At 49.9% G+C, this 115,782-nt stretch overlaps 1 protein-coding gene and 2 long non-coding RNA genes across 6 annotated transcripts; 2 read left to right on the top strand and 1 right to left on the bottom strand.

Moving 5' to 3' along the window:
• Positions 1 to 3,448: 3,448 nt before the first annotated feature.
• DGKD (diacylglycerol kinase delta) lies at positions 3,449 to 113,853 on the bottom strand. 4 transcript variants are annotated; one of them, XM_043578205.1, is made up of 30 exons: positions 113,669 to 113,853; positions 88,278 to 88,388; positions 86,576 to 86,656; positions 42,279 to 42,383; positions 41,902 to 42,034; positions 41,000 to 41,106; positions 40,562 to 40,687; positions 40,312 to 40,414; positions 39,529 to 39,691; positions 36,785 to 36,893; positions 33,120 to 33,259; positions 31,697 to 31,781; positions 30,463 to 30,557; positions 30,258 to 30,357; positions 29,908 to 30,181; positions 28,557 to 28,703; positions 27,569 to 27,697; positions 26,042 to 26,138; positions 23,019 to 23,129; positions 21,012 to 21,108; positions 20,664 to 20,771; positions 19,460 to 19,573; positions 18,300 to 18,434; positions 17,825 to 17,976; positions 16,262 to 16,373; positions 16,085 to 16,177; positions 14,995 to 15,114; positions 8,451 to 8,562; positions 6,932 to 7,062; positions 3,449 to 5,664 (listed from the first exon to the last, which is right to left on the bottom strand). In XM_043578205.1, exons 1-30 carry the CDS (start codon positions 113,822 to 113,824, stop codon positions 5,575 to 5,577), a joined length of 3,636 nt encoding a protein of 1,211 aa, XP_043434140.1. In that variant the 5' UTR covers positions 113,825 to 113,853; the 3' UTR covers positions 3,449 to 5,574. The 4 variants fall into 4 exon arrangements, with proteins under 4 accessions (XP_043434140.1, XP_043434141.1, XP_043434142.1 ...); XM_043578206.1 differs by lacking the exon at positions 113,669 to 113,853 and adding an exon at positions 89,776 to 89,901; XM_043578207.1 differs by lacking the exons at positions 86,576 to 86,656; positions 88,278 to 88,388; positions 113,669 to 113,853 and adding exons at positions 44,801 to 44,803; positions 45,172 to 45,176.
• Positions 66,830 to 70,067, top strand: LOC122481932. The gene is made up of 2 exons (XR_006296959.1): positions 66,830 to 67,422; positions 69,114 to 70,067. It is a non-coding gene; the product is annotated as an uncharacterized LOC122481932 (long non-coding RNA).
• LOC122481931 lies at positions 70,287 to 82,752 on the top strand. The gene is made up of 2 exons (XR_006296958.1): positions 70,287 to 71,102; positions 81,192 to 82,752. It is a non-coding gene; the product is annotated as an uncharacterized LOC122481931 (long non-coding RNA).
• Positions 113,854 to 115,782: the final 1,929 nt, after the last annotated feature.

The raw sequence follows: 115,782 nt of genomic DNA, 5'->3' as shown, positions 1-115,782 counted from the left end.
AAGAGCTATTTCTGACTCCATTTCCTCCTGTGCCCCCCACTCACCATGGTGAGAGCAGCCACTCACCACGGCGGCCCGTGTCACTGGCTGCGCAGCGTAGTGGCCGGGACCCTTCACTTCCGGGTGACTGAACCCAGGCCAGGCTGGTTTGGGCAACGCCAGGACCCCTCAAACGGAGCCGAGATCAGGCCCACAGAGGGGAACCGCTGGATGGTTCGGGGCTGACGGCGCCCCACCTAATACCCGTGATTCCTCCACCTACGCCCAAACCACACTCGCGTCCCCCGACCCCATCCCGAAGGGAGGCGGCTCGGTTACACACGGTCCCTGCTCCCGTCCCACGTCCGAGGCCTCCAGACTTCTCACGGTTCGGCAGCTGGTGCCTAAAAGAGCCCTGGAAATTGGGGCGGAAAGTAGTCTACACGGGGGGGGGGGGTGGTGAGGAGGACCACAACTGAGGCTCTCTTCGGAGGCCACGAATGCATCGGGCAGGACCCGCGCAGCTAGACAGCGACCCGTGAGCTCCCCGTCCTGCCGAGGAGGCAAAGCCTCGCTCGCCCTGCCGCGCTCCGACCTCGGGGTCAGCTGTCCCCATGGGCACACCTGACCTGGACGTTGGAAGGGCTCTCCTTTGGGGTGACGCCACTTGGGCACTCCTTCCTGAGTGTGCACGTCCTGGAGGCCTGGCACTGATGACCTTGGGGCCGAGCGACCGCAGGCTTTTGCCGGCCAGCGAGGGACTTGGCGACACGATTTCTGAGAGTGCTCGGAAGGCTCGTGGTCGATGCGCTTCCGTCAACAGCGTGAGCGACAGAGCCTCTGACTCCCAGCCAGCTGCTTTTCCTCTACGAGTTTTGCAAACCCGGTTCGCTTTTGGGATGAAAACCGTGAATGGGCTGTGCCTCAGTTCCTGCCTGATACGGACACACCGTCCGACACCGCGGCCCGGGCTGGTGGGGTCAGAGCGGCCTCCCCTGGCGTGAGCAGGCCCCCGTCCAGGCCACGCTCTCGGACCCCGGCTGCAGAGAGGCCTCCACGCCCCACAAACACCCGCCCTGCGTGCGCACCAGTCTGCCCCAAAGCTTTCTTCGTACCGCTTCACCCATCCCCGGGGGTCCCCCTTCTCTGGCCTCACACCTGTATAATAGGTGTAACTCGTGTCTATACGCTTTCGCTTTGGCCTTCCAAATACAAAATCTTTATGGGAGGAACGCTACAGGGATTAGGTTCAACACAGAGACAAGACACATGCAGTTCTCACTCACATACAAGAAGTGTGGCAGGTACAGGGAGGGGGTTGTCCAGGAGCTTCGTGGAGACCACGGAGATGCGAGGAGTAGGCTTCCAACCTCGTGGCCCAGGCTGGCTGCTAGAGCTCCACCCATCAGGTCCACCCTCCAGGCCAGCAGCAGGAGAAAAAAGACAGGCATCCGTGTTTTAAAGGAAACTTTCTGGAAACTTCAGTTAATATTTGTATGTCTTTCGCCCAAGCTTGGTCACATCACTAAGGTCAACTGCAGAGGAGGCTGGAGAATGTGGTCACACTTGGCAGGGGCGCATTTGGGCACAACGCGTCACCCAGATGGCGCGGGGATTCTGTTAGTAGGGCAGGAGACAGGAAACTGATGTTTATAAGCATCAAGCAGTGGCTTCTACAAATGCCAAGAGAGTCTGAGGTCTAACGTTCAAGATTAGATTACACGACAGAAGGGTTGGGACTTGGGCCAGTGGAAGCCTCGGGCACAAAACTTGAAGGTGCCCAAAAAACTCAGTAATCAAGACAGAGCGGTACTTAATAACATTTTTAGAAATCAAAATTAATGCAGAAAAATCCATAATGAACAAAGTATTAAAATTTTAAACCAGGATCAATACAAGTTAAAAGTCCTGCCAGCCTAGGTATTATCTTTAGAACAAACTCCGAGTTTGCACATGCCCAACCCGCCGTGCCGGCTGCGTCCCCAGCGCCTCCCCTTAGCGGGGAGGACGAACTCAGTCGGGGTCAGAAGAAACCACGAGACTCCAAGTTCTCCATTCCATAAAGGATTGTCGGACACACAAGGTGGGGGGGGGGGACACAGAAGGGGGGGTGCAAGGTGCTTAGATGTGCCTCAATTTCCTCTCTAGCCCCCCTGCCCAAAGCTTAATTTCCCCCACGTCACCCTCTGCCATCACGGGGCGTAGACGTGGAGCTGGGAGCCAGCAGCGTGGCCCCGGTGCCTGTGCCAGAGGCCGGAGTTCAGGGGATCGAGGCCACCCAACACAGAGCCACCGGAAACCAACCACCAGAGACAGTGCCTGGGGCCAAGGACAGCCCCTGGGTCACAGATGTCAACCTCCGGTACAAGGTCAGCATCCCGGGCAGCGGGTAAAGGCCACACCGGCCGACCGAACGGAACGCTGCCGACCGGGTGTTGCCAAGGGTCAGCCTGCGGCTGGAGGGCGCCCTTCCTCTCCCCTCAGGGACACGGGCCTCCCTCCTTCCGAACACCTGGAAACCACCTGAGGGAGGAAAGCAGGGCGAGGTACGTGCGTTAACGGAGGGGCCTTCAAGCAGAGCGGACCCAGAGCTGAGTCAACTGGTGACAGCGGCCCGCGGCCCCTCCCCCCGCACACCTGGCGTGGCTGGGCTCCCGCTTCCAGGTGGGCTCAGGAAACCTCACGCGCACTCGTCCGCGCTCCCCCCACCCTGGCAGGAAGGTGACCGGAGCCACCGTGGCCACGTGGGCCAGACCCCCAAGTGACACGTGGAGGGGGCCGCGGCCGGGGTACCCGAGTACCCCGAGGTACCGAGGTTGTGCCTGAAGCACAACCCCCCGTGACTGTCCTGGGAACCAGAAATACACTTGGTTTGAGCCACTGCACTCCAAGGCTTACTTGTTTAGGCAGCTCGCCAGCTCACCAGGAGAGATGGCATCAGCCAGACCGCGGAGAGCACGGGGGTCTTGGCGACGAATTCCGAGCCGGGAGCCGCTCGGGTTTAGAACGACTGCTCCGCCCTCTGCACACACCGCGTCGGCAAGTCTTGCGATCGGATTATACTCGAGCCCTCCCCCTCGTTGCCCTCCCGGGAACTGGGAGAGGACAGAGTGACCTTGACCTTGGAGAGGCCACTCCCTTGGCATAAAGGTGCTGGGAGTAAACAGAAGAGCTTGTGGTCTAGTTTTATATGAAAGATTTAGGAGGATGAGACTGTTTGCTTCAATGACCCTCCCTCAGTAGGCTGGGCCAGGCTGCCTGTGATGAAGTCTGAACCTCTGCCCTACCCGCGCCCCGCCTCCTGGCTGGGTTCTTCATTCCACAGATCCGAGCGGCCACACCCTAAGAGACACAGTGGCTTTCCATTTTGCTTTTCAGCCACGCCAACTTACTTCCAGAGTAGCTAAGATACAAAATCCTGAATCCAGTTTGGAAGGATCTGGGCGACGAGGAATGACGACAAGAAATCTGACAACGGCAGGTTTTATTTATACACAGAACAACCTATTTACAACCCCAGATTGGGTCTGTACACAGCAATACAGGAGGCATTTGCTTCCACGGCGGGCACCGTATAAATTAAGATCATAAATATGAGGGGTAAGCCCCGCCCGAGGGCACAAAACCTTTTGTCCAAGACTCCCCAGGACCCTTCCTCCCTCCCTCCACGCTGACGGGACCGGGGTCCCCGCGGGACAGCGCCCAGCCTCGGCAGGGACGTCGGGGGGCAGGCAGAGGAGCGGCCTCACGGGAACCAACATGGCCACCGCAGCAGATGCGGCACCGGCCGGACGCCAACACGCTTCCGTGCAACACTCACGTTTACTCCATTCGCCTCTAACTTACTAGAATCGGAAAAACGGTTTTTACGTAAACAGTGTTGTTTTTATCACTGACGACATACTAATTCTAAACACCATGCTTCACCCAGCCCTCGGGCTTTCCCAAGGGAGGGCGCGGAGGGTACGGGACGGCCCCACAGCGTCAGCACCGGCCGCTGCTCCCCTCCTCACCGAGCACGTGCCTGTCCCCGGTTCGCCCCGAGGACCTCAGAGCCCAGGGCCCGGCCAGAGGTGACAGAGCAGACGCCGTTCTGGTACCGCGGGCTCAGGACCCCACGGTCTCCTTTGTCAGCCTGTTCTACCTTGAAAGCTGGTGACTTCCAGTGGCCAGATGATCCCTCTCTGCCTTCCCGGGTCCAAAGCAGCCGTCTGATGGCACAGGGGGCGTCGGGGTGGGGAAGGCCACGCACAACAGCTGAGCACGCTGCGGAGCACAGGCGCCCCCCCCCCCCCCGCCCTGTCGCCGCCACCACACCCTCAGGGACAGGAGCAGGCCAGGTGCCCGCCAGGGCCCCAGCAGGAGTGCCCCCAAACCGGCAGCAGAGGCCCGGCCAGGCTCACAGGGGGCGGGGGTGGAGGGGCCACCGTGCACCCCAGTGAGGGGGAGGGGCTTGCAGAGGGAGCAGCAGGCAGATGCTGTTCAGCGCCCCAAAGGTTCCCCCCCTTTGAGGTTCCCCCAAGGGTGACCGGATGACACCTGCAGCCCCCCCCCCACCCGTCCCCTCACGAGGATGAGGGGTGAAGCGAGCTACAGGGTAGGGGCGCGGGGCCCCGGCTCGCAGCTGGGCCGGGTTACAGAGCCCTGCAGGGTGGGCTGTGGCGGCGACGGGGGAGACGGGGAGGGCTGGGGACGTGGGCGAGAGCGGCCCGAGGCAGACGGCCGCCCACAGGGCCAGAGACGGTCGGTGGGGACGGTCCCCCAGGACGGGGCGAGGCATCGCCCCAGCGCCCGGGACGCGCTCGCGCTCGCCAACACCGAGCTCACGCAAACACACCCTCTGTCTGAGGGGAGACGGGAGGCTACGGCATCTCGGGGACAGAGGGACCACGTGCCCACGCCAGCAGCTCAAGAGGAGGGCGCCACGCGGACGAGGCCAAAGGCAACCGGAGAGGGGATCTGTCAGCCCGAGATCGTCACCGTCCGTCCGCTCGACTCGAGGAGGGCGAGCCCGCTTCGTCCTTCGTCTCCACGCACTGCGAACACGGGCGGGACGGCAGCGCGTCCAGGCCGCTTTCAAAGCAGGAGAGGCGGCGTCTCGGCCAAAGACTCCGCAATACCCGGGGGACATCAGGCGGGGGCCTTGCAAGGCTGCCGCGGAGAACCAGGGTGGCCCGCGGACACGGAACTTGCTGGCGCGGGAGGCTGCCGGCCAGGCCGGGGTCCGCACGCCCGGGGGAGGCCACGCGGCGCGCAGTCACGGGGCTCGAGGCGGGGACCCGCGGGACGAGCTCGCGTGGCCCAGGCGGGCCGCCTCCACGGGACAACCCGGCGCCCGGAGGCCGGGCCCGGTCCGGGTCCCGGGCCGGCAGGAGCGGAGAGGTGGCGGCGGTCCGCCCCACGCGGTGTCGGGGCCGGGCGAGGCGTCGTTTCGAAGGTAGCTGTGTTGGTGTGCGCGAGACCCCGGGACGGTCACGGAACGGGCGTCCGCGAGGCTTCCCGTCCGGAGCAGGGGGAGTAGCACCATGAGAAGGGGCAGCGGTCCCCGGCCTCAGTCGCGGGGCGAGCGGGGGACGCAGGCCGACAGGGCCACGGCTAGGCCTCGGTGGCAGGAGCGCTCCGGCTCAGCTCCTTGATGCCACACAGGATCCGCTTCACGTGGCCCACCTTGGTCACGCCGAGGTCCTGCAACGAGAGGACAGCACCCTGACGCCGGGCAGGGAGCCGGGCCCCCGCGGGCCTTCCCGCCCGACCTTCCGAACACAAACGCGGTGAGACGGACGAAGATGGTGACGCGAGGTGAAACGACACACGCACAGCCGTGCAGACGCCCGCCACACCCCTCCCGCGAGCCACAGAGTCGCCGGCGCCTTCGTGCCAGACAGACACAGACCCCGCCCGGCAGCAGGTGGAGGCAGGTGACTCGAGAGCGCGGCCGTGAGGACGTCCCGGGGGGGCCTTTCGCCCTCTCAGGGCGCGGCAGGCTCAGGCAGGCCCCAGGGGACTCCGCCCGCAGTCCTGGCGCCTGGTCCCCCCGGGGCTCAGCGGCCACAGGCGTGCCTCGTCTCACTGCCCCCGCCGCGCCGTGCCCCGCACCTCAGGGTTCCTGGCGGCCTGCGTCCAGCAGGTACCCCCGGGGCCGTTTTCCCAACGGCGCGAGTCTCTGTGTCACGGGTTGGTACTTCTCCCAATACTTCAGACATTTTGGCCGTTAAATTTGTTACGGTCACCCGTGACCAGTGATGATGGCTCACCGAAAGCTCAGATGACAGCATTTTGCAGCGAGCAAGTATTTTTAGGCTAACGTGCGCACGCTTTTCAGACCTAATGCCGCTGCACACGTAGGAGCCTACAGCGTGTTAGAAACCTGACCCTCACGCGCACCGGGAAACCAAGGAGTTCACGGGACTCGCTTCCTCGCAGTGCTCTGCGGCAGCTCGGAGGTATGCCCGTGTGTGGGCTCCAAAGGGAGAGGGACCCACGCACTGGGGGCCGTCATCACACACAGCCCTTCGCTGGCCAATTAGCACAGGGCTGTGTCCCACAACAGGCTGTTTTCTTTACTTTTAAGTAGCCCCCGCCCCCGATGTGGGGCTCGAACCCACGACCTTGAGATCAAGAGTCACATGCTCCACCTACTGAGCCAGCCAGCACCGAACCCCCCCCACACCGGCAACAGGGTTTTTAATGTTAAAATAGTTCATTGGTCCAAGCAGGTAAAGAAAAGCAAGGTCCCCTCCATTACTTCTGCCCTGGCTTTGTTTGGCTGTGGCGGGTTGGAGACATCACTGCTGGGGGGCAGAGGTGGCCTCTCGGCCACTTCCACGTGTCACCCCGAGCCATGCATGAGGAGAGTCCGACGACACCGGAGCATGGCCAGGTCAGAGGGAGGGACAGAGAAGGGAGTGCAGGGAAGCCCGGGATGGGTTCCCAGGAGCCGCTGTGGAAGTACCTTGAGGTCCCTCCGCTCCAGGTGCAGGAGCTCGGAGCCCCGGATGTCGTGCCGCGTGAAGATGTCCTTATACTCACAGAGACTGAGGTGCTCCAGCCAGGCAGCAACCTCCTCTGTCCCCCAGAGGTGAACTGTCGGAGATGGAAAAGCACGAATGCAGTGAGTGCCCAGAGCCCAGTGCGAGGCAGGTGGCAGCCGGCACCCGAGCCACCCCAGTAGCAGGCACCCAGATGCCCCGGCAGCCAGCGCCCAAAATGCCAGCAGCCGGCTCCCCGGATGCCCCAAGAGCCGACTCCCCAGACGCCCAGCACCCGGTACCTGAGACGCCCATCACCCGGCACCCCAGACACCCCGGCAGCAGGCACCCACACGCCCCCAAAGCCGGCACCCAAGATGCACAGCAGCCGGCTCCCCAGACACCCCGGCACCCGGCTCCCCAGATGCCCTGGCACCTGGCTCCTGAGACGTCCCAGCACCCAGCACGTGAGACACCCCAGCAGCCGGCTTCCAAGATGCCCCAGCACCTGGCTCCCCAGACGCCCCAGCAGCCGGCACCCACCCCTCAGCCACACGCACCACCCAGAGCTCTGCAGGAAGAAGCAGGGGAGCCACCCGCATTCAGGGGACATGAGCCACAGCAGGAGCTGCTGTCTGTTCCTGCCAGGTTGGCCATCAGCCTTCTGGACATTTGCCATGTGTCCCAGCGGAGACTGGATGCCACCAAATAAGAGGAAAACGCCAATCTGACTGTGCAGCTGCAGTCAGCTTGCCCTCCTTTCTAGAGGGTTCACTTCGCTTCTGGTCCACAGCAGGAAGGGAAACAGGCAGAGATTTCACGTGGTCAGAGCGACCACTGTTACAGAGCCACTATCGTTAAAAGAAACCCAACTGCTGGGCAGACATTCGAAGAAGAAAAATCAAAGGGAGTGACCACCACCTACAAATCCAAACCTGGGCTGCCGGGCACCGGAGGGCACTGAAAACAGCCATGCTCAGAGCCGACCTTCCAGACAGAGATTTTAAGGCCCAATCTACTGACTCTCCCTCAAAACTGTCCTCGAGTGCCATGTTCTATTGATTTGGCCAACCACAGTCGCTGCTGGCCTGGGCTCCAGGCCTGGGCTCCAGCCCGGGGCCCGGATCAATGACTCGTTAGCCGGGGAACGGCAGCGCCTCCCGAGAGGCAGGCCCGGTGGGTCCAGCACAAGACCCGAGTGTGAGCTCTGTGTCTCCGGGTGTCCTGTCACCTCTGCTGCCCTCCTCCCACTCTGCAGCCCCGATCCAGGGCGGGCGGGCAGCGTGGTGCCAGCCGCCAGAGGAATCTGCACGGGGAGCGACTCCAGGCAGGAGCGACCGCCTGGCATGGGACTCAAGAAGGCGCAGTTCTCTAGCTACAGACGGGACGCCGCGGCGCAGGCGGGGACCCTGGGGAAGAGCCACAAGGCCACGGACAGAGCGGAGACCGGGAGGGCGCACGCGGCAGGCGCACACGGCCAGAGGAGAGCGGGAGGGCAGGTACCCGGGGCTCCCAGGCTACTGCGGGCTTCTCTGTTCTTGCTGTTTTTCTTAAACTTCGTCACCAGGCGGAATTTGCCACTGCGGCTGCGTTTGGAAAGCTCCAGCATCACATTCTGTGGGGAGAGCGGGAGACACGGAGAGTCAGACCCCGACCTAGTCAGGCCCACTTCTCAGACAGGCGGGGAGCTTGGCAAAGGGGCTGCGGTCCCTGCTACATTTACTCGGTTTCCCTCAGTTTCTAGTCTTGGCATTTATTGATCTGTGACGCCTTTTAAAAGCGGTTGTGCAGTGACTGCACAGTGTCTATTTTCACATTCGGCTTTCATTTTATAACGTGTTTCTCATACGATTAAAAAGCTTCATAAATATCACCTAAACGTCAGCACGTTGTACAAAGATCATCCAGCAGGCTCCCAGCCGACCTAGCGCTACACTGGCGGGCGGGGACCATCGGTACTGGAGTATCTTTCTAAACAAAGCTTTTCGGGCCCTTGGCGCTCTTTCCTTGGGACCGACTCCCCGAAGCAGCGAGGGGGGAGGGGGCCAGAGGGACAGGGGCACCGGGTCCCCACTTGGCAGCCGCCTCCCCACAGAGCCGCCCAGGACACGGGTGGAGCTGACACTGCCCCTTCCCAGCTGGTCTGTGGACCTTCTCGGAGGATGTTCTCACGCCAGGTAGGAAGGGGGTCTCTGCAGTGAAGGATGTTTGCGCACACAGTGCACTTAACTGTATTTATAACCTGTGTGCTCGTATCAAAAGCATAATTTCCTTATTTTTCAGGTGTGCCTGTTTCTTCCTGCCCCAGAGCCCCGTCTACCGACGTCCCCACATCAACCCACACAGTCAGCCTTTCGGCTTTATGGCACTTCCAGATCCGAAAGGGATTTTCATTAGACTGAGCAAACCTAGATGGGGTAATAATCCACAGCCTCACGTCGGGAAATGTGCTCTGTCGTACCTCCAATTTTCCTTGTGCCCCTGATGGCCCCTTCATGGATCTCTTAATCAGAAGCATTTCATGTTTCAGGTTCTTAACTAACAAAAGAAACCTCTTACAATTTTCTAACCAATGACTGCAGCACTCAGGAACCATTTTCACAAACATCTTACATTTGGCAAAACTCTCAACTGTCAATTTTAACAGCTCCATTAAAGACCTTCAGCTCCCACGTGACCAGGCTGTTCTGTCCTGAGACTGGCTGGCACCCACCTTGCTCCCCAACACTTTCCGTGGGGCCCGGCGACCGCAGGGACAGGCAGCTGTCCCGCAGCACGGCCCAAACAAAATCCTACTCCTAACTTCAAAATCTCTTCTTTTTTTTAACGCATACAGGAGTATTACATTTACTTCTAACTTTTAGTAGGAATATTTTCATCCATGCATCAAATGGGGAGACCAGCAGAACAAGCCTCATTATCAACATGTGATCTTACTTCGGCTCCCTTTTAAGACCTCAATCTGCTCCCCTCACAAATACTTCAACAGCCACCCATACAGATGGGAATACTCTCTTCTTAAAGCCTCTAACCACGACACCATCGCCACTCGTGACACCAGCAAGAATTCACTTATAGTTAATAACATCAACTCTCCCCGACCACTGCAAAGGTTTATCCTCATGGCTGGTTTGTCTGAATCAGGACCGTCATGAGAGCCACAAGTGACACTCAGCTGTTGTGGCCCTCCAAACCAGCTGTCTGTCCTGTAAGACAGCTCCTACTGTGACCTCTGACCACCTGCCGGCTCTGGGGAGCGGCCGCGCTGCCCCCTGTCCCTCCCGCCCACACATGGAGCTGCCGATTCCATCCGGCTTCCCACTCTCAGGCACGGGGAGGTCACCGGTGCTGTTGCCACTGCCCTCCTCCCCACAGGGGAGACATGCTGTCCTCTCTCGGCGGGGGGACACCACAGGTAGAGCTACCCACCGAGGATCCCCTGGAAATCAAGCACTTCCCACTTCAGGAGTGGGGGGGATGGCCTTTCAATCCCTGTGCACGTCCCAGCCGGAAAGCTTTTATAAAGAACTGCTTTCAATTATTTGACTTAAAGAAATTATTCTTACGAATCTCCTGATAATTTTATAAAGAACTGCTTTCAATTATTTGACTTAAAGAAATTATTCTTACCAATCTCCTGATAATAATCTCCTGAATTTTGAAATCAGATGTGCTAAGCTTTTAAAAAAATGAACTGTTTGAAAGTTTCAAAGATTTGCTTCACAACATTGTGAACATACTTAATGCTACTTAAACCATACACCTAAAAACAACAAATATGGAAAATCTTTTTTTTTAATTTTTTTTAATGTTTATTTATTCTTGAGGGGGAGAGAGAGAGAGAGAGAGACAGAGTGTGAGTGGAGGAGGGGCTGAGATAGAGGGAGACACAGAATCCGAAGCAGGCTCCAGGCTCTGAGCTGTCAGCACAGAGCCCGATGTGGGGCTCGAACTCATGAGCCGTGAGATCATGACCTGAGCTGAAGTCAGACGCTTAACCAACTCAGCCACCCAGGCACCCCAAATCTGGTAAATCTTACGCGTTTAAGAATTTAAAAAAAGAACTGGAACAATGTCCATCGTTTCCTAGCTTTGACACTCTTCCTTATATATAGAAATCACACATTCCTTGACATTTTTCTTTTGCAGATGATACTTATTTCTTCAAGTTGTCCTGTGGCTATTCTTTTTAAAATGTCTTCAGATTTCAATCTGTATAGTTTAAATTTTTCCTGAAGACTCAACAGTTTCATCAAGATTTTTAAATTAGCATTTCTTTGAAGATAGTATAACTTGATTTATTTTATCTATTCTTACATGACCTTTATCACTTCATTTTTTCAAACTTTCCTTGATTATATTTGCCACAGGCTAATTAATTTCTTGCACTTTACGGGGAACCTCTGAACAACGTAGAAGTTACGGGAGCCAACCCCCACCCACGAAACTGAAACTCCAGTGTAACTTCTGACTCCCCAAAGAGTCTGAATGATCTGATTAACACATATTTTGCATGTATTATATACTGTTTTCTTACTAAAAAGCTACAGAAAAGAGAACGTTAGGAAAATCATAAGAGAAAATACATTTACAGTACTGCACTATCCCACGCAGTTCAAACCGTATTATTCAGGGGTCAGTACTTTCAAAGAACTAGCTCACAGAGTTGTCAACTTTTTTTTGCTCTCAAATAAATAATTTTCCTATTTTTATGCCAGTAGAAATGTGGCACCGTGCCCTGCCCCTGCTTCTCTCTGCCCACTGAACGCCACCCCAGAGCCGGAGTCCCACAGGGCGGGAACGCGGAGCCAAACGGCAGCCGGCAAAGAAGGCCGGAGAAGGCAGGAGCCCTGGGAGGCCCAGAAGGCCCCAGGAGCAAGCGTGGTTTTCCTTTCTTTCCCAGGACACCTGGCTGCAGGTTCGACCTTGGGCCACACAAGATGAATGCCTGCAGGAACACTACCCCAGCCCTCCCTGCTCTGCCCTGGCCAGCTCCAGAGGGTTTCTGGTTTTACAGCTAAACCTGCCCCTGGAGTCATCTATACAACTTCCCGCCTGTTACTCTGCACCGTCTCATGAGCTCACAACCAGGAACCCTAGAAACCAGGGCCCCTACAGACATGGCTTGAAGGACTCATTAGGTCAGACCTCTGGGTGGGGGCGGGGGGGGGGGGGACTCACGCTGCTTTGTTTCTGCAGTGGCTGTACATTTGGTGATAATTTGTTTTGAAACATTTTTATGTTTGAAGCTTTGGAACCGCAGTTCGTGAAATAAGAGCTTTTAGTATTGAGACCCGAAAGTCCCCAAACAAACCAAGCTGACTGGTCACCCTGCAACCAGGCACTAGGCCACGAGCCTCCTGCAGCCACAGTGCCCACGAACCAAGGAAAATCCTAGCCCTCTGCTGTCTTCAGAGGGAATCTGCACGGAGAGGGGGAGCTGCCCACCACGGGCAGGGCGTGGGAACACAGGGCCCACAGCTGACGGCTATGGTACCTGGTGGCCCAGCACTGGGCTGCTGAAACCACTCTTGGAAAGGAACCAACTTTAACAATTTCCAGGCCACAGTGGACTGGTACTCCCATGAAATGCAATAAAATAAACTACTAAAAAAATGAAACCGAAAAAGGACATATAAAACATAAACCTCAATTTTTTATTATTTTCAACAGAAATATAATTCTGTTAATTGCCTAAAAGTTTCTAAACGCTCCCTCTCAATTTCTAGAATAACAAAGAGATTCCTACTGTCAGTACTTTTTAATGTCCTATGGGCAACACGAAAAAATATATGCCCTCTTTACAGAGTATAAAGTTCTCTCTCTGTAGACACATGATATATATGTTCTATACATACATATTTTTCCAAGTTTTTTTTGTTGTTGTTCATATGCTATAATTTATTTCATTAATCATGGACTGGTAGTGATGGTCCACACTACAGTTTGGTTTCTGTCCCTTTCTCTCATTTCAAGAAGTTTTTGCTTTACAGATTTTATATAAATTAAAATTTGGAAGGTAGTCACTAAAAGAATAGACAGTATATATTTCCAAACTACTAGAGGGGACAAAGAGAGTTGTGTAGGAGGAAGGAGAGACTTCTCAATCAAAAAGGAGAAATTAAACAAAAAAAGAATACAGAACACAAAATATGGCAAAATACACATATAAATACATTAATAATCACAATAAATATACATAGACCAAACATTCCAGTTAAAACAGAAAATAACAGATTGGATAAAAATCCAACATTTGACAATACACTAGTTATAAGAGAGACACTACAAATAAAGCTTGAAAGTAAAAGTATAAAGATGAAAATACCAAACAAGTAAACTTAAAAACAATTACCAAGGGTCTTTACATAATGATAAAATCTATATGCAGCCAATAATATAGCCTCAAAACACAGAAAGCAAAAATAAGACCACAAGGGTAAACTGAGCTATCTACATTCACGGTCAGAGACTTTAGAAATAACTGATAGATCAAGAAGACAAAAATAAATGTTATTATTATAAAAATATATTTTGCCAATATCAAGTGATCGGTTTTTATCATTTATTGCAATTCTATTTTTATATTAATATTGTAACTTCAGATTTTATGTGTTTTCTTGAAATTGTTTTGATCTTTTTGTGTCTAAGTTTTTGCTGGGGGTAGGGAGAGAAAATTAGGCTCTTGTGATTGGTATATGGTTAGATTTCCTTTTTAACACAATCTTATGATAATTTGGTTTTCAGAGGAGAAGCTACACCATTTTTTATCTTTTACACTGTTAGCTACATCTTTATTGGCCTCTTATTTTTTCACAATGTAGATTATATCTTGTTTTTGTTTTTAGAAAACTGATTTGGAAAAACATACACCTTTTCAATTCTGTTAGAAACTACCTTTAAGTTTTTAAAGATATTACTAACTCTGCATTTCCCTAATTATCAAAGTCAAGAACTTTTTTTTTAAACCTTCCACCTTAAAGGAATTTAACTGCCTTCATTCCTCTGTCCCTGTCTTCTTCCCAGCCTCCCATCTCACTGTCCACTTCACCGGCTTTGGTAACTTAGTCTGGAACTACAGGCTATGTTATCATTACATCTATTATTTTATATATTATTATTTGAGGAATTTTCTTTTAAATGAAAATTTTGTATTTATAATTCACAATTTAACTAATTTTGATGAGCTTGGCCTATCCCTTTAAACCAAAATGTCCTCTGCATTTGTCAACAAATGCCTGCATGTTCAGAGCAGAGCAGGACAGACTGTTGGAACTTTCCTTTGTACCATCACCTAACTGCTGCCAACAGGTTCTAACAAACAAAACTGGAGATAGGAGTGCCAGACGTGTAACGTCTAACAGTTACTTCTCTGGCAAGACTGCAGAACCCTAGCCTAGGATGAACTTTTCTCCAGGCCCACCTCTGCTCTACCCCTGAGAAGAAAGGCAATCCACGGTTCGTCTTTATCAGGATGCTGCCCACAAAACTGACCCTCCAACAAGCACCTCTCCGGGGCTCTTCCTGCCTATCCTCCTGCTGCAGGAGGCAACAACATCCCAGGCTGCCATATGCCTGGGGTCCTGTCTGTCCTGGCTACAGGACCTATGACAAGCTGGAGTCTCTAAATACGTGCAAAACAAAAACGTGATTGTGAGCGAAACACACCGACTCCATCCCTGACGACGACAAACTTAAGACGCTGCCATTTATCCAACCGACGTGTCTTCGCACCAGGGGCAAACAGCGGGGCCAGGCTCAGCCTTCTAGGGACTTCCTGGCCAGCCCTGCCATTCTGTTTCTGAGGATGACGAGTGCCCCAGTCATCAAGGATTATGCTCAGTACTAACTCCCAACCTTCTCGCTGCCAGTCTTTTTCCACGCCTCCACGGCGTTTTAATAGAGGAGTCTTGAGAAGCCTTATCAGGGGCTGCAAGATGGCCACCAACTTAATCTCAAAGCCACACAGGTCACGGTGATTACAGGTACTGAAGGGAAAGCCACTGCATCCCGCGGTGCCCAAGCTGAAGCCCCAGGACCCCCTTACCTCCTCATCACCGGGCTCCACGGGCTGGCACAGCCAGGGGGTGTCCGCCAGCTTCCTGAGCTGCTGGTCCATCTCGGCAAGAGCGGCCCCAAGCCGCTCTTTTTGAGGGGGATCCAACTGCTGCTCCGGGCAGAAAAGAAACACAGCTGGTTATCGGCGGTGAGGAGCTGGGGCCACGGCAAAGCCCCCATGCAGGCGTGCAGGCTGCTCCAGCAGAAGTGGTCTGTTTGTCTCAGAGAGTCCTTACAAGAACTCCTACAGAAAGTCAGTCACACAGCACTGGCTAAGGGGCCAAGCTCAGAAGCTCTCCTTCTAAGTAGGCTGAGATGCAGGAACTAAAACTCTCCTCTCGTAAAGAGCGGAATGAACCAAGCTTGTCTGAAAATTGCAATGGCAGAGCTGACGTCTCGCCTACTTTGGTTGACCTGGGGACCCCTGTGTCAGAAAGAGGACAGGCCCAGCGGGCCCATGTCAGAGTGCAGGGAATGCTAGCAGGCGGCAAAGGGGCGGCTGTCACACCCAAAAAAGCAGAGTATTTGGGGATGAAGAGCAGAGGATGGGGTGGTTCTCCAGATGTGTGATCTTCAGCAGGTCGCCCCACCTCCTTGGCCTCCACGTCCTCATCTTTGAAGCAAGAAGGCTGGCCAGACCTTCCCTCAGGCCCTCCCTATTCTGGCTTCTGCGATTCAGTGAGACCCGACCTGCCTGCCCGCCCAGGGCGGACTCCTCGCCAGGTCCGCAGGGCTGAACGAGGAAGGGTGACAGTGCCGCGTGTCTCAGAACAAGGCCCACGTGCCTGGTCGCAGGCAGATGGCTCCACACCTGCAGATTTCTAAGGCAGAATTCTGAGCACAGCGACAAAGGCGGTCCTGTCCACAGAAGTCTAACACACCAGAGATGACGTGGTTGAGATGTGGCCAGAGAGTTTGTTTGAGAACCAACCATACGGCCAGATCGGATGACCTCCAAGGCCCCTTCCTACACTGAGTTTAGAACTCCCCCGGCCAGGAGTTCTAGACTAAAACGTGCTGCCCTGGGTACCACAACGGTCACTGCACGCAAAGCGCGAGGCCAGCCTGCCCCAGCTTACCAGGGCCATCTTCCCAGCCAGCAGCAGTTCGGTCTCGCTGCGCAGAGCTTTGATGTTATTCACCATTTCCAGGACAAAGCTGCAGTTCAGCCCCTGAGAGGAACCAGAACGACAACCATGTAGAAGGGCCCAGGGCTACAGGACTCCCAGGGAGCGAGACCTGAAAAGCACAGGCACCTCTGTGGCTCTGGGCTTGCCGTACACCCGGTCCATGGACTTGGAGCTGGCATTGACGGCGTGGGCAAGTTCCTGCTCCATGTCGTGATGGGACTGAGCTATCTCCCGGATACTAGAGAAAGACAGAGAGACATGGCACTCATCAGAGCAGGCGAAGGGGCAGCCTACGACGTCACCTCACTCGAACACGGACCCAGGTTCGGCCCAGAGGGCCAATGCAGACACAGCCCAGCCATGAGAACGAGCACAGGATGACCCCGACCGGCATTCCCTCACCGATGGCAAACAGAGAAGGTCTTAAACGGGAACCATGACATCGAAATCCAAGTTTTTCCAGAAACTTGACGAGGGAGGAAAATCCCCAGAATGAGACTCACACCCTGTAAAATAGCAAGCTGGCAGCTGATCGTCTGTGAGAGGGGACTTGGCCTGCCCCACTCTGTAAGTGGGAACGACAGGACCCTCCCCTGTGGGGACCATCCTGCTTCAAACAGCTCAGATCCCAGGAAGTAGCCACAGGCAGCAGCCTGTTGTCCAAGGGACCCAAACGGGCAGGGAGGGGGCGGTGACAGGGTCAGACGGAGCATGAGAGCCAGGGAAGCTGGCCAGGGAACCACTCGTCCTGCCCTGGGGAAAACGAGGAGCAGCTGCCAGTCTTCAAACAAGACAGTGAGATGCAGGGCGCCATCGGCGGGGCTGCCACAGGCTTTGAGGGGACGAGAACAAAGACAGAAGGAAGCCAGAAGCGGGTGGCACACCAAGGAACCGAGAAAAAGTGTAAGAAGCGAAGCCATCAGGCCCGGATACTGATTTGGTCACGGGAACGGGGGCTGCAAAAGTGGCGCTGGCTGCTCCAGACAGAGAACTCAGCACGGGGCGTGCTCTCGGGGGACCCAGAAGGACCCCGAGAACCAGAAGTGCCCACAGCATTCCCGGGAGAGCCGCGGGCCAAGAGCCTGACGCCTGGGGAAAGGGCAGGGGAATGGCCCCAAAGGGCGCACAGAGCCCAGAGCCCGCAGGGCAGCGATGCTCCCGGCGAGGACAGCGGAAGAGGAAGCCACAAATGGCACCACCGAAGATGGCAGGATGTGGCGGCCGAGAGACCCCTCTGGAGTGAGGCAGGCCAGCAGCAGGCACACCGGGGAGGTGGGGAGGATGGAGAGGGGCAGAGGGACCTCTGTGCTCCAAGTCTCATGGTCCCAGGAGCCACTTCTCCAAGGCAGAGTAAGAGCAGGAAATGCCTCTGGCTGTTGTCTTTTTTTGTTTTTTAAATACCTACAAGGTGTTTTAATAACAAACCTGCTGTCTGGGATAAAGGAGAAGAGGCAGTAAGTGAGCGATTCTGAAGAATTCGGGATAGGTTTTAAAATCTGTGAGCTGGCTCTGAAAACGCCTGGGGGTTTTAGGCCTCCTCTACATACACCCCGAGCGATCTCGGAAAGTCACGCGAAATAAACCCCACCCGAGGGCCAGCGGAAACCCCAGCCGGGCCCTCGAGGCGGCGGTGGCGGCCCAAGGAAGACCCGGAGGGAGGCCCAGCAGGCAGGGAAGGCGAGGGCCCACCTGTGGATGAGGGCTCCCGCCGCCTGCCCGAAGTGGTCCATCTGCGTGGCCTCTTCCTCAGACAGGATCTCCGGGTGCAGAGAGAAAGACGGAGGGCGAGGAAGTTCACACTTCTGCTTGTCTTCCCAGGACTTGAGGGTGTTCTCAAACGCCTAGGGCACGGAAACCTGGTGTCACACTGTGCGACCCTCTCTCAAGAGGCGAGCACGTGTTCAACCGCAAACGCTGCTGGGACACCAGCTGGACGACAGCCAGAAAAGGAGACACAGACTTCTTTTTTACACCGAGGAGGGCGAATCGTCCTGGAAATTACACCCCTGCTCACTTAATCTCTGCGTCTGAAAAAAGCAAATTCCCAGAACAAAACACTGGAAACTCCAGGTCTCCCGACAGGAGGTGCACAGGTGTGCCTGCAGGTGAGCCCCGGACTCACACAGGTGAGTCCCTCTGGGTCTCCGCACGCAGCCCTTCTTACCCTATCTCTGGTGAGCGTCTGAGCCCGGTTCTTGTGGATGATCCGAATGTATCCTGGAGGCTGGACCCAGGCCTCTCCGTCCACTTGCACAGGTACGCCCTCATCCCCCAGGATGGAAATCTTCACCGTGCGACACTGAGAAACCACCACAGCTGTGACTCGTGCGCCGCGCTGAACCAAGGAGCTAAGGCGCTAGATCTCAGCCCTGCAGGAGCCTTCCTGTCCCACACGCCCCTGCACGAGCCAGCTGACATCTGGGGTGACGCCGTGCTCACGGCCAACCACCACTGCGGCCAGAGCATCCCTGTCCAGGGCACAGCTCATGAAGCCCAAGGATCTGTCCCTCCCCACCATCCCCTCACCCAGCACGGCATCTGTGACCGCAGTGAGACCTCGGTGGTCAGACACGAGCACCAGGCCCAGGGTGGGGACTCACGACCGGCAAGAGCCACGGGGCCCTGCTCAAGTGCAAACACTCCCAGAACAGGGTAAACCAGTCCCAACAAGTGGTCAGCGATGTACTGTTTCTCTTTTCAACAGAGAACACTGCCAAAGAGTTTGATCATAAAATTCAAACACCCTACGCTCCGCAGGGACAGACTGAGGCAGGAAGGGCCGTAACATCACAGCCTGGGACTTGGGTGGGCTAGGGAATCAGCCTCCCTGCTTCCTTGTGCCTAAGAACACTGCCCTCCCCAGCCCATCACCAGTAGCAGGGAAGCCCCTTCCCCTTCTCCCCTCTCCAGGTGGGCCTCAGACCAGCCAGGCGAGGCCACACTTTCTCCACCACTCCCGTAGGCTCGGCCTCCATTCCCAAACTCAGGATGCAGCTCCCGAAAGCTGCAGCCACGAGCCGAGTTCAGTGGGGCCTGTCTCATCTCATCCCACCTCAATACGGCTGGCACCCGCAGAGAAAGTCACGGCAGGGGGGCTCAGGCAGGATTCAAGTTGGCCCCCGTTTTGTAAGAGTGTTTGTTAACTGTCAAATACAGCAGGTGGGGCCGTGGGCGGTCCTGGAAAAGCACCCCTTCTCCCGGGCTCTGTGCAGCAGGAGCCTGCTGACAGAGGAGACTGGTTCTGGGCCAGGCCCGGCCTCTCCAAACATGCGTGAGCCACGCTGCCTCCCACGTCCCTCCCACCTGCGGGCCCACGGCCGATACCTGGGCGATTCGGTGATGCTGCAGCCTAATGACGCGAGAGACGGCCATCTGCATACTGCCAAATACAGCGACCACCTCCAGAATCTTATCATCGAATGACGGAGCTGCAAAAGTCTGAAAGGGCCAGTGTTAGGAGCTGACCCCTGCTCCAAACCTCCCTGCACAGCCCTCTGTTGTTCACTCTCGGGGCTGCTGCTCTGGTTACAGATAGGTGCACGACTCGGCTGGTGTGTCCTGAGAAGCAGCTGTGGTGTGACTGTGTCATTGAGGGGGTTTCTAGTGAGACCTTGACTAGAACCAGCTGCCTGGGACCAAATCTCTGATCTGCCACTTTCTAGCAGTGTGACCTTGAGCAAGGTACTTAATTTTCTCATCCTCGGTTTTGGATAAAATTACGTGTTCCCCGAGAGGCTCTCAAGAGGACTGAGTTAATGCACGCACAGTGCTTAGAACGGCAACCGAACATCTTTCTCGTTGTTAATTTTCAGTAATCTCTACACCCAATGTAGGGCTCAAACTCACAGCCCGAGATCAAACCACTCCACTCACTGAGCCAGCCCGGCACCCCGGCAACCAGAACATCCTGAGTGCGCAGTTCACGTTCATTATTTTGTTAGCTATTACGTACAATGGAAGCTGCATCCGTGGTTAAAAGCAAACACTTTCCAAAGTTAAGAGTAATCCCAGACTTCTTCCGTGGATTACACAACCCCACGTGGGCTCGGACTTGTCTGCACTCCGCCCACTGCACGCCGTCAGAGAGCTTCCTCCACACCCGTCTCCCCGCTAAGCCTTCACATGTGCTGTTCCAGCAATTACCTGGAACAGCCTCTGCACCCTCCCCTGACCGGACCCGGCCAATCCTGCGTCTCCCTTCAGGTCTCAGTGCAGATGTCCCCTCCTCTGAGAAGTCTGCCCAGACCACCCCAAATCGGAGTCGGGCCTGGCTGCTGGCATCACACCTGTGCCCCTGACCACATCTGTCCTGCCCGGCCTCTCTTCTCACGAGCGGGGGACCATCTCTGTCTCGTTCTCCACTGTCCTCTGACCACCCGCACAAGGGAGGAGTTCTACCCACACCTCCGCACCACCCTCAGAGCCCCAAGAGCCAGAAGGCTCCATCAGGGCCTGAAGTGATGGACACTCCTTGAAGGGATTACCCACACCCAGCTTGGGCCCGGCCACCCAGAACCCCCATACGTACATCATCCTCCTTGGTGCCCCCCCAGAAGTTGGTCCCTCCGGCATAGCTGGGAATGTTGAGGACAGCAATCCCCTGGAGACTGGGGAGTGGGATGGGTCTCCCATCACACTGTGCGGCAGAAATGCCGGAGAAGGAAACAAGGGAATGACAGCATCAACCTGGTCCTTCTTCACCAGCAGCCCGCCCGCCCGCCCGCCCGCCCGCCCGCCCGGGGCGGAGAAGGCCACCACCACAGCTGGGCTCTCACTGAGGGACCTCAGGGCAGCGGGACCCCACACCCAGCGAGGAGAGGGGCTCACAGGAGACCAGGCGGGCCCTGGCCTGCCTGCAGGAGACCCTCTTGCTCACCTCCAGCAGGACCTTCTGCTCCAGGTTCCTGTAGGTTCTGTGCAGCAGCTCTTTGGTTCCAAGAACTCCGTACCACATCATGTTCTTGGTCCGGCTCCTGGAGGTGGAAAGCAAAGAAGTGACAGGACCCCCGCTCTCTTTATACAGCTAACGGCAGCCACCACCGCAGCCGCAGGAAGACGTCCCATCACACAGCAGTCAGACTCGGCAACCACTCACAGCCCCGACATCTCAATAAGGAAGGGCATTTCCTCATTATGTGCCGATGTGAGATGTGCATAAAGAGACGTTTAGTGATAGAAAATTCTGCTGAAAAGTAACATTCCCAAGAAAGTAATTTTACCTAAAAAGGTAAAAAAGACATTACAGAACCTCACAAAAAACCGATAATGATTTTTTTTCCAGCTAGAAAATTATGCTTAGCATAGAAAATTTGGGAAGTGCAAAAAAGCACAAAGGAGAAAAAAAATCCTCCTAATCCCCACAGCTGTGCGTCCTGATGGTAAAAACTTTGGTGTATTTCTTCAGTCTTTTCTAAGTCTTTGACTCACAGGGGAAACAGCCAGTTTACAGTCTGCTGACCGACTCTGCTCACTTGGCCCTGCACCCTGCGTCCAGACGCCGGACTGATCACAGCGGGGCCTTTCCCTACGGGCCCTTGTCCACTTAATCCCTGTGACTGGACCCAGCCAGTTCCCAGTCCCAGGCTCCGTAAGTCACATGGCAGTGGCCCCTTTGCACACACCTCTTTGCAAATGTTTCGTTACTTCTTAGGATAGACTCGTAGAAATGGAATTCCTCTTAGACCTTTTCAAAGCTCTTGATACAAACTCAGGGATTATCCTAGCAGGGGCCCACAGTTCTAAAAATGTATTGCACGTGGCTTTGTCACTCACTATCTTACTCTGTTAAATTGCACGCATTTTCATGCCTTTTCAGTTATTTTTGAACTAACAGGGGCCTTTTTAAAGGAGTCGGGCTCGCCATCATGTGCTGGACAACAGAGATGCCCCTGGGGGGCTTCTGAGACACTTTCCTCCACTCAAGAACCCCAGCATTCAAAGGTTTCTTGAATTCTTAAGCTTGATTTTGTTTTCTGAGAAATCTGCACCTACAGAGCACCTGGGTGATCACCAGGGCAACTCCTTAGGTGTGTGAGCCCCTCCCACCCAGCTCTCCCAGCGTCCCCTTCCAAATGACAACGGCACCAAGGAAGCAGGGGGCACATGGACGAGATGGGACGACAAACAAGTTTGTAGGCTCTCCAGCAAGGGGCCCCGACTCCTGCATCAGCGGCTGTCTCTGGCCAAACTGCACATCAGCTTCTCCTTTGCCAGTTCTAGAATGTCAAAGCCGAACGGTCTCCTCCTCCAGGTGATTACTGAAGGGTGGGGTGGGAGACGCTAACTCCCTGCTTCACTTCTCGTGTTTTCCCAGGGGAGACGGAATCTCCACCTCAACCCAGGAGGAAGCTGCCCATTTCTCTGCATCCCCTCCCAAGGCGGGGAGGGATGAGTAGACGTCATTTAGGGGGAAAAAAGGAACATCCCCAAGGACACCCCTCGGGCCTCTCACGTGGCTGTCTTCCTACAGAGGGGTCTCTCCTCGTGGGTGTGGTGGGGAGGCAGCCGGGCCGCCCCCAACGCCGCCGGGGTCCCACGTACCTGGCACAGTACCCTCCTAGCACACTTTGTCACCTGTCCCTCTACAGCACCACCACGACTTACGACGCAGACCCTTCTGACTGACGGCAGTCACTCGACCACACCAACCCTGAGGGCTGGAACCCCCCTCCAGGCTGGCCTCCCAGACCCCCAGCCTGGTCCCACCCACATCTCGTGCAAGCACCTCTCTTTCCAACAACGAGGCACCTGGTTTTCACATGTGCCTTCTGCCTCCGCGCTCTGGACACCCACTGCCTCGCTGACTCTAGCGGTTCCCTCGCTACCCGGAAGGGGAAGCGAGGACGAAGGAGCAGTGTGCACACAAGCCCGCCACACCGCCTACCTGCACTTCTCTGGGTGCTCGTCACGCTTGTTGTTGAAGTCCAGGGATATCTTCGCATCCAGGCCGATGCCAAAATAATTGTTCATGACGCACTTCTCCGTGTAATACTCTCTGCAAAGGGGGTTTCGGACCCATGAGAACCGCAGGTGGCTTCACAGCCTCCCCCTCCAAGCATTTCTCCCTGAGGGCAAAACTCATGGCTTTTCCTTCAGTAGCAGCTTTACTGAGGCTCAACCTCACATACTGCCGGAGGCGCCCACTTAAAACTTAAGACTCTGATATTTGGTTGAAATTTTGTTTAATGTTTGTTTATTTTTGAGAGAGTGAGACAGAGCATGAACGAGGGAGAAACAGAGAGAGAGGGAGACACAGAATCCGAAGCAGGCTCCAGGCTCTGAGCTGTCAGCACAGAGCCCGACGCGGGGCTCGAACCACAAACCGTGAGAACATGACCTGAGCGGAAGTTGGACATTAACCGACTGAGCCACCCGGGTGCCCCAGGACTCGGTGATTCTTAACATATTTGGTTGTGCACTACTATGCATTTTAGGGCATCTCATCACCCCAACAGCAAGTCCACAGCCCTTCGCCATCAGCTCCCAAACCCCCCCACCAGCCCTGGCAACTCAGATCTGCCGTCTCCATGGTGTGCCTACTCTGCCAGGTTCGTATAAACGGAATCCATGAGCATAATGTTTTCAGAACGCATCCGTGCTCAGGACCTCATCCCTGTTGATGGCCAAACAGCACTCTGCCGTAGACACGTGAGCACCAACACGCACGCTGTCGTGGACATGTTCTCACTCCTCGGTCGTGGCCCCACAGGTGCTCTGAGCCGCGTGGAAACCGTACTGTGAGGAACTACCAGACCGGGTCCCAGAGCAGCCGCGCCATCTCGCGCTCCCACCGGCAGTGTGAACCTGACCATATCTATGGCACACGCGCTCTGGCGTCTTCAACCCAAGGCCTCCCAACACGCCTTCCTTCCCGAGATCCGATCAGAGCAGTGCATCCCAGGCCCGGGGCCAGCACCGCCCTTTCCCGAGTCTGCTGCCCACGAGACTCATTTCATTCCAGCTTCTCGGCCTCCCCCGCAATCACTGTGGCCACCAGGGCCACACCGGGGCTCCAGGGCCCTCCTTTCTTTCCAGGAGGCTGGCTGAAGGAAGGAGTCCCTGAGCCTCCACCCAGAGGAAGCAGCAAGGAGGAAAGTCCGTGCCTGGCACTCCTGGGCTCTGCAGGGAACACGTCTGGGGTCAGAACTCGAGGTTTCAGCTTAATTTCAGGTTAATTTCAGGTTAACAGGCATGTGCAGCCTGATCTGGGAAGCCATCACCACATGGACGTGTTTTTAGGACACATCTAATCCGAGTGCCTACCAGCTTAGTGAGAACAAAGCTCAGGGAGAAACTGTTTTCTGAAAAGACGACCACGTGCTGACCAGTATCTACAGGTCCTGGGAAAACGGACAGGTCCAACTCACAGAACCAGCATGGGGACAGGGGAAGGGGGATGAGGAGACCGGGCGCAGGGGCCTGGGAAGTGGGGGATGGCCAGGCCCCAGGGGCCACCACAGGCAAAGGCAGAATGACCACAAGTCTAGGGGCCCCAAGCTACAGCCCCAGCACACCGCCCTGCGCAGAGGGAGGAGAGCAGCTGGCCTCCCCGGGTTAGGCTCCCGCTTCCTGAAGCAGAGAGGAGGAAAAGACACCGATGCTGCCAGGTGCGGGACTTCTGGTCTCAGGGGAAGGGAACAAACGAAATACTTGGCTCAGGGGGCCCTGTGTGCGCTGCTCACGGAAGGCTGCGGCTCTGGCCTAAGGAAAACGGCACCAGGGAGCGTCAGGACCAGAGCCCCGTGGGGCAGGCAGGAGGCAGTGCTGGGCCCGGGACAGGGACACTGAGGTGCCCGGGCAGGCCAGAGGCTGGCAGCAGGTAACTCCACTGAGGCCACCCTGGCAAATCGGGGCGGCAGAAACGGCCACTCTGCACACTTCCAGCTCTGCTCTCAGAACCCACGGAGTCCGTGCAAGCTGCGCATTTCTGTCCCCTCCCCCAGCATACCAGACACACGCGATTGGGAACATGCAACCCACTGCCACCGGCCACACTGCCCAGAACTTGCCATCAACCAGCAGAAAGGGAAATCTAGAAGACCAGATTTTCAAAATACCGTTTGTCTCCATAACGGCCTCCATACACACAAGAACGAAGTCCACTAAACTGCCTCGTCAAAGTCCCCACCACCTGAGAAACAGGGCAGAGGACACAGCACCAGCCCACAGAGCAGCATCGAAACTTCTTCCCTGTGATGGCAAACCTGGGACGGTATCTCCCAGATTCAGCCCACTGCAGCACCAATAGGGCAGAGCGGGGGAAGGAAGGATGTCGGGACAAGGTGCCAACGCAGCACTAGCTGGGTACGGGAGAGCGGCAGTGAGAACAAGGACCAAGTCAGCTCCCAGCAGGAGTTTCTGAACCTGCCAAAAACCTCAGACCAGGAGAGATGTTCAGGAGCCATAGACGCGTGACCTCATGGGAAGCTGGGATGAGCCGGGACAGGCTATGCCCATCACACATTTCCAACCAGACTCTTAGCTGAGGCATTTCTAGGTTTTCCTTATCAGCTAACCAAAGCTAGAAAAGGACAACCTAGTCATCTGTACACAAATTCCTCTGGCCAATGCCAAATCTATTTTCTGGGCTCCAATATTCTTTTTGTTGTTGTTGTTGTTGTTGTCGTCTGTTTTTAACATTTATTTATTTTTGAGAGAGAGAGAGAGAGACGAACGGAGACAGAGGGTGAGGAAAGGAGGGGCAGAGAGCGAGGAAGACACAGAATCTGAAGCAGGCTCCAGGCTCCGAGCTGTCAGCACAGAGCACGACGCAGGGCTCGAACTCAGGAACCATGAGATCATGACCTGAGCCAAAGTCGGACACTTAACCGACTGAACCACCCAGGTGCCTCATGGCCTCCAACATTCTTTTAACATCGCGCTCGCCTGGTTTACCCCCATACTCACAGGTTTTCTGATTCCGAGTTAAAGGGATCAGCATTAATTAACAGGCGACTGATGACTGAACCTCCAGGCAAGGAACCAGACATCCCAGCCCGAACGTCTGCAGAGGAGAGAACAGGAAGAGACAGCAGGTTGGGATTCGATGAATTAAGAGAAGCTCATGTCTTCAAGGCTAAGGGACACATACTCTAAAACACTATCGTGACTAAATATTTCTACATAACGTATAAACAGATCCAAATTTTGACATCTAAGTGTTTCAGGTCAAAAATCACCATCATAAAGCCATATTCATGGAGCAAAATCAAACACGGTAGATAGTAGAAACCATCACCTAAAAGTTCAAAAAACAGCTTAAAAAGACGGTTCCCATTACGTGTAAGAAGCTGCACCAAAATGATCTCTCAGTACAAGTAATCTTAGCGTTCAGTCCTACAGCTGCGCGAAGCTAAATTCATGAGACAGAAACATCAAGGAACACCCCAGGTGGCCAGAACCCTCAAGGAACCTGCACCCTTAAGTCACAGGGGTGCCTGAGTGGCTCAGTCGGTTAAGCGTTCGACTTCAGCTCAGGTCATAATCTCGCAGAGTTCATGGGCTTGAGCTCCGTGTCAGGCTCTGTGCTGACAGCTCAGAGCCTGGAGCCCCTGGAGCCTGCTTCGGATTCTGTCTCCCTCTCTCTCTCTCTCTCTCTGCCCCTCTCTTGCTCGTGCTCTTTCTCTCTCTCTCTGAAATAAACATTAAAAAAACTGTTTTTAAGTTTTAAAGGCAGAGACAGAACCCTGCTTTTAAGCCTTCTGCCAATCCACCCCTTCCAGTAACATCTATGTCTCTGGTTAACCAAATATGCCTCGTTAGCCTCGTCGCCCAAGGACTTCTGGAATTTTCTTTCGATTCAACTGAGATTCACCAAGAAATTGCTAAACCACCACGGGAGTGGATGGCGTGGGCTCTGCCAGGCCCAGGAGGCCTCGGGGGGTCACCTGAAGCTGGTGAAGGGGCTCTTACTGGCAATCTCGGCCCCTGGTGCTACTCCTTCCTTCTGCCTCAACCCTATGCCGGGAATGCTGGGAAAAATGAAGGCAAAGACAGAAAAGTGGACTGTGCCCAACTCCCCTGGTGGCCAGTTGTGCCCTCCCACCATCACGCTAGAAACGATGGGATGACTCGACTGGCTCCCCGTCACAACCCTCCCCTCCCCTCTTTCTCAGGAGAACTCCTACTCATCCTTCAGTACCCAGCTCAGGTATTAGCCTCCCAACAACATCTTCCTGGGGCCCCAAGCAGCAATATGGGTGCTTGCTGCCCTTTACACTAAATAAGGGCACTTTTCACACCACGACATAACTTTGGAATCCTGTCTGTTTGCCACAGGCCTGTATATAAACTTTTAGAGGACAGGGACCCGGTCACATTCATTCTCACAACTCAGTGCCAAAGCAACAGATCCTGGACCTCGCTAGTTGGCAGCTTATCGCCCCACGCGCACGGCCCACAGACACACTCGGCCAACCCACGGGGGACACTCACTCGAGAACAGGATCTTGGTGTTCAGTGCGGGCAGCCCATCCCGGTTTCCTGACTGGGGAGGAAGAGAGGCAGAACTGCCCAGTGTCAAACTTCCTTTGCTTATCAGCTTCTCACATGGGGATCTGGACACTATAAAATTATAAAACAGAACCCAAACCCATAAAACTGTCCAAAACACAACATTACTCGAGTACTGGAAATGGTCATTAGAGAAACGACCGTTCCGAGGGCTGAGGGGACTGGACAACAGTTGCCAGCCACTGGTCAGCCCCCTGCGGAGTGTGCAAGAGGAAAGAGGAGGGGAACGGGAAGGGGGACAGAGAGGCAAGTGGGCCTGGACGCCCTCTGGGGGGCACACAGGTGCAGCCGAGGCTGGGATGGGCAGGAGGGGCTCGCTCCCGGTCACAGGCGGGGCCCAGTGGAGCTCAGAGCAGATCAGAGCAAACCCCCCCTCCGGAAGACACCTCCCAGCAGCTGGTACAGGCTATGAGGGAGGGGGCTGCACACAGAGGGGAGGCCGTGTCTCTCCACAGCGGCAGTCTGCGCTGGGGGCCGGTCCAGGAGGGAGAAGCATCCCCAGGCAGAGCGCCCAAAGGGCTAGGTGGTGCCCCGGCCAAAATGCCTGGCAGCCTGGCCTGGAGCAAACTGCACAGGTGCACAGAGCTCGGAGGCTGCAGCCAGGAACGCCTGGGCCCCAGGTCGGGAGCCGCGGTGCGCAGAAAGGACCACGGGCCTGAGCCCTGCTGGGTCTGGGGTACACAAGCAGGTTCTGAGGAAAGCGCACGCCTTCCTACGGGGGTCCCACTGGGTCTCCCCCAGGCCAGGGAGGTGGTGCACGGAAACAGGCCATGTGTCTGCGACTTTTTATACTGCCCGTGGCCAAAGCAATTATGAGAAGGCACCCTAAAACTTCCGGGGCAGGCTTTCCCACTACTGCAAACCCAAGGGGCTGATTGATGATGGCACTGGGATCAGGACCGGCCGGTACCTTTGCGGAGGCTCCTGGTCTTGGCAACCCCACAGCTCTCCGTGGGACACACTCTGTCATCCTTCGGGTCTTTTCTCTCTTCCGACTCAGAGAGACCTAAGGTGAACCCCTCCTGTTCTTGGGTCTGGGCGTTCTGCTCATCGACAGCTGCAAGGAAAGAACGCCCACAGCTAAGCACGTAGCCACGGAGTGCGCAGACGACGACGTCTAGTGACACGGCGCCTGCTGTGCACAGGCTCCTCTTGGACTCGGTGAGCTTTCTTCCATATCCTCTCAGCGGAAGGCTCACAGCCCGACACTGCCACCCCGTCCCCACTGTTCTCCGAGTGCCCGTAAGAGTGCCAGGCACCTGGGCATCCATGCGGACGGGCTGGGGAGAAGGGGGAGAGCCGAGGGCTGGAAGACGTGGAGAAGGGGAGTGGAGTGAGGGCACACAGTGCCCAGAGGGGACGTGACAAGGGGGCCTCCGCCTGAGGGTCACACCGGTGCGGGGTCACAACCCGTCATTCTCACTGGAGGACAAAGATGGAGTGAGTGGGAACGGGGTGGGATTTCCGAGGGTAACGTGAGCATACACAGACGGAGAAGGAGACAGTCCAAGTGCGGCTGGAGGCAAGGAAGCGCCCACATCACCGTGCGCCTGCAGCGTTCCCTTCAAAGCTCAGAAACCAAGTCTAGAAAAGGAGTGACCAGCCGGCAAGTCTTTAATCTGACCCAGCCGGTCCCCACCCCCCCGCCACCGCTCGCGGGCTTGTCATAGAGTGAGCAGCCTGGCCGCCAGGCCCCGAGTACCATCGGCACCACAGCCTGGCGCCCGCCACACATCAGCCCCCACGGTGCCGGTGCTCCCACGGCTCCCCCACTGCTCCCACCACCTCCGGCTCGCCGGCCTCCCACCCCCGCCCTCCACTTCCCAGCCTCTCTCTCCATGTCTCAGCTGACAGCCTCAGCCACGGCCCCGACCCCGCCCTCCTCCCACAGGGCCCGCCCCTCCACAAAGTCGCTGAACCGCTGGGGCCACCGCCTGCCCGTTTCTGCCAAGCTGCGCCCGGGGTCGGGGCAGTGACAGCAGGGCCAGGCCCCTTCCAGGGAGCAGACCCCCACCCAAGGACCGGTCTGCATCTTCCCCAGTTGGGGACGCTCTCTGCTCCCTCCAGTCCTTCCATCAGAAGCGAGTGCAGTGCAGAGGGAGAATGTTCCCCAGCAGGCTCTCGGATAACAAGGTACTGCCAGTGACCCCTGGGCATCTGGTTTCGTCCTACACAGTGGGTTGTCTGTCACCGTGTTTGGGGGGAAAGAGAGTGCCAGCGCTTGCCTAAGAAAGTTACTTCATCATTAAGCGACCTACTACCTTTTTCTGTGTGTTCTATGATCTGCCGGATGGCTTTCTTCAGGCTATTGGCTCTGAGCATGAGCTGTTCCCGTGGACGGAATATCTGCGGCCGAGAGGGGCACGTCGACCCCACCGAGCGCTCCCCAGTGGAGCCGCAGCCGCTGCCCGCCCCGTCTCCATCTTCCACCTCCTCTGCGATGGTGGGAGGCGGGGTGGGCAGGGAGGACGAGGCCTGGGACTCATCGTCCAGGGTCTTGAGGAGAGAGTCCAGCTTCTCTTTCAGGACAGAGCACTGGCGGGAAACAAACGGAATGGGGCGGAGTGCTTCTCTGTCCTACACCCTCCCGCCCAGGAGCCCAGGGACAGACCTTCTTGGCCATGACCTCTGACTCCTCTGAGCTCTCTGTGGTCTTCTCGTAGGCCTTCCCCACCCGAGCCACAAAGTCCTTCACCGTCTCGCAGAGCACTCTGTGGGAGGAAACACGGAAAGACACTTTCAGAGAAAGTTCTGGCCGGGAACCAGGCACCCTGCGAGGTGGACCCCCGGCTCCCCCAAAGCCACCGGGCACTCACTTGGCTGAGGAAATCACCACCGAGTGCTGGTCTGAGGTCAGGATTTTAGAAAGGTGGGCCGCCACTGAGTCTTCATAGAAGAGGATTTGTTGCACCTGCAATTACGCCCAGACAGGGGGTGCGGTGACTGAATGCTCCCAGTGAGTTCCTCGCCCACTCTCCCTGCCAGCCCGGGGCCTCGGTCCACTTCACACGCCAACCTGAGATTCGCCAGTGCCGGCTCAAAGAGTTCAAAAGCTTGCCCAAGCTGTGGACAGACAGATCTTAACAAAAAAGGCCACGCCAATAAAAGCCTGCAAACAGCTCGTGCTGCTTTTAGTCTGATTCCACACGGCCAGCCTGTGCTGGTCACTGCAGGCTTTCATCGCAGCCCCTTACGGCAGCAAGGCGGACAGGCAAGGCCTCACTCACGGAGGTTCCATTCACAGCGGACAACACGTTTCTCGTTCTGGCTGGGAACTTGGCCCTGGCCCCTCTCCTTCTCTCAGTGTAAATTACCCCCTTCGCCACTGAGCGCTGCCTGCTGAAGCGGGATTACTGTGCGACAAACAGGCCCTAGCCCGGGGCGAGCCAGACGGTAACTATTTTGGTCTTTGCACGTGCATCCTTCCTCTCTCAAAACCTACAAACCGTTCTCTGCTCATAGGCCCTAGCCCAACGTCCCTAACCCTCCCGATGGGGAGACAAATCTTGGCAGAGTGTTCTCTCCGCTCCGCCAGCTCTTCGAGTGGGGAGGAGCACAGCCGAGGGCGCCGCGCTGCACCAGCCTGGGCAAAATCTAGGCCCTGAGGGGACCGTTAAATCCGCAAAATGAAGAGAGGAGTTGAACACTGAACAAGCACAGCCTAACTGCATGGGCTGCAGGAGGGAGGGTGGCCACAGAGGATGTGGGACTAGAGAGAGCGCCTGGGGCCCGCGGGGGACAATGGCAGTGGGGGCGCAGCCTAGGCAGTGTCCAGTGCAAGAGCAGGAAGTCCTAGGAGACTGTCATGAGGGCCCCCAGACCCTGGGGTAGCGCCAGGAAGCCCCCAAGCGACCCCGAAGCCCGCGAGGCAGTCAGGATTCACTCAGGTCCAGCGCAGCCCTGGGCTGCCCCTGCCCCCCTGCGGGTCTGACCTAGGGCAGGACTTTTAAGGAGCGGCTCATCACCAAAGGGTGGGGGAGGCGGCGAGAACCGGCGAGCGGGCCGGTGAGATAGTGCCGGGGCGGGGGGTTAGGGCGCGACAGCAAATACCTCAGAGCCCTCGCTGAAGTCCTCAGTGCCGGTGGAAGAGGAGGCCGGCCGGGGCAGCTTGGTCTCGTAGGCCATGACGCTCCACCTGCACACACGAAGGCGGCTCTCAGCAGGTGGCCCGGCCCCCAGGCGAGCCCACGGCTCGCCCTTCCTCTCAACTCTGCCTCCCTTCCCTTAGCTGACAACAACCTTCACGAACAAGGCCCCGCAGCATCCCTGAAGGAGGGGAAAGGGATCCCACAAACGACCATCTGCCTCTGCGAGGAACGGGCTCCCCTTCTGCAGGGTGCGAACACCCCTCGGCCAGCGGCCAGCTCGCCGGGGTGTGAGCGCTCCACAGGCACCGAAGGCACACACACCTCCCTAAAGAGAGAGGATGTGGCAGGGGCAGCCAGAGCGTGTGCTCAGACTCATGCTGTGAATCGCAACTACCAGATCCTTCCTGAGACCTCGAAGTGTTTTCGGTGAAACCAATTCGCCACAGGCATGTAGTTAGCAGGCTTCCCCACAGCTAACTCAGAACTAAAAGTAGCTCGCTCAAAAAGGATGCCGAACTATTTTTAAACCCACACAGGACAGTCACCCAGAACTTCAGATTCTTCTGGGGACACAATACGGGAACGTGGGACCACTCAGCCATGCGACAAGGGCGACTCTGCCGACAGGTATCCGAAGGGGGCAGAACTGCCTTCTCCAAAGCCCTGAAGGCCTCTCGAGACCGGACCACTCACAAGCGCTCGGTTCCTAATCTGTTCTGTTGGCTTTTACCTTCTGCTTAATCTGATGAAAAGTTAAAAACTATTAGAAAAAAAGAATTCCTACTCAGGTCCAATTTTTTCTCTTTTCAACAACAAAAAAAAATATTAGAACTGACCAAATGAACGAACTCTAATCTCTCAACAAGAGCTGGGATTATTTTTCTTTTATTGACAAGAAGAGTAAACTGCTCAAGTTCACGCAACTCCCTGTGACAGGGCAAGGATTTACATCTCAGATCTGTTTCACTTTTTTATGTCTTTTACTGAAGTATAATTAGCACGCACTGTTATGATAGTTTCAGGTGTACAACATACTGATTCAACACTCCTCATTCAGGTCCAATTTCTACAAACAGTTGCACAGGACCCATATTCAAGCATCCGACTGGATGGCTCAGTCGGTTAAGCATCTGACTTTCACTCAGGTCATGACCTCATATTTCGTGAGTTCAAGCACCATACTGAGTTCACTGCTATCAGCGTAGAGCCTGCTTCAGATCCTCTGTCCGCCCCCCACCCCACCCCCGCCTCTGTCCTTTCTTTTTGCGTGCGCTCTCTCCCTCTCTCAAAAATGAAAGAAAAGACAAGACAAGACAAGACAAGACAAGACATACACCTGGTCAAGGTGGCCTGCCTTGTTCAGCACAAGTACGCCCTCCACTCACCGGTCCAGCATCTTGGTGCTGGCTCTTTCTAGCTTTTCCAAGATCTGCGGGAGCTGGGTGTCATCATCACAGGCTGAGCCCCAGCCTAGCACACGAGCCAGGTCGTTCCCTGTGCCGAGGGGCAGCACTCCCAGCTGACACTGACAAGACACAGAGGAGAAGACACAGCATTGAACATCCTCCTTCTCTGGTTACCTACAACGGTGGTTAAATCCAGCAAGAGGTCTCGTCTACAGTGGCATGGCGCTCGAGCTCTAGGCAGAGCCCGCTGGACAAGACAGGGGATCTTCTAACCTGAGAGATGATTCCAGAACCATCTGACCCACCCTCTCCCACACCCATTTCTCATCCTGACACTTAATCCTCTAGGACCTCTCTGAAGTAGATTTCCAAAATCTCCTCCCTTCCCCTTTTCACTGTTCTGGCCACAGTCCTGTCCCTCCCTGTGAGTATCTGAACCCCACAGAGAATCATTCTCTGAGTCAACACCACCTCTCCATCCACTACATCTTACTAATGCCAAGTTCATCTTCCAAAAATATCACTAGTGTCCTTTCACCCCACTAAACACACCTTCAGTGCTTCTAAGTTCTACCAAAAACAGGTGCCAGAGCACCCACAGTCTGGTCCCCAAACCTGAACATGTGCCAGCGCCCTGCCTACAGCCTTCCGCCAGACCCTCCCCCGAGCAATGGTGGGTACTGCTCAGGCCCGACCTCCACCCGGAACTCTCATCGGGCCGGTTTGGTCTCAGGGAGCCCCCCAGACACGGGATGCCCAGAATCTCCACCTCCAGCCCCACCACGCAGCCTGTGAAAGAGCTATTGGTCCTCCCGAAGCACAGCCTGTGGCCACCCACCCTGACCACCCTGCCAGGGCCAGCAAGTCAGACAGAAGGCCCCGCATGCCCGAGGGTGAGAACAAGGAAGCCCAGCAAGCCACGAGGAGGGGACCTGGCACTGGAGCCTTAGAGAAAAGGAGCAGGCAGTGCAGTGAAGGCACAGCGGTGTTCTAGGTGGAGAGATGACCCGCCTGCCAAGTCAGGAGACAGGAAGTCAGGGAAGCAGAGAAGGAAGAAGGAGCCACACCCAGGGAGCTCTGATAACCATGTTAAAGTCTAGACTTTATCCTCAAGTCAAGGAGGCGTCAAGGAATGCGGGGGGGGGGGGGGGGTGGTGAGTGGCACTGCCCCTGGGGGAGGTCCCCGTGGAGGAGCAGACGGACAGAGGCCCAGGGTCAGCTGAGGTGTACCCAGCAGCACACAGTGGGTGGCCTAGACACTCTGGGGTAGCAGATGATCCCAGTGACTCACTAGAAATGAGGGAGGGCGAGGGAAGAACCCAGAGCAATTGTCAGATTTCCGGCCTGAGTGCCTGGTGGATGAGATTTTCAGACTCCAAGGAAAGAAATGAGGGGTAGGTGGGGCTGTGTGGTAGGCTCGGTGCTGGAAATGCCAGGCTTGAGGCACTACGAGGCATCTAGGAAGGCAGGAGGGCAGCCAGGAAAAAGAGAAGGGTGAGAGTGGGGTCTCAGGGAAGCCAGGAAAGTGAGGGACTGACCAAGTGCCACAGAGAAGCCGAAGGAGCTGAATGCTCACTGAACTCAGCATTCTGAATGGATGAAAACAAATGACTGGTCCCCCCCCATCCCCCCCCATCCTCTTGACTAGTGATAATGAACTTACAAATAATCCTAGAAGTCACAAAACTTAAAATTGGGCCAAGTGTATTAGTCCAATTTCACCACTAGGGAGCAGTATGTGCTTGAGTTGAGCAATTCACCTGCACAGGCCTGGTTCAGACTGTCCACTTTCCAACATCATCCTGAGCCCAGGGCTAAATACAGACCACAAAAAGTTCAACCAGAGTCAGGAGAGAAAGCTAAGTCTCTGAAAAATATGCTCAAGTCAGGTAGAAGATCTGGGAAAAAATTATGCTGAAAGCAAATGACAAACTAGGAAAAATATGACCAAGAAGGAGTTTATATCTCTAATATAACAATCCTTAGAAATCAATTTTTTAGGGCCACCTGGGTGGCTCAGTCATTGTGCATCTGACTCCGGCTCAGGTCATGATCTAACGTTCAGTGAGTTTGAGCCCTGCATCAGGCTCTGTGTGGACAGCTCAGAGCCTGGAGCGTTCTTCAGATTCTGTGTCTCCCTCTCTCTCTGTCCTTACCCCGCTCACACTCTCTCTCTCTCAAAATAAATAAACATTTTTTAAAAAATAAATATTTAAAAAAGACAAATACCCAATAGGAAACTAGGCAAAAGGGGCACCTGGGTGGCTCAGTCAGTTAAGTGTCTAACTTCAGCTCAGGTCATGATCTCACAGGTTTGTGAGTTCAAGCCCTGCGTCAGGCTCTGTGTTAATAACTCAGAGCTTGGAGCCTGCTTCCAATTCTGTGTCTCCCTCTCTCTCTGCCCCTCCCTACTCTCGTTTTCTCTCTCTCCCTCCCTCTCTCTCTCTCTCTCAAAAATAAATAAAAATTTTCAAAAAAGAAACTAGGCAAAAAACATGAACATGTGATGCATTTAAAAATCCATGTATATTGGGGGCATCTGGGTGGCTCAATCGGTTGAGCATCCGACTTCAGCTCAGCTCATGATCTCACGGTTCGTGGGTTCGAGCCCCACATTGGGCTCCGTGCTGACAGCTCAGAGCCTGGAGCCTGCTTGGGATTCTGTGTCTTCCTCTCTCTCTGCCCTTCCCCTGCTTGAAGGTACACATGCTCTCTCTCTCTCTCAAAAATAAACATTTAAAAAAAGGTTTTTTTTTAAATCCACATGTTGACTTCAACAGTATTAAATAAAAATAAAACATATCTTTGCTTGTCTACTTAGGCAAAACTAAGAAGGTGAACAACACTGAAAGGGAAAGGCTGGTTTCTGTGGCACCAGGAGCGTGAAGGGGTGAGGCCCCGGTGGGGAGCAGCCTAAGGCACGGAGGAGGAGCCAGAGCGGGTAGGCGAGCTAACCCAGCCGCAAGGCTCTGCCTGATGGAAAACCGTCGCTGGGCTATTTACAGAGGTGGATCACAAGGCAAAACACAGTAACAGAACAGCATGGGTAATGGGAGTGTGTTTACATTAAAACCGCATCGACCTTCTACCCTATGTACACACATACATATGTGTATGTGTGTCGATAGGAGGTCTCAAAGACCGTTCTCAAGACGTTAGTGGCAGTGGTTAACTTTGGGGAGTGGGTTGAGGATGACAGAGCAGAGAGTGGAAAATCAATGAACGCTTTTCCAATCAGGAAAATCTACTTTTAATTTAATAGCAAAACAACAACAACAACAAAAATCCTAAGTCCCGACTTGATGCCCAAGTCTACCTCCGCCCCCTCCCCCCTGGCAGGAGGCACGAGGCAGCAGATCTATCGCCATCCAACAAAAGCCAGCGGGGGCACCTCGGATGGCAGCCCCAGCCCCACCCAACTTGCTCCTGCCTGGGACCTCCGGGGACAGGAACACTCTCTGGTAGTTCCCTGTACTTCTAGCTGTGAAGTTCCCATCCCCACTTCACAGCTCCTGGGCCCTGCGAGGCCACCAAGCTACCTGCCCTTCCCTCGGAGCCCTTGGCTGTGCCCTGCCGAGGGCCATGGGGCATCCTGTCACCGCAGCATCCCTCTCCCCTGGCTGGGCCCCTCCACGTCCACGCACCTGTTTGTGAAGATTGAGGCTGTCAATCTCAGAGAGCACCCAGCCAACGCTGCCATCCCCACCACAAACCAAAATCCGGAATGTGTCAAACTTCTGGAATAAGCGTAAGCTGCAGAGAAAAGAGAAAGTCAAAGAAATGAGGTGCGTTCTAAAGGACAAATGACGGCCAGTCAGTCCTGCCCCGAGAGGCCCCACCGGCACTCGAGGCCGACCTGCACCCCTGCCATGAATAAGCCTCGTGGAGCCCGTGCCCACATGTGCTGAGGCTCAGCCCGCAGGGCCGCCCACCCACACCTCTGCGCCCACTGCCCCTCACTCACATAGCTCAGGAGCCCCAGGCTGCAGGACTGTATGGGCCCCTCCGTCCTGGGCAGGAGGCCTGTCCCACTCCCCGCAAAGCTCATCTCCGTCTCCCTCCTGTGTTCATCTTGGTCGCCCCCCCCCCCCCAACGTGCATGGCCCTTCAGGACACCCCACAGCCTTCTGCTGATGCCCCACCCTCCTCCTGAGACTTTATCCACGTTTCGGCTTTCAGGGGCCACACAGATAGCGATGACCCTGAATGATGGCCTCCAGGCCTTCCTGAAGGATGATACCGGCACCTGTCTACCAGAATGCACCAGCCAGTGTCCCATGGGCACCTCCTCGTCCTAGGCTTCCTTCCTCAGGGAATGGCAGCACCATCGACCTCGGTTACAGGCCTAGACCCCATCGTCCCTCGGAGTGCAGCGCCTCTCTCGTAGTCGCTACAAGAGCCTCCGACCTACCTCGTGTCTCCTTCGGGCACCTTCAATTCGTGCCACCAGCATGACCTTCCCAAAACAAGTCTCATCCAGGGTCTAGCTTTAGAAGTTGCCACTCGCTTCTAGGAAAGGTTCAAACCTCTCAGCCAGTGCCACCTGCCCCCACTCCACCAGCCACCCCACCACGTCCACACCCCCTACACACACAGCCCCCTCTGTCTAGTAGGTACCCTGCCTCCCTCTCTGCCATTAAAACACTAACTCTCCTCAAATGCCAGCTCAGCAGAGAAACTGAGACTCTCCAGTTTAATTTATATGCTTCTTTCCTGGGTTCCCAAAAAAGGTGCCCATCAGCCTGGCCAGGGACAGACTGCCCGGTCTTGTGACCTTGACTACCTGTATGTGTGCCGTGCACCGTGAAGACAGGGACCCCACCCCACTCAGCCTTGCGTCTGACAGAGTCCAAGCCAGAAGTCCCCCAGAAAACAAGCAGGGGTGAGTGACACTGCACAAAACGGGTATACACAACAGAGCTGAGGTTCTGAAGCAACAAGGCTGCACCTGACCTTCAAGCGAAATGGGCAGGGGGCGTTGCCTTGGGAACACTGGCCTCTCTCGGGCCTTCTTTCTCTGGAAAAGACGTGATACGTCCAGGTTGGGAATCAGAAAAATGAAGCCGTATCTCCAAGTTTCATGGTGAGGAACAGGAGGTCAAGGCTGCTTCCCAGCAACCGGAACTTACTAAACCAACCCCCGCTGCACCTCTGCGGGGGCTTCTGAAGCCGCCTCATCTCCAGCTGACTCCTGCGGGGGCTTGGGGGCTCGCCAAGACAAGCACACGGCCGTTCCCTGATTGTGCCGTACGGCTCACTGTGTCCCTCGTCACCCCCCAGCACCCACCCAACAACCCTGGGGCCGTGCTGGGTAACAGCCGGCCCTGTCTGGGATACAAGGGCTTGTGATCCTGCGCCTGTCCCCTTTTTAACCAAAATGACTCTTTTTTTTTTTTTTTTATGACTCTTTATCAAGCCAATAGTGAACATGCCCCCGCAGTCCATCGGTCTATCCGCAGAAACCTACGGAGCACCGCCTCTGGGGCACAGGCTAGCAAGCTGCCCTTTGTGACTGTTCCCCAACAGAGACTTGCTCCCAGGGGGCAAAAGCAACATGCCAGACCCCCACGGGCCAGTGGGCACGTTCCTCTCCTCCGCCAGGCACCCAGGCTCCTGTTCCAGCAACATCTGGCTGCAAAGTAGCACACTCCGAGGAGCCTCGGAGACAAATGCACACCAGAGAACGCGTTCTACTTTCCCCGACAGACTTCCTGGACAATCCCCCTTCCAGGCAAGGCTGCCTCTTAGAGCCGCTACCTTGAACTGATGCCGCCAAGCACAGAGGCTAAGAGTTCATTCAAATGACACCATTTACAGCAGCAGATGTTCTCCACAAACTGTACAATGTGCACAAGTAGGAAGAACACCCATCAGACCTCCAGCTGGCAGATAAAAGGCATCAGTAGTTTGCCCCATACACTGGACTTCACATATCTGCATGCGTCACTGCACCTGTAAGGTAACAGACCTCTGGTGCCCTCCCACAATAAGGGATCTCCCTGTGGCCTCACCGGAGAAAATATCCTCCTTAGTACTATGCACCATTAAAAAGAACGAGGCAGATCTGTAACCAGTGACATAAAAACATGTCCATGCCGACACACGCAAGGAGCAGGCGGTACACAGGAGGCAACGGTAGGTAACCCGGCTTAAAAGTGCGTCTGCACAAGTGAAACACGCTTTTGAAAGCTGGAAAGCCCCGCAGCTGTACTCGCTGTTAAGCGTGTGTGCCTCCGCTGATGGAATCTAGGGAGGGGATGGTTCAACAAAGACTATTTTCATCTCCTGTTTAAATTTTTCTGTATCTTTGAATGTTTTCTTCATAAGCATGCATTATCTTCAAAATTGTTTTGAACTCCAAGAGAGATCGATTTTGTAAGCTTCCTACCCAAGGTGTGGTCCTCCGTTCATGAGGTCAAACACTTGGGCAGGGTTCAGCAGCTGTTTGAATCTTCTGAGGAACTTCACACCCTGGTTATCCCCACTTTTGGAGTTGACAAAGACCAACAACGGGCTCGTGCAGGACGGAGGGCACGTGGCCTTCCAGAAGCCTGGACATGAGAATGGAAAGGGAGGGGAGAAAATCAGAGGGCCATCAAAGACTCCGGGAGCACAGTCAATCATATAAAAAGCAGCAGACACCCCAAAGAGACCTGTGACTTACACATACACGTCCAGTCACCAGCAAGAGAGCAATAAACAGATCTCCACATCGCCATTCCCTACGAAGAAGGACGGGAGTCCCATCCGGTTTGACCTTACGTTTACATGACCGTGCACCTCACCACTGTCCTTCCCTCTTGCTCTCCGTCTGGAGGAGCTAGTTCCCCCAGCTTCCCACCTTTCTACCAACACCTGCTAGCATACATCATCATCTCCCATCTGGACAGTGAGCAGGTACGGAACAGCACGCTGACCACTTCTGCCGCCGGATAGGCCAGCACATGGGACAGCACGAGTGCGCCGGCTCCCGTCCGCGTGTGCCCCGCAGCCATCAGGACCCCGTTTACCACCTCTGCACATATCTTCTCCCCACAGCGGCCCGGCCTGACCTCTTCCTGACCACATCCCCACATCACCAGTGTGACCAATGCTGGCATGGCAGAGGGGAGAGGGCATGGAGAAAGAAGGCCAAGGAAACGGGTGAGCCAGGAGAGTGTGAGGCACCCACCGTCAGAATCGATGCTGTTGAGCGCTGTGGGTGGGATGACCGACACCTTACACAGGCCCAGCGGACACTTGGTCTGTAAGGACTCTTTACATGACGTGTGCACCTGAAACAAGAACCCACGCATGACAAGGGTCACCGCATCCCCCGCGACTGTCCCTGCCACCATGGGAGTGGGCACTCCAGGACCGGCTGAGCTGCCGACCCCATCCGGGCGTGTATGGGATCGGGCACGGGGCCTGCACGCACTCACCATGGCCTTGCACCAGAGACAGCGCCAGTCCTGCAGGCGCAGCACGCTGCCGCACGTCTTGTCGCACACCGTGCACTTGGCGCTCACGGGCAGGTTCCCTTCCAGCCACTGATGCGGCATGGCGATCTGCGAACCGCAAAGACGTGGGCGCTCAGACGAGGAAGCCCTCAGGCAAAAAGGTCCTCAAATAAATTCAACTGCAGCCTCCTCCACAGCACAAGCAGGGGCGGGGCGGGGCGGGGCCTGCAAGGGTCTCCTGCAGGAGCCGGCCAGGAGCCGGGGCGCGCTGGACCATGCCGGGCCCCCAACACGCACGAAAGCCTGCGAGCCAGAGGAGCGAGCGCGGGCCTGGGGACGGGGCTCCCTTTGGCCGGCGCCGGCACAAGGCGGGGAGGTCTGCGCAGGGTCGGCAGCCCGGCACAGGGCCCCCATGCGTACCCCGTCCTCATCCTCAAGGATGTCCTTCCCGATGGAGGCCAGCGTGGTCCACTTGCAGTTGTTGGTTGCACGCACAGCACACCGTTTGTGGGCCTTAAATTTGCACACTGTGAGAGAACAGACACGGGACCTTCAAGCCCCATTCGAGACGGTGCTTCCCATGCTGGAGGAGGCGGCTGCCCTGCTCCTCCAGGACCGTTGGGACCGAACACGGAGCGCGCTCCCCATGCTGTAAACTGAACAGCCGGGGCGTGCACAGTCTGATCACAGTGAGACCGGCATCCAGGACAGGCTCTGACCCAACTCCCCAACTCCTCAACCCCGCCCAGCAGCACGAGGGCCACCGCGGGCCATGCCCCATGTACAGACACCGAAATTTAAATGTGACAAGATCCCTATGTCACAAAACTGTCATCTTTTGATTTTTTCCACTTAACATGTACAAACCATTCTTAACCCCACAGGTGGTACCAGAACAGGCGGCAGGTGGGAACTGGTCCACGGACCAGAGCTCGACCACCCCTGCTCCTGCCCCCTGCTCCTGCACGACCGCTGTAACCCGCCCTCCGCATCCGGAAGACCAGGTTTCACCGTTTAGCCACAACCTGGTTTACCCACGGCGGGTATAACCACCTCAGGGCCGACAGAGACTTTTAACCTCTTTTCCCTCTGTCCCTTTAATGTTTCTCCTTCGTGTGTCCTTACCACTTCCCTTCTTTCCACTTTGTCTGTTACTACCCAAGATCATTTATCAAACTCCTCAGTAGGTACAATTAAGTAAGCACGGAGTCCCAGAAATCACTTTACACGGACTGATTTGTGGTGACCATGCTAAGGTTTCTAAGGCTTCATAAAGGCAAACATCCGGCCACGCTTCTCACGGCACCCCACGCCATTCGCACCTTCACAGGACAGTCCGTGCGACGTGACCCCAGACAGAGCCTCGCGACACACGTTGCAGTAGGTCGGCCGCGCATGGGAACACGCGTACCAGTTGTGCATCCCTGAGAAATGGTCCATGCTGTACTGGGAAGGCTGCAAGAACAAAATAAAGATGGCAAAGGTAAGCTGTCCCTCTGACACTCTTGAATGGGACTCAATGAAGTATCCAGGGGAGGGGAGGAGGGCAGGCTCAGCCAAAAGGTCGAGCAGCAAGCCTAAATTTTACAAGGAACACACGAGAAAGTGAGTTCCAGGCTGCTCGGTCCACACGTGGAAATACTGGGACGGCAGAGTATTCAGGGGCGGGCCCCAAGGAGGGACAGTTGTCTTTCTGAACCTCAAAGTGCTCCCTGTTCTGGACGGTCTTCAGCGCTGCAATCCAGTCTTCCATCTCTTTCCTGTGGTCAGCACATAAGATGAGCTTCCTACATGGAGTGATGACCTGTGGGACGAAACAAGAACCAGGCGGTACAGCGAGAGCAAAGGACAAATGCTAACCGCTGCAAAACTTCTCCACATCTCCTTCTGTTATGTGTGTGTGTGTGTGTGTACATTTTTATGAAAAATGACCGATTCGTTCAGATTCTCAATTGAACACAACACAAAAATGATTATCGTGGGTCATTAAAAATCAAGAAAAATCTCAAACCAAAAAGACAATCAAATTCAATGTATACATTCACCAAAAATCAAGTAAGTGGGCATTCACCAACCACCTGCTACTCAGACATGGTAATAAGCCACAGGAAGCGTTTAAAAAGAAAAAAGAAAACACAGTTGCCATCACTCCAAAGAGCTCACAAACTAAGGTCCAGCACATGACCAGTTTAGGGAAATTGGTCCAAGTTACTCTAGGAATGGTGTACTTCAAATGCACCATACATGATGTCCTTGTACAAAACCTTGTGATATGTGACAAGAGAAAAAACAACCAGTTACTACACTGAAGGGCCTCAACAATTTAACTGGAAATGAGGTCAGGAACCTGGTGATAATCAACAAATGTAAACTGTATCTACAACATATAAAGAGTTTTTACAAACCAATAGAAAAGTCTTTCTTACAAAAAGAGGTTATAAACTTGCATTTCAGAGAAGAAGTAAAAAAGGGCTAACAAATAAAAGATGCTTAAGTGCTCTAGTCATTGGGGAACACGAATGAAAACAGCCAACAGTCTGCCAACAGACTGGCAAAGTTCTGAAAGACGGTAATCCAGTGTTGGCAAAAGTATGGGAGAAAAGAGTTCTCCTCAAGCAATGATAGAAACTCAACAGGATATATATTTTGGGGAAAAAATTTGATAGTGAATACCAAAATTTTAGAAAAATAACCTTTTATGTACTTCCGTTTTACAGTGATGTAAAATATCTGCATGGTTCTAAAGTCAAACCCACAAAACAAGGTATAGTCAGAAGTCCAGCTTTTCCTTCGGTCCCCTCCACCCTGGGTCCCTCCCTTCCCCATATGCAGCTTTATAAAAGTAAATAAGAGTATGGTTTATCCCTCCATTTTTAAGACACATGCAAACACATACATATATTCATATTCCCCTTCTAAAACAGGAGTATATCATACACACTTTTCTCCATCTCTGCTTTTTCACCTAATTAACTATCTCGCCCACCTCTTCTTCGCAACATGGAGCATCTCTCTACTCTTTCTTAGGGCTGCACGGAGCTTTGCTGGACAGGAGCACGAGAGTCCATTCAACCAGGTCTCTATTAATAGAAATCTTTTTTTTTTTTAATGTTTATTTTATTTTTGAGAGAGACAGAGGGTGAGTAGGGGAGGGGCAGAGAGAGAAAGGAAACACAGAATCGGAAGCAGCAGGCTCCAGGCTCCGAGCTGTCAGCACAGAGCCTGACTCTGGGCTCGAACTCACAAGCCATGAGATCACGACCTGAGCCAAAGTTGGACACTTAACCAACTGAGCCACCCAGGCGCCCCTCTATTAATAGAAATCTTCTGTTGTTGAAAATCCTTTCCTATCTCAAACAGTGCCGCAATGAATGGCCTTTGCACAGACCTCACGTGCTTCCCAGTGTATGTGGGGGAGAAGTTCCTAGAAGCAGAACTGCCCTGACAAAGAATAAGCGCATTTGTAATTTTGCAGCTGAAATCCCTCCCCAGGGCTTGTGCTGTCTGCATTCCCACCAGCAGTGTTAGGAAAATGCCTGCTTCCCCAAGGCTGCACCAATAAAACATGTTAACTTCTGGATCTCTGCCCATCTTCTAGCTTTAATTTATATTATTAGATGATCATGTTTCTGGCTCAGAAAACTTAGAAATGGTGTTTTACAGATTATCTCTTTGGTGATTTCTATAACCACCTATAAAGCTTAATCACAGAAGGGGCTAATTATAATTAGAGCTGGGTCACAAATGCATGGTTCATTCTCTCACGTCACCAAGGTGACAGGGATAACTACACACAGGGGCCAAACTGGGTGTAGAAAGAAGGGAAGCTAGGGGAGGGGGAGGGGAGACTGGAGGACAGAGAAAACAGAACCAGAGAAGCTGGGTGCCCTCCTGAGGGCGGGGGTGAGGGTGACAGCCACACTCCTTTACACCTGGACAGTGCCACGAGGAGCCCACATCCCAGCATCTGCTGGGCAAGTGCATGATGAGTGTCTGCTCCACACCTGAGATTCTAAGACTATACAGGCAAGGTTCCCACTCACAGAGAACTTATACTGGGGAAAGGCAGAAACAAGAAAACAATTTCAGACACTGACACGGGCCCTGAAGGCAAAGCGGTAGTGTGAATGGGGCTGGTGGGTGCTTTGCACAGAAGGCCATGGGAGTGCTGGCAACTGCCAATGGCCTGGGGTCGGTGCTTATGGAATTTTCATCAGTGACCGTCTATAAAATCTCAGCAAACATTTCTTTTCATTCATTCTTGGGTGGGTTTTAATATTTAAGCATTTTTATCGGTGTAATAAACATAGTTAGAGAAGAGAATATATTTTTTATAACTCAGGGATTCTATGCAGAGTTATGCAACATGACAGCTACAGAAGAGAACAATGACATTTTTTAGGTCCGTTCTATTTCAGGTTTTGTTTCTGCTGGTCCGGTAACAATCTTTACAAGATGAAGTACCCACATTATTCCAGAATTCAGCTATGTCATCGAATCTTTGGGTCAACCATCTTCCACGTGCCAAAGGAGAGAGGTTTCGTGGAATAGCTTTGTGAGTACTGGGCACCACTGGACAGCAAGTTACAGACAAAACTGTTGTGTTTAAGTTAATGAAACAAAAGACAGATGACCTCACTTCCTCAATCCGTGTGACTGTTTACAGGGAGTAAACACTGATGGATGAATATCCAAGAACCTGGTTTCAGCCTTTTTAAAAAAACTCCTACTTGTGCATGTTTGAAGAAGCCTCAGACTCAGATCTGAACCCCACCCAGCCACTGAGCAGCCAGGAAAAATGGGCAGACTGTCTTCATTTCTATTCTGGAAAAGGGGGATGATAAAGTTACCTGGCCTGGGTTGTTATGGGATCGAATGGGACCAGCATGCACAGGACTCGCATAGGGCCCAACACACAGCTTTTAAGACGCACCTCCAGGTCTGAAGCCCTGACGAGCTGGGTAACTGAAGCAGCTGACTCCCCTCGCCAGGCCTCCACATGCCCCTCTGGACACTGGGGCCGTAATGACGGTGTCACGCCCCAGGGTCATCCGAGCGTGGAAGCGTGTTCTCACGTGCACGCACCTGCCACTCACTCTTGGCATTGCTTCAGACTCTAGAGCCTGACCTTGGGGCATTATCTGTTTGATAGGACCACGTGACACCTCCCTCCATTCAAGTTGACACCATTCAAGTGCCAACAGTCCGCGTCCCAGATCATGAGATTTGTCACAGAAGATTCTCTGCTTCTCCTGCTCCTCTCCCAGCACATTCTGTCACCTTCGAGACAGAGTCCCTATTTCTTAGCCACCCGCAAGACTGGTCAATCTCCTCACAAGGCTCCTCCTCACCCTGGTCCCCTGGCAAGGTCCTCAACGGCCTTCCGGCCATGGGGGAAGCTTCCCGAACACCGGCTAGCAGTATCACACGCCCCGGCAAAGGCTCCCGCCAGTCCCTCTTTGTTCCCTGAACAGCAGCCTGGGACCAATGCACGAGAGAGGTGAGGGTGGAGGGCCTCTTCAGTCGAAAGGAAAACGAGTGACTGTTAATGAGAGCTGTCTTGGGCGGGGCTTCTCATTCAATCCCTTGACTTTGGAGACAGAGTGGGCAGGACAGGCCCCAGGAGAGAAGCAGGTGCTGGATGAGACCTCTCCCGGCTGCTCATCCAGCTCGGCAGGGCAGGAAGAAGGCGGGAAGGAACGTTCCTACAAATATTAAAACTGTCCTTCTGTTGGACTGTAGCCAAGACCATCCCTCTTAAAAATCAAGGAACGGTGCAAAAAAAGGTAAAACCGTCCCCAAGGATAAGACTTTACAGACCAAAAAGGCTCTGTGTTTTTCAAGCGAAGAAATGGCTCACGTAACTCAATCAACTGAAACGATAAATGCGAATTAAAAGCAGGGTCATACATGAACTTGATAGGACCAATCAGTGACACCACAGAGATTCGGTGAGCCAGGACCCATGACTGGAATGAGCAGGCTTGGTACCAAGGGACAGGGCAGAGTTAATACCGCAGAGCCAGGTGACAGACCACAACACGCAAACCCACGAGCTGGAGAGTGAAAGCACACGCAGACCTGGACGCTGGAAGGATGAGGGAGGCTGAAAGAGAACACAGGTCACAGAGGAAAGAGAGGAAGCATGTCTCTCCTACTCCTCGGAGGCAGGCTAGGAAAGCAATAAACAGGTGTGAGTCCTTAGTCACTCAGCGAAAGTCTCCTGAAGGTGAAAGAATTTAAAAATCAATAAGAAAATAGACCAACTAACAGAAAAATGGACAAAAGCCTCGAACGCTTATTTCACAAATGACCAACAAGGCACACGAAAATGCATTCAACTTTGTCAGTCATCTGGGCAGCGGGCATTAAAACCCCAGCACGGAACACCTTTCCCAGTGGCTGGGCTGAAAAGATGGACACAAGTGAGTGTTGGTGAGCATGCGGAGCAACTGAACACTTGCTCGGCACCAGCGGGAGGCAGTCGGGCACAGCTACTCTCTAAAACAGTAGAGTTGAACTCTTGTACACCCCATGGCTCGGCAAGTCCACCCAAGCGCCCATCGGAAACACAAACACGTATCCTCCTCCTCAAGGCACAAAAACATGTATAGCATCACTACTGCTAACAGGCCTACAATGGACACAACCCAAACACCCAGCACTGGTAGAGTGTGTAAATGCATTAATGTATTAATATAGGGGACGATGACAGAACAACAACAAGGAACCATCTGCTGCTAATCCAATAATACAATGTACTTTACATGCTGAAAGAAAGAAGCCAGGCACAGAAGAACATAAATATTCATATAATTTCATTATGCATATATAAAGTTAAAAAAAATTAAAAAACAGGGGCGCCTAGGTGGCTCAGTCAGTTAAGCGTCTGACTCTTGATCTCGGCTCAGGTCACGATCTCACGGTTCATGAGCTCGAGCCCCACGTCAGACTCTGTGCAGAGCCTGCTTGGGATATTCATTCGTATCCTCTCTCTCTCTCTTTCCAAATAAATAAACATTTTCTTAAAACCATATAATCATTTCAATAGATGTAGAAAAAGCATTTGACAAAGCACAACATCCATTCATGATTTAAAAAAAACCCTCTGCAAAGCAGGTCTTGAGGGAACATACCCCAACACAGTAAAGTGCATATATGAAAAACCCACAGCCAACACCATACTCAATTGGTGAAAAAAATCAGACAGCTTTTCCCCCTTATCAGGAACAAGATAAGGACATCCACTCTCACCACTTTTATCCAACACAGTACTGGAAGTCCTAGCCACAGCAATCAGACAACAAAAAGAAATAAAAGGCATCCAAAGTAGTAAGGAAGTAAAACTCTATTTGCAGATGACATGATACTATATACAGAAAACCCTAAAGACTCTACAAAAAAAAACTACCAGAACTGATAAATGAATTCAGTAGTCACAGAATACAAAATCAATATACAGAAATCCGTAGCATTTCTATACACTAATAATGAAGCAACAGAGAGTGATACTAAGAAAATAATCCCATTTACAATTGCATCAAAAACAGTAACCTATCCAGGAATAAACTTAACCAAAGAGCTGAAAGACCTGTACTCTGAAAACTATAAAACAATGATGAAAGAAATTCAAGATGCAACAAAGAAATGGAAAGACATTCCACGCTTATGGGTTAGAAGAATATTGTTAAAACATCTATACTACCCAAAGCAATCTACACATTTAATGCAATCCCTATCAAAATACCAACAGCATTTTTAACAGAACTAGAACAAATTAATGCTAAAATCTGAATAGAACCACGAAAGACCTGAAACAGTCAAAGCAATCTTGACAAAGAAAAAGAGAACTGGAGAGACCACAATTCCAGACTTCAAGTCATATTATAAAGCTGCCATGATCAAAACGGTATGGTACTGGCACAAAAACAGACTCCTAGATCAATAGAAAAGAACAGAAAACACAGAAATAAATCCAGTGATGTGGTCAATTAATCTTCGACAAAGAAGGAATGAATATCCAATGGGGAAAAGTCTCTTCAACAAAAGATGGGAAAACTGGGCAGCTACATGCAAAAGAATGGAAGTGGACCACTTCCTTTCACCATCTACAAAAACAAACTCAAAATGGATTAGACCCATAAAAATCCTCGAAGAGAGCACAGGCAGTAATTTCTCTGACATCGGCCAGAGCAACATTTTTCTTGATTTGCCTCCTGAGGCAAGGGAAACAAAAGCAAAAATAAACTATTAGAGCTACAGCAACATAAAAAGCTTCTGCACAGTAAAGGAAACAATCAATAAAACTAAAGACAACCAACCTACAGAATGGGAAAAGATATTTGCAAATGACATATTCAATAAAGGGTTAATATCCAAAATATACAAGGAACTGATACAACACCAAACCCAGCCCCAAGCAATCCAATTAAAAATGGTCAGAAGAGGGGCGCCTGGGTGGCTCAGTCGGTTAAGCGTCCGACTTCAGCCAGGTCACGATCTCGCGGTCCGCGAGTTCGAGCCCCGCGTCGGGCTCTGGGCTGATGGCTCAGAGCCTGGAGCCTGCTTCCGATTCTGTGTCTCCCTCTCTCTCTGCCCCTCCCCCGTTCATGCTCTGTCTCTCTCTGTCTCAAAAATGAATAAACGTTAAAAAAAAAAAAAAATTTAAAAATGGCCAGAAGACAGCAGTCATTTCTCCAAAGAAGACATCCGGATGGACAACAGATCTGGAAACATGAAAAGATGCTCAACATCACTCATCGTCAGGGAAATGCAAATCAAAATCACAATGAGATACCACCTCACATCTGTCAGAATAGCTAAAATCAAAATTATAAGAAACAACAGACGTTGGCGAAGGTGTGGAGAAAAAGGAACCCTCCTGCAATGATGGTGGGCATGCAAACTGGTACAGCCATTGTGGAAAAGAGTATGGAGGTTCCTCAAAAAGTTAAAAACAGAATTACCCTAAGATCCAATAATCACACTACTGGGTATCTGCCCAAAGGAAGAATAAGAAAACACTAATTCGAAGGGATAGTGCACCCCATGATTACTGCAGCCTTATTTACAATAGCAAAGATATGGAAGCAGCCTGTTTCCATTGACATAGAAATGGATAAAGAAGCTGTGGTATTTACATACAATGGAATATCACTCAGCCACAGGAAAGAATAAAATCTTAACCCTGCCGTTTGCAAGAACAGGGATGGAAGCAGAGTACGTTATGCTAAGCAAAATAAGCCAGTCAGAGAAAGGCAAATACCATATGATTTGGTGGAATACGTGGAATTAAAGAAACAAAACAAGTGAGCAAAGGAAAAAAGAGACACAAGACTCTTCTCTCCCAACTATAGAGAATAAACTGACGGTTGCCAGAGGGGAGGGGGGCTAGAAGGATGGGGGAAATAGGCGTTGGGGATGAAAGAGTGGACTTACCACGATGAAAAACAAAATAAAGCCTTAATATATGCTAAAGACTCTAAAATAGAGCCTTAGAAGTTTTACTTGAAACGAGAACTTTTGCTTCCATCCTTTCATACAAATGGTCTTCCAGGAGGTATGCGGAAACACCTAGCTACTCCAAACAAATCTGAGACGCCCCCGCCTGACAAAACCATCTCCCGGTGTCTGGGGGAGAGTTAGCCAAGGAGGTTCCTAAACTATGGGCAAATGGTCTTTGAGAAATACAGGTGAAAAGGGAGGCATGCCAGAGAACAAAGAAGTAATGCTCAAATGAAGAAAGCTGAAGTACTCCTGAAGTACACACACACTAGCTCTTATGACAGGGACAACAAAGAGGGTGTCACATGCCAGTGGCAGGCTCCAACGCCGGGCACTTGGTAGTCTCGGGAAACCTGCTGCGTATTTACAGGTGTTTGCACACCTTGTCTTCTCCACAGCCTGATAAAGCAGGTGTCCAGAGAGGAGACTGAAGCCCCGAGACCCACGGCTAAGGAAGCAGGGGCCGGGACGCCAGGCAGACTGGCTCCTGACCTCTACCCAAGGGCAGTGTCCCTCCTGGATTCCCGGCAAGACTGCAATAGAATAAAGCCAGCACGGAGGGCCTGGGATGGGGGAGGAGCTGGCACTCACCAACAGTCTTCCCGGGCTCTCAGAACAAGCAGGGTCTGGCACAGTGCGTTTCCTTTTTGGCAGGGGCACCGGACTGGGCCACCAGTGCAAGGACGACAGGGACATCTCACTGAGTCATCTGCCCACTGCCCCGCCCACCCCTCTTTGACCAGGTTCCCCAAGAGCTTGAAATGAGAGGGTGGAGAAAGGAGATCTGGAGATGATGACAAGGGCAGTCCCTGACTCACCAGCCATGTTCTGTCCAGCAATTTCTAATCACAGATTTATCTAGACGTGCCTCTCGTTCATAAAAGTGACCTTAAATGACAAAAAGATCAAGAGCCTGCAGACTCTGTCGTGCTGGAACCACGGGCCAAACCAAACCACCTGAACACTGATTAACACCAGGCCCTGGGCCTGAGATGGTCCAAAGGCCACGACGTGCAGGCGGGGCAGACATGCAGCCTGGACTGAGGGCCGCTCAGACACGCTTTGTCAAATCTGCGGGTCCAAAAAATAAGAAAAGTAACAAGCAGACTTCTGCTTCCAGGAAGAACCTTAGACATACTTCTTCCTACTCCTCTGGCTCAGTACCACTAAAACCCTGGACATTAGATATTTAAAAAAATATGAAAAGACTCTGAAAGGTGGAGAGAAGCAGGCAGACAGGGGCCCAGGGCCTCAGAATGACACATGGTGCAGCTCTGTGGGTTCTCTGCTGACCCCGGACATCCTAGAGCGGGACTGAGAAAGCCAGCAACCAGAAAGAGCAATGAGCCAGGAAGAGCTAAAAAGCCTATCAAAGGCCTGCTTCTCCCTAGGTGTGGGACCAGGAACGGGCAAACAGGACAGAAATCAATAGCAGTAGAGTTGCCAATGACCACGTTACTCCAGTCAAACACCACAGAAAACACTGTGGCCCCCACCCCACAGCACTGGGCAAAAGCAAGGCACTCCAGCACCCCACCAGGTAGTGTCCAGAGAAGGCCAAGTAGAAATGTCCATCCCTGCAGACTACACCCCGGGCTGTCAGGAGATATGCAGAAGCAAATAAGCACAAAGAAAGGTATCCCACCTCATTAGCCACGAAGGAAATACTGATTAAGATCACAATGCACTATTACTAGATACCCACTAAATGGCTTAACATAAGAAACAGTGACAACACCAAATGCCAGAGAGGATGCAAGGAAATCAGCTCACACTGTTGGTGGGCATGTAAAATTGTACAGCCACTCTGCAAAACAGTGTAGCAATTTCTTAAAAAACCAAACGTGCAGCTACCATACGACCCAGCAATTCCATTCCTGGGCATTTATCTCCAAGAAATGAAGACTTGTGTTCAACACAAAAAACGTGTCCATGAATGTCCACAGCAGCTTTATTTGCAATCACCAAAAACTGGAAACAACCCAGATGCCTTTTAGTGGCAAATGATCAAACACACCACAACACACCCTTTCCATGGAATACTACTCAGTAATAAAAAGGAACAACTATCAAATACACAACAACCTAGGGGAACTCCAGGGAGTTATGCTGAGTGGGAAAAAAGCCAATCCCAAAAGGTTATATACCGTATTCTCCCACGTATAGATCATTTTTGAGAAAACAAAATTGCAGAAACGAAGAACAGACAGGGGTTGCCCCAGGTTAAAGAAGAGGGTGGGTGTGGCTATCAAAGGGCACCAGATGGATCCCTGTGGACATGGAAACATTCTTGACGGTATCTATGTCAACATCCTGCTTGTGATGTTGTACTATAGTTTCACAAGACGTTACCGCTGGGGAACTGGGTAGAGAACACAAAGGATCCCTGTATTCTTTCAATTCCATGTGAATCTACAATGGTCTCAAAATAAAAGGCTTAATTAAAAATAACCGCAGTCAACATTTTCTAATATCTAATATGTTTAAATTGGGAAAACAGGGAGTAACTCCAGAACAATGTTGCATTTCTTTAAGGACAAGTGCATCTGTGGTCTCACTCGGCATCAATTAAAAGTGTAATCTTATCTTGTTAAAGTCATTTGTAGGTAGTGCAAACTCATGAAACATCTGACTTGCCAAGGAAATATGTGGACACACCTTCAGTGCACATTCTCTAAGAAATCCAAAGCAGGTCCTCTCCGTATACCTGAGTGCAGGGAAGCACATGTGAAGGTCACAGAGCTCACGGTTATCCGGCTGTGACACGTGGCCTGGAACTCAAGCCTCCACAAAAGAGAGCACCGGAAATGGCAGGACTCATTTTGACACACGACAGTGCTTGAAAAATCAACGAAGCTGTGTCTCGTTGCAGCCACGGAAGGAGGATGTCAGAACCACACACAGCACCGCACTTCCTGGACGGGGCGACCCCAGCGCCCCCACCCCAACTGCAGGTGCGCTTGGGGAGCAACCAGAAACCCCGCAAGACAAGCTGCTCCCCCAGCTCCAGACCCACAGATCCCACCGCCAACCAGACAGGACCCTCGAGGTCCCCGCTCCCACTTAGACATGTCCTTCTGCTGACAGTCCCCCACAGGCGAGCTTCACCTCCTCTCCCACGCCCCACCCTCCTGTTTGGGCTCCAAGTTCTTCCTTTCTTCTCAGAAATAAATTCAAGCAATCTTTCACTTGAACAGACAGGTGAAACAGATAAGACCCTGCTCTCATGGAGCTTACATTCAAATGCAGACAGGAAATGAATACTAAATACTATAGTAGATTATACAGCATGGGGAGTAGTGGCTGGTGATAAATCTATCGAAAAAAGACCAGACAAAGGAGGTCGGGGTTAACACGGGCCTCGCTGGAAAAGATTGGAAGGACCTGGAAGGGAAGAGGTGGTCCAGCTGGTGGCTGGAACAAAGCGAACAGGGGCAGAGGAGCCAGGCATGAACTTGCAGAAGGAACTGGCCATGGAGCATCAGGCAGGCACCACCAAGAGCTTTGGCCTTTATGCCAAGTGAAATGGGAAATGGTGGAGCTTTTGAGCAGAAGACGGACATGTGACTTAGGTTTAAAAAGCAGCATTCTGGTAGCTTTATGGAAAACTGAATGTACAGGGCCGGGCAGAAGTCAGGACCTTTGGGGGAGGGTGCGTGGCACTGCCATCCAGAGAGAAGGGAAGGGGAGTGGCTGCACTCTGGCGTCCTGAAGGCAACAGGGTTTCCGGACACGCTGGACAGGGTACAGGACAAAGAGGAGCCAACAAGCACCCCTTGAATAGCTGGCAAGATCAGCTCCCCTCCTGGGATGGAGGAGGCTGAGAACAGGCCTTGAAGTGGGGGGAGCAGTCTGTGGCTCAAATTCAGACACGCTGAGGTTGAGGTGTCTATCGGTCAAAATCTTGACCGTGACCAATGCCTTACCACATCCATGGGGTCTTCGCCTTGCTGTGAGCCTGGCTACATTAAGAAAAGAAATGAGACCGCTCATAAATTACCACTGCTGGTGGGAGTTTTAAAAAAATTAAGTTTTAGAGAGCAACCTGACAATATCTCGTCAAGCTGAAGATGTTCACACCTGACAGCTCGATCCTTACAGCCACACTCTAGAGACTCGTGTCCGGGCACCCGGGGAGGCAAGCGTACGAATGGCAGTGCTGTTTGTAACGGCCAAAGCTGGGAAGACACAGGTCGAGTGTGGGATGCTCCGCACGCTGGGCCACTACGTAAGCCACACACTCACAACTGAGCACATGATCCTCAGACGACAGCCGTACCCATCCAAAGTTCTGAGGTTCGTGCCCCACTCCCCAGAAACTGACTTAATTCCAGGAATCGGGAATCAGTCATTTTAAACCTGGAGCCACTTAACTGAAGACAAACGTGTCCACACTGATAAATCTTGGAAACGCAACGCTGGGGAAAAAGGGCACGTTGCAGGAGATACAACACGGCATGATGCCATTTACTCACAACTGTAAACCCGGCCAAATATGACATGCTGTTTATACCGACATAGGGGAGTAGAAAAAGGATAAAGAAGCACGCACACGATAAACACCAAACTCAGAACTAGGGTGACCTCTGGGGAGGGGGGGCAAGGGGGATGGGGAGGCAGGATCCGGACTATAAAAGACTTCAAATATATCCGCACAGTTTCGTTCTCGTTCTTGGGCTGGGAAGTATACACAGTTGTCCACCGTGTCACTTTTTGAAAGCCTGAAATATTTAATAATGTTTTAAAGGTTAAACATTTTGGCACAAACCTATGCTAAAACCCCTAAGCCAGAGCTTGAGATTACACAGTATGTCTTACATTTATAGCTTATCGTTTATTGTATGTGTACATATAAAAATACACATGCACGGTGCACACAGTTTAAGTACTTATAGCGTATGGTCTAGCCTCGGAGAAGGGAATGGCTCGGCCCGAAAGCATGCCTGCGGACAGATTCTGCCCCTGAAGCAGAACCGTCAGCGCGTCTGAGCACGCCGTGCTGTTCTCGCACACGATCACGCAGCGACGTAATGCCCTCCTGCAGGCGCTCCTGGGGCACTGCGCACCCGGCTGCCTCCGCTGGCTGTTGTGCCATCCGCGGCAGACACAATTATTCCCGATTTGCCCTCCAGCTTCTCACCCTAGAACAGACTCCTGCATTCTAAAGAACTGGCTCAGTGTGTGAAAAGAAGGCCGACAGTTTATGGAGGGAGGAAGGGGAAGGTACCGGTTGGACTGTTGAGAAGGAAGCTTTTAGAGACCAACAAAAACACCTCTCCAACACGCCCCTTTCCGTGAATCTTTAGGATGGCAGCCACCGGAAGCTAATATCAAACCCTAGAAACTTCCTTTTCGAGGATTATCAAAGCACACGGAGATACACGTCCTGCTGCTCGAGGACAAGCCCACTCAGTAAGCCTGAGTGAGGGTACGGGCACGTGGCAGAGAGGGCGGTACCACACAGCAGACAGACAAATATCACAGTCCCCGGTGCAGACGACCTGTCCCTAAGCCTCAGCTTCTCAACCTGCAAAATGGGCGTCAGCGCCTGTCACTCGGGCTCATTCTAGGGGGAACGCAGCAGGATGCTCCTGCCGTTGGCAGCTGGGGCCATCACCTGCTGTCCTCCAGCAGGAAGACGCTGGTCGGTCCGCAGGCCAGCACGGGTCAGAGTGGACAAGGCTCCCCAGCTGCCCGTACGGCGAGATGGCAGTCACAGCGGACAGCTGGGCGCAGGGGACACTGAGCAGCCCACGTGGGCATCTGGTCAGCAGCTGCCCAAAGTGCGGTCCAACAGCACTGGGAGAGAATCACTGGAGTCAACGGCACTTCAAACAAGGAGTGAGCACTCCGCCTGGACAGACAAGTTTCCAGGCTCCGTACTACTTGTCTCAGGGATGGTGGGGTGAAATCTCTCCCGTGACAACGTTCAGACAACGGAAATTCATCAAAGAGAAGTCTACCCGACCTGCAGGCTTTCTGCCTGACCAGGTGGAGACCAAAGAGGTTTCTAGCATGTGGGTGAAGTCACATCACCAAGCCTATGGCTTTAAGAATCCCAGCCTTCCACTTCTAAGAAATACGAGACAAAGATCAACCCTCTAGGGATGCTTACAGTAATCTTCAATTCCTTCCTCTTACTTCGTTTTAAGCCCTTACTTCTCAGCTGCCTTCCCACACAGCATCACCTGGCCCTACTGCCCCCCAACACCTGGGACTCTTACCTGCCCTCTTGGAGAACATTTTCCAACTGCTCAAAACTGGGTCGGAACTGAAGTGGCCCAGCAAGAACAAAACTTGAGCTTTAAAACTGACGGACAGACAAGACCCCGAGGGTCACCGTGGTAGGCCAGAGGCACCAGAGTAACAAATCGGCACCTCAAGTTCAGCCACTGACCAAAAGAGGAGCAAAGGAACAGTGTCCGGGCAGGATCAGGAACCTGGAAATACTGTACTAAATATAGCGCCCCAGCCTGCGGGACTCGGAAAGGTGGCCAAGAATAAGTATCTGGCGCATTCGGTAATTTCTGTCACTTCCTGTTACTCACATCCTGCTGTTCTGATGCTGCCCAAAACTCTGGATTCGCCACACACAAATCCCTACCTTAAAGCCCCCTGAGACCCGGACTATTCAAAACAGCTGGGATGTGCGTAGACAACGGACTTCCTCATAGAGTGCCATACGCAACACAAAAATAGCACCATGCAAACAAGCTCCTGGAGGTGCCTGGGTGAAAGCAGCCCCAGGATGCAGGTTCAGACCCCCAGGTACCCAACTGCTGTGGCCAGACCCCCAGAGAGGAGCCCAAGCGCAAACTGCTCACAGGACACTTGCTCTCTAAAGCTGCACTGCTCTCCAGTCTCAGGACAGCTTTGGGGTCAAAAGGAGGCCCCAACCACAACTATGCCACCTGCCCAAGGGCCCAGAGCACACAGCCTAAGCCAAACACCCCCTGCCCCACCCAAGCCCCCAACCCGTCTCAGGATACCAGTCCCCGGGAACACAGGATGCTCAGGTAGGGAGCAAAGCCAACCGGGCCAGAGGCCAAAAGCACATGTAATCCATCAGACGGTACATTTTTAAAAAGGAACAAAAAGCAAGACGAAGCAAAAAGTAAAAGTTATACCTAAAACAGAAATATGACAAACACTTGGGATTATTTCTTTATTAAGCTTTGAAATGTGCTCCAAGTGTGGAAAACTTTACAGACTGGAGGACACACTGAGCAGGATGCTGGAGGCAGTGGGCCCTGGCAGGGGAGGGAGGGAGCACTAACAAAGGGCACCCCAGGTGTGCAGGTGGTGCCCACACTGCCTCCCCCGACCGTGGGCAGGAAACAAGCAGCTGAGGCACAGAAGGCAAAATACAAACAAACAAAACCTAGCGTGCTTCCAGCGGCAAAACACTACAAATAACCTAAATCTCCAAAAACTCATGCCATGATCACACAGGGGAATACCATACAGCCAAGGCTTAAAAGCACAATGTAAGTGTATATTCATGGACACAGATGTTCATAATATAATACATTTCAAAAACAGGTTATAAATTAGTATGTGTAACTAATCGTACTGTTTGTAAAACTATTTACTAATATTCGTAGGAAAACACCTAAAGAACTATTTGTCTGAACTGGTGCAGCCATCTGGAAAACAGTATGGAGGTTCCTCAAAAAACTAAAAATAGAACTACCCTACGACCCAGCAATTGCACTACTAGGTATTTATCCGAGGGATACAGGTGTGCTGTTTCGAAGGGGCACGTGCACCCCCATATTTAGAGCAGCACTATCAACAATAGCCAAAGTATGGAAGGAACCCAAATGTCCATCGATGGATGAATGGATAAAGAAGGTGTGGTATATATACACAATGGAGTATTATTCAGCAATCAAGAAGAATGAAATCTTGCCATTTGCAACCATGTGGATGGAACCAGAGGGTACTATGCTAAGTGAAATTAGACAAAGACAAATATAAGGCTTCATTCACAGGAGGACTTTAAGAGACAAAACAGATGAACACAAGGGAAGGGAAGCAAAAATAATATCAAAACAGGGAGGGGGACAAAACCCAAGACACTCTTAAATATGGAGCACAAACAGAGGGATGCTGGAGGGGTTGTGGGAGGGGGGGATGGGCTAAATGGGTCAGGGGCATTAAGGAATCTACTCCTGAAATCACTGCTACACTACATGAAAACTAACTGAATGTAAATTTTTTAAAAAATAAATTTGAGAAAAGGGGGAAAAAAGAATTAGTAAAATAATAAAATTAAATAAAATTAATTAAATTAAATTAATTAAATTAAATTAGTAAAGTAAGTTTCACTGGAACAAAGCCATTCCTGTTTATTTACATATTGTCTCCAACTGCTACATATGGCCAGAGAGACCCTACAGCCCACAAAGCCCTCTACAGAAGTTTGCCACTAGCCTTGGACGTATAAACCATTCGTCACGTGTATGTGAGGAAGAGCATAAAGAGAATGTGGTGTGGGGGTGTTAAACGCAATGTGCCACAAAAAAATGGAATTTGCACCTTGTCCCTCTCCCTGCCTCTGGCTCCACAAAGGAAGGGTCTCCATTCTGTCCCCAGAGGAATCCCTGGGTGCCTGGCAGGTAGTACGTGCTCGATGAATACTCACAGAATCAAAACCTCCCCATCTACACGAAGGGTCACTCACTACGCAATTTAGGGTGAAAACCCTCGTGGACGTGGAACATACCACCGTGACGTGTCCTTGAGCACAACTCCCCTAATCCATCCTGTCCCCACCTCATGGGGAACATTTCCAGGTGGTTCACGCTGCGCATGGAGGAGTCCCACGCTCCCCCATCTTCCTGCGATTCAGTCTGGGAGCCACGCTGTCTGTGAGAGGCCCACACCCCACACTGAGGCCACAGGGCGACATGCATGGGGACGCGCTCAAGTCTTGCTCCCAGCAAAGCCAGAGGCCAGCAGGAGCAGGAGCGGAGGTGTGGGTCCTGTCCACCCCTTACCACGGCCCTCACGGTCTGCTCCCAGGCAACCCACCTCCTCCCCCCTCCAGGACTAACCGAGGAACATGGCTTCAGACATGTTACTGACACTACAAAGTGAAGGCTTCAAATCTGATGGTCGTGATGCGAAGCTGGAGGAGGAGGAGGTGGAGGAGACAAAGACGGCTGGATGTGAGCCCTTGCTCTTCACAGCTCACAGCTGTCGAGTGGCCCCGCTGTGGTTCCGCCGGAAGCTGAGGTCACAGACTCACGCACATGCCTATGACTGGGCGACCATCTGTCCTAACTCCGTTTCACGCGCTGGGACGCAGATACCCGGAGAGGACAGACGACTCCCCAGGGCCACATGCTTGTAGGAGGCGGAGTGAGGGCCAGAAGACAGTTGGCCATCCAGTCACATCCAGGGCACAGTGTGGCCCTTGAGGGATGCTTGAGGGATGGAGCGCCTGCTCCGCCCCACGTGGTCTAGGGGAGCAGCGAGAGCCAGCAGGGGCCCGGGAAGGACATGGGACCAGGAGGGGCACAGCTGTTGCTCTCAGCTCCCTCACCCAACCTCTGCAGCTGCTGGAGGTGCACACAGACCCAGCCCCCGAGATGCAAAGGAGAGAGGGGGGCACCGGACCTGAACAGGGTCACGTCCTCACAGAGATGCCCAGTCCAAATCACCCTGTCCTGTCTAACCCCCCGAGTGATCCCTGTCTTCTCTAACCCTGAGTGATTAATATACTCAGTCCGGAGCTGGCATCTGTAAGCAATCCAGGGAAGGACATCTCAGACCACGTTTCCAGTCAGGCAGGTAAATCAAACACTACGTCAACCGCCTTTTGGGATCATCTCGCCCCACGTATAACCCCCCTTCCTAACTTTAAACAATTCATCCCTTTCCTCTGACCAAGCTTCCTGCAGTCCTCTGGTATTTCAAGTATATTTCAAAACTGAAAAGAGTAATTCTAACCACAGGATTTAACATTTTAAAAAACCAAAACAGAAAAAAAGTTGAAAATATCCGCCCCCCCCCCCCCCGGCAGGTCCTGACTCAGAGGTCTGTCTACCAGGGCTGTGGGACACATCACCAGGTTATTTGAACAAGCCACCGTGGGAGGGCATGGCATGCGGGTTGGCTGAGGCTAGCTGGCCTGACTCAGGAGCCACCTTCCTTTGTCATGGCACAGCTATGACACAGGCCCATGTGGACGGAGAAGACAGGAAAGCTTCCCAGAGATGCCAAGTGGCAGAGATGCAGGAACAGCAAACCAGTTAACCCAGCGGATATTTACAGAATGCCTACTTTGTGCCAGGCATATGGCTCTGGGTGCTGGAATAAAGAGAGAGTCAACAAGCCCCAGGACATCCCTCGTCTCACAAAGTTTACAACTCTCCCTCCAACAAACAGAAATCAAGAGTGGGAAAGAAAGGGTGCGTATAATGTTAATGTTGACATAAAAAACAGAAACTCTAAATAGCCTACATCCAATAAAAATTTTAATTCATAATAAAAAATGTCAAAAGGTATTATCAAAAACGTTTCCCAAAAGAAAACCCCACACCCAGTGGCACTGGTAAATTCTAGCAAAACTTTAAGAAAGAAGTAACACCAAATTCCATCAAAAATGGGGGGGGGGGGACAGTGATATTGCCCCCTTATATTATGATGCTAGTTTATGTTTTATAAAGCCAGCTTAACCCATGTACCAAAACCTGGCAAAGATAAAAGGAAAGAAAATTCCAAATCAATATCTTTCACGGACATAGATGCAAAAATCCTTAACAAAATAAAAGCAAATTAAATTTAACAATAAATAAAAACGATAATACATCATGAGGAAATAAGGTTTGTTTCAGGAATACAAGGTTGGTTTAACATTTGAATATCAATTTAATTTGCCCTTTTAACAAAATTAAGGGGGGGAAAAACCATGATCACTTCAATAGATGCAGAAAAGCATTTGACAAAATTCAGTACCCATTCATAATAAAAATTCTCAGCAAGTAAGAAAATCCTCAAACTGATAAAGGGTACCAACAAAAGGGCACCTGGATGTCTCAGTCAGTTGAGCATCCAGCTCTTGGTTTCGGCTCAGGTCATGATCTCACGGTTCGTGGGTTTGAGCCCTACACTGGGATCCATGCTGACACTGCGGGGCCTGCTTGGAATTCTCTCTCCCTTGCTCTCTGCCTCTTCCCCACTCACGCCCTCTTTCTCTAGCTCTCAAAATAAATTTAAAAAACTTTTTAAAAAAAGGTGCCAACAAAAAGCCTACAGCTAACATCATACTCAAAAGTAAAAAGCTGAATTGTTTCCTATCAAGATTAGAAGAAATGAAAAAATTCCTGTTTTCACTACTTCTATTCAACATTGTCCAAGCAGTCCTAGCTTTTGCAATGAGGCAAGAAAAATATAAGGCATTTGGGTAAGAAAGAAGTACAGCTGTCCCCATTTGCAGATGATATAGCGGTTTATACAGAAATTTCTGGGGAATCTACAAAAGAACTACCAGAGTTAATAAGTTGTTTTCCAAGGTCACAAAATCCATTGTATTCTTATATATTTGCAGCAAACAACGAAACATATTTTTAAATTTCATTTAACAGGAACAAAAATCAAACTACACAGGCATAAATCTCACAAAAGACATGAAAGACATCTACCCTGAAAACCACAAAACTTTGATGAAAGAAATTAAAATAAGATCTAAATAAATTATATCTAAATAAATTATATATCACGTTCATGGAAAAATTCAATGTTAAGATATCAATTCTCCCCAAACTGATTTATAGATTCGATGCAATTTCAATCAACAGTCCAGCAGGGGGGTGCCTGGCCGGCTGAGTGGGTGGAGCACGCGATTCGATGTCAGGATTGTGAAATCCAGCCCCACGGTGGGTGAAGAGATTACTTAAAAATAAAAGCTTGAGAAAAAAAAAAGATTCCAGCAAACTTATTTTGTAGAAATGGACTAGTTACTCTTAAAATTTACATGAAAATGGAAAGGACCGAGAAATAACCAAAGCAATTTTAAGAAAGAACAAAAGTTAGAGGACTTGCCCTGATTTCAATACTTACCACGAAGCTATGATAATCAACCAAGTATGGTACTGGGGTAAGGTTAGATGTATAGATCAATGGACCAGGAGAAAAAGTCGGGAAACAGATTCACAAATATATGGTCAATTGACTTGTGACAAAGGTGGCAAGGTGATTCAATGAGAAAAGGAAAGTCTCTTCAACAATGCTGCTGGAAAAACTGAACATCCGTAAGGAAAACAATGGGTATCAACTCTTTCCTCAGACTACACACAGAATTAACTGTACATCAATCATAATCCTAACTTTTAGCAAAAAACCTCTGTGGTGCTGAGGTAGAAAAAGGTCTCTTGGATAGAAAAAAAAGAAGCATGAACCATGAAGAAAAAAACTGATGAATTCGATTTCACCAAAAAGAATGACTCTATTCTTCTAAAGATGCCATTAAAAAAAAAAAAAAAAAAGGCAAGCCACAGATTGGGAACAACATTCATAACACATGTCACACACCTCAACAATAAGACAACCAATTCAATACAAAAATGGACAAATGATTCTACCATATACTTCACAAAAATGACAAAATGTCAACAGGCGCATGAAAAGATGCAGACGTTATCTGTCATCAGGGAAATGGAAATTAAAAGCACAGTAGGATACCACACCGCTACCCATCTATCGGGACCGGGACCGTAAGATAAAAGACAAGCGCTAGTGAGGATGTGGAGAAGCTGGAACTCACATGCACTGCTGGCGAGAATGGTAAAGTCCAAGCACTTTGGAAAAGAGTTGAGCGGTTTCTTAAAAAGTTAAACATACACCTACTATATACTAAATACCCAGCAATTCTTTTAGGTATTTACACCAAGGTAAAAGAAAACATGTCCACACAAAGACTTGTATACAAATGTTCATGGCAGATTTACGTGCAATAGTTCAGAACTAGAAACTGCTCAAATGCCCACTAACACGTACACGGATCAACAAATTGTGGGAAAAGAACAAACTGTGGTTATACTCAATGTGGAAAATTTCAAAATCATTATACTGAGCCAAAGATGCCATAAAAAGGGGGACATACTTTCAATTTACAGTGAATTATTATTCAATTCAATTTACATGGGATTATTCAATTTATATAGAATTCTTTAAAAAACGCAGAATAATTGGGGCGCCTGGGTGGCGCAGTCGGTTAAGCGTCCGACTTCAGCCAGGTCACGATCTCACGGTCCGTGAGTTCGAGCCCCGCATCGGGCTCTGGGCTGATGGCTCAGAGCCTGGAGCCTGCTTCCGATTCTGTGTCTCCCTCTCTCTCTGCCCCTCCCCCGTTCATGCTCTGTCTCTCTCTGTCCCCAAAATAAATAAACGTTGGAAAAAAAAAAATTTAAAAAAAAAAAAAAAAAAAAAAACGCAGAATAATCTTAAAGACAGAAAACAGATCCATGTCTCCCTGGGGAGGGGGTAGAGAAAGGATGGATCCCCAGGAAACCTTCAGGGGGACGGAACCATTCAGGGGATGGAAATGTTTGCTGCCCTGACCGGTGACCGTTTCAACAGGGGTGGGGGCGGGGGTGTGAACACCCAACAAGCCTTACACTTTAAATAGCGCAGTTCCTTGTACCGCAACGACACCTCAACTAAGTTATAAAAAGTACATCTAATGCACTGGAATAGTCTTTAAAGGACAGGGTGAACCTTTCTCCGAATGACTGGGGTGACCATATAGTTTTATCATCCAAGCCAGGAAATTCGTGCAAGTCAAAGTGAGTGCTAAAAATAATTAACGGGTGTTATCTCATCTACAACAGGGTGTGTGAGCTGGCAGTGCCCTGCACAAAACAGCGCTTACGGCTTTGGGAACAACAAATACCCAATCTATCCCTCGGTGTGATTAGATACTTGTTACATAAAGCAAACCGCAACGTTCACTCCTCAGAAGACAGCCAGAGCTGGCAACCGCCACCTGGAAAGCAGTCACGGAAATGGTGCTGGTCTTCAGTGTCGCGCAGGACAGATGCCAAGGCTCCCGCCTCAAGGTCAGTGTCCCTCCAGCCCCATCAAGGACGGGGTGGGGCCCAACCCACTCCTAACTACTCCCCAAACGTGTTAATTACTCTGATCTACAATCTCTGGACTTTGGCAGCCAGGGACCATCAGGCAACAGTGGAGAGGACACCTGACACGACCAGGTTGTTGCTGTTGTTGTTGTTGTTTTAAGTATATTTTGAGAAAGAGAGAGAGACAGCACAAGCAAGGAAGGAACAAAGACAGACGGGGGGAGGGAGGGAGGGAGTGAGAGAGAGACAGACAGACAGACAGACAGAGAATCCCAAGCAGACTCCGTGCTTTTAGCGCAAAGCCTGATGCGGGGCTGGAACTCATGAAACCACAAAATCATGACCTAAGCTGAAGTGGGTCACTCAACTGACTGAGCCACCCAGGCACCCCATGAACCAGTTTTTCCAATGCAAGTCCACCAGGGGACACCTGGCTGGCTGAGTCAGCAGAGCACAGGACTCTGGATCTCAGGGTCATGAGTTCCAGGTTGGGCATAGAGCCTACTTAAAAACTAAATTAAATGTAACTGTAACTGTAACTATAACTATAAAATATAAATATAAATGGTACAGAAGGGACAGCCAGTGAACAGCCCTGTGCAGGGGGTGCTCCCAGACTTATGAGAACACCTCAACACCGGGCTGAAGTCTCAAGGTTTAGCTGAACATCCTGCAGAGAACTGGGACAGCAGTTCCTACAGTCCTCCTCCTGACTAAAAAAAAAAAAAGAAAAAAGAAAAGCCGGGGGTTGGGGGGGGGGGTTGGGGATCATGTGTTTCATTCTTGAGTTTACATTTCAAAGCAGGTGCTTCAACTGTGGAGAGGGAGGGATTATTGAGTCAATAAACCAGAGCCTCCCCACCACAGGGCAGGGAATTATCTTAATTTGATAACAAGTCGTTTCAAGGAAATAAAAGGATTCTATTCACTACTCTACCTGCTCTGAAATACCAGGTTATCCTGGGACAGAAAAGTAGGGGTTTTTCTAAGAAAAAATATAATATCCTACAGAATGATTCCATTTTCCTAACTTTCAAGGGGAAAGAAAAAAAAACAAACAAACAGGACTTGACTCAATCATATTCCTGGCACATGTACCAAAGAATATTGGGTAAAGGATGACTGAAATTATTCCTTTCCTAGACACCCTAAGAAAAAACTCATGCACATCCACATAACTTCTCCAGTGTTTGTCTTCCCGAAAAACTCTAAATGTACTAGAGTCAAACTATAGTCTCTCAACTGTCCATTCTGGTTGTTTCCTCTATCGTTTGTAAATAAGAACAATTAGAAGCATCAACAACTCTCTCTCCCTCTCTCTCTCTCTCTCTCTCTCTCTCTCTCTCTCTCTCTCTCACACACACACACACACACACACACACACACACACACTCTGAAAATGGCTTACATTTCACCAACAAAACCCCTCCTGGACAACACCACACGGCCCAGACCAGTGAGAGTCCTCCTACACCCCCACCTCTAAATACACCTAAGAGACCACCACTGGCCCCAGCACTCACCACCACAAGGTTGTCAGGAAACAGTGTCCCCTCCCTCTGCCTGCTTGGAACAACTGTAAGACCTGAGTCTGAACCCCTGCCGTGGAGCACCTGGCTCTGAGGCTCCAGAGGCAGGCACTGCCGACAGCAAAACCCCACACTTAGCAAACACACGCTACCAATTTGGCTCAACGCCTGCTTCTTCCTGCTTCTTGAAACTGAGAACACAGGGTGGCTTATGAAGCAGAGGGTTTGCTGGATTCACTTCCTCCTGCAGCTGCTCACTCGGTCCCATTCCACCGCCCAAAGGCTGTTTTAACAATCACAGCCTTTAATTCACTAAGCACCTACTATGTGCCGGGCACTTGCCCCACCAGCATACGTGAGTACTGTGACAATGGGAGGACAAAGCGACAGGTGTTGAGAAGCGCAGGTCCCACAGCTGACAGCTGGCACAGCCAGGACGTGAGGTCAGCTCTCCTGGAGCCCTGTGCTTGAGCAGGAACCAGGGTGGGTGGGCTTGCTCGTGGCAGGGAGCCCAGGTGGCAGGCGCTGCTGTCCTAAATACGTGGGGCTTCCCATCTGGCACGTCTTCTAGCTTAAGAGGACACATGGGACACCCTCAACCCCCGAGAACGACCTGCCCCACCCCAGCTCCAGGCCTGCAGTCACAGAAATTGGGAAGAGTTTTTCCATGAAGGAAATTTGCCAACTATATATATAGCTTTTCCTCTCTCCAAGCCAAAGTGACTGGCGTAGGGGTTTTGCCCAGGAAATATCCGAACTCCAAACAAGCTGAGAAGGAAAACTGATGTTGAAATCTGGATAAAGGTCATGGTTCCTCGGCAAAGGAGCAGCCCTGATCACCCCACAGGCTGACGTCGACTGGAAACAGCTGAGAAAGTCAGGTCCAGGGTTCCACCCTGTGCAGTTCTACTAGGGAACGTTCATTCATTCAACAAACATGAATGCCTAACAGATGAGATTTAAAAGCACTAAAAATATTACTTAAAATCATTGCATAGCTTCTTTCTTACTTGAAGTTATTAGGCAATAACTACTAAAAACAGGAACCTTTTATTTCTCCTGTTTTTAGTAGTTATTGCTTGATAATTCTAAGGATAATAACTCTCCCAATACCTACTCTTCAGCAGCAGACGCTATTTTTTAACACTCTCTGGACTCCATCTAAAATTCCTGTGTATCAGAATAACTGCTAAGTGTGCAAGTTGAACCCTATCACCTTCTTACTATCACTGATGAGTGCCAGTGGAGATAGAAATCGGGAAACCCTCAGAGGGCACTTTTTTGCCAACCCAGGGACCTAGGAGAGGCTATCCCCATTTCACAGATGAGAAAATGGAGTCACGCAGCTAACAAAGAAGACCACCTTTATAATAGACTTCATAAAACCTCTGCATACCATTAAATATTTCAACAATAACAGGGTACCTGTCTGGCTCAGTCAGTAGCACATGTGAGTCTTGACCTCAGGGTCATGAGTTCAAGCCCCACATCGTGCGTAGGGCCTACTCAACAATATCACTTGGGGAAAGGGAAGTCTCAAATACAGACATGACAAATTACTCCTCTCTTTGCAGGGCACGGTTATCCTCACACGGTCATTTCAGGGCAATCATTAGGAGGACACTAGGAGCAAAGCCTGCTGGATCAATCCCCAACCCAGCAAGCCGTGCGGTGTGGAAACATGACCAGGCAGAGGTGCGCCACGATACTTCGGGGAAGCCAGGTGAGATTTCAATATGGCATTCTGCAGAAGCAGTCCTCTAAACACGTATATCCCACATGAGAATACAATTCCCAATTTATAGGAAATTACACTGAAATATGGCACATCTTTTTTGTGCCATGGACCCCTTGCGACAGGCTGGTGAAGCCTATGGACCCCTTCTCAGAATGTGTCTAAATACAAAAATTGAAACACTTAGGATTGCAATGGAAACCAATTTTAATAAAATATAGTCATGTCCACAGACCCCTTGCAGGAATCCGAACGTAAGTTAAAAGCTGCTACCAGGCAACACACTTTTTCTCTCTTCCCTCTCTCTCCTCTCTCTAAAGGAGATACGAGGGGTGCCTGGGTAACTCAGTCAGTTAGGCATCTGAGTTCTGCTCAGGTCGTGATCTCACAGGTCGTGACCTCACAGGTCATGGGCTCTAGCCCCGCATCGGGCTGTCGGCAGGGAGCCCACTTGGGATTCTCTGAACACCCCCCACCTTTGCCCCTCCTCCGCTCGTGTTCTCTCTCTCTCTCTCTCTCTCTCTCTCTCTCTCTCAAAATAAATAAACTTAAAAAGAGAGAGAGAGAGATAAAAGGGGACTGGCACTCTGGCACTGATCTTGAGCTAGGAGAACCAAATTCTGGAAGGACCCAGATGACTCTGTGGAACTGCCATACTGACCAAGGACTGCCTTCCTTTGCATGGAATAAAACTTTACGTGTTCACATCATTCTTATTTTGGCATTTTTTCTTATAAGCAGATGAAGAAGGATGAATGATGGCCTCCAAAATGATATGTGCACATTCGATCCCCTGGAACCTGTGAACATCAGCTTATTTAGAATAAGGATCTTTGCAAATGTAATTAAGGATCCAGAGATGAAATCATCCTAGGTTATCTGATTGGGCCCTAAATCAGTGACAAGTGTTCTGAAAACAGACAAGAGAGGAACCAGGAAGCAGGGGACAGCCATGTGGAGACAGGCAGAGACTGGAGGGATGTGGCCACAAGCCCAGGAGAGCCAGGGGCTGGGAGGGGCTGGCGTGGAGTCTCCCCTAGGCCTCGGGAGGAGGCACAGTCCCACCACACCTCCGTCTTGGATTTCTGACCTCTAGAAGGGTGACAGAATAAATCTCTGTCGTTCTAGTCTGTCCTGGCAGCCCCAGGACACTAACAGTGCAGCCAAACCCTCTTCTAAGAAACACATCTCTATGATTTTCTAAACATTAAATACTGGGAATTCAATATAAACTCCCTTTTATGCATGCAGTGTTATATATGGCATGACGCAGAAGTGGCCCTCTAAGCATGAATATCCTACACTTAATTCTCATCCAGTTCATACTGAAAACCCTCTTTATTGTCCATCCCCATTATTTGCAATCCATTTTCCTGAAATTTAAAAATAAATTTAAATTTATTTAATAGGGCCTTCTCCTTCCCTTTACTCTGTTCTCACATGATGCCAACAGACACTGGCGTCTCGCTTCCAGCCCTCTGCCCGTGCCCCCTCCGCTCCCTCTCACACCCCTGCCCCTCACGCCAGCGTGCACTCACTCATCCTCTGCCCTTCTCCAGCCCACCCTTCTGCTCTCGCTCCTTCCTCGGCCAGCTCAGCTCGGTCACTTCCACCCAGGTCCCCTGATCTGCCCACTTCCTCATCATCAACCCAGCCTCGCCTCTATTCCTTTATCACAGGCACGTGACACGCTCACCAGAGATTCTGGGGAATCAGGACACAGTACAGCCCCAACCATGATCCATCTGAAATGAGGTAGACAGAAGCCGAGGAAGCTGTAAACCAGAACCAAGCCCGAATCAAATAGATCAGGCAACAAAAAGGACACAAGACAGAGCGAAGGCTGCCCTCTCAAGGAGAACTGCACCCTCTCTCGGGCAGGGGGCTCAGCACAGGGGCTGCTCTGCAAGGGAGACCACACTCATTTTCCCAAACGTCCCTCCTGCGGCCTACGATGCTTGTTCTAGCCGTACCATCTGCACGAACACCTGAACACACATTCTGAGCCCCCAGTGCTACAGAGCGAGGAAATAGAGTTTAAATGATCAACTTTGCCACATCTACAGATGAAATGTCACACCTACACAAGTGATCGTTATAGACCCATGACGTGGAAGGGCTTACGATGAAAATGTAAAGTTACACACACGCTGCTCTGCGTATAACATGGGAAAAGCAGCATACGCCCCCGGCAAAAGCCTGAAGGGACTCGGAGAAAGAGAAGAGCTGCTGAACTGTGACCTTTCCTCCCCTCACTTTAAATCTCCTCTAGAACCATTATTATGATGTAAGCACTCTGCACAGTAAGGGGGTAAGCTGCCTGCACGGGTTCCGGTCCCGGGACGCTCCTGGGGCCCGCCCCCCAGCCCACTCACTCGCCCCTTCTCAGTGGCCAGATCAGCCCCCGGGCCCACAGAGATCTGCCCCACGCTCGCACTGTGTTCTGCCCCTTCTGCTGTTACACCTGTCACGGGACACTATAATCACTTCTTTTCACGTCTAACAGGCTGTGAGAAGTCCCTGAGTGCAGGGGACATGTTTATCCATGTCCGTCTGCCCTCAGGCACTGGGCAGAGAGAGTACCTCCACGCTGGATGCTTGAAAGAAGGAAAAACAAGTCTGTCCAAAACCTGCGTCTTTTCCAATTGGTTTCTGTTTGTTTTCAGAAATCAGAATGCCAAGGTACAGCCGGAGTGTTGTCAAATTGTTGCTGGGCTCTCCAGGGGTAGATAAGAAGTTTTCACACTGTCAAACTTAAGGGAAACACACACACACACACACACACACACACACACACACACACAAAAGTGGACACCACCCAGAGACACACAGACAGACACACACATGGACATACATACATGAGCGTGCGTACACACACACACACACACACACACACACACAGAAAAAGGAGCCGGGCCCAACCCATAGCTGCTCATCAGAATCCAAAGACGCACAGCTCCCAGCAAGCTCTCGGCCCAGTACGAAGGGCATTTGTAAGAGGGTAACAGCAACCCACAGCATAGTCCACTGCGACGAATGAACCATTCAATATCCTCTCTGAAGAGAAAGAAGCAACAAAGCCTCCTTCCTGGCTCACGCTCGCCGGCACAGAGCCCATGTGCATCCTGCACGGGGAACAGCAAGCTTCAAAGAGAACCCCTGGCCTCAAGTCAAGACCTAAGAAAGTGTGACCAAGTGCACAGATTACTAAGGAGCCTGTGCGCATCTGGCATCACAAGAGTGTGAGTCCCAAACGTGGCTGCACTGCAAAATCATGGAAAGCACCGAAAAGTCACCCACTTACAAATCGGCATCAGAATCTCTGGGGATGGTGCCGATATTTTTTTCCCAAAGGGTGCTCAGGCACAGCCAAGTTTGGGAACCGCTGCCCTGAGTAAGCAGAAGGTGGCAACATGTTACCTTCTGACCACGGCATGAACACGAAGACCTCCCAGAAGAGACAGTTGTCACCCTACCTTTGAGGAATGGACAGGTCTGTAGAGGGAACTTCAGCAAAGGGCCCCCATACTGAGGAGCCCCACCAAGACCAGGGTGACCTGTGCACAGGGTACTGGTTCCCTACAAAAAGCAGGTCGGCTGGAGCAGGTCCGTGGCGAGGCGAGAGGCTGGGACAGCTGGGGAGCGCCACATCCCATGGACTGGAGGAGGTAAGAACTGAGGTGGCCCTTGATGATTTACACTGCTTTTAGAAATGGGCAGAATGTGACTCTTTTTAATGGTTTTATATTTCAGGCATATTCCAGTCAAACTTGTCTTTCCTCTTCAAGGTCCAACTCAAGTGCGGTTGCTGCCAGGACCCCAGGGATAAGAGTAAAACAGCCCGACTGCTTTTAGGGCCAGTGAAGTCTAGAATAATCCACAGTGATTTTAATTAGAAGTTATTATTCAGCAAACAGAGAAAGTATGAAACATTTCACTTAAGAAGTGTAAGTAACTCAAACTAAAAGGAAAAGGTCTAGTTAAGTACCAAAGGATGTCATACATTAATTTGGTCCACTGCTTTCAATTTACCCACTGAATAGATAGGCAGTGAGTGCCTATAATCATGTTAACAACAGCCAACACTTACGTCATGTCTACATTCTATCAGCTCATTTAATCCTCACAGCAACCCCATAAGTAGGTACTATTATTATCCCATGTCTCAGATGAGGAAGCTGAGGCTCAGAGCTGTTCAGTGACTTGCCCAGGGCCACTCAGCTAGTGAGCTGAGATTCATGACCTGGCTTCCCCGTCCTTGTCTCTGAGCCCTGCTGCTTCTGCACAAGGTCCCACGCTGGGTACTTTCAGCAGTGAAAAAAGAATATAACCTAGTTCTACTGTCTAGGTTCTTACACTTGAGGAAATATAGATCCCAGACGTTCAAAGACAGGGTCCCTGATTCCTCTGGGAAAACCAGAACATGGAACACCACATAGCACATCATTTTCCCCAAAAATGAAGTAAAGGGTAACCGAACCTATTACAGCCTGAGTCCCTAACACACAAGCTGCGTAACTTATAAAGCCCCGTCCTTTCCTTGGGATCCTGTTCCCCCACAGCGCTGGCTTTCTCGGTCCCTGATGACGTCAGCGTCCGTCCCCGCCCTCTGGCTGCTCAGGGGGGACCCAGAGCCCCACCGAGGGAGGGTGCCGTGGGCACCCCCACCTACCAGCCTGGGGAACGGGACGTGCACCTGGACAAGACCAGAACTGGCTGCTGGTCCCAGGGCCAAGGTACCGTCCAACACCAGCACCAGAGCCCAAGGGGTTCGAGGCGGGGGGGTCAGGCCTCAAGCTCGTGATGCTGGGACAGCAGATGACCTCCCCGACAGAGGTAAAGGGCTCCAGAGTGCGGAATGAACTTCCAGAGAGCCACCGTCCTCTCCCAGGCAATGCGGGTGCAAACGCCTCGCAATCCCCGTGGGCCCCGGGCTCCCTGCCATCCAAGGGACACGGGCCAGTACTCGGCCTGCACCCGCCTGCAGTCAGCCCTCAACCTGCTTCCCGCTGTCCATCAGCAGCACCAGTGTCACCCTCCGATGACGAGTCCCTCGGTCCTACTTAGCTTAGAAAACCTTCACTAAATTCACCTCGGCTCATTCTACCTCCCTCAAAAGGGACAGAGCCTCTGACACCAGCAACCAGGAAGTCAGCCTCTGAGGTGAAATTTCCAGAACTGGAGGGGTCAGTGATGCACCCCTGGTAAAGGGAGGGCGTCCACAGCCACCCCTGAGTCTGGCCCTGCACGCATGTAGCGTGGGGCCTCGTGCAGAGCTGCTTTCTGGGAAAGCAGCAATTACCAACTGCTCAAAATCCCACTTTTCCTCACCACCCTACTGAATTCCCAAGTCATGCAAGACAAGGAACAGCATGGTACCAACGAGAAGTGCCTAGCCAAAGCGCCTGCAACCCTGCTCTCCATCCGGCCCCTCCTCTCCACAGTAGCTCCATCGAGGCTTCCACACGTCCCACTGGGCCACAGCAAGGCCACCCGTCCGACCTCCACACAACCATGCTGACCTCCTCTTCCTGCAAGACCTCGTCTTCGGCAGCAGCCAGACTTGTAACAAAAACAGTCACCAACCCCGGCTTTGGTGACTTAGAAGAACCTTAACGGCTTCCCAGCACCCATGACAAAAAAGTCCAAACTCCGCACGGCGTGGAAAGCACTTCACCTCTGACCTCTGCCCATCTCGCCGCCCTCACACGCTCTGCCCTCTCTGGCAGGAACCACTTCCATCCCCTGGACACTCGCATTGCTGGCCAGGGCTCCCTCTCAGCCTCAGGCCTCCAAGACTCTCGCCCCTGACACCTGCCCCCCACCGCAGCCCCGAGCTGGTTCCTCCCCGGCCCGCTGCGCCCACGGAACCACACACCACGTGAGGGCAGACCTGCCCAGCCGCCCGGAGTGCGCACTGGAAGCGTTCTGCTGGTGAGATCAGCCAGAGGAACGGGGCGGGGCCAAAGTCATCCTGGAGTCAGTGGCAATCAAGTCACCCTTCGAGCAGTACTGTGGGGGGGCTCTCAGGTACAGCAGTGAGCAAAACTAAACCCTTGCTCTCGCGCAGGAGATGCTACAGCCCTGTGACAAGCAGACCCAAATGGACTCAGAGGAGGGGCTCTCAGGGACGGGGAGGGGGGGCAGGGGGGGCAGGGGGAATGGAGCTGTGCCACGCCCCACTACTTGGACTTGTTTTTGCGGCATTTTGACACTTCAAGTAACATTAAAGGAGGTGATGACATTTCATCGCATCTTTATTAAAATAGGACAAAGCTTTAAATGATGAAAACACTGACTTGGCAAAATAAGTAAGAGCACTAAACTCTGCTCCTCCGTGCACACTCTACAGCTCTATGCCGCTCCGGGAAGGTCATAAAAGAAGCCAGTGCGGGACTGGAAGACAAAATCACCACCGAAAACTCAAAGATAAAGAGATCAGGCAAGGGGGAAATCCAAATCAATGAAAACATTTGGAAGCCCAAGAGAAAATGGAAAATCTTCCCCGAAGCAGAAAATGACATTAAACAGAAAGAATTTTTAGATTCTCTCTCTATCTGGGTGCCTGGGTGGCTCAGTCTGTTAAGCGTCTTGATTTTAGCTCAGGTCATGATCTCCGGGTTGTGAAATTGAGCCCCACATCGGGCTCCGTGCGAAGCGTGGAGCCTGCTTAAGATTCTCTCACTCTCCCTCTCCCTCCTCCCCAACTTGTGCTTTCTCTCAAAATAAAGAAATTAATTAAAAAAAAAAAAAAAAAAAAAAAACCTCTCTATCAAATGAGAATTGACCAGGAGATAAAAACAAGGCAAAAATAACATGAAAGCTATGCTGGATGGGGGTAAAAATCATAAGGAAATGCAATAGGAAATAAAATTAAAACTTTCCTGAATAGAATCTGGGAAAATCAACAAATTTAAATAATGCAGGAGAACTCGACAGACACGGAGATACAGAACCCTCCTGGACAAAACCTGACACCTTCATCCGCCTCCACGGGGCTGTGCCGATGGCACCACCTGTCCAGTGCCCGCCCTCTGTCCCCCTCCACTCAGAACCAGCAGCAGGTGGTCTCCCGCCGCCTCCTACATACCCTCTGCCCTCTCCCTTCCTCCTTCAGGTCACCCTCCACATTGCAACCAGAGTATAACATTCTCACACTGCAAGTCTGGGAAATTCACCAAACGGAACGATTCAATGGTATTACCTGGTGAAGGATGAAGCCTGGAGCCCTCCCTCCGGTCTCTCTCTCCCCCTCAGGCCTCAGCAGCCACACAGCCCTTCTTCCGCTTCTTCACACAGGCTGTGCCGTGTCCTCCATCACGAGGCCTTTGCACACGCTGGGCCCCTGACCTGCCCCATTCTAGGGCGCCTACAGGCACACACACCTGCACACACTTCCTTCAGCTGATTTACCACTAACAGGTCTTCACATCTCAAGGAAAATATCACCTCTTCAGGGGCAGTCCTCCCAACTCCACCCCAGTACCAGTGGGGGGGGGGGGGGGGTCCTCACTATGCAGCCTTCCTTCCCTACCACCTGTTTCAGCTGTCACCTCTTCCTGCGTGCTGCCCTGAGGCCCGAGGAGGACACGAGCTTGACGAAGAGCCCCTCTTTTCTGCTCACCAATGAAACTCCACCACTGAGAATGGTGCTCCGCCCTGGGCAGGCCCTCAATAGACATATTCTGAACCAATAAATGAGCAAACAACAAAGTTCCCAAAGAACAAGACAAAGCACATGAACCAGAACTATACAGAAAATAAAAGGAAAAAAAGATCTTTGTAAAAGTTGGAAAACCAAAAGCAAGTCTGGAAGACAGAAGATTTAGTATATACCAGACAAACTAGTAAGCAAAATCCAACAGCACAGAAGAGAAAAAGAACCCCACAAGATTTCAAGCAGAAATGTACAGATATCCTCGACGATAACGACAACAGCAAGGCTAGCTTCAGATGCCTCCCCTCCAACACCAGTATCAGAAATCATGATGTCGTTGGAATTATCTAATAAAAAAAAAAAACAAACAAACACCATATTTTGTTTCCTTTGTGGAAAGCAGAACATTCTACATTATTTTTCTTTGTTCCTCGATGCCTTCTCATTTTCATTAGTGTAATACAAACAACAGTTGGTGAAAGAAAGCACTGAGAAGCGTGTTCTATGTGACTAAACACCCTGTCAGTTACAAAGGTTGACCAGAAAAGGACATCACCAACTGGGCTGGCTATAAGCAGATACAGCATAAGAGAATCTGTGAATTATAAATGTATTTTTTAAAGGAATTTTAAACTCAAATCATTAACAAATATCAACAGTGCACACCACTCACAAAAATGCCAAACAGAAGAGAGGTACCAAGGAAGCATCCAATCAAGAAAGCACAACAGTCAGCCACCAAACACAGGAGTCCGAAGTGCACAAACCCTGACAAGTAGAAAATGTCTAAAGTCCACTATTACAGGCAAAGAGCTCCAGACTGAAGTAAAACAACTTCTAACCACGTACTGCTTACAAGAATTACAATCTAAAATAACAAGGAAAAACTGAAGCTAGAAGTGAGGGTGGGAGAGTGAAGTACACATTCTTAAATTCTGAACAAAAAAAGATGGCAATATTAGTATCACAGTTAGTGGTAAGAACTATTCAGTGTAAAAAAGATCGTACCTTATTGACAAATGGTTACTCAGGAATGGTGGTATTAACATCCACGCGCTTTTTTTTTAAAAGAGCTTCAAAAATGATGAAGGTGAAACATGTTGCAAATATAAGAATAAAATGACAAATATAATTGTCCTGAAATAGAGTAATTCTTCATCAGTCTATGGAAGATCAGGTAAATTAAAAACAGGATCATAAGAAGACCTAAACAACAAATTTCATAAATGACAAAGGCCAAACATTATTCCCTTTGGTAAATACATCATCCTTCAAGTAAATGGTATCTCACGTTTTATAATCGGTGATCTTAATGTCAGACACCTATAAATATCACTGAGTGACAAGATGCAGAAAAAATTAAACTAGTGACAACTGCAGATTCATTCATAAGTGGATTCACTCATAAGTGGAAGAGGCTGAGACGCTAAACAGAGCTTCTGGTAATACCACAGGACTGGTGGGAAAAACACAAATTCAGAGCCCAATAGAGAACGAATACCTCAAATTTATAGATGAGACTTCTGAAGGAGTATCCCATAAGGAGTGCAAAGAGACCGGCCAATGGAAAAAGTAAAGCCCACATTCAAATTAGCTCTATCACAAACTGGATTTAAGATAATCTGCTGCTACCCTGCTTACCTAACTAGAAGCAAAAGTAAATGCTCTCTAAGGGAAGACACCATCACCTGAGCATAAAATTATCTTGACGGTTTTCCAACAATATTTGTCAACCAAAATTAACAGGCATGCAAGAAAAAAAGACTAAAGGAACAAAAGCCAACAGAAAGGCCAGACAATAGAAGAAGACCCATAAAAGAACCAGATATTTGAGTTTTCAGACATAGACTTTAACATAAATATGCTTAATATAGGGACTTTGGCAGGCAACTAGAAATCTTTTTTAAAAAATCAAATGAAAATTCTCAAGCTGAAAGACAAAGGAACTGAAATGGATTTTTTTAAGTTCATTTATTTTTGAGAGAGAGACAGAGAAAGCAAGGGAGGGGCAGAGGGAGAGAGAGAGAGGGAGGAATCCCAAGCAGACTCTGTCCGGACAGCACAGAGCTCAGTGTGGGGCTCAAACCCACGAACTGTGAGGTCATGACCCGAGCCAAAACCAAGAGTTGGACTCTTAACCAACTGAGCCACCCAGGTGCCCCCTGAAATGGATTTAATAACAAACAAGAAAGACCTGAAGAACATCAAAAGATAATAATGATAATAAAACACCCCGAGAGAAAAGAATAGAAAATACTCTTTTTAAAGAATACAAAAAACAAATGGAAGAGAGTGAAAAGATCTAACACACAAGCCCCAGAATAAGAGGAAAAAATGAATGGGTAGAGGCAACACTTGAAGAAATAATAACCAAGACTTTGCCCAAACTGACAATAAAAGGAATCTAAATCCATAGATTTCAGAAGTGCTAGGAATACTAAGCAAGATAAATACAAAGAGCTGTGCCTGGAAAAATCGTAAAAAAAATACGAAAAATTTTAAAGTAGTAGGAAGAATATACTACTCCATCCAAGGAGCAACAATGAGCTGCTAATGAGTTTCTAAAGAAATAATGGAAGCTAAAATACAAGGACTTTTTTTTTAATGTAAGCTATCTGTGCAACGTGGGGCTAAAACTCATGACCCTGAGACCAAGAGTCGCATGTTCCACCAACTGAGCCAGCCAGGCACCCCTACAATAACATTTCTAGATTGCTCTAAGAAAATAACTGCCACGCTAGAATTGTGTAACAAGCAAAAACATCCTTCAAAAAGGTGAAATAAAGGTATTTCAAACAAAAAGAGAAACCTATACTAAAGAAATACTGAAGGGAGTTTTTCCACACAGAAGGAATATTACCACAAATGGATCACAGAAATACAAAAAGAAATGAAAAGCAACAGAAAGGTTAAATATCCATTATAAATCTAAATGAAGGTCCTATGAGGCTTCAAATATTTATAAAATTTAAGAAACCAGCAGAAAGGCTAGAGGAGAGTACAGAGATGGTTGTTTTTTATTTAAGTACCACAACTTAATTGTAATTTCAATTATGACTTCAGTAGCAATGAAGAGTATAGAGAGTGGAAAGGCTCTAGGGTCCTTGCGTTATCTGGGAAGCACTAAAAGTACTTCTTTAGTACTTTAGTACTCTTACTAGAATTTAATTAAAGTCAAGGATGTATTTTGTAATCTGTAAAATATACACTAAAATCATGTATACACTTGTTTTTAATGTTTATTTTTGAGAAAGAGAGAGCATGAGCAGGGGAGGGGCAGAGAGAGAGGGAGATACAGGATCTGAAGCAGGCTCCAGGCTCCAAGCTGTTAGTGCAGAGCCCAATGAGGGGCTCAAACCCACGAACCGTGAGATCATGACCTGAGCCAAAGTCAGACGCTCAACTAACTGAGCCACCCAAATACCCCTAAAATAATGCATACAAAACAAGCCATAACAGGGGCACCTGGATGGCCCAGTCAGTTAAGTGTCCAACTTCGGCTCAGGTCATGATCTCACGGTTTGTGTGTTTGAGCCCCACATCCGCTGGCTCTGTGCTGACAGCTTAGAGCCTGGAGCCTGCTTTGGATTCTGTGTCTCCCTCCTTCTCTGCCCCTCCCCTGCTTACACTCTGTCTCTCTCTCCTTCAAAAATAAATAAACATTAAAAAAAAATTTTTTTAAAAATTAAAGAACTGAATCTTAAAAAAAAAAAAAAAACAAGCTATAACAGAAGGTAAAAAGAAATAATTAATCCATTTAAGAAAGAAAGAAATGTGTGAAAAAATATAAAAAGACAAAAAGAATATGTTAGATTTATACCCAAATACAAGAGTATCTAAACTAATCACAGATTAAAAATAATCCAACCCAACTGAAAATATAATCCAATTAAATAATACAATGGTTAATTTTAAAAACCACAAAACCATATGTTGCTTACAAGAGATACACCCTATATATAAACAAAAAGGCTTGAAAGCAAAAGAATCGAAAATTATGTACCATTACTTACAAAATAATTACCAACCGCAAAAAAGCTATTGCAGCTATAGTAACATCAAAGTAAACTTGAAGGCAAAAAAATATGAAGAGAACAGAAGGTTATTTCATAAAAGGCTCAATCTAGTAAGAATATAAAATAACCCTAAATCTATATGCACTTAAAAATAACCCTCTACATATATAAAGCAGGACTAGCAGAATGAAAACAAAAACCAGGTAAGTCCAAAATCACAGGAGATTTTAATCAATCTTAATAACTAATAGGAAAAGTGGAAAAACAAATCAGTAGGTTATAAAATATTTGAGAAAAATAACTAAACCTTTGTCCTAATCAACTGCATACAGAAACTACTGAATCTGAGTTACAGTCAAATGCACATGCAACATTTATGAAAACTTGTAGGTGATAAAAAGTCTCATCAATTTCAAAGGTTTAAACTCACAAAGTATATTCTCTGATCATAGTAAAATTAAGCTAGAAATCAGTAACAATACAACAAGAAAAATCCCCCAAGTGCCATGATATTAGGAAATGTACAGATCACAAAAGATACAAAATAATATACATTATGAGTCCCATTTATATCAAATATCTAAAACCATCAAAACTAATCTACAGTATTGGATGGTCAGGATAGTGTTTACATTTGGAGAGGGGAGGGTAACCATGACTGTGAGAGATCACGAGCGGAGCCTCTCTGGGCCTGGATATGTTCTATCACTCAATCTGAGTGGTCATTACACATCAAGCTTGCACTTATATTCATGTATTTTTTGGTAGGCAAGTCATTTTTCCATTTAAAAAACTTATCTGAAATATATAGTTTCAGTAAAGTGGAAATTCTGCATTGATAAATTCCTTTGGAAAGTTATAGTAGTAAAAATACACCTTCAGTATAAATCTGTAATTTTATGATCATAAAGCTGAAAATAATTTTAAAACATGTTAGAAAATGAGAAGGAAAGAAGCATGAAGGTAAATGAGAATTTTTACCTGGTAACTTCAGCCCCACCATTACTAGATGAAATCTACTTTAAAAGAAAAAAAAAAAAAAAAAAAAGACAGGGGTACCTGGGTGGCTCAGTCAGTTCAGCATCCAACTTCAGCTCAGGTGGTGATCTCATGGTTCATGAGTTCGAGCCCTGTGTCGGGCTCTGTGCTGACAGCTCACAGCCTGGAGCCTGCTTCCAATACTGTGTCTCCCTCTCTCTCTGCCCTTCCCCCATGCTCGCTCGCTCGCTCACTCTCAAAAATAAAAAAGACAAAGCACTAAAACTATCACAACCAGTGAGGGCAAATTTAGAGAAAGCCAATGAGTAAGGTAATTTGAACCCTAAAAATACAGTGTCTAACTATCTGAAAGCCCATGAAAAAAAAATAATTCATAAAGAGAGAAATTCAAATAGCCAATGTTCAACCTCACTTTGATAGTTGAAGAAACAAATCAAAACAAATTACCCTTTTTATTTGAGAGAAAGAGAGAACGTGAGCAGGGTAGAGGGGCAGGGGGAGACAGAGAATCTCAAGCAGGCTCCACATTCCGCGTGGAGCCAGATGCAAGGCTCAATCCCACAACCCTGGGACCATGACCTGAGCTGAAATCAACAGTTGGACGCTCAACCGACTTGAGTCACCCAGGCACCCCAACAAATTACCATTTTTTAAACTATCAAAATGGCAAAGATATCCTAAAATGTTAAAACATGGTGTTTGTAAAAGGATTTAAAAAAAGAACTTTTAGGGCGCCTGGGTGGCTTAGTCAGTTAAGCATCCCACTTAAGCTCAGGTCATGATCTCACAGTTTGTGGGTTCAAGCCCCACATCAGGCTCTGTGCTGACAATGCAGAGCCTGCTCAGGATTCTCTCTCTCCTCTCTCTCTGCCCCTCCCCTGCTAGAGTATGTGCACATGTTCTCACTCTCTCTCTCTCACTCTCTCTCTAAAAATAAATAAACTTAAGAAAAAAAGAACTTTCATGAAGTCCCATTGATAGAAGTTCTAAGGGCAAGTTGGCAATGAGATATGAAAAGCCTCTAAGTTTTCAGAGATTAGTATTAACATGTTTAATCATCAGAAACATATAATTTCACATTACAGAGGCTGGAACCTAAAGCTGGCAAATTCCCTTCTCCTATTCACGCCACTTTTTTGGCCTTGTGAGGGGGCGGCCCCACCTGAAGGTGAGAAGGCAGAAGACACCGTGAGCTCTACTCCCCATCTTCTGGAAGCTCCCGCTGCCGCCATGCCACCAAGGAAGAATCTGAAGGCAATCTCTACGTCTCCAGCCTCACCCCAGCCTCACACTGTTCTTAAAGAACAGGATGACAAGCAGACCCCCTCTAGTTACATGAGCCTCGTTTGTGACACCTCCTCCATCCAGCCTGTCTAAAATCTCTCCCTTCCCCACATACCCTCCCCCATCTCCCTTGGCAGTCTCTTCTCCTATGGGCCCTCATTTCTTAACGTTCTAGCTCTCTGGCCATCCGGGGGAGAAATAAAAATGGAGCCTTTTGTACTGTGGAGTAAATGTACTCATGCTTCTCAGCTACAAAAGGTTTCCAACTGCAGCAGCTTTCACGGACTGATTGTAGCAGGCAGGCACTTTAGTAGACATTGTGCAATTGGGGAATTACTCCAGGAATAGCTGGAAAACCAAATGAGATGTCCCAGGAAACGTAGCAGCTTCTGGACAAACGCATTCGGCCTGCACTTGCTCCTGGCGCACGTGTGCCAAGCACTGGCCAAGTCCACGGCTGGGCCCTGCCTTTCGGGAGGGCCGACTTCAGACAGACCCACACAGGGACTCGGGCAGTTGGCTGTACGGTAAGCACCAGGTTCGGGGTGCGGGCGAGAAATACTGCAGGGGTGACTGACGGGGAAGATCATCAAGTGTGAATTTTAAGCCAAGAAAATACTTCTATTGCTCACAGCTCCGGAACTGCCGGACTCTCTACGGAAGCATGACTGGCGGGAAGCGGGCCGTGAACTCGCCCCGTGTATCTCCATGTTCCATACACCATCACGGGTCACTCATGGGAGGAGCTTGCCTATCTACGCATGTTTCTGGGTAACCTCAGTATTAATCTTTCTCTTGTCCCCTCTCAGTACATCCTCAGGTGAAAAGGCAGTTTTTAAAGCACTAACGAAATCAAAAATAAATGTGAGAGAATCGGTGCCTCGTCCCTGAAGGCTGGGAATCGTCCATGACTACCTGACAGAGATGTGGTTCCAGAGGTTTCTCCAACACAGAATGCCTCCACATCTGCAAGTCCAGTGTGGGCACTCTGAACACATTTCCCATAGAGACAACATACAAATCAGGGTTCACTGTCGGAGCAGGCTGACAGAGCTCCGTGTTAACTCACGTGGTACCAAAAGCATAGTGCCATCCTATTGTTTCCATATTTTTACCGAGATATAATTCCCACACAGTTCACCCTTTTAAAGTGTACAACTTAGTGGCTTTTAGCATACTCCCAAAGTTGGGCAACTATCACCTGTATCTAATTTTAGAACATTCTGTCACCCCCTGAAAAAAGCCTGTACCTCCAGCAACCATTCTTCCCTCCTCCACAGGCCCCCGCCCCACCACTCAGCTACTTTCTGTCTCTACAGATTTGCCTACTGTGGCATTTCATATAAATGGAATCATCAAATATGTGGCCTTTTGTGTCTGACTTCTTCCATTTAGCTAACGTTTCCAAGGCTCGTATAAGTCGTGACATGTATCACCCATTTTTCAGAGGCCTTTTAACAGCTCCTAATTTGTACCTCAAATGGAATTCCATGTCCAAGAATTTAAAGAAATAATCAGAAATGCACCAAAGGATCTGTGTACAAGTGCATATCACAATATTACTTACGATAGGAAAATACGTTCAATATAGGGACTGGTTAAATTTAACAGACATATACGCTGAAATACTATGCAACATTAATACACAAGATTTTAGAGGATATTACAAATGAAAAGGCTCACTGTTAACTAAAGAAAGAAGGTTAAAAAACCATATTTTATAAAATGTATTTGGTGGGAATGACATCAGCCGAAATTATTACCAGTTATCTTTGGGTAATACGAATATAGATTGTTTTAAATTTCCTATTTACATTTACATACTTGAAAATTTTCTTCGAGGGGCGCCTGGGTGGCGCAGTCGGTTAAGCGTCCAACTTCAGCCAGGTCACGATCTCGCGGTCCGTGAGTTCGAGCCCCGCGTCAGGCTCTGGGCTGATGGCTCAGAGCCTGGAGCCTGTTTCCGATTCTGTGTCTCCCTCTCTCTCTGCCCTCCCCTGTTCATGCTCTGTCTCTCTCTGTCCCAAAAATAAATAAATGTTGAAAAAAAAAATACATATATATTTTGGGGCGCCTGGGTGGCATAGTCGGTTAAGCGTCCGACTTCAGCCAGGTCACGATCTCGCGGTCTGTGAGTTCGAGCCCCGCATCAGGCTCTGGGCTGATGGCTCAGAGCCTGGAGCCTGTTTCCGATTCTGTGTCTCCCTCTCTCTCTGCCCCTCCCTCGTTCATGCTCTGTCTCTCTCTGTCCCAAAAATAAATAAACGTTGAAAAAAAAAAAAATTTAAAAAAAAAAAAAAAAAAAAAAAAGAAAATTTTCTTCGATAACTGGATCAGAAAAGTGTTTTGTCTTTTTATTTTAAATTTTTTTTAATGTTTATTTTTGAGAGAGAGAGAGACAGAGCATGAGCAGGGGAGGGGCAGAGAAGGAGGGAGACACAGAATCCAAAGCAGGCTCCAGGCTCTGAACTATCAGCACGGAGCCTGACACAGGGCTCAAACCCACAAACCAGGAGATCATGATCTGAGTCGAAGCTGGATGCTTAACCGACTGAGCCACCCAGGCACCCCTGAAAAGTATTTTGTCTTTAATCACACTCTTCTACTGGGAGAAAAAACAACTTTCAGAATGTGAACAGAAAGACACTCAGAGTTCAATTAAGAGTCCCTCATGTTTTCATCACATAGACAATTTCATTGTGTATATAATTATATACATACACACACACATAACGAAAACGAGAATAAGCTAATCAGTAGGTTGTTTTTAAAAGTTGTGAAAAGCAGAAAAGAGACAATGAATATAAATGCAGAAACTCAATTAGGTGCCAGAAAAAATGGAACTGATCAATAATCCAAGAACTGGTTCTCATATAAAACAACAAAAGTGATGGAGTTTAAGAAATCTGACAAGAGGGGCGCCTGGGTGGCGCAGTCGGTTAAGCGTCCGACTTCAGCCAGGTCACGATCTCGCGGTCCGTGAGTTCGAGCCCCGTGTCAGGCTCTGGGCTGATGGCTCAGAGCCTGGAGCCTGTTTCCGATTCTGTGTCTCCCTCTCTCTGCCCCTCCCCTGTTCATGCTCTGTCTCTCTCTGTCCCAAAAATAAATAAACGTTGAAAAAAAAAATTAAAAAAAAAAAAAAAGAAATCTGACAAGAAAAACAAAAGCTAAACAAAGGAAATTAGAAATACAAAAGGGATAAAACCAGACACACTGATGTTTCAAGTGCAAATAATATACGCCACTGAATTTGAAGGTGCAGGATAAGGGGGAAAGTAAAATACAAAAATGGAGTCAAGCAGTAAAAAAGCTCCAATCATCAGAAAGCAAAAACAAACCTTTTCATAGCCTTACCTCCCTGAAGAGTCCTTATGACCGAGAATTTAAAGTAATTTCTCTCAGCTTTTCAAGAAACCATCAATTCTAAAGCCATATAAAGTGTTCCAGAACACACATAGTTATGGAAAGTTACTAAATGAATTTTATGGGGCTAGTCCAACTCTGAGATCAAAACAGCAAAGGCTACCTACCTCCTACTCCAGAGGAAATGTCCATCCATACACATTAGATAGGAAAAGCCTAAACAAAACGAGGTTGTAAAATCTAACGTGACCAAGACCAACTTATTATTAGGAAGTGTGTAAATACCTAAAACCAACATGATCAACTAAATTAATGCTCAAAACACCCCAATAAAAGTCAACACCTCTTCCTATTAACACTCTAAAAGCCACAAATCACAGAATAATCCATTTACATAGTTTTCAAAGTATCTCCCCAGCTAGTAAGTAGACAATAAAATTGATGGTGAAAAAGTAAAAACATTCCAAGTAAAACGAAGAATCAAGTAAGAGAGACCACCAGGGAAGTCTGACTAATTCGATAAGCCATGAACCAGAACCAAGAGCAGTTAGATATATCAAAACAAAATAAATAGAAGTTTAAATGGAGGAAGAAAAATCCCATTTGCAACAGCAACATCAATAATCAGCCCATAAATAAATAAAACAAAACCTGAAACTATCTGAAACTAACATGCAAAATGTCAGATCCTAAATGTAAAGAAAGTTACGCACTTTGACAGAGTTACAAAAGAATGGAAAAAAAAAATATATCAGATAGCATACTTTACTTCTAGATGGACTAGCTTAATCATAGAAACATACTTTTAAATACTCCACTCCTGCCCTTAGAATCACACTTTATACAGAACGATTTTAAAGTCAGCCCCTGAAACCAAAATTACAGTCACACCAGAAATGCTATCTATATAGTGATTAAAAAATATGAGGAACATTTGGATCAACTGACATGGAAAAATGTCCACCATAAATTCTCGAGAGGGGGGAGGGAAAAAAAAAAAAGCAAGTGTAAAACAAAAGGATCATAAAAATCTCATGGTGTATGTGGGTGAAGGCACACATATTTAGAAATAAAGATAGGGGCGCCTGGGTGGCTCAAGTTGGTTAAGCATCCGACTTCGGCTCAGGTCATGATCTCATACTCCGCAGGTTCGAGCCCCGCGTCGGGCTCTGTGCTGACAGCTCAGAGCCTGGAGCCTGCTTTGGATTCTGTGTCTCCCTCTCTCTGACCCTCCCCCGTTCACACTCTTTCTCTGTCTCAAAAATAAATAAACATTAAAAAAAAATTTTTTTTTTTAAAGAAATAAAGACAAACACTCTAGAGTGAGCATCTGGCTACCTCTGGGCAGTGAGGTCACATGAATTTATGCCCTTAGAACTTTTGCAAAAAGTACAACATAACTGCTAGAAATTGGGCAGGCGGCAGGGGGTGCGAGGACAGTCTAAAAGTAAAGAAGAAATACACCAAAATATCAACAGTATATGTCTTGAGGTAGCTGAATTATGGTTACGTGCTTCAACATATTTTCCCGTGTTTTCCAAATTTTCTACAATAATCATAAGAAACAAAGCTCTGTGCAAAACCTAGAGAAATGTAACAACACGTTAAAAACAGTTCACTTGGACCCTCTTGTTCTTTCGAGCTTACATGTGCCAAACTCCCAGTTTTTCTCCAACCACAGTATGATTTTCAACATTAAATTCAAAATTTACCAGGAAGCATTCCCAATCAGAGAAAAGAACTGCTCACACGCACGTGTTCAAATTAAAAAGGAAAGCTACACATGGTGAAGAATCGAGAAAGGTGTGGTCTGGAGTCTTACCGTGAAACTGTTGTTGACGTTCTTGGTGCTGGATTCAGCCACGCTGGCATCTGTCAGGTCCACCTCGTCAAATATGATGGACTGCAGAGAGGCACAGGCACCACGGTCAGTGCGCGGCCAAGGCACCCAGCCCAGCATTGCCCCCCACTCTCCTCAACCCTAGTCAAACACCCACAGATGCCCACGTGCCTGGAACCCTGGAACCTTGGAACCTTGAGCACTTGACACTTGAGGACTAAAGGTGCAGTGACTACACACGGAGCCCACAGGTAGAGCTCCGGGTGTTAATCCAGGAGTTCATTAGTGATTGCATTCGTGGAAACAAAACAAAACACTGTGATTTCTGTATTTAACTTTTGTACTCCTCAGCATTTTTTTAGATGTGAAATATGCCTTCCCACAGAGTCCACCTGAGGGAACAGGGGTCCAGACTGAGGATCTCCTTTCCTTCCGGTTTTGGTTTGTCCAGCCAATGCACTTAGCGGGAAAGGTCCTGGCTGAAATAAGTGATTCTAGGAAGAGAGACCAACCCAAATAGAAGGGATGTGGCCATGAACAACAACAACAAAAAAAACAAGGGAGCAGAGCAGAAGGAATTCAGTCCTGAAGAGAGAGACCACCAGACTCCAGGAGGAGGATGGGAGAATGAGTCCTGGGACCTTCTCCCCAGCCCATTTCCACCCTCACTCCCACTCCAAATCCCCTCATCAGTCCACACCTCCCACTTACCTTACCGTCCCCTCTAAGAGGAGTCCACTGGGAACCCTGGAGGAAATGCTAATGACTTAGAAAGACTCAGCCTTTTAAGTAACCTCCTCCCCCCACTCCATACACACAAAGAACTAAAATAACTATGAGTGTTTTGTTTTGTTTTTTTAAATGAGGGATGTGGTCAGAACCCTATCTAAACAAGTTGTTCTGTTCAACTTCACATTTGAATGCACTCCCTAGGGATACATCTCCAACACAAATCTGGAAGCTGAATCATTTACATTTTAATACCAAAATATAAGTATTGACAACAATACTAATACTGGTATTCAGAATACCAAAAACTAGCTTTGCATTTACTGCATTTATGTAAACACAGCTGTAATTTAGTAGGTTTGACTGGCTCCTTGTCTTCCACTAAGCTGACTGGCGGCTCTCACGGTTAAGCTCACATACAAGATTGCACACGGAAAGAAGGACCACGGCTAGAAGCCTGGAGACAGAATCTCAGTTCTGCTCACACACCAAGAAGCCCAACATACTTCAGAAACACTTTCAATCAGTTTCACAGATATTTACTACCTGTCTCCAAACTAAGCTGTACACGTTAAAGTTGTACAGATTTTGCTTGCCAATTATACCTCAATAAAGCACTTTTTTAAAAAAGACGTTTTAATTTTAGTCCGTAATAAAAGAGTTCTAAGGCTGTGACCCCCCGATCCTTCCGAAAGAAGGATCTCTAACTGTAATTTGATTATTTCTGTGACATTTCCCCTTTCCTTCATTGGTGACATATGACATTAAGGAAAGAGAAAAATGAGTAAAAGTCAGTGTCTGTAAGAAACAGAACATGGCTTGAGACGAATTAAAGCCAGCACCCTAGAGTATTGCCAAACTCACTGGAAGTAACAGATCCAAGAAGCGAAGGTTTCTCCCAAGACACGGACCCCGTAGGAACCCTCTCCCCGGCGGCCCCTCCACCGCATCTCACCTTGGCCGTTTTTGCATAGTACAGCGTCCGCCCCCGCAGCTTGAAGTATCTCCTTTTTGATCGCTGGAATGAATTGTTCTGTTTGGTCAGCATCCCCTCTTTGATGACAGTCTGAAAACACAGAAATGATTCATGAGCAAGCGTTTGCATGGTGCCCTCGGGCCCGTACGGCAGAACTGCACACAGACGGGCCAGTGCGTGCATGTCCCTCATGTCCCTAACGGGCCAGTGGCCTAACTGAAGGAGGGATTCCCCCACTCTCCCCAGACCCTGACTACTTATGGACCGGCCGAGCACGCTGCTTGGGGCGGGGAGGGGGGGGGGGGGGGCAGGCTACACGATTCTCTGAGGGACACCAGCGTGCCTGAGTGGTGAGGTTGTCTGGGGCCCAAGGTGTGCCTGGCTATGCCCTGGGGATCAGCAGCAGGGGACATGAAGGCTTGCAGGCCAACAGTAGGCAGCAAGGGGCCAGAGCATTTTCCAACTTCAGCGTTTGGTATTTTTCAGCTATTCTTGGCCCCATCTCCGTGTTCTCTGGCTTCCTGCCATTTCTCAGGATCCTGTTGCCAAAACTGTCGACGTAGGTTGCTGTGGGGTTCAGCGTAGCTCCAGGCCTGCACCCCACTCAACCGTCACCCCATTCACAAGCTAGGCATGTGCCTCCGCCCACGCTGCAGAGAGAAGTTCCATGACCAAAGTCACGAAAACTCCTCTCATCCCATAAATCTGATGCATCCGCAACAAACTGGAGTTCCCTTAACAATCTAGGTGGACAGCACTCCACTCACCTTGGCTCAATTAAAGCCAAGAATGGGACATGCCTTCTCCTGGACCTGCTTCCCTCTTGTGCTGTCCCCTGTGCTGATCTGACAGGACAAAAGGAGCCCTGCAGAGCACTCAGAAGTTAAAATGCTCAAGGAACCACTTGATCATTACACATCTGAACCGCTGGGAGCCACTAAGAGTCAAAACGAATAAACAACGTGCATGAAACAAGAGCCTCACTCTCGGCATGTGCACCCCGTTTTCCCCAGCTGACAGAAACGGCCATTCTCCACAGAGTCCCACCATGGAGTCAGGCAGAACGCACAAAACTCGGCTCAAGTACACAAATATGGTTCAGAGGAGTTTGGGTTGAATTACCCAATCCCACATTGCTTTGCACTCTAAGTAACTTCTTTAAGAGAGTATCTGTCAGAAGCACTTGGGTGCCTGTGGCCACTGAAGACGACGTAAGACAAAACCAGACACAGAAACTTCACGTAACCCAAACACATCACAAGGCGAGAGTGGAACACCGGCGCTGCCCGGTCCCAACATCAGCCAACTCCAGACAGAGAAGTGGGGAGCTTGGGACGCAGTCACCCCCCACCCCAAGAAGCATGACAAAGAAAGCCTCCCGTCCCACACACAACACCAACACCGGGTCAGGCACCAGAACCCCAACCTGAGCAGCCCAGGGGGGGCCTGGGATTGCGGGCCGTTGCTCTCTCCTTACCCTGCCACAGGGCATCCTCTCCATGGGCCTCCCGGGCAGGGGAGCCGCACGTGCCAGCTCCCGACCACGTGCCAGGTACCGTGGGGTCTGTGCGGGCAGGGCTGGCCTAGCAGGACGAACAGCAACCTTCTCCGACTCCCAGGAGAAAAATCACTGAGGAACCTCCTTCCTCAGGTAATTAAAGAGTGCCGGCAGGAGAGAGAGGAGCACAGCATCACCCAGTGATCAAAGAACAGACTACTGACGACAGTCACAGAATGCAAACTGCCATCCTTAGCTACAGGACGGCGCTGGCTTTTCTGAAGTGCGGGAGCATGTGCTGAACCAGAGGCTGATCCCAGGCGGAGAGAAAGCCCCACCTCTGAACCCAGGAGCTGCAGGTAGAAACCAGTCCTCGGTACGGAAGGACTACCAGGTTGTCTCCTCACATTGTTTTCAGACCCAAGTACACATGCGACACTCATGTCAACGTGCTCTTCAGACACCTGATGCAGACCCACGGGCGCCAGCACTGCGCTCCGGGCCAGCCTCTCCTCCTTGGCCTCAGAGGCCTCGCTCACAGACGAAGCACCTCTCCTCGCCCCCACGCCTCTTGCTTACCTCTGCAGGGGGGGTCACCACTTCCATCTCTTCCCTAAATGCAAAGTTAAAAAAAAAAAAAAAAAAAGACAACGACGACAACAAAACCAACAAGCTCCGACCCAGAAAAGTTATAATAAGTTATCTTTAAAAGATAAACGCTGCAGTATTTTTTCTTGCATCTCCCGCCACACATCTCACACATAAAAGAAAAGAAAAATTAAAACACAATCCAGTCTACCACACACACACACATCTTTCAGAAAGCGGATGAGAGCTGCGCTCTTGGGCTACCCGAGGAGGGCCGCTGTTCTATTTATAGAACAAGAGCACTCAGAAAAAGACTCTGGTGGGTTTCAGCGGAAAAGGCTGGGGAAAAGATAAAGACCAGTATTTCTTTGAAGCTTTCTCAGAAACTGCGTCTCTTCTCCTGATTCGCTGCTCGAGAATACTACAGATATGCTGCAGAATATTTTTAAACACTCAGTCAAAAGCAATGAACTAAAAGTGGTCAAGAAAATAACACCCCTGAATAATCTGCTATGTTTTGCATTTGGCAGCTTGTAACTGGCACCCACAGGAAACACTGCTCAGCTGGCAGGGCTCCTCCTCATGCCCAACAGAGCGGAGAACCAGCAGTCAAAACCCCAGACTCCAGCACAGCTCGCTCAGGGCGTGCTGGGCGGCCAGGCTCCCAGAACCGTTTGGTCAAGTTCCGTGCACAAACAAAAGGGCCCACTCTGTCCTTCCAGCCATCCAGGGCACCTTCATTACCATCAGGAACAAGAAGGGACAGATTTGAAACACACTCAGGCACTGAGAATCAGGTAGAGTGCGAAAGCGAGCCCCATGCCCACCTCCAAACAGGGAGCAAGGAAATCCCCAGGCTGGACTCCAGGGATGAAACCAGCAGTCTTCGGCCTGGGCGCCACGGCCACCCGCAGTGAGCAGACAGACCGCTCCTGGCCCATGGGCGAGACTACTCGGGCACCTGCTGTTGGGGAAGTTCAAGTCTCCAGTCATCCTGCCCGGGAACAAAGGGCTGAGGAACGCAGCTCTGGAAATGCCCTTAAAGAGGCTTCAAACCAGTGGGCAGGGAAAGGCGAGAGCAGGCCCCACAAGCCCTACTCAAACCTGCTCTCAGATCACTGATTGTCAGGCCTGTCGGTCTCCGGCCCTCATGTACACTTTGGAAAGATGGTTCTGGCCGCAGTGTGGAGGAAAGGGGGAGGGAAATCTGGAGGCATGCAGAACACTCCAGAAACTCTCACAAGAGGGCAACCGGCAACACTGAGCATCTGGGAGGGAGACAGGAAGAAGACGGCCACAGACAGGGGCAAGGAGGACTCAGGTCTCATGGGGGGGGGGGGGATGGGGGCCTCGTCTGGGGCATGCCACAAGGGCCTCGATGCTGCCAGGGCCAGCTGAGCGGAGAGATGGCTGCGGCTAAGAGGTCAGGGCGTGAGAGGAGGTTTAACAGGGAGGTGCTTCAATGAGGCCCGTATGGAGGAGCAGAAGGAGAGCAGGCGCGGGGAACAGGGAATCCCAGGACACCGGCTCGGGTGCAGAAAGGAGGCAGGAACCCAAACGGAGGATAGAAGAAAGTGGGCACAAGGCCAGGGGCGAGGAGAAAAAACCCAAGAGGACACACTGATGATGCCAACTGGGAGGAGCCGGAGGAGGACCTGCCAGGGCGAAGCCAGAGTACGGCACCCCAAATGTGACCAGGATGGGAGGAAGCAAAAATGGGAGGTGGGTTTTTTTTTTTAACCTGCACGTTTCTTAACTTTTTATAAACGTGAAATCATAGTGCACATACCGTACTTTAACTTACTATTTTTTCTGTCGAGATATATTGTCAACACCCGTCCATATTAGTGAATCTATCTCTGTCAGCTGCAGAGTATCTCCCTGTACTGATGTGCTTTATCACTCAGCTCACGCCCTGCTGCTAGAACAGGTGGAATGCTTCCTTCCCCCCTCTCAATACTACCAACAAGGCTATTGCTACAACAAAACACCTGCACGTGTCCTGGGCTATTCCTTAAAGCAAATGAGAAGCAGCAGCACTTGGGGCTCAGGACAGCCCAGAAATAGATGCTCACAGATTGGAAAGTGTGACATGTGACAACAGCAGCTTCTCCAGCTGGGGGGCGAGGAGGGACCAGTCAGTGGCCGGCCTAAGACAGCAGGTCACCCAAAGGGAAGGACGCTCGCAGTCCTCTACCGCACACGCCACAGACACAAGTCAGCCCCGGGGGGGTGGGGGGGGGTGCTACAGATGCGACGCAAAAGGCAGAACTTGAAGTTTCAGCAGACAATACAGGAGAACTGCCTTATGACCTTGGGACTGAGTGGCAGTGGAAGAGGGGATGGATTTCTTAAATAGGATTGAAAAAACACTAAACACAAACTGTAAGACTGCTAAAGCCAACTACATTCCAACTGAGAACTTCTGTTCATCAAAGACACCTTACAAAGAAAGGGAAGGGTGAAGTCACACGCTGGGAGAAGATACGCGCGACACTGCCAACAGCCAGAATATTCTAAGAACCCCTGCAAAATGGTAACGAAGAAAAAGAAGCTGCCAAACGGTAAACTGACAGAAGGCATGAACCAGGGTTAAGTCCAATGGCGACTGAGAGATGCTGAAGGGCAGCGGGCTGGACAGAAAGGAGCCCTGAGGGTGACATCCCAATACCCTGCTGAAAGCCTGGGTTCACACGTGCAGTTTTGCCACGTGCGTTTATGCTGCACTGACATTTACATACATGTTCTTTAGTATGTAGAAAGAAAGGGGAAAACAAAGTCAATAAAAGGACAGAGGTAAAACCTCAGGCAGAGCTCTGCTGGTGCCATCAGCGTCTCGCGCACTGTAAGCGTAAGAACTTCCACACGTTCCTTGCTGGCCAGCCTGCCTGAGAAGACAGGGCTAGGGGCTGCAGGCAGGCCAGGAAATAAGGAGGGTGGGGAACGAGGCGGGGGAGGATAAAGAAAAGAAGAGTGACTGGGGCGCCTGGGTGGCTCAGTCGGTTAAGCGGCCGACTTCGGCTCAGGTCATGATCTCGCGGTCCGTGAGTTCGAGCCCCGCGTCGGGCTCTGTGCTGACAGCTCAGAGCCTGTTTCAGATTCTGTGTCTCCCTCTCTCTGACCCTCCCCCGTTCATGCTCTCTCTCTGTCTCAAAAATAAATAAACATTTAAAAAAATTTAAAAAAGAAAAGAAGAGTGAAAAATCTAGCCAAATGTTTCACATCAGCCATCGATTTGTCCTTAAGCCTTTTGGGTCCTTCAGCAAAAACCTACATAAACCTGATTACACTAAGTCCACGCCATCCAAATTCACAAAGTTAAAAAAAAAAAAAAAAGTGGAGCTATTACCATATAAAGTTAATAAACAAAAGAACTATTAAAATGTTTCTGTGAGGGGCGCCTGGGTGGCTTAGCCGGTTAAGCGTCTGACTTGACTTCGGCTCAGGTCATGATCTCAAGGTTCGTGTGTTTGAGCCCTGTGTCAGGCTTTGTGCTAACAGTAAGGAGCCTACTTGGGATTCTCACTCTCCTCTCTCTGCCTCTCTCTAAATAAATAAATAAACTTAAATTTTTTTAAATAAATAAAATGTTTGTGAAAAAGAAAGGTTAGTAAAAGTTATTATCGTAAATTTGCATATCACTTGAAATTCTCTGGAGCATTTGTATCTATTAGCTTTCTTAACAGAACAAATACATGCTAATATCCCAACTGACAAGACCACTGGCCACTGACAGACTGAGGAACTTCTCCACAATTAAATAGCTAATAACAGACCACAAAGAAAAAATCAGGCCTCCTTACTCTTACATTGAACCTTCTATGGTTTATAGTATCTGAATACCATAAACAGTATGGTTTGTTCACAAACCTAAAGACCTAGAGGTTATTTTAAATGCTTACTGAGTGAGTACCCACCATACCTACTACGTTCATGCAAGACATTTTTACCTTTTAACCTTCACATCAACTTCAGAGGTATGTAATAATACTCCCATTTTACAGATTAGGGGACTGAGGGTCTGAAGAATTAAGTAGGTCATTCAAGGCCACATAACTATAGACAGAAGACCTGTAATTCAAATCTAGGGCCTAGATAGTAGGCAAAAAATATTTGTTGGCAGAATGAAACATAAAAGTCTACTGATAGCTCTGATTTAAAACAAAGTAAGCAAAGGTAAATTCCTTCATCAATTCAAGACACCACCCACAAATCCATCCCAGTTCATCCGGATTTAGAACTACCTGCAACTTACCTGCAACTCCCCTCCTTACTCACTACCACCCGGTCTTATCACATCCTATCAGAAACTGAGGAAGTGTGCACACCTCAGGCCACAACTGATTATACACATTAAGTGTCTCCACGGCACCAGCAACCCCCAGGAGAGAGAGGGTACCTGCTGGGTACACATGGGTACCTGCTGTGCTGGAGAATTCCTCCCAACTCTGCACAGCCAGAACCCATATCTGAAGCCAACAATCTGACACAAAGGTGCCCCACATGAGTTTTCTAAAGACCCCAAAACCGCTAACTCGTGAAAAAAGGACAGCCTTGTTTTCTACCAATCAAGAGAACCCAACTTCCTCTTTGCCACTAACTACCCTGGTTTTCCTCCTTCGATGCACTGCCTGCAAGATGAAAAGCAACCATGTCCTCACGCCCCCGTCACTTGAGAGTTAGGGAGATGTCCCATTCCTGTCCCACTAATATGAGGAAGGGCCAAAGCAGAAAAGCCAAAAAGTGGCCGGCCCCAAAGCATAATGCCCAAATCCCCCCAAAGAGCCGCTCCTCAATCTGCCCTTCCCTTGGTGTCCACACCCACACCCCCTAAATCTGAGGGCTCTTCTATCACTGCGGGATGGCCCCCCCAACTCCCTGCCCTCTCAGCTAATGCAGTCTCAGTTCTGAGCGGGCTAGTTGTACCGAGTGTGACCAGCATCACAACGCTGAGCACGCTTCCCCAGCCCCAGCCACAGGATTCAGTCTTGGTCAGACAGACCTACTTGAACATCCTGCGGGGGCTGCGAATTGCTTCACTGATGTGTGAGAACGCGTGTGGCTTCAGCTCCCCGCTTCCCCCTCCCTCTTGTCTTGAATGCGGACACGGCGTGTAGACCTGTGGCAGCGATGCTGAGACCCCGAGGTGGGAGCCAGCCGGTGAGGCAGAAAAGCACAAACGACGTAGGTCGTAAGGCATCATCGATCTGCCAGATGCACTCCCGTCTAGTCAAGGTGGGCTGGCTGAGTCAGCTCCTGCTCCGTCACCATCAGTGGCTGTTCTACTACCAAACACCGGTGTCCCTAGGTTTCCGAGGCCCCGCACCCTAAACGTGGTTCACGTCCAACCAGCCTCTTCATCGGCCCCCCACTTTCTAACTTGCTCCCACCCCTCGCTACTTCCTCTTAACAGCACCATCAACGCTGACGGAAGCACGAGGCATATGCCGCGCGTTCCGCCTCCACTCCCCGCCCCTCACTGGTCACCCCGTACCGACTCCACTTGTTAAGTCACTCGGGACTCCGCTCTATCTTCAGGCCCTCTGCCATAGCTTAGTTTGGACCCCCACCTCGGGCTTCAATTACTGTCCGTCTCTGTGTCTCTCAGGGATGACCCAGGCCACCAGGGTCAGAACCCCCGGAACACTCACGAAACCCACTGTTCCTAAACCCCCGGAATGTGAAGACGAGAGCCCCGGCGGTGCCTGAGCACACCGCAGCGGGGGGAGTCCCTGCCTTCCGCTCTCTACCACCGTGCACCCTCCGGCCTGCTGCCAGCCCTCTGCTGCCTCTCAGGTCCACCACCAGCAGCATCACCTAGCAAGTTCTGAGACGCTGCCGGCCGCTCCCCAGCAGGGGACCAGGTAGCCACAGAGTGCAAAAGCTCCCCTGAGGATTCGGATAAGCACCCTGCCCTAACCAAAGCGTCCCTGGCCCACTCGCAAACATCCCCTTGTTTTCCTGCGTCTTGAGGGAAGCCAACTGTGGCCCTTCAAGGCTCTTTTCAATCCCTCCCACCCACCCCAGAGCCTACTGCCTCAGCCCCAGAACCATCCGACCCAAACACACCGGCTCCTTTGTAGCCGCCTACTTTTGGATAGATCCTTCCTCTGCTTGGAATCTTCCTGCGGATAGAAAACTCCTGCGCCTGAGACCCAGGTCAAATGCCACCACCCCAGGAGCCTTTCCAACCCCCAGGCAGAGCCGGCTGTCGTGTGTCTTGCGAGTCTATGACCCTCCATCATGTGGCTGACTCCCTGACCGTCCCAAGTCCCAAGGGCGTCCCAAGCGCTGAGGCTGTATTAGCGAGCTGCATCATCCCCGTGCCCAAGCACAGCACATTCTGAGGAAACTTTCTGTAAAATATCATAAAGGGCTAAATCCCCAATCTACAACAGTTTCTAAAATTTGTGAATAAACTAACAATCTGATAGAAAAATGGGCAAAAAAACATGAACAGCCGTTTCATTCATTCATAAATAAATAGATAGATAAATAAATAAATAAATAAATAAATGAATGAATGAATGAATGAATAAATAAATAAATAAATAAATAAATAAATAAATAAATAAAGAGGGGTGCCCGGGTGCCTCAGTCGACTTTGGCTCAGGTCATGATCTCGCGGTCTGTGAGTTCGAGCCCCATGTAGGTCTCTGTGCTGACAGCTCAGAGCCCGGAGCCTGCTTCGGATTCTGTGTCTCCCTCTCTCTCTGCCCCTCCCCCGTTCACACTCTCTCTCTCTCAAAAATAAACATTAAAAAAATTTTTTAATAAAATAAGTAAAAATGGCCCTTAAAACACATTAAAATTTGCTCAATCTACCTTTAAAAAAAAAGAAAGAAAGAAAGAAAACTAGGGGCACCTGGGTGGCTCAGTCAATTGAGCATCTGGCTCTTGATTTTGGCTCTGGTCGTGATCCCAGGGTCATGGGATTAAGCCCCAAGTCCGGCTCTGTGCTGAGTTTCTCTCTCTCTCTCTCTCTCTCTCTCTCTCTCTCTCTCTCTCTCTCTGCCCCTGTCCCCCCTCACTCTCTCTCTCTAAAATAAAATTAAAAAAAAAAAGAAAACTAAACTAAAATACATTCTCACCGTCAGACTGACAGAAAAAACAAACAGGCACTGTGGGCGAGGCTATGGGGAAACCAGTACTCTCAGCACCGCTGATCCAACTGGGCATGAGGTGAGCCCTGAGCACAGAGACCTGCCAAAACCTAGCAAACCCACACCACCACCCTTTTACCCTGCACGCCCACTCCAGGAAACCTAGCCCACAGATACTATGGCAAAGAGCATAAAATGAAGTTCGTACAGGGCTATTTGCTGCAAAATATCATGGCAAAAGACTGAAAATAACGCAAGTCCTTGAATAAGCTATGGTACACTAAAAAAAAAATACTATACAATTGTAGAAGGAATGAGGGAGAGTTGTATACAGCTATGGATTCTATGAAGTAAAAAAAAAGAAAGGTGTAGAACATATAGGGGGCATGCTACCTTTGTGTAAAAAGGATATCTGTGTGTGTGTGTATGTGTGTGTGTGTGTGTGTGTGCGCGCGCGCACACGCGCGCGCGCAGAGATAAAACTTAAAGGCAAGTATGTGCATACAGTATCTTTAAATTTTCAAACAACAGTGGAAGAATTAACCAAAATAATAAAACAATAAAAATGGTTAGGTGGTTACCTCTGGGCGGGGGAGGGACAGAGCAGACAAGACGGGGAAGGAAGTGAGCCAGCCGTCTGGAAGGTACGATTGTATAAGGACACAGAAGGGGCAGCCGCCGCCGGACGCAGCACCCCGGACAGCTCTCATGGCCCCCGTCTAAGAGCTTCCACAGATGACCCCACTTTGTCTACACAACCCGCCCAAGAGAGACACTGCACCCACTCCCATTTGCCACAAACCAGGCAAGAAGAGAAAGACAGGGTCGGTATCTGTGCAGGGCCTACTCCATACCAGGACAGGAACTTAATTATCAGAACCTCATTCAATCCTCACCGCACTGAACACTTACTACCCCATCTCACTTATGAAGACACTGAGGTCCATCCAGAGAGGACCTATGTCCACAGAGAAGGGACAGACATGGGGTTCAAACCCATGTCTGTCTGATTTCAGCTCTCCACATTTCAATATCAAGTGAAAAGATTAAAAAGCATGCCTGAGGTAAGGTTTTCTTTGTTCGTTTGCCTTTACAAGTAAGACTAAAACTACAGCCATAAACTGCTCCTCCCACTTCTTGGGGTGAGCGCGTGGACAAACGTGCATGTCGAGGCACAACCACCCCCCTGCACACCACGTGGGCAACCCCAACCACCAACAGCAGGAGCGACTTCCAAATACACACACGCTGTGGTTCAGTCGAGGCACCAAAGACTCGCCCGGCTTCTGTGAGCCTCCAGAGGAAAACCCGTCTCCCCACGGACCTGTGGAATGAACGCACTCTGTGTTTCAACAAATATTTATTGAACACTTAAGTGCGAGTACGGCTGGGAATATGATGATGAAAGAGACAAGACCCTTGACCTTTAAGGAAACTGTGCAGTGAGAGAGGGATACTTTTACAAAGTAAAAAGTACGAGAGGAATTTGCTTTAAATACTCAGAAGAAAGTGGGGCTCGGGGGTGGGGACAGACGAAATATGAAAGACACAACACTGACGACTGTTTACACCCAGTGACTGATTAAAACCCCTCTCCTTACTTTTGTGTATGTTTGGAAATTTCCATTAGAGGTACAGACAGGGTGCTTTGGAAACTCAGACGTGAATGAAACACACCAGAGGCTTGAATGCAAGGCCCGGAGCCGCTACCACCGGGGCTAAAGGCAGCCACCCCCCACACCCCAGTTCCTGACCTGCCGATCCCACCTCAGGGGTGCTGCACAGAGCAGGAAATCCCTGAGAGAAAGGCTCACACACGCTGCAAAGCGCCACACAAACATAAAGCAGTGTCATAACCATCACTACTCAAATGCCCCTTCCCTGGGTTCCACAGCCCCTCTGTCTCATTTTCAGACATAAGGTAGAAGTAAAGTCTCGTGTTAAGCAGCCAACCCGGTCGACGTGCTTACGGGAAGTGCTTTTTCTTCACTTGAGAACATTCAGCCCAGCCATGCTAACACCTGCCACTGACATCCCGCGATAACATCCTTCGTGTTTTCAGTGCACGAATAAAACAGAAAAGTGGGGTTATGTAATACACAAATTATTTAATGACCTGCTTTTCCAAATATATTGTGACCAGATCTGTTTTTGTGTTTGTTGCTCTGTATCCTATTTCTGGTTCATCTTTTCAAATGTTTAAGGATACTGAAATAACTAGGAACAAATCTAAGAAACTGACAGCATTTCATACATGAAATAATTTCAATGTCAGGCTAAAATATATCTTCTTTAAAAACATATCTTGGGGTGCCTGGGTGGCTCAGTCGGTTGTGCATCCGACTTCGGCTCAGGTCATAATCTCACAGTTTGTGAGTGTGAACCCTACGTTGGGCTCTGTGCTGACAGCACAGAGCCCGCTTTGGATCCTCTGTCTCCCTCTCTCCCTGCCCCTCCCCTGCACACACATGTGCACGCACACGTGCACTCACTCGTGCTCTCTCAAATATTCTTAAAAATATAATAAACAAATAAATAAAAGATATCTTATTTAGGGGCATCTGCGTGGCTTAGTCAGTTGAACATCTGACTCTTGATTTTGGCTTGGGTAGTGATCCCAGGGTCGTGGGATTGAGCCCCATGTCAGGCTCTGCATTGAGCATGGAGACTGCTTGGGACCCTCTCTTTCTCTCCCCCTGCCCTTCTACCTTACTCTCACTCTCTCTAAAATAAAAAATTTTTAGAAAAGCTTGGGTGGTTCAGTCTTAAGCATCCAACTTCGGCTCGGATCTCACAGTTCATGAGTCCAAACCCCACATCGGGCTCTGCGCTGACAGTGCAGAGCCTGCTTGGGATTCTCTTTCCCTGCTCCTCTCTGACTCACTCTTTCTTTCTCTCTCAAAATAAATAAGTAAACTTTACAAAAATTAAAAAATTAAAAATTAAATTTTTTTAATCTTATTTATATCAAGACCTTTAGTTCTCTGTTTAGGTAAGTTTAGCATTATTTTCAACACAGGAGTTAAAAGTTTAAACAAAGGGGAGGTGCCTGGGTGGCTCAGTCGGTTAAGCATCTGACTCCTGATTTTGGCTCAGGTCATGATCCCTGAGTTGTGGGATTGAGCCCCATCAAGTTCTACACTGAGCATGGAGCCTGCTTAAAATTCTCTCTCATTCTCTCTCTCTCTCTCTCTCTCTGTCTCTCTCTCTCTCTCTCTCTCTCTCTCTACCTCTCCCCCACTCATGTGCTCTCTCTAAAATAAAAAAAAAATGTAAGTTTAAACAAAGGGGGACATCACTAAGATACTGCATATAATGTACACATTTATTAGGATACTCTGGAGTTTAAATCCTATGTTTTTGCAAGTCATGCCCTTCTGTATTATCTGGCTCCTTAAACTTCATCTGTTTTGATCCTGAGAGTTGGAACTGTTTCAGCTGTGTTTCAGGACATTCCAGAGAAGAGACTAAGGACAGACTCTTCTCCATCTTCTGCTACCAGCACACAGCATCCTACACCATCCGTGTCAGGAATTCTCAATTGAAGGACAGCCCTGTTTCTGTTTCCTTTAGTATAAAATAATGCTCATTTTAGGAAATTCAGAAAAGTAGAAATAGAAATAATCCAAATCGCACCACCCCTGGTATCAGGGCACAATCCATGGCATTAGTTTGGAAACTTTCTTCATCTTACTTCCCATGCACGGTGTTTTGCACAAAGCTGAATGGCCTTCTGTACACAATGCCTCTCTGTTTCCCCAGCATCACAAAGTACTGTCCATATTACTGCCTTCCTCAATCACCTGAATGGCTGCTGTACGCACAAGAGCAGCAACTCGCTCTGCCACTTCCCAGTTCTGTGGCCTGGGTACTTGGCCACCTCATGGCAACCTTCTCACACTCCCAAAGATAAGTAAGACCACCTATGCATGGTGTGGGGTGCCAGCACACAACAGCTGTCAGCCGTGGTCATTAACTCAGTGAGTTGTTAAACTGGAGTGTCTTCTGGGCTTACAATTTTTATGTTTAATGCTGCAATAAACACAACATCCTCTGTGCTTTTTCATATTTAAGATTATCTCCTTGGGACAGGATCCTACCATGGAAATTACTGAGTCAAGAGTAGGGACTTTCTTGGAGTTTTTCAAACATGTCACCAATTGCTTCCCCAAATGGTTGCACCACATGTGCTGCTGGAGGGTGAAGAAGCTACCAGGTTTCTATAAACAGCAAAATTCCAGCTCATACACAACACTGGCTGGATATAAAAATACACTTAGACAATTATGACTAGTCGACAGTAAAAAAATACACTTAGATAATTAGACTCATAACTCAGTATTGACAAACCTGGGTTTTTTACTTGCCCTCTTAAACTAAATGAAAACACAGAGAAAAGAGATAACAATTTCTGACTTCCTTTTCGCTCAGCTTCTGAGTACTAGTCCCTCTTTATCAAAGAGTTTAAATACAAAGGCTACCAAGTGGAATTAGACTTAACGAGATGAGTATTTCAAATTTTCCCAAACCATATAAAGAATGAGTCTGCACTCCCAAACTTGAAATATAGAAGAGTTCTAGGATAATAAAAAGTCAGAAATACAGATATTTCCTTTCAAACCCTTCAAATACGTAAATGTCTCATAACCATCCATAAGACTGATTCTATCACGCATCCCTCTATGAACTCCACTGAGACCAACCCAAAATGTCCAAGAATACCAACCAATTCTGAGAAGTTCATAGCCGATTTTAAGTATTACAGCGTACGTAGCTTGAGAGGCCAAATCCAGATGGAAAAAAGTGGTCCTCTTCAACAAACAGTGCTGGAATATCTGCATGGGAAAGGGTGAAACTGGACCTTTTCCTTCCACCACATACAAAAATTAACTCAAAATGGATCAAAGACTAAATAAAAAGATAAAACACTCTTAGAAGAAAACACTAAAGTACATCTTCGTGACCCTGGATTTCTCAAATATGACACCAAAAGCACAAACAAGAGACGGAAAGCATAAGGCGGACTTCATCAAAATTTGTAATCCTTTTGTGCTTCAAAGGACACTATCAAGACAGTGAAAAGAGAACCCACAGAAGGGGAGAAAATATTTGCAAATCACTGATTTGATAAGGGTCCAATATTTAGAATATATAAAGATTTACAACTCAACAGAAAGATAGCCCAACTTAAAAACGGGCAAAGGACTGAAATAGACATTTCTCCAAAGATATACAAATGGCCAAGAAGCACATGAAAAAACACTCAACAACAAAAAGAAAGACAGACAGACAGACATGCCCAACATCGTTAGTCACTAAGGAAATGCAAATCAATACCAGGAGATACCACTTTGCACGCATCAGGATGGCCCCATTATTTAAAAAAAAAAAAAAAAAAAAAGTGCTGGCAAATGTGGAGAAACTGGAATCCTTCTCTATTGCTGTTGTGTTGTTGGAAATGTAAGATGAACAGTTTAGATGTTCTTCAATAAGGTAAACACAGAATTACCCAGCAATTCTACTCCCTGGATAAACACTCAAAAGAACTGAAAACAGGTATTCAAACAATAACTTGTCCATAGCAGCTGTATTCATAACAGCCAAACAGAAGTGATTCAAACATACATCAACATATGAATGGATAAACAAAATGTGGCATACCCATACAATGACATACTATTAGGCCATAAAAAGGAACGAAGTCCTGATACATGCTACAACATGGATGAACCTTGAAAACACTATGCTAATGGAAAGATGCCAGACACAAAAGGCCACATGTTATATGATTCCATTTATACAAAATATCCAGAACAGGCAAACCCGTGGAGACAGAAAGTGGACGAGTGGCTGGGGAAGAGGAGGGAATGGGGAGTGACTGCTCAATGGGGAAGGGGTTTCCTTGGAGGGGAAAAAGTTCTGGAACTAAATAGTGGTGCTGGCTGCACAACACTGCTAATGTACCTAATGCCACTGAATTGTATACATTTAAAATGGTCAAACGGTAAATAAAAAGAATCAGAGTATCCCTCTTCCATCTCGGCGCAAGGGACAAAGCACTGCTCATCTTGGAGCATGGGGTGTACCTCACCACGGTGGGGCCAGAGAAGCCGGCTCAGGAAAACCACCACTGCCCAGACACCATCACCTTCAGATGAGGAAGAGCAGAGCCAGCCAGAAGTGGGTGACAGGTGACCCAAGGCACCTCACTGCTCAGACCGAGGCTGCAGGGATGGCCCGGCCAGAGCAGCAGGCACAGCGCTGGACCTGTGGCCAATATCAGGCGGGACTCACATTCCCTCTGGCACCCAAGCACACAGCTAATGGCAGTTCAAACCCGTAGACTGGCAAACACATTCTAGGACTGATAAATCAAAACAAAAAAGCGGAGGTAAGAGGCTGAAGCTACACTATAATGCACATGAATAAATCTAAATGAATTTATTACAGAAACCGGAAGACCATTTTAGAAACTATGCGCTTCTTGTTGTAAGATTACAGGAAGACACTGACTCTATTAAAAAATTAAAGTTTTTTCAAGGACAGGGTGCACCAGAATGAGAACATGATGAAATTAAAGTACAACAAGCTGCGATACAGGCCATGATTAGAAAAGGAAGCAAAAACAATCACTCCAGCAGAATTAAAACCCACATGTGAAGGGCTAAAGGGAAAAATGTACACTGCAGAAAATGTCACTGGTCATGAACAAGACAAAATTGAGACACAGAATGCTGCAGCCTACAGTGGAGAGAAGAAAAGACAGGGGAAAGCTCTCCAACAGATTGATAAAGGGACAGATCAGCCTACAATAAGAACCATCCGAAAGAACACAAAATAAGCAGAGATGCAAAAATCTGAAGTACAAACCCAAAAAAGAAAAGCAAAGACCTGCCAGGCTGATGTGCCGAAATTCCAGGCGCAGGAGGGAGGAGGGCAGCCTCCCTCAGCCCAGACTGGACGCGGTGCCCCACAACCCCACCTCGGGGCTCCGGCCCAAAGATGAAACAACAGATTGCAACACAGCAAGCAAGTGTTCAAAGGCCAAAGAGCCAGCTTGAAGGGGCTCTCCTGGGGAAATGCAGACAATTTGAGCATCAAAAGGAATGACTGTGACTGACTGTAAAACACGGAACAAAAATAGTGAATCCATAGGGAGAGAGAGAGAGAGAAAAGAAAACATCCGCCTTCTGTTGGGAATGACTCTTCTACCGAATCCTTACTTTGAAAATTGGTAATTAAACAGAATCTAGCAATTAGAATCTAGCAACCTTTTTTTTTTTTTCAGGAGAAACTGTAGTCCTTCCCCAGTTGAAGTGGGTAAATTTTACAGAATACCAACAGATACACATGGAAGAAATGACAGAAAGGGGCAGGCGGGGCGGCGGGGTGGGGAACTCTCCATTTTGCAAACTCTTAATGTAGCTGATTCAGGCAAGTATTATGTATAAATGCTCAAGAAAGCGGCCGAGCAGATTGTTAAAGAAAAGGGTATTTGCACGGTGCCCAGGAAGCACCGCACAGGTTACCTCCTAACTGCCAAGAGGGAAATCTACATTTTCAGCAGGAAGATCTAGCATCTCCACATAAAGCAAATGATGACACAGCAGAGGGGACAGCCTAACAGGACACTGAGAATCCCAGATTTAGGAGATCTGCCCAAAACATCAACCTGAACGTATTCGAGTCTTCAAACCTCTCACTTCCAGTTTACAGCAAATAAAAGGATCAAAGAAACCACAAGGAAACAATCAGACAAATCCAGACACAGATTTAACAAGACCGCTTCCCTGGTCTCTTCACAGAGTCAGTGTCATAATGGGGAGGAGAGGGAGAAGGTGGCTATGGGGAGCTGTTCTAAGCTGAGAGTCTGAAGAGGTACAACAACCAAACACAATGCATGTGGGGCGCCTGGGTGGTTCAGTTGGTTAAGCATCCAACTCTTGATTTCAGCTCAAGTCATGATCTCACAGTTCATGAGTCTGAGCCCCAAGTCAGGCTCTGTCTCTCTTCTATCTTCATAGAATATATGGTACAACCATTACAAGGGATAAGAATAAAGAGATTTTATTTTTTTAATGTTTATTTGTTTTTGAGAGACAAAGAGAGCAAGTGGAGGAGGGACAGAGAGAGAGAATCCCAAGCAAGCTTTGAGTTGTCAGCACAGAGTCCGACTTGCGGCTCAAAACTCATGAACCACAACATCATGACCTGAGCTAAGTCAAGAGTCTGACGCTTAACCGACTGAGCCACCCAGGTGCCCCAAGAATAAAGAGACTTTAATAACACAAGAAATGCCTGTAACATGAAAGCGGAAACTTACATATACGTTCATTCCAACTCAATTAAACACACCCAGAAACACAGTCTGGAAGGAAAATACAAAAGTAACAATAATGATAGTGCAGATGGACCTCTGGGTGCTGAATTCAGGAATTTACCTTCTTCCCCTCCCCTCCCTTCCATCTTCTTCCTCACCAGCTTCTCACTTCCTTCTCAGATTGGTTCTCCTGCTCCCCCCCACCTCTGAAAGCCAGTGGCCAGAGCTAAGTGGGCCCTCCCACTGTGCCACTGTTCCCTCTCTCAGCCTCCAGGAACCACCCCCACTGTCAAGGGGCTGGGTAGGACCCAGGAGGAAGAGGTGTGGTATGGAATCTACAAGGCTTGGGTGGCACACTGGCAAGCCACTTAACTGCTCTGAGCCTACATCCCTCTGCTGTAAAGTTGGGATAGTTGAGAATAAAGAATCCAGGGTACCACTGCAGCAGGGCACAGTGAGGGCAAAATCCCAAAGCTGGTCCCCACCAGTCCTCAAGCAGACCTCCTTATGTCAGAGAAGAACTCCAGTTATCCCACAAGCCTCCTCTTCCCCAACACCCACACCAAACCATCACCAAGTTCTCACAATGTCAAATCCAACTAAGTCTCCCTATTACCACCACCACAACCTCGGCCCAGGCTACCAGCACTCACTCGGCCAACGACAACACAGCCAGAGCAACCTTTTCAACATAGATCAGATTATGTCTTGCTCCTTCCTGAAATCTTTTATTTATTTTTTTAAATGTTTATTTATTTATTTTTGAGAGAGAGCAAGCAGGGGAGGGGCAGAGAAAGAGAATCCCAAGCAGGCTCTGCACTGTCAGCACAAAGCCCAACACGGGGCTCGAACCCATGAACTGTGAGATCATGACCTGAGCCAAAATCAAGAGTCAGACACTTAACCAACTGAGCCACCCAGGGGCCCCTAAATCTTTTTTTTTAATGTTCATTTATTTACTTTTGAGGGGGGAGGAGAGGCAGAGAGAGAAAGAGAGAATCTCAAGCAGGCTTTGCACCATCAGCACAGAACCCAGTATAGGGCTCGAACTCACAAACTGTGAGACCATGACCTGAGTCAAAACCAAGAGTCAGATGCCAACTTTTAGCCGACTGAGCCACCCAGGCACCCGTTTTTTTGTTTTTGTTTTTGTTTTGAGAGAGAGAGCACAAGTGGGCGAGGCACAGAGAGAGAATCTCAGGAGGGGCAGAGGGAGGAGGGGAGAGACAGAAGCAGGGCTCACCGGAAGAAGGGCTCATGGGGCGCAAGCTCACACCGGGTGGGGCTGGACCTTACTAACCATGAAATAACGACCTGAGCCAAAGTCAGATGTTTAACGACTGAGCCAGCCAGGTGCCCCTGTCTTTTTTTTAAAGTAGGCTTCACGCCCAGCATGGAGCCCAAAAGGGGGCCTGAACTCAGGACCCTGAGCTCAAGACCTGAGCTGAGATCAAGAGTCAGACGCTGGGGCACCTGGGTGGCTCAGTCGGTTAAGCCTCCAACTGTGGCTCAGGTCATGATCTCACAGTCCATGAGTTCGAGCCCCATGTCAGCCTCTGTGCTGACAGCTCAGAGCCTGCAGCCCATTTCAGATTCTGTGTCTCCCTTTCTCTCTGCTCCTCCCCCACTCACCTTCTGTCTCTCTCAAAAATAAACATTAAAAAAAAGAAAAGAAAGAAATAGAACACTACCAGCACTCCAGAAGCTCCCTCTCTCATGGGCCATCCAATCACTACCCATATCTTCCCACTGTGCAAACTTCTCTGGTAATCATTTCTTTGCATGCAAACTTAAAGACACAGGCAGGCAAGACTAAACACCTTAGTATCCTATCCATTCTGAATTTGATCTAAATGGAATCACACATAACATTCTTTAATGTCTGGCTTTTTTGGCCAGACTACATTAATGCTGTAATTAATCCTTAACTCAGCAGGTAGCAGTTCATTTTCATTGATGCATAGTATTCTCTTGAAAGAACATACCATGATTTATTCATCCATTCTACTGTTGACTGACATTTGGCTTCTTTCCACTTTTGAGCTACTACCAAAACTACACTAGTAATATTCTTGTACGTGGTGCCTCTTGAAGTACATTAGCTTGTATAAGCTATTAGATACACACACCTACAAGTGGAATTGCTGAAATACAGGATACACATTTCTTTAAGAGACTTTAAGAGACACTGACAAAATGTCTTCTAACATGGTGTCACCAACTTAATATTCCCACCAACGGCAGGTCAGTTTCCCCTTGCTCCACATTCCTACGAACACCTGGAAAGAGACACCACATGGAAGAGATGTGCAGGGTAAGTATGGGAGTGGGGAGGAGCAGAGCTCCCATGCCCTCTCTGGGCATGCCAGCCCCCGCCCCTGCCCCACACCCACACCCACGCACACACACTAGTATGTTCACCAGCCCAGCAACTCCTCGAATCCCCTTGTTAAAGAGTTGTTATAACTCAATCTCCGAACCCCCTCTGCTCCTAGAAGTTGGGAGTAAGGCTGAAAGTTCACATCTTGAATCACTTGTTTGGTCTTTCTAGTGACCAGCTCCCATCCTGAAGCTATCTTGGATGACTTCAGCCCCACCCTGAGGCACCTCGTTAGCGTAAGTTCAGGTAAAGCCAAAAGGGGCTCATTATGAATAACAAAAGACACTCCTATCACTCCTGTTCCAAGTGAACGTGAATTTTAAGGGGACGCTCTTCCCACTACAGACCCCATTACTGAACTCAGGGGACAAAGCAGGCAGCCCCAAATGCCAGCTCACTTCCACAGACCTTCATCCTCCCTGGTTCGCAGCCCTGTGCTACTGCACTGTCTCATCAGCTGCCTCCTGTTAGCAGAAGCTGCAGACAGCTGCTCAGTTACCTGGCCCACCATCACCAGAAGCAGAAGTCACTTTTTTCCCACTCATCTCTCCCTACCACCACCCTCCCGTATCAGGTCAAATCGCCCTATTGTCTCCTCCCAAAGCACTCTGGCTGTCACCTGCTTAACGCTCATCAGTGTCATAATGCCACACTAACTGTGCGATTATCTTACCCACGTCTGTCCTGTCTTCAGACTATTAGCTCCAGGAATGTTTTTTGTTGTTGTTCGGTAAGGCACCCCAAGTGCCTAGCACACTTAACAATATTTGCTGAGTTAAAAATGAATCTGTGAAACAAGAAAAATAATGACTAGCTATGATATTCCCACTAGGATTCCATAAATTAATTTTTTAAGAAAGATCTGCATAGCTAATTGTCTGCCAGATTCACTCTTACTTGCTCTCCTGGCCGCTGGAGACGAAGAATCACCCAGCTTGAGCTGAGGGAGGAGGGGTTTGGGGAGAATGACCAAAAAGGCAGAAATAATCCTAAAAGAAACCATTTACTGAATGCTGACGATACACCAGGCACTATGCTAGCTAGCTAAGTGGACACAGACTGTCCCATTTACTTCTATGACTTATCATCATCACCTCTGTTTTAGGGTTCTGAGAACTACTATTATCGTTTCTATTTTGCAATTTTGCAGATATGGAAACTGAGGCTCAAGAACACACATCTCACATTTACTGGTATCTTCCCTGTTTCAGATCCGGAAACCAAATCTTAGGAGAGGAGGTTTGGAAACCTGTGATCACGTGTCTCATAAGTGGGAGAGCCAGGTGTGAATCAACTTCACTTGACACCAAAGTTTAGGCTCTTAAAGTTTAGGCTCACACATGAGCTTGAAAAACCTTTCATACCACCATATACCCGCTAGGATGGCTACAGTCAAAAGACGTAATAACTGAGGACCTGGAGAAAACGGAACCCTCACACACTGCTGGTGGGAATGTAAAATGGCACGGCCACTTTGGAAAACAGTCTGGCAATTTCTCAAAGGTTAAGCACAGAGTTACCTTGTGACCCAGCAAATGTAGTGGTAAGTAGATACCCAAGAGAAATGAAACATTCGTCCACAAAGAAACATGTACATAAATGTTCACAGCAGCCTCATTCAGATTAGCCAAAAAGTGGAAATAACCCAAATGCACACGCTCTAACATAGACGAGTTTTGGACACTTACGCTAAGCGAAAGAAGCCAGACGCAAAAGGCACATACTGCATGCTTCTATGGATGTGAAATGTCCAGAATCGGCAAATCCTTACGACAGAAAGGAGATTAGCAGCTAAGGTTGACAGAGTTGAGAAGGAATAAGGAACAGATGCTAAAGGTTATGGTGTTTCTTTTGGGGGTGATAGAAACGTTCTAAAATTGACTGTGGTAATGGTTACACAACACGCATATACTAAAAACCACTGAGCTGTATACAGTTTAAGTGAGTAAACTGTATGGTATGTGAATCATATCTTTATAAAGCTATGTTTTTAAGTCTTTTACGTTTTGCCTAATTTCTACTAGTTTTCATTTCACAATGGGAAAAACGCTTTGTTTAAATTTGAAATCAGGGATGTAAGCACTTTCATGCACAAAGCCGAAATGTTAACGTTTTTAAAACCTAGAAATAGATTAAACTCAGTCTTAACTGATATACTTCACAGAATCACACTGTTCTTTACTCAAATTTCAAAAGAACCTATAATGAGCTGGTGAATTAATTTACCAGTGTTATTTCTTCCATTTTCTTTTTCCCACTCTTAACTATGTGGTCCTATGGAGTCGTTATTGTGCACTAGTTAGGAAATACAAACGAAGTGATGTGTTTGCTAGGGACAGTTGGAACTTTTAAAAATATTAGACATGCATGAAATGCTAAATAAATGACCATCTCAAATCTCCCCTCATCAAGTTTTCAGTATGCTAAAGACTCGGGGAAAAGTTTTAAAAGAACTTCATTAACTGAAGACTGACTTGGAGTTTTGGTAAGGCTTCTCTTTTTTTTTAATTTTTTTTCAACGTTTATTTATTTTTGAGAGACAGAGAGAGACAAAGCATGAGGAGGGAAGGGGCAGAGAGAGAGGGAGACACAGAATCTGAAGCAGGCTCCAGGCTCTGAGCTGTCAGCACAGAGCCCGACGCGGGGCTTGAACCCACAAACCGTGAGATCATGACCCGGGCTGAAGCAGCTACAGCATCGCCTGAGAGTTGACTAGAAATGACTCTCAGGCCCCACCCTAGACCTAATCGACCAGAATCTGCATTTTAACAAGATCCCCAGGGATGTGCCTGCACATTAAAATCTGAGAAGCACTGGACTGCTATTTCAAAAACTTGAAATACATACAGCTCTGGTCCTGGGCCAGCTTGTCCTCAGTTCCATTCCTTGACCTTCTGCTCTGCACCGAATTGCAGGGGGGCTGATCCCGAACGCGCTGGGGTTCCCAAGCAAGAGGCGGGTGGGGTTAGACAGCAGCTGCAGCAGCGCCCTCCAAAGGCTCCAGGGCCAGATGACCTAGGGCAGTTCAGCCTCTGGCAGGTGGGAGTTGCTCCTGGGGAGTCTGAAATGCCATGCCCTCCCCTGTCCTCCAGCTTAGGGGTGACAATGGTTTCCTGTTTGTTGCCTCATCTCAGGGTTGCTTCACTGCCCACTGTTTGCATCCCCAGTCCTTCACCGCCTGGGAGACCACCCCCCTACATTGAATTCCCTCTGCTTTAAATGAAGTGGTTTCAGCTTTCCCGTCTAGACCTAGAACGATACCCCATACCATTTTGGATCTCTCTCTTATGCACCACATAATCCCAGTGCAATTTTCTGAATGGCTTATCTGCTTAAAAAACGGGGCGGGGAGGGGGGGCGGATAGCTAGTGCACACAGAAAACCTCACACTTCCCACATTCAGGCAATCTCTAACAACCCGAAAGAAAAATTAGCCTGAAGCTATTTGTACAGCAGATGTGACTGTATTCAGCAACTCAAGTCGTCAGGGTGTATTTTTAACACTCTACCCATCACTCCTCCTCAACCACAACAGCTGGTAGGTACAGCAACTATTGTGTTGGGGAATGGGGGGGGGGGGGGGGGCGGGGAATGCCTCCTAAAGAACAGAATTCTGGACAAACACTGGAATCTCTGAGAGATCTAATCTTAATCACACTTGTAAATCATATGATCTACCCCACACTGGGCACATACCATGCTCCAGGACCAAACAACAGGGGAGAGCAACTCTTATCAGTACCATTTAGGGCTACTTGGAGATCTTCCTAAAAGCACATCTGACTGGTCACTCCCATGCTCTGAATAACCCTCAGTGGCTCCCTCTTGCCCAAGGCCAAAAACCCAACTCCAGGGTTGGCCCTTTAAAATCCAGCCCAATCTACCTTTCCAGCCTTTTCTTAACCCCCCTCAAGTTGACCCACTCACCTTCTGACCATTCCCAGCTGTGCCTACACCTTCAGCTACAATGTGTGTCAGTATCTGTCAACTATGTGGAAAGCGCTTCCTTCCCCAATTAGCTTGGCAAACTTTTTCTCTCAAGATCATGGTAGCTGCATTCTCTGTCCCCTGAGCTTCCACAGGACTTACTATGTCATACTGCCACGTGCACAGTTTCCATCTTCTACACGGTAGGATCCAGACTCCTACTGTCCATCTTGGGATCCTGACCATGGTTCCGATCCAGATCCACATTTATTACCTGTGACACCCTGGGCCAATGCCATCGGATGGGGATGATAGGTAACACCCAACTCAATGGGTTCTCCCTAGTACTACGTGAGTTAACCCACATAGAGTGCTGTAAAGTTAACCCAAGAAAAATGCCTGGCACCTTGCCTGGTAAGCACTGAAGAATTGCTACCTTACAATTAATTGCCATTACTGCTATATCTGGAACAAAGGAGGGGTTCAATCACCTATTTGCCGAATACCTGGAACACTATACAATAAACCTGTTTGTAACATGCTAAGCCCAAAGACTACCCCACCACAAGTATCAAAGGCTGACAAAAGGTAAAGCAAGAAATGGCTCCCACGGTGAAAGTACCAGCTGAACCTAACTGGCCCCGGAGGAAAAGCGCACTGCAGCAGGGTGAGAGTCTGTGCCAGCTGGATCCGCCGGGGCTGCCCACAGACCCGGCATGCCCTCAGCCACCTGTCCAGCCACCTGCCTCAGGCAGCCGTGTTCTAACAGACAGGGCTCACCTGTAGCAAAAACCATAAGCAGTTTTCAACGGGAACCGCAATGGGAAAACAAAGGGCGCAACTTTCCTCCCGCAGAAAGGAAATGCGTCTTTCTGCAAGCGAGTATTTGGCGTCTGGAGTTCTCCACCGAGTTAGGTGCCCAGCGGGTGCGCCGCCAGGGAAAGCCCCCCTCTCCCGGCTTTCCCGAGGGAGGGTGAGCTGGTCACAGAACGCGCATCCCTTCCCCTAGGGCACGAAGACACAAGCGAGTCAAGTCACACCCGGGTCCTGTTGAATTTCCCGGGGGACCACAGGTGAGTCCACAGAGCACCCGGCGGGAAATGACCTGGCCAGTCCTCAGAAACGCGGGGCTCGGGGAGCGTACGCTTGCGGGGCGCAGCCAGCAGCCCCCATCTCTGGGGCGCTCGCCCCCCGCCTCTAGGCCTCAGTTTCCTCCGGGTCCTCGCGGCGCGGGGCTTCCTCGCGGCCCACTGCGGCTGGCGCCCCTGGCCCCGGCGCCCCGCCCCACTCGCCCGGCCCCGCGCGGCGCCCACCTGCGCCCCCGGCCCGGGGTCCCCGCCGCCGCCTCGCCGGGAGGGCGCGCTCAGCCCCGGCGCGGGGCGGGGCGCCCGGCCCGTTACCCCGTGGGGCGCGCTCCGCCCGGACAGCGGCGCCCGGCGGGACCCCGGGCCGGGCTGGGCCGGGCCTGGGCGGCTCTCGGGCCCGGCCGCGGGCCTCACGGGGCTGCCGCGGCGTGAGGGGCGCGCGCCCGGGCCGCCGCCGCCGCGGGCTCACCTTCTGACGGATCTGGCCCGACGTGGACACCTTGCGGATGAGTTTCTGCGGGGAGCCGGGCTCCGCCTCGGGTTCGCTGTCGGACGACTCTTCGGGCGGCGGCGGCGGAGGAGGTTGCGGCGGACCCGGCGGAGGGGCGCCCGCCGCCGCCGCCATGCTGCCGGGCCAGCGCGCGCACAGCGGGCGGGGGCGGGGCCGGGGGCGGGGTCTGGAGGGCGGGGCCTGTTCGGGCGGGGGCGGGGCCGAGACTGGGTGGTTCCCCCCGCCCCCCGCCGCGCCCCCTGCCGGTCACGCGCGCAGCCGCAGATGGAGTCGCGCGCTGGCCCCTCCGCCTCCACCCACGGTGTCCCCTGGCCCCTGGTCTCAGCATCTGTTTATTTTCTGTCTAGGGCACGATTTGCGTCATTTTGTTCCTGTGGTCACTTTTTTCTAAATCTTCAGTCTTTTCGTTCAAGAATGTAAGTGATCTCCAGGAGGCCCGAGACTCTGTCTTGCCCTGCATTTTGTCGCCAGCGTCAGAAAGCAGCGTCTGGCATTTAGTCGTTAGTTGCACCATAAACAATTCGGAGTGGAGGGATGCATGCATGAATGCAAGAAAGAAAGAAGAAAGTACTTGGACGGACTTCTGGGATGCCAGAAGAGGGGTACATGATTCCATCTGGTAAGGGTTCCTGGAGAAAAGATGCCCAGGAGAAGGAAAAGGCTAGCAGGAGTTATCCCTGACAGGGGGGAATTGTGTTCTAAGAGGAGGGACCAGATTGTGCAAAGGCCTGGAGGCAAGAAAACAGTGTCCAGGAAAAAAGGAAGTTGTAGCCTAAAGGGAGGAAAATAACACAAAGAGATGAGCCTGGGGGTGGGCAGGTCAGATAGAGCTTTGTAAACCCGATAAAGAGGTTAGTCCTGAGGGCAACAGGAAGCCCTTAAGGGATTTTAACCCTGGGTGGGGCTGGGTCACAAAGCTGGAGCCTGTGATCCAGGCTTTGAAGTAATCAGGGCTGGTGGCTGCCTGGGTCATTGGGAGGGGCTGCAGAGATAAAGTAGACGCAGAAGTAGGTGGAGGCAGGAGGCACAGGTGACTAAGAGGCCCCGGGTGCTAACCAGGGCTGCCGGATGGTAGATGAGGTAGGTGGAGCCCTTCCCTGGGGGGAGCAGGAGAATACACTTGTTTTCGCTGCCCTTTGAGACGTACAGGTGTTTGAAAAGAGCTTGGTGCTACCTGAGAGGGGCAAGTCCTTAGGGGACTGCGTGACTGTCCCCTTGCTTTCAGAGGGCTGCTGCTAGAGACTCAGTGGCCTCTGGCCTGCCTGCTGCTCAGCATGCTCTGCCCCCTGCTCCTCTGGGTGATACTTTTCAGAAGCAAAACAAGTGAAACCCCCTCCCCCCCACCAAGGGACACAGAATAGCATCTAGCATGGGGAGGGACATGGCCAGGGGCATGGACGCAGAGCCAGGACAGAGCATGTCAGGGCCTAATGCAGGAACACTCTGGGACAGTCCCCGAGCCCCTGGCTGCACTGCCCAGTGCCATAGCCACTGGCCACATGTGGCTACTTCAATTTCAATTTCAGTTAATTATAATTAAATTTTCAGTTCCTCAGTCACACTAGCCACATTTCAGGTACACGATAGCCGTGTGTGGCTTAGCAGCTACCACAAAAGACAGCGGAAATATACATTTCCATCCTCACCGTGAGTTCTGATGTGCACAAAGATAGCGATGGCCTTCGTACGCTGCCCGCCCAGCACGCACCAGACACTTGAGCAGTGATTTTAGTCTCACACACCAGCCCCACAAAGCAAGCTCGCTGGGCCTGTTCTGGTGATGGAGACGGTGGCCTGGGGTTCAGATACGTCTTCCAAGGAGTGGAAAAGAGACCGGGTTTGGACATGGACCGTGTGTCTTCCAGGCTGGCTCTCCCACAAAGCTGGGCCCAAAGGAGCTCGTAGAAAGCAAGAGGGGAGAAGGGCCTATTCTGGGTCAAACTGTGTCCCACCCCCCGCCAGCGTCCCCCCAAACGTTCATAGGTTGAAATCCTAACCCTCAGTACATCAGAATGTGACTGTGTTTGGAGATAGAGCCTTTAAAGAAATAATCAAGTTAAAACGAGGCCATT

Source organism: Prionailurus bengalensis, chromosome C1, assembly GCF_016509475.1.
Source record: "Prionailurus bengalensis isolate Pbe53 chromosome C1, Fcat_Pben_1.1_paternal_pri, whole genome shotgun sequence".
Taxonomy (NCBI): Eukaryota; Metazoa; Chordata; class Mammalia; order Carnivora; family Felidae; genus Prionailurus; species Prionailurus bengalensis.
This window is presented reverse-complemented; position numbering and strand designations above follow the sequence as displayed.

Bases quoted from the DNA above. Each gene is read 5' to 3' on its own strand.
- DGKD (XM_043578205.1), bottom strand. From the start codon at position 113,824: ATGGCGGCGGCGGCGGGCGCCCCTCCGCCGGGTCCGCCGCAACCTCCT. The intron at 40,415-40,561 runs GTGAGTGCGTGC...TTCTTGTTTCAG, and splicing joins GTCTCTGGTGCAAGGCCATG to GTGCACACGTCATGTAAAGA. The intron at 16,178-16,261 runs GTGCCTGTGCTT...GGTTCCTCTCAG, and splicing joins GCAAGCCCAGAGCCACAGAG to GGGCTGAACTGCAGCTTTGT.